This window comes from Triticum urartu, chromosome 1 (genome assembly GCF_003073215.2).
Source record: "Triticum urartu cultivar G1812 chromosome 1, Tu2.1, whole genome shotgun sequence".
Taxonomy (NCBI): domain Eukaryota; kingdom Viridiplantae; phylum Streptophyta; class Magnoliopsida; order Poales; family Poaceae; genus Triticum; species Triticum urartu.
Window position 1 is genome coordinate 216317349 of NC_053022.1, and position 144179 is coordinate 216461527.

Here is a 144179-nt window from a genome sequence, read left to right on the forward strand (position 1 = left end):
TTTTTACTTTATGCCTTACAACACACAATTCCATGAATCTTAAATAGATTAGCTTTCTTATAAAAACTAGATGATTTTGAATGAAATGAACTATAAGAATTAAACGAACATCTACATCATGCATATATGACTCAAAGCTTACATGCTATGATGTGCTATTTATTCATAATTTGGTTGCTAAATCTAATGCGTGCAATGCACGCGTACCTTACTAGTCTAAATGGTGTCTGTGTGTGCGTTGTGCGTGTTAAACACATTGTACGTAGTATATCATACTAGTCTAAATTGTCTTTTTTGGGTACACGTTAAGCTTGTTCTCCCGAAATTTCAAGCCGCGCCTTGTTATGCCGAAATTTCAAGCTAGCGTCTCTGTCTATCGTGGTGCAAAACTACTGCCTCTTCAACCCACGCCTTGTTACCCCGAAATATTTAAGATAAATCTTTGTCTCGTTGTGCTCCGGTAACTCCCTCCATCTCAACCCGCGCCTTGCTATTCCAAAATTACAATGCGCGCGAAAACTCCCACCTCCTGGGAAATCCCGACACACGAAATGCCCATGATACCCCTGAACCGAAAGAACCGCCTCAAATTGGTGGGGGTACTTTCGTAACTTACCCCACATTTCGGACAAGCGCGTCCCTAAGCCATGGTTCCCCACTCCCATCCCATCCGCCCACCCATTCATACACCGAGGCCGGGAAAAACCCGCGAAGCCCCACACCCTCCTCCGTCCGCCATCCAGCCGGAGCCTCTTCCCCGACGACGTCGTCCACAGCAACACCTCGACGTCCCTCATCCACCGTACCGGATGAGGATCCTTCATTGATCTAGTCGTCCCGCCGGTTCAGCCACCCCGTCCTCCACCTCGAAGGAGCTACCCCGACGTTCCTCTCATCTTTCGCGCCACCTCCATTCCCACACCGCCATCTTCACCTGCACCACCGGAAGAGCATCATCATCACCGTTTCCTCGGATGAAGCTGCGGCCTAATCGGCGCCACCAAAGAGGTTGTACACTAATCGCCGCATTTTCTTCTTGATTTGATCTCATGGTGCTGCCAGCGCTCGGTCCCGAGTCGACACGCCGTGGCTCCATCCACGGCGGCATCGCCGGCCACTTCCTCCACGACCTTGCTCCCTTGGCGATGACGTCCACATCAGTAGGAGCGGCTGCTGCTTTAGCTCTCGCTCGTGCTGCTGCTCTGCTCTTGCTCTCGGTCCCCTGCCTTGTCTGCTCTTGCTCTTGCTCTTTCTCGCGCTGCTGCTCTTGCTCTTGCTTGCGATGCTGCTCCGATTTAGCTACACTTTAGTCGACTGAATCGACTTTTGGATCAGTTGATTTTCATGGTGAGGGGGTGGGGGGCTCGCCGGAGTTAAGGAAGAACCAGCCGCAGCGGGGAGGGGGGCTCGCCGGAGAGGTACCCCACTATCTATCTTAGGGTTCAGGGTTGGGGTGGTGGTCAGTGGTGGTGGTGGGGTGGTGGCGTGGGGATCACCGGAGAAAAAGCTTGGCACGAGGGGGCCTAGAGGGATGGCAGGGGCGGCGGCGGACCGGCGGTGGGGAGTGTTTTCGGGGCGGGCGGGGCGGTTGTTTGGCTGGTGGTGGCTGGCAGCTCCAGGGGGTGGAGGTTGAAGATGAACTGCAGGCCCTTGATTTCATATCCAACAGCTGCAAAATCGACTGACCAGAGATGAAAAAGTCAGTCGACTGACGTGTAGCCTCACCTCTAGTGCGTTCAGTTTCGACAGTAAAATTTAGTTTCGACAGCAAAATTCAGTTTCAACAGTCAAGTTCAGTTTCGACAGTTAAATTCAGTTTCAACAGTTAAGTTTAGAGATGAGCGGCTGATGTATTTTACATCTAGCACTTTGTGGTTATGTATTTTACGTCATCTATTGGAGATGCTATTAGAATTCCACTCAGGTTAACGCTGTCTCTCTTGTCCTGCTTCAGCCTCGGTGTCGTACAACTCACCGGAGCTGCTCCAACAATGAAACCCTCCATCACAGCGGAGCAGTACCTCGGGCTCCATCTCCAGATGACTAAGATCTTCTTCCCCTCCTCCGACAGCCAAGTTAGCCGGAGCATCCTCACCGGCCAACCCAATCATGCTGAGATCGACATGGCTTCACCAAAGAGGTTGTACACTTGTTGCATATCTTTTTTACTCTACATGTTATATATATTGTCCACTGAGCACATGGAGTAACGGGAAATACAATTATTTTATCATACTATATGACAAGCGGTGAGGTACCAGGCAACTTAGCTATCCGTGATGGACTCTCTTGAACGCCATCATTATTTATCTCTACGCGTTTGAGCTGTGCATTTATCGATGGCCCTGGGAGTTGAGCTAGTAGGGCAGTGGCCTGGGTCCAAAGTAATAGAAGTAGCACAAAAACATTTTTTAGTGTAGGCTTTTCCTTGCTCAAGCCTGCCTACTAGAATCGCCAGTGCTTGAAAGGAAAAGTGAATGAAAAACATAGGGATTGGAAAGTTTCGTATGGTACTACTTTTCATGAATTTGGTGCAAAGGAATGGAGCAAAGGAAAACTGTAGGATTTGTTCCTTTAGTGTCTCCTTGAAAGAAAAATCGTAGGAATTTTAATTTCCACTTGTCCTCCTTTTCAAATTCCTATTCATGAAGCACAAGACTAAGAGATAGTAGCATAATAGCATTATAACCATACATTTTCTTGTGGTTTGACTTAATCTCAGCATGCTTCTTTGCATCTTGTGATCTTCCAATTCTTGTGAACAAAACACCCAGATTGGCAGAAATCCTGTGTTTTTAAATTCTCTGTTTTGCACGTGCATTCCTATCCTATTCCTGTCTATTTCCTATCCCTGCATTGTTATAGTCCTCAAATTCAAACAAGCCCTTACACAATTACTTCTGTTACAGATATGTGTCAAAGAAAACCGGCTCATAAACGTGTCCGGCTCGGTGACTTCCTTTACATGCCTTTCTTTACAAGTCTTTCCTTACATATGGTGGTTCACAATATCAGACCTTAAACCGCCTCCAGGCCTTTGGGCCTTCTGTAATATTTAATAAACTATAATCTTGAATGTTTACTGGGCTTCTTGTGTAACCCGCCATTGGGGCTAACCCGGCCCCTCCTGTGCGGGTCATAACTGATTGTAATATCCCCAACAGAATTATTCCGGGTTCGTTTGGCCCTTTTTTATATTAATTGATTTTCTAGACAGTTAATGTGCATAATTCCAATTTGAACTGCAAGCACATGCTCCGATGCACCAAAGTTGGTTGAGAAATCACATGTGTGTCCTTGGGTGAATTTCTATGTCCCATGGAAGAAATAGGAATGAAATTCAAACATCTGGGCATCGTGACTCGGCTGAGAACATTGAGAAACTTGGTTTTTAAATTCCTGCAAATCCAAAACTCGAATGGAAATCATGAAGCTTGGCATGGTGTCATTGCATGGTACTAACATGCTGAGGTAAAAAACTTGGCCGAATTGAAACAAGTTTTGGTATAAGCTTCTTGCAAACCGGAGCTTCTCTCAAGAAGGCTCATGGTTCTGAGAGGGAACGTATCACCTTTGTGTGCGAAGTGATATACGCTGGCCCCCTTGATTTTGGTTACAGAGGCAACATAGAACTATATGAGTGTCGTGTTAAATTTTGGGATTAGTCTGGGTTCGTTTGGCCTTTTTATACATTAATTGAGTTTCTGGTCATTTAATGTGCATAATTCAATTTTGAACTACAAGCACATGCTCCAGTGCACCAAAGTTGGCTGAAAAATAACATGTGTATCCTCGGGTGAATTTCTAGGTCCCATGCAAGAAATGGGAATGAAATTCAAACATCTGGGCGTCGTGGCTCGGCCGAGAACATTAAGAAACTTGGTTTTAAAATTCTTGTAAATCTAAAACACGCCTGAAAATCATGAAACTTGGCATGGTGTCATTTCATGGTACTAACATGCTGTGGTAAAAAGATTGGCTGAATTGGAACAAATTTTGGTATAAGCTTCTTGAAAACCGGAGCTTCTCTCAACAAGGCTCGTTGTTCTGAGAGGGAACGTGTCACCTTTGTGTGCGAAACGATATACGCTGCCCCCCTTGATTCTCTTTACAGAGGCAACATAGAACTATATGAGTGTCCTGTTAAATTTTGGAATTATTCCAGGTTTGCTTGGCCTTTTCTATACATTAATTGAATTATTCTAGAGCATGGCATTCTTGTCCATAAGTTTCTTGACGATGACGACTGTCCTCTTCAACAAGGCGGGTTAGGAGAAGTTGAACTGGTGTAATGTGAAAGGACGGGATGAATGGGAGCAAACTGTTGTAAGGTAGAAGACGGGGACGAGTAGGGCGTGCGAACGGCGTGGGGTGGTTGGCTTGCCCGGTGGTTAAACGGCTGAATTCCCCCAAAGAGTTCCCGAGTACTATGCAAGACCCACTAGATGTCATGTCTACTAGACCCCTATCATAGGCCTGGCGGTATAGCTTCTGCGTGTTCGCAAGCCATGCCGGCGCACCTCCCATGACCTTCGCCTCCCTCGCGTGGTCGCACCCTTTGAGACTTCGGACGGCTATAAATGAGCAATTTGTTTGCCTACTCCGCATGCATGATACTCCCTCTGGTGTTTTTTACTCCGCGTAAGATTTGTGTCAAGTCAAAGTTTGCAAAGTTTTTGACCAAATTTATACTAAAAATATCAATATCTACAATACCAAATATATATTTTATGAAACTACATTTCATAATGAGTATAAAAGTATTGATTTGACATTGTGAATGTTGATACATTTTCCTATAAGTTTGGTCAAAGTAGAGGTACGTTGACTTCAGACAAAACTTATATGCACAATGCAGACTAATTCCTCCGTCCAGGTGCATGCCATGTCCTATCTAGTCATCACAACAAGGTTAGCTATTAGAGTACTACTACCTCCCTTCTAGTTTAAAGGGCTCGATTCAAAAATTTCACCTACTCTTACCAAGATAGAGGTGGCGGAATAGTTTTTGTAGTCCGCAAAAGTACTCAATTAATGCTCTCGTTCTTCACAGAAAAATGTGTTTACCAATGCATTCTTGTAGTGCATGCATGCATGAACACTAGTAAATGACAAAGCTTTTGAGTATCAATTATGTTTATTTTTTCTAGACCACCATGAATGTACTCCCTCCGTCTAGGTGAATAAGTCATCTTAGGCTAGTCATAGTGTGGAGTAACTTTAGACTAGTAACATGCATATCTTACTAGTCTATGGTACTACCTTTATAGTGGAGAGTAACATATGTGTGGTATCATGCAAGCCATCATTTATTAAGATGTAGACTCATTTTATCATGCGATGCATTATGTTACAGTAACTACATGCCACATAAGCAAACTTTTCTTGGGGTGTGTTATGTTACTTGCTAAGTTACTCCCACTATGACCAGCCTTAAGTTGTGTACCATGACCAAGAATGAGGGGAAAACGAGAGAACTTAATATTTATTTGCTAATTAATAGCATTGCATGCAATGAACTAACCACTGCATGTCGTGTTTGGTAGTCTTGAGTCATTAAAAACATGCACTCCCGACATCTCTTATTGGTTGATATGTCAAGAAACAAGAAGCGAGGTGGGAGTTAATGCACCGCGCCTAAGTGTTTTGGGATTATTTGGTTTTCATAAGGTGACTTAGAGCGAGTACAATAAGGTACAGTCAGCAGGTTGTAAGAAGTAAAGTAATATTTCTAATGCTTAGTTGGAGGAGAAAGGATAGGAGAGAGAATGTAAGCAGGCTGTCATGCAAGAGCCAGCTGCAGCACATGCTCCCAGGCACTATATGGGAGTGGAAAGTGGGCCATGTATTAATAAAGTAGCACATACTTATAGCTAATTGTTATACATGTTGGCTATAAGTTGGCTATAGATGACATGGCCCTTTCTTATAGTCAACAATTGGCTATACTATTAAGTATTAACCATGCTCTTAGACTAGTCATAGTGGGAGTAACTTAGGTACTCCCTCCTTTCCGGTTTATAGGGCTTATCTCAAAATTTTAGGTTTTCCATTTTATAAGTCTCAATTTTGTTGTTCCCCATCACATGTTCAGATTTCAAGGTGCAATAAATCATTGCATGCAAGTATTAAGAGAAATTGACCAATGCATGTACTTTGTGCATGCATGCATTGCAATTAATGCATTGGCACATTTTTTTGAGGAAATCAAGCACATTAATTGAGTGGATTTGCAAACTACAAAAATTGTTCCACCACTCACCATCTACCTTGGTTGGTGAGATTTTTGAATTGAGCCCTATAAACCAGAAAGGAGGTAGTAGTAACATAGCGCACTCTAAGAAAAGTTTGCTTACGTGGCAAGTAGTTAATGAGAGATGGTAACATAATATGTTATTATAACATAGCGCTTCCTGAGACAACATGAGTCTACAAGTTAATAAATGAAGTCATCTATGATACTACTATTATGTTACTTTGCATTATGAAGGTAGTAACTTAGACTAGTGTCATATGCATGACACTAGTCTGAGTTACTCCCCACTATGACTAGCCTTATACACCTAGATAGAGGGATTAAATCAGGATGACTTGGAAGGGGCAGAGGAGATGTAAGAAATGGTTCATCATAAGTCTTTCACCATTTCTGTAGTAAAAAATCTCAATTAACCTCATAAATGACAAGCGAGAACTCTAATGGAGCAAAAGCATACATGGAAGATTCTAGACTAAACAAAAAATGGTACACTTTTATTCAAGCGCGATACTCTAACAGAGCAAGTTCATGCGTGGAAGGTTCTATACTATAAATAAGAAGTCTCCACATGCTTAGACAGTGGATTACATTAAGCGAAGACTAATGATGAACATTTGACTTGGTAATGCATATGACCAGGTGAACCTCCTTGGAGTCCCCGTGCACCATCTCGGGGTGAAAATCATATCAGGCATCTTCCATGTCCACATTGCCGGCAAAGGAGCAGCTCGGCACAGTCCCAGTCAATGTGATGGAGGTGGTGTGGGCGCCCTCGAACCTCCGGGGGGCAGTAACAGTGAGCACGCACCCGTACACCGCCCTCGCGTCAGCGTGAGCGATGTTGCCCCTAACGCACACTATAGAGACGGAGCGGTGGCCTGCGCGGGCCTTGCTGGTGCCCATGGCCAAGAGCAAGATGATATCGTCCTCCTCCGCGACTAGCAGGCGACAGTGATCCTCCAGCGACTCCGACAAGGCAAACGGGTAGCATGTCTCGTACTTGATGTTCACCGCCACGGTCTAGTAGTGAGTGACAAACAGTGCCATGAGGTGATGCACGAGGCTCCCCGACGAGCCCTCAAACGGCGGTGTTCACTCATAGCAGTAGCAGGGTGCGTGCGCGCATCTGGAACTATTCTCCGCCAGCGTGTTGGTCGACGTACCTCTCGTAGCCGAAACTCTTGGACGCATGGCACCTTGCAGGCATTGACCAGGCCGTCCATGAAACGGGAGTGGCTATAGGGACGTTGCGCCCGCCGAATGGAGCGCAGGAGGGAGTGGCTGTAGGGGACGTTGCGCCTGCGAATGGAGAGCATGAGTGGCACACGAAGCAGTAGATGGTGTCCTTACTAGTACTCCCTAGTCTCTACTCTTATGAAAAACCGAGTTGGTGATGATGGTGTGCCTGCCATCTTGTAATATAGACCGTCCGATTTATATCTGACAGATAGAAAGCAAACTATGACAATTTTACAAAAGATACCCGCACCTCTCTCCAGATTTATAGACAAGGCCTTGCCTCGTTCATCCTTATCTCCCACAACCTCATTGCTGAGCAATTAAAAAAGGAAGTATTTGGAACAATCTGGCATGGTGGCCGATGCCGGTGCCGTCCATCCCCATGCCCCCGCCCAGTCTGACCACCAGTCACCACCATGCCCCACTCCTCCTCACCTTATCTCTCATCTTTCTTGAGATATCATTTTTTGATGAAATTCTCGAGATACAATATTTCTGATAAATTTATCGAGATATCATTTGTTTTTACACATGGGATTACACCTGCATGGGTCAATCACAATAGGTGTTTTGTAAAAAAATGCATCTTGATGTTCTGTGCAATGTATGGGCATCTTGCTAGTTTTCATATAACTAGCAGAGTGACCCGCGCATTCGCGCGTCTAGATTTAAAAGGTGTATGGCAATTTATTAGCAGCTAAGTTTTGAAAGTCAATCAACACACATTCCTCTCGCTCTCGTATATTTTTTATTCTTTGTTGTTTGGCAATCAAACCAAAGGATCCATAAGTCTTTATGATATAGGAAATATATAAAATAATTCTTATTCAAATATATTCATCTACAGATTGTTATTTTTATATGTCAAAATATAGATAAAAAGTTATACAAAATTCAATTCCAAGGAAAATGTTACTTAGATCGAAAGAATCATTTTTGGTCAAGGTACTACTTTTTTAAATATCCTTATCAAAATCGTACTTATATTTCTATTGATTCCCTGCTCGTCCTTTCACCATCGCATCTATCTTTCGACTAATAGTATTCTTTTTTTCATAGAGAATAAATTTGATCCTGGCATATAAGTAATTTTCTTGCATTCTTGCTCTTGGTGATAACCATCTTTAGATGTTATTTATGGCTATCTAGTACGATTGGTTCTCATGATCTATTTAAAAAAATCAGACAGATTAGTTGGTCAATTGGTGTCAGCAGCAAGATGGTATTGCATGCACTTCAGCTAATTTGGCTACTGATATTCCTATACCATTTACTTTTAGTATTTAATCTCAACTATCAGAATTAGGACCGATCGTATAATCAAAATAGATAATTATTTAGCCTATATGGACCAATGTAGTGTTAATTATTATTTTTCTCTTTTCTTTGTTACCGTTCATCGACCCCATTAGTTTCTTAATATCATATTTTCATGAGGTTAAACTCTAAATCAAAATCATATACTTGGATCTCGTGGATATGCGTGATGACGTGTCTTTCTGGCATTAGAATTACACTTAATTATTTATAATTTCCAATCCATGATTTTAATTGATGATTTTCATTTATAATATGTCAAAAACTAAATGACATATGTCATAAAAATATTTTCTAGTCAATAGGATGTTATTCTTGCATGTTCGAACCATACACTTTTGCGTGTATTAGTGTAAAGAATTTAAAACATGACCATATGTTTAGTTATGTGCCTTATATTTAAGAAGGATAATGTATTTATCTTTTGCATGTATATTGCAAATGCTTTCACGTGGTCCTTCTCATGAATATTTTCAACAAAAAAACTTAATTTATATTGTCAACCATTATAATTAGTGCGCATGTCATTAATATTTTGTAAAAAACATTGCGAGAATAGGAATATTATTTTTGGCACTTAGATGTCCATCTATTGTTTTGTATCAGCTATCCATTAGATAATTATTGCCGCAAACATCCTATTGTAGACATACTTTTTCTGTGAGAACTATTGTAGACATACTTTATTATTATTAACAAAAAGTATACTGGAAATTTGTCTCCCGCACATTCTATGCCATTTATGTATACACATGTAACTTTTTTATCTGGGTAGAGAAAGTTTGTCAAGTACAGAGAGTTTCCTAAGCCATGTGAAGCACTAACGAAGCAGTGAAGATTGATTAATTTATAACATTTATTTATATCCTATTTATTATAGCTGAGATCATAGATGATGTCATCAAATGTATTATTATGAACGGACTATTGTCTTTTGTGAGGCGCTTGGGCTCTATATACTCCAAGACGGCAGCAGTGACCTTCTTTTTTCTTGACACATGGCCGTGACTTCTTGATCTCCTTGGCAGTCGTGCTCGGACTCTTTATAGTTGGCAGCCGTGACTTTTTTTTCAGTGGCCCTGCCTTTCTAGTAGTTTGCCCGCCGTGAGATGGCAAGCTTCCTTTTTACGGGAGCTGGCAGCGAAGCGCTCGGACTCTTTATATGGCTGTCAAGCTTCCTTTCAGTGGCCGGACTGAATTTCTAATTGAAAAAACCTATGTCTTGGATGGAAGACGTGGCGAACTATTCTTACGTGCCATGACAAATTGTTTGTACACACATATATTTGTATGTAACGCTATATCTATTAAATCATGACCATTGATATATAAAATTGACGATCAAGATAATTGAATATATGTGGATGAACGTCATGTCTTATTTGACTCTTGTTTTAATTATATAATAGATTTCAAACACCACGTAGACATGGTCTTTGACCACTTTACAACTATGTTAATATCATTGTTTGTGGTCAGCCGGTGCAAGTTATAGCCCCTAGTGTTTTAACCCTTTTTTAGTAATGATATCTGGCGATTGTTCGCCATGAGCTCAATCCTGGCGAATCCCACGTAAGCGTCAGATTTCCATCCGACGGTGGCCTGTTTTTAAGCCATAGTTTTTGACAAAACTGCCACCCTTACACATGTATTGTAACTGCGTCGCGGGTGTTTGCAACTGCCATGTCTCCCAGCGAACGTTTGCTGGGGATTGGATTTAACACCGATGGCGGCTCATAGTCGTTCCACGCTCAGGCATTGAAGTTTGTAACTATTTTAGACTAGAATATACTACTCCTCCTGTGCTAGTAGTAGAGTAGACTCCTACTCCACTATATGCAAAATAGGGCATAGTAGTAGGTACTGTAGGGAGTACTAGTACTGTGATCACTCAAGCAAGTTGTCTGGCATCGATATGACCCTACGCTACGGGGATGTGTCTCGTAAGTCAAGTGGCGTGTTGTTTGTCATCATCACCTGCCCACTTCCCGCAGCACATATTCGCTTCTCCATCTTCGTCCGCACATAATCGTCCAATCTTCCATCCTCGCTAAGGTGCCTCCCCCCTCTTCTGAAACCCAAGCACTAACAATGGTAGAACCGAGCAGCGTTCGTCGAAAGAGTGGCTGGAATTCGCTCCCCACAAAGGTAATCAAGCTCATTGTTTCGCGTGTGGGTAATCTCAGTACCATGCCGCTCGTCGTGTGCTCGTTGGGGTTGTACCGTTTACGCAAAGCCCTCAGACCGGAGCTTCTTAAACTAGCTCCTTGCTTGTTGATGCCGCCAGATCTTCAGAAACGACATGTCACACAGCATAATGATTGTAGGGTGGCGAGCATCACCCCCTTGACTGTGATCCGATCCTTGTCATTGAGAAATATATTAACGGTATGTATTGGGTCGGCATGAACACGTCTTGGATGGTGCTCGTTGATGGTCGCAATAGCTGGATGCTCGTGGAGGTCTACACCCGACGATTGATCCCCCTTCCTTCGATTAACATTGCACTGCTTTGGCACCGCAGCCCAGAATACTCAAAATCTTATAGTAGCCAACATGATACCAAGTTTGATTTGCTCAAGGTTGTAATCTGCCAAGTGCCCACAAGATCTGCGAATTATAAAGACTTTTGGCTAATTGCGTTCTTCAACCGCGATCTCGCCTATCTGATAGGTCACTGCGGTAAGTGGATAAATCTGCACGTCCATCGCAGGATCATACATCCTCCATGGTTCTCTGATGCCATTGAACACAAGGGCTTCATTTACGCTGTGGACTCCTTCTATGGCTAGTCGTATTGTTGGCCTACTCCAGTTATCACTACAAACGACTGTTACAGCAGTATGTTACTTTCCTATGATATCATTATGGCTTGCTTACATTACTGTCAACATTTACTGAAAAAATATTCATGCTCATAACATGCTGTTCTTAAGATTGACTAGAGTACGAGCCCTTTTTTATTTGACTCCAACTTGATCTGAAATTGTAGGCCACCTGGTGTCCCTACCCTTCCTAATCCTAGAACCTTTCAAAGAAAAGCGGCATGGCAGTTGCAAGTGGTTCCTGGCTCGATCAGACAACGGCGAACGATTGATGATCGTTTGCATGTACCGGACGTGTTGTTTCACGGAATACAATCACAGTCACTGCAAGGTCTTTGAGCGTTCAGGAATTTTTGACTAGAGGTTGGTAAGTAGCCTTGGTACACGCTCTATGTTTCTCGGACTGAATTATCCGATTAACCAGGAGATAACCTACTGCAAGGATCATGATGGCGGCGTGGTTTCGTTCATCAGACAAAACTGTGTGTACACAGCGTACCATGCGACTCTGCATGCACCATACCCTGATATGTGTTGCCACGCTCTGCAGCCCAAAGTAGGAGAGAGGGTCGCAAGTATCAGACTTCGACCTACTGGCTGGAGTTTCCCCCGTCAGGCACCCATCTAGTTCAAGCCGCCAGCCAATCTCCACAGCATAATAAATAGTAACGTCTAACTAAGCCAGTTATTGAGATGCGTACACTTGGTGTAGTAGGATCTTTATTTAGTTTGATGCATACACTTGTTCTTTTTTGGTAGCCCTTTTGCAATGATGGATGATGTTTGGTTTGGAAGAGAGAGCTGCGTCTTTACTCTTCTGGCCTACTTACTGCTTCTGTTGCACCCCCAGCCCCTGGTTGTTGCCGCTACTGTTTTCAGTGTACAATCAGTAGTATATTTCCTCTGTTGGTTGAACAAATGTGTTATAGAACGACAAACACAATGTTTTGGAAGTCGTTGCACGATCCGATCCTTTAGCGAGTACTCCCTCCGTTTCAGTTTACAAGTCTTGCGTGTATACCTAGGTTGCCAATTTTATTACTGTAATATAAACTATATAACACAAAAATTATATTGTTTGAAAATATAACATCTGATGTTTATAATGGTACGTTTTTTGTAATATATGACTTCTATTAGGTTGGTCAAATTGATGACCTAGGGGTACGTGCATGCCTTCTAAACTGAGAGAGAGGGAGTACTATTTTGGTATGGAACACATTTTCCGCTTGTCGATAACATGTAGCTCACTGATGAAGGCCCAATAGAGGAGCCCATAATTAACTGGAAGGGAGGCTCTCACATGAATCCGGCCCAGGTACATGCTCATGGTCCCCTATACATAAATAAGTAAATAAATAAAGCTAAATGCTCATGCACCAGTTCTTTAAATTCACGATTTGAAAAGTCAAATTTTAACAGGAGGATATTATTTCCTATGAGAGTGTCATTACATTCAGTCGATATTATTCTTAGGCAAAGATAGAGACCAGTCTTCTTTCTCCCACCATTTTCTTCCTACAACCAGCGGATCCATGCAAATCATAGTGAACGTCGTAAATAGTTCTGGTCCATTTATATTTTTCTGATAAGAATGCCCAACACAGCCCAACACATTTGCGACACCACTTTATCCTCCGCCTTGGTGCGCTCGCCGCGGCACCGCTGTCCGGCCCTCTCAACATAGTGAATTGGGAGAGGACTGTAGTTGTGAGTATGGCAGTACGGACCCACCAGGTCCACTCCCAAACACAAGCAAGCGCCTCTTTTACTACTCAGATGCACCCCTTATTTTTTACTCTAATCCACCCTGCTGATATCTGGGACTCACATCATTATCAACGTATAGTCAATTAACAGCAGAATTGCACAACTTTTTTTGAGGATTTGTTCGGAGGAGCAGGCTATAAACTGGGTTGTGCGGTCTCTGTGGCCCGGCTAACAATATGACCAGCCAAGCAGTTTTTTCTTTGGGAAAATAGGTAGCCCACTATTTCTTTTTGAAGAATACCCAATCTAGGCCTATTTGTTTTCTCTGACTTATTGGGCTGCAACTCTTTCAAGATGAGGAGGGATGCATTTCGGCCTGGCCAAAGAGTATGGGTAGTATATCTTAAAAGTATGGGTAGTATATCAAAGGAGCTGTAAATTCCAAAAAAAATATAGCAAATGGGCAATTAGTTTTGTTTTTTTGTTCTTCACTGATATTTTATATTTCATTGGATTTTAACATGACATAGTACTAATTTATTTTTAAATTTGTTTTAGTATGGCTACTAATTTTTAGACTAAGAATATTTTGTTCTCCAGCAAAAATATGCGGATTTTTAAAAATTTCGCACATTTTTTAGTTTAATTTTTTAACCCTGGCAGTGACCAGAAAATGGGCAGCAATTCTAAAAATGGAAAATAGGCTGCAATAAATTCCATATGAATTAGCAAATGGGCAGTAAAATATGAAAATAATAGCAAATGGGTTGTACACGCCACATATTTTGAGGTTGACTTGTTTACACAAGGCTTTGTCAGTCAACACACGATTGTAGCAGCAGTGACTGTTGGATGTCCATCCAACGGCCGACGTGCTTCTTCAATCTCTAATCTTCCTGCTCCAGCCACCTAAACCAGTGCCAGCAGGACTGCCTGCTCCCTCCTGTTGTGGCCGGCTATGATGTCGGCTTCACTGGCCCACCCTACTCCCTCCGCTGGCCTGTCCATCCCTCTACCCACCCGCACCTCCTGTTATTCTCTCCAGTGACGGTAGCCTCATGCCGCAGCCGAACCAGTCAACCGTCATACTCTCCACATCATGGGAATCCACTGATGTGTCTTCGCTGGCTCCGGGTCGTTCCATTCCTAGGCCTCACAGTCATCCACCGCAGTTGTGCTCTAGGCGCGGCGTGCTCAACATTCAAGAAATGACAGCCATCGGAATAGGGATGTACATGGAGAGGCTGACAGTAGGGACCCCATGGTCCATGGCCGCACGCAAGCAACTGCCTCCTTATTACACAAAAAAGTGATTCCTCCCACTGACATCTGGGGTGCACCGGTTCGGAGGCTGACCTGTGGGCCTACTAAGTTGACGCGTATGCATTGGCTTTGTCAACTTAGTCAATGAACGACACTAGCAGCAGTGACCGTTGGATTTTAATCAAACGGTCCTGCTGCTTCTTCAATCGCTGCTCTTCTTGCACCAGCCGCCCAAACCAGCGGAGGCGAGACCGCCTGCTCCTGCCTCCAGTGGCCTGTTGTGCTGCCGCGTAGGCCTCACCGCCCCACCCTACTCCCACCGCTGGCCAGGCCATCCCTCTACTATGTACACACCCACAACCCGTGTTATTCTGCGGCGACGACAGCCTCACACCGCAGCCGTACCAGTCAACCCTCATACTCCTCTCCGTGTTTGCATCCCCTGCCGTGTCTTCCCCGGCTCCGCGTCGTCCCCTTCCAGGCCTCATCGCCGTCCACCACCTTGATGCTCTCGGCGTGGCGTGGTCAACATGGTCAAGGAACGATTTCCATCGGAAGAGGCCTGAACATGGAGAGGTTAATAGCTAGGTCCATGGCCGCAACAAGGAAATGCAACCTTATTACGCGTAAAATAATTATTCCTCCACCTGACGGCGGGGACCCACTGGAAGGGACTGTATTTTGCAAAAAAAAATGTTTCCCCCTGATAGCTGGGACCTACCAGCTACATCTTCGCACGCAAGGATGTGCGTCCATAATACGGGCAAAAAAATGATTCTCCCCCATGACTGCTGGGACCCACCATCAATTACTTCGCATGCAAGGAAGTTCCTCCTTATCCCCCCTGATAGTCGGGACCCACCTGGTCGAAGGCATACGTAGCACTGTCATTCTGGTTGCGAATGTGTACGTACATACTTGTCGATTGATCTCTCTATAATGATGAACCGTGGCCGAGCAAGCAGCAACATGTGTAGTAGCAGAGCCCCTGACGTAGCAGTTCAGGCAATCAATTGAAGACCGTGTACACGTACGTACAACCACATGCCAAAAAATACGGCCACGTACGTACATACGGGCGGGATCTCGAACACGTACTCGCTCATTTGTATGACCAGGGCTCATGTACATGGAGAGGCAACGGACAACAGCAACGGCGTCCTGTTCATCGAAAGCCAACCGGCTGGGTCAGAACGGAGAAACTGCGTCGTGTTCATGGGGAGGCAACATAATGCGTCGTGTTCATTGGGAGGCAACGGAATACGGTGTGTTCATTGGGAGCCAACCGGCTTGGACAGAACAACCGAAACGAGGTCTAGCGTACCGCAGAACAGAGGAAACGGGCCTTCTGTTCAACCGTGTACGGCCGAAACAAGGCCTTGTTCATCGGGAAGGGTCTGGTGTACCGCAAAACGGAGGAAATAGACTTCTGCTCGACCGCGTACGGTCGAAACGGGGTCCTGTTGATCGGGAGGGGTGTGGCGTACTCCAAAACAGAGGAAACGGACTTGTGTTGGAGCGCCTACGGTCAAAACAGGTTCCTGTTCATCGGGAGGGGTGTGGCGTACCGCAAAACGGGACTCCACAGGCTACTTTTCATCCATCGTCGACTTCCTCCAGCCTCCACCTGCTATTGTTCATCCACCTGGACTTCCTCCAGCCTCCACCAGCTACTGTTCAACCACGGGGTCCTGTTCATCCAGCCTCCATCAGCTACTGTCCATCCAGCCCTCCACAGGGTCCTGTTCATCCAGCCTCCATCGGCTACTATTCAACCAGCCCTCCACGGGGTCCTGTTCAACCAGCCCCTCCACGGGGTCCTGTTTAACTAGCCCTCCATGTAGGGGGTCCCTCCACCGGCTACTGTTCATCCACCCCCACCTTCTCGACTCGATCGGGGTCCCGTTCTCCAGTGGTGACGGCCTCTAGTACCACGGGATCCTGTTCATCCCACCCCCACCGGGAACTGTTCATCAAGAGGCAGCCTCGATCGGCTTTAGTTAGCAGCTGTAGCGAAGGAATCACTAGGGTTCAGTTAATAGCAAGGGATCGATCGGGGTTCAGTAACGTAGCTAGTGCAATCGCTCGGGTTCAGTTAGAGCACAACCCCTCGCACACACGTGCATACGTGTATGAGAGAAACGCGCAAACCTCCGTGCATCGCTTGGCCCCAACCACTCACCGTAACCGGGAACTCCCCGAAATTTTCCTATCCCTCGCTTCTACCATGATTTTTTCCGTCATGGACGGCCCAAAGAATGTCCTGGAGGTGCGTGTCCGGCCCGCCCAGGAAGAAAAGCCCATTTTCTGTCATGATTTTTGTCATAGAAGTAGGAGCCCACCACATCTATGATGATACCAGGTTTTGTCACAGCTATCGTCATAGAAGTGTCATAAGCATGACAGAAAAAAATTCGTTCAGCCCAAAATGTCAGGGATGTGTCTTTTTTTGTAGTGAAGAATGAAGTAGAAGATGATGACAAATTCATCAGCTCGCTAGAGTTACAATTTCAGTACAAAAGAAGAATCACAGTTCTTCACCTGTTTGTTGTCGGTTAAGCCACCCTCTTCCTACTCCGCAAACATCAGAAGTCTCATGGATGTGAGCTCGGGTAAAATGAAGTTGGGACACATGAAGTCACATGATTGCCACGTAATGTTGACACAAATCCTCCTGGTGGCCATCAGGAATCTGATGGACAAATATATAAGAAACACACTCATTGCGCTCTATGATTTCTTCAACCAACTATGGCAGAAAGTTGTAGATCCTGAAGAGTAGAATCATATGCAAGATGATATTTCAAGAATATTGTCGAACTTAGAGATGTTTTTCCACTGTCATTCCTTGATGTCATGGTCCATCTCACTGTGCACCTTATCAACGAGATAAAGTATTGTGGTCCTGTGTTTCTTCGCACCATGTATCCCTTCGAGCGGTTCATGCGAATACTAAAGCGCTTTTGTCGGAACCGAAACCATCCAGAGGCAAGCATCCTACAAGGTTATACCACGGAGGAGGTGGTTGAGTTTGCACCGAATACATGAAACAAAAACCTATAGGTTTTCTCCTTTCTCGCCATGAGGGAAGGCTGAAAGGTAAGCCGGTCCTTGCTGGCACGCAAATGGCTGCGCCCGGAGAATTGGCAGAGAAAGCCCATTTGACGGTACTGCTTAACAGCCCAATTCTTAACGCTTATGCTGAAGAACACTTGGCAGAGATACGCCAAAGCTTATTACCAGTGGTGCCTTCATCGGATGTCAAGATGAAGGAGCACACTAAGAACTATGCCGAATGGCTGAAGAATCATTTGGCACAAGGATCCATAGATGACTTTGCTACGTGGTTGGCACAAAAGCCATCACCTATGATATTAACGTACCAAGCATATGACAAATGGATACACATTCTACATTGCGGAACGTGATGAGAAGACCTCATATCAGAACAACCATGTTCGAGTAGAATGCATGACTGCAGATGAAGCTAATAAAAGGGTATACTATGGAACCATCGAAGAGATTTGGGAGCTTAACTATGTGAAAGTTAAGGTGGCATTATTCAGGTGCGCATGGATCCCTCTTGGTCATGTAAAGGTTGATGATTACAGGAAGACCTGTGTTAACAGGACAACGATGGCATATCACGCGGACCCGTTCATTCTTGCCAGCAATGCTACCCAAATTTTCTATGCGGAAGACCCCTTGCATAAGAACTGCCATGTAGTGATGTATGGGAAGAGGAGGGTACTGGGTGTCGAGGATGTTGCCGATGAGGACGAGTACGATGAATTTGCTGAGTTGCCAGCCAAGGCATCACACACCCATGTAACAAAGAAGCGTAAAATCATCAAAAAATCCAAGTTCATTCGGGGTCAATGTAATGATCCCAGTTCCCCCATGTACATGGGAATTGAGCCGTCAGACTAGTCTTTATGCCTACCCTACTACTTAATTCATTCAATTAACTATCGCGTACACTGAATTTGAGGGTTATGCCCGGTTTTCAGTTGATGTAAGAACCGTTAATATGTTGAACTTGATATGTTGTCAGCTCAAGCAATGAATATGAACTAATTATTATTATTATTATTATTATTATTATTATTACTATTATTATTATTATTATTATTATTATAATTAGTAGTAGTAGTAGTAGTAGTAGTAGTAGTAGTAGTAGTAGTAGTAGTAGTAGTAGTAGTATTACTAGCAAAAAGGCCCGTGCGTTGCAACGGGAGAAAAAAAAATCTAGTCATATCTTTAGTTGGGTCAGTTGGACAAACTATGCGTGGCTGGTTGGCAGGTTATGACTCAACAATTTTATTTTTCTTTGACCTGGCCCATAGTGCGCCGCCAGATGGGCTTCCTCTGTTGGGCCAAAACGGGTGGCAAGTAACGAAACCAAATAGCTTACGTGAAATTAATTGAAGCAGGACCAAACGAAGCGGGATGAAACCAAGAATATCACCTCCTTTTAATAGTAGGTATAGATTATCATATCATAGAGGTAGCACACTCAATTGATCTCACTACAGTATGTGTGAACAAAAATATGCAATCTGGTTTGAGAATAGCACACGGTACGTTCATGAAAGTTGTGTGCCTACCAAACCCCGCGCACGATCTGAGTCGTGCTATCTAATTGGCCAGAACCCAAACCCCACGGATGGTACATCTGCACTGTTGGATGCTCCATGATCGAACGACGATCCTCATCCCTTTCGACAGCAAATGCAGTGTCGGTTGTAATTTTATTTTTATGCACAAAATGCATGATAAACTCAAAAATTGTCTTAAATATAGCTAATGATACCTGAAATGCGCCAGAAAATCAAACCCGTGGTATAATGGTGATTGCGTACCGTGGAAATTTTTATGAGGCCAAACGATGAAGTCATCGGCCATGGAGTTTGAATTGACACGTCTCCTTTCGGAAAACCCGGATCCATCATGTGAGATGATCCGGTTTGGAAGGAGCGATCATCAAAACTTGTGCCAAACTTTACCAAATTATTTCCATGGGGTTGTGAGAGCAAGCCACGAGCACACATCAATTTTGATGATGTCCGGACTCCATCTGAATTTCCTATAACTAAAAAACCAACTAGGCCAATGCTGGTGGCCGCACCTCGCGGCCGAAATGTTTGAAACTTCTCCCCTCTTCTCGGACAAATGGATGAAAACTCACAAAGCGACACACAATTGATTTGTACACCTTCTTTGCTAAGGGTCGCCATAGCGGGGGTATCATAGCCGGTATCATGCACTCGGGAATAGCAAATATGATGATGTGGCAAGGAACTAAAGAAGGGAGAGTGGGTTAGAGTAATGTAGGTAGATACCATAACATAATAAATGTTATACTACTTTGTGTCATACATGGCCATAAATGTCATCTATGATACTACTCGATGATACTATGCACTATGAAGGTACGTAGTATCATACACTAGTATCATATGCATGATACTAGTATATGATACTCCACACTATAAGGTTGGCCATGGTGGTGGTATCATAGCCGGTATCATGCACTCGAAAATAGCAAGTATGTTGATGTGGCAAAGAATTAAAGAAGATAGAGAGGGTTGGAGTAACATATAGGTAGATACCGTATCATGTTATATGTGATGCTAATTTGTGTCTTGCATGGCAATAAATATCATCATCTGCTACTACTCTATTATACTATGCACTATAATTAAAGGTAGTATCATACACCGGTATCATATATATGCATGATAATAGTATATGATACTCTCCACTATGAGTAGCCTAACTAAAACTCCCACATGTAGTTGTAGTTGGGTTTTTGACATTATATGCACTAAATGCAAGGTAAGTGCAAAAAATGACTTAAACATAGCAGACGAGACCTGAAATGGGCCAGAAAATCAAACCAAGGGTATATCTGCGAGCCATTTTTTTCGAGGCGGAACGATGTAGTAACTGACAATTTGGAGTCCGAAGTGCCGCATCTCCTTATGGAAACTATGATCCTTCTTCTGAGATGCTCCAGTATGGAAGGTGCGAGCACCAAAACTTGTGCCAAACTTTACCAATTTTTTTCTAGGCGATCGTGTGTAGCGACCAGACCTCAAACAGTCTGATCTCTGTGCTCCGGTGTCATCCCTGGATCAGTAATGCTGACAACACACAGTACTCGGAGGATTTATAGCAGAGTAGCAATCACACACTTATTACATCAAGTGTCTCAAAAGAGAACTTATTACAATAAATATGGCTTAAGGCCATCTAATTACGATAACAGCGGAAGGCTTGGAAGATAAGTGAGTCCATCAACTCCAACGGCATCACTGAGTATAGAACCATGACCTAAAAACTCCTTAATCGTCGTCTGAAAAGTCTGCAACATTAACGTTGCAGCCCGAAAACGGGTCAGCACATGGAATATGCTGGCAAGGTAACACATAGAGAGTAATGGAATACATCAGCTATACTATATGCATATTTGGCTGGTGGAAAGCTCTATGGTTACAGTTTTGCATAAAGCCAATTTTTCCCTACTTCAAAAGGAATAAATTTAATTACTATCATGGTGATTGTTAAACATTGAGAATGGTTGACAGCATTCTCAATCCCAATTAAGCATCATCATTAACCCAACAACATTAATTTTAGAGTAACATGTTGAGATTCACATGATAATCCAGATACTAGATACTCAAGATGTCCATAACCGGGGACACGGCTAATCATGATTAGTTTGTTACACTCTGCAGAGGTTTGCGCACTTTTCCCCACAAGACTCGATCGCCTCCGTTGGATTTCTCACACTACATGGTGTTTGAGAAACGGATGACCGAGACACAGTCTTTCAGAAGCACTAGCACCTTACGATGGATAGACCGGTACACCTACTTTCCCCTACATCTGCTAGTCAACCCTGTAAGAGTTCGCACGACTTAATCAACTACGCCAGAGCCCATAATGGCTTGTGGCTGCACACGGAAGTTTCTAGTTTGAAAAATCTCATGATCCCTTTGAGCCTGGGTGGCGGTCCAAAAGAAAACAGGCATGTCCTGGAATACCCAGGTGCCTCAATCCACCCAGAAGTGTGTTTAAGTTGCCACCTTAGATAAACCATTAATTATCAATCTCACATCTGTCATGGATTTCACTCACCCAATCCACGTCTACTAGCATAGCATGGCATAATAAGCAAACGTAGAAGTAACTCCCAAAGGTTTGATAATAAACAGGTAATAGGTACTACCTCATCTACTTCCCATCCCACAGTTTAATTAGATCCTAATCATGCAATGTGTGAAGATTGATCTAATGCAAAAAAACTGGGTTGTAGGAAAGGTATGATCAAAGTGTTACTTGCCTTGCTGATGATCCGTGAAACCTAACGATTCGAAGTAACAGGCGGCGCACTCCGGGTACTCTATCGCACGCAAACAAACAAGCATACAATAAGTACTCATCTAATGCACAGGTAAAACTCAAATAAGAGATCTAACCAGAAGGTTCAACTTAAGAACTCCGTTTGGCAAAAAGAATCAAATCGAACGAAGCAAAGAAAGTCAAACGGCGAAAGAAAACAACTTCGTTCTAGTAAACTGAACCTAAGTCAAATTTTACAGTAGCAAAAACTTGTTTAAGTTGATTATTCGGATAGAAGGTTTCGAGACTAAACTCCAGGCGCTTGAATCGCCTGATTCCGATAAACGAGCGAAAAGTTAAACTAAAACGAAAATTGGATCAGAAATCTCGATCAGAAAATAACCGCGGAAAAATCCGACGAAAAATAAAAACGATGAGTGGAATTTTTTTTAAAAAAAAACGGCACGGATTTCGAGGTGCGGCGAACCTCGGGCGACGCGCGGCGCCGGCGGATCGGCGGCGGCGGCTGGCGGCGGCGGCGGCTGGCGGCTAGGGTTAGGGTTCGGGCAGCGGCTGCTGGTGGGCTGGCTCAGGCCAGAGGCACGGCTTATAAAGCCCCCCCGGTCGGCAGAGTCCTGACCGAGTACGGCCCAAAGTCGGTTGCGTTTTTTTTCGCTCGGAAGAAAAATAAAAAGAAATTCTAAACGGACTCCAAAAATCCCGAAATAAATTTTCCCGGGCTTCTAAAATCAAGCCCGACAAAGTGAACATTTATTTGGGCCCTAAATGCAATTTTGAAAAACGCGCATTTTTCCTAATTCAAATAAAAACAAAAAAAACACCGAAATAAAACTATTTGATTTTTTTTATTAAATCCTCAATATTTCTATATTTTGGGAAAGTCATTTTATTCCCTCTCTCATATTTTTGTAATAGAAATAATTGATGATAAAATAAATAAAATCAAATGATCCTATTCTCAAAATTTGAGAAAACTCAAATATGAAAATAACGAAATCCCCAACTCTCTCCGTGGGTCCTTGAGTTGCTTAGAATTTTCTAGGATCAAAACCCAAAGGAAATAAAATATGATATGCATGATGATCTAATGTATAACATTCCAAATTGAAAATTTGGGATGTTACAAACCTACCCCCCTTAAGATGAATCTCGCCCTCGAGATTCGGGTTGGCTAGAAAATAGGTGAGGGTGGTCTTTGAGCAAATCTTCCTCTCGTTCCCAGGTGGCTTCATCCTCCGTGTGGTGGCTCCACTGAACCTTGCAAAACTTGATAACTTTGCTGCGAGTAACTCGGCTGGCAAACTCGAGGATCTTAACTGGTTTCTCCTCGTAGGTCAAATCGTTATCCAACTGAATAGTTTCCAAAGGCATTATGTCTCTCAATGGTATGTCAGCCATCTCCGCGTGACACTTCTTTAACTGAGAAACGTGGAACACATCATGAATTCCTGACAATCCTTCGGGCAAATTCAACTTGTAGGACACTTCTCCCATACGCTCCAAAATTCGATATGGTCCTACAAATCGTGGCGCTAACTTCCCTTTAACTCCAAAACGCTTTGTTCCCCGAAGTGGAGATACTCGAAGATAAGCTCTGTCTCCAACTTCGTAAACTGTCTCCTTGCATTTAGAATCTGCATAACTCTTCTGTCTGGACTGGGCTACCTTGAGCCTATCGTGAATCAACTTCACTTTCTGTTCAGACTCCTTAATCAAGTCAGGTCCAAACAACTGACGGTCTCCAACTTCGTCCCACGACAACGGTGTCCTGCACCTCCTTCCGTACAAAGCTTCGAAAGGGGCCATCTTCAAACTGGTTTGGTAACTGTTGTTGTAAGAGAACTCTGCATATGGCAAATTATCGTCCCAACTAGATCCATAATCTAGCGCACAAGCTCTCAACATATCCTCCAAAATCTGATTGACTCTCTCGATCTGTCCATCTGTCTGCGGATGAAAAGCTGTACTGAATTCTAGCCTGGTTCCCAAAGTTTCGTGCAACTGCTTCCAGAACTTTGAGGTAAACTGGGTTCCTCTATCTGATACGATACTCCTCGGAACTCCATGCAGACATACTATTCTGGTCATGTATATTTTTGCCAACTTAGCACTGGTATAAGTGGTCTTTACTGGGATGAAATGAGCTACTTTCGTCAATCGATCGACTACAACCCAAATCGAGTCATAGCCTGAACGAGTCCTGGGCAATCCCGTGATAAAATCCATGCCTAACTTATCCCACTTCCATTCGGGTATCGGCAATGGTTGTAACAATCCTGCTGGCTTCTGATGCTCTGCCTTTACTCTCTGGCATACATCACAAACTGCTACATACTCTTCTATTTCTTTGTTCATTCCGGTCCACCAGAAAATATCCTTCAAATCCAGATACATCTTGGTATTCCCTGGGTGAATCGAATACGGTGAATCATGGGCCTCTTGCAGAATTAACTTCCTGATCTCTGGGTCATTGGGCACATAGACACGGTCTTCAAACCATAGGGTATCGTGCTCATCCTCACGAAATCCTTTAGCTTTTCCTTCTTTCATTTTCTCCTTTATGGAAGCAATCTCCTTGTCAGTCTTCTGAGCTTCCCTGATTCTGTCCATCAAAGTTGACTAAATCTCCAACACTGCTACATAGCCTCTCAGAACTATTTCCAAACATAGTTCACGAAGATTTTCTGCTAACTCCTTGGGTATTTCTCCCGTCATTAACGTATTGACATGGCTCTTGCGGCTTAATGCATCCGCTACTACATTAGCCTTCCCGGGATGATAATGCAATTTCATATCATAATCCTTGATGAGCTCCAACCATCTCCTTTGTCTGAGGTTCAACTCCTTCTCTGTGAAAATGTACTTCAAACTCTTATGATCCGTGTACACCTCACAATGATTTCCGATGAGGAAATGTCTCCATGTCTTTAGGGCATGCACTACGGCTGCTAACTCCAAATCATGCGTAGCGTAATTCAACTCATGGGGCTTCAGTTGTCTTGAGGCATATGAAACAACTCTCCCTTCCTGCATAAGAACTGCTCCAAGTCCTCGACGTGAAGCGTCGCAATACACCTCATAATCCTTGGTCTGATCTGGCAAAATCAACACTGGTGAGGTAACCAAGCGTTTCTTCAACTCCTGGAAACTAGCCTCACACTGCTCAGTCCATTTGAACTTGGTATCTTTCTTCAACAACTCCGTCATAGGCTTCGATATCTTTGAAAAAATTTCAATAAACCTCCGGTAGTATCCTGCGAGTCCAAGAAAACCTGGATCTCTCCAACGGTAGTTGGGGCTTCCCACTTGGTCACGGTATCAACTTTAGTGGGATCAACAGCTATACCTTCTCCAGATATAACGTGTCCGAGGAATCCTAATTCCTTCAACCAAAACTCACATTTGCTGAACTTGGCATATAATTGATGTTCTCTGAGCTTTCCAAGTACCAAACGCAAATGCTCCTTATGTTCCTCTTCATTCTTTGATAAACCAGGATATCATCAATGAACACTACGACGAACTTATCCAAAAACTCCATAAACACTTTGTTCATCATGTTCATAAAATAGGCAGGCGCGTTAGTCAGACCAAATGACATAACGGTATACTCATACAGCCCATACCTGATGGTAAAAGCTGTCCTCGGAATATCCTGTTCTCGAATCTTCAACTGGTGGTACCCTGATCGCAAATCGATGTTGGAAAATACTTTAGCTCCTTGCAATCGATCAAACAAATCATTGATCATTGGTAGCGGGTACTTGTTCTTGATTGTTACTTCATTCAATCCTCGATAATCAACAACCATCCTTAACGATCCGTCCTTCTTCTCTACTAATAGTACTGGTGATCCCCAAGGTGAAGAACTTGGGCGAATGTAACCTTTATCCAGTAATTCCTTAATCTGTTTCTTAATTTCCACCAAATCCTTTGCTGGCATCCTATATGGTCTCTTGGATATTGGCCCTGTGCCTGGCAATAGCTCAATCAAGAACTCAATATCTCTATCCGGTGGCATGCCTGGCAACTCCTCTGGAAATACATCAGGGAATTCCCTTACCACTGGTACTTCCTCCTGCACAACTCCTGTTAATGAATTTACTTGTGTCTTGTTTGGCGCATGCCGGGATACATACTTGATCCTTCTCCCTTCTAGGGTGGTAAGCAAAATTGACTTACTAGCACAATCGATGTTTCCTCCATACATCGATAGCCAATCCATACCAAGAATCACATCCAGACCTTGAGATTCCAGAATAATTAAATCTGTTGGGAAAACATGCCGTCCTATACTTAATGGCACTTGAAAACATCCTTGACTGGCCATGTACTCTGCTCCTGGTGAGCTTACTAGCATAGGTGTTTTGAGAACCCTAGTGGGTAGGCTATACTTTTCCACAAATCCCCTTGATATGTATGAATGCGATGCACCAGTATCAAAAAGAACGAGTGCAGTAAATGACTTAACCAAAAACTTACCTATTACTGCATCGGGCTGAGCTTCAACCTCCTCCACATTAACGTGGTTCACCTGTCCCCTGTTGAAAGGGTTCAGCTTCTTTCCAGAGCTTCCATTGCCATTTTGGCCTTCAGGACATTCATTGGCATAATGTCCGGTCTTGGAACACTTGAAACAGGTGACTTGACTCAGATCTCTCTTGGCTGGGGTTGATGGGGTGCTGCGGTTCTGGCCATTGCTTCATCCATTCCCATTACCATTCTTGGTGCCATTGTGATTGTGCGAGCTACCTACTCCATGGGTATGCTGAAAATGTCCTCCCGGTCTAGGGGTAAAACGTGGCTTCTGCTGAGCTCCTGAATTATACTTTCCTTGTCCATACTTCCTCTTGCGGTTCTCAATTTGCTGCTGCTTCCCTTCAATCATAAGAGCACGGTCTACCAACTCCTGGTAGTTGTTGAAGGTGGCTACCATCAACTGCATACTCAACTCATCATTCAGTCCTTCCAGGAACTTCTCCTGCTTAGCTGCATCCGTAGCAACGTCGTCTGGGGCATAACGTGCTAGCTTACTAAACTCCTCCACATACTGGCCAACTGTCCGTCCTCCTTGGCGCAAGTTGCGAAACTCACGCTTCTTCATGGCCATTGCTCCTACTGAAACATGGGCAGTACGGAAAGCCTGCTGAAATTGATCCCATGTGACAGTCTTGACTGGAAAGGTGGCTGTGAAATTCTCCCACCATGATGCTGCGGGTCCTTCTAACTGATGTGCGGCAAACTTAACCTTCTCCGCATCTGTGCATCCTGCTGTGGTCAACTCCCTAGCTGTCTTGTGGAGCCAATCATCTACTACTATCGGCTCGGTGCTACTGGAAAACACCGGCGGATTCAGCCTAAGAAAACGGGCTAAGTGGTCAACAGGTGGTGGTGGTGGTGGGTTGTTGTTGTTGTTCCCCTGATTCTGATTCTGGACTAGCAACTGCATCAAGGTGTTCTACTGCTGGATCAACTGGGTGAGCTCCGGCGGAAAGGCAAATCCGGGGTCACGTCTCGGAGGCATCTGAGGGTTTAGAAGAGATGAGATATAAGAATAGAGGGGGTCTAAAGAGAAAACACTACCCATATGCACATGAGGCAAAAGCAAACAATTCACTTCATTCAAACAAACAAAGGCATACAATCGATCTAACTATCGCAAAGTGCTCGGACTACTATATTTACATGGTGGACTACTACTACTGATGAGGTGGTCTACTAGAAATATTCTACGGTTGTAGACTCCATGATATCTGCTCCTGCTTCATTAACATAGTCATCATCGCTACTATCTGCTTCCGAGTCGGTGCCGTCGATGATGATGTAGTCTTCCAGGCTAATCTCCTTGGGTTCTTCGTCTTCATCTACTGGTGTCGGGCCTCCCATAAATACTGCTAGCTTCATAGTTAGGTCGGCATTCTTATCCACCAATACTTCAATTTCTTCTTCATAATCTTCGCGTGTAGCCTTGAGCTCTTCCTCCAGTTCCTTGATTCTAGTCTTAGCCTTCTTCAGATCTATCATGTCGGCGCACATCTGATTCTCCTGTCGTCGAATGTGCTGGTTTAACTCCTGAATAAAAGCTGCAATTGATCTATCTTTCCTGGTGTTAATCATATCCCAGTGTTCATCTCGGCGCCCGCAAATCTGGTAGATAGTATCCTTGAGATCCTTATGGTAGACTTCTCCAATGCGTCCCATGGCGATGTGAGCTGCCATGCTCTTTCCTAGACTCCAAGTTGGTGCATCAAAAGAAAACTCTATGGGCTCAGTGACTGGCATGAACGTCCTTCCTGGAACTTGAACTTGAATCATCCAGCGCTCTTCTTCAGGTAAAGTGGCGTTGTAGGTTCCCGTGAAGCTTGGTACTCCTATGTTCAGGTATCTAGTGACTTCCTTCAAGTGGCGTCCAAAGGGTGTATCTTCATCCGGTTAGGTGAACTTGTTCCTTGCATCCGCCATCCTAAAGAGTAGAAAAGATGAGAGGTTAGAAGAGAAGAGAGTGAGTAGTGATCTAGGTCTTTAGCTTAGTGATCGTGTCCTATAGTCAGCGTGTGCTCTGATACCATCTCTGTAGCGACCAGACCTCAAACAGTCTGATCTCTATGCTCCGGTGTCATCCCTGGATCAGTAATGCTGACATCACACAGTACTCGGAGGATTTATAGCAGAGTAGCAATCACACACTTATTACATCGAGTGTCTCAAAAGAGAACTTATTACAATAAATATGGCTTAAGGCCATCTAATTACGATAACAGCGGAAGGCTTGGAAGATAAGTGAGTCCATCAACTCCAACGGCATCACTGAGTATAGAACAACGACCTAAAAACTCCTTAATCGTCGTCTGAAAAGTCTGCAACATTAACGTTGCAGCCCGAAAACGGGTCAGCACATGGAATATGCTGGCAAGGTAACACATAGAGAGTAATGGAATGCATCAGCTATACTATATGCATATTTGGCTGGTGGAAAGCTCTATAGTTATAGTTTTGCATAAAGCCAATTTTTCCCTACTTCAAAAGGAATAAATTTAATTACTATCATGGTGGTTGTTAAACATTGAGAATGGTTGACAGCATTCTCAATCCCAATTAAGCATCATCATTAACCCAACAACATTAATTTTAGAGTAACATGTTGAGATTCACATGATAATCCAGATACTAGATACTCAAGATGTCCATAACGGGGGACACGGCTAATCATGATTAGTTTGTTACACTCTGCAGAGGTTTGCGCACTTTTCCCCACAAGACTCGATCGCCTCCGTTGGATTTCTGGCACTACATGGTGTTTGAGAAACGGATGACCGAGACACAGTCTTTCAGAAGCGCTAGCACCTTACGATGGATAGACCGGTACACCTACTTTCCCCTACATCTGCTAGTCTACCCTGTAAGAGTTCGCACGACTTAATCAACTATGCCAGAGCCCATAATGGCTTGTGGCTGCACACGGAAGTTTCTAGTTTGAAAAATCTCATGATCCCTTTGAGCCTGGGTGGCGGTCCAAAAGAAAACAGGCATGTCCTAGAATACCCAGGTGCCTCAATCCACCCAGATGTGTGTTTAAGTTGCCACCTTAGATAAACCATTAATTATCAATCTCACATCTGTCATGGATTTCACTTACCCAATCCACGTCTACTAGCATAGCATGGCATAATAAGCAAAAGTAGAAGTAACTCCCAAAGGTTTGATAATAAACAAGTAATAGGTACTACCTCATCTACTTCCCATCCCACAGTTTAATTAGATCCTAATCATGCAATGTGTGAAGATTGATCTAATGCAAAAAAAAACTGGGTTGTAGAAAAGGTATGATCAAAGTGTTACTTGCCTTGCTGATGATCCATGAAACCTAACGATTCGAAGTAATAGGCGGCGCACTCCGGGTACTCTATCGCACGAAAACAAACAAGCATACAATAAGTACTCATCTAATGCACAGGTAAAACTCAAATAAGAGATCTAACCAGAAGGTTCAACTTAAGAACTCCGGTTGGCAAAAAGAATCAAATCGAACGAAGCAAAGAAAGTCAAACGGCGAAAGAAAACAACTTCGTTCTAGTAATCTGAACCTAAGTCAAATTTTACAGTAGCAAAAACTTGTTTAAGTTGATTATTCGGATAGAGGGTTTCGAGACGAAACTCCAGGCGCTTGAATCGCCTGATTCCGATAAACGAGCGAAAAGTTAAACTAAAACGAAAATCGGATCAGAAATCGCGATCAGAAAATAACCGCGGAAAAATCCGACGAAAAAGAAAAATGACGAACGGAATTTTTTTTTGTTTTTTTTAAGAAACGGCACGGATTTTGAGGTGCGGCGAACCTCGGGCGACGCGCGGCTCCGGCGGATCGGCGGCGGGCGGCGGCGGCGGCGGCTGGCGGCTAGGGTTAGGGTTCGGGCAGCGGCTGCTGGTGGGCTGGCTCAGGCCAGAGGCACGGCTTATAAAGCCCCCCCGGTCGGCAGAGTCCTGACCGAGTACGGCCCAAAGTCGGTTGCGTTTTTTTCGCTCGGAAGAAAAATAAAAATAAATACTAAACGGACTCCAAAAATCCCGAAATAAATTTTCCCGGGCTTCTAAAATCAAGCCCGACAAAGTGAACATTTATTTGGGCCCTAAATGCAATTTTGAAAAACGCGCATTTTTCCTAATTCAAATAAAAACAACAAAAAAAACTCCGAAATAAAACTATTTGATTTTTTATTAAATCCTCAATATTTCTATATTTTGGGAAAGTCATTTTATTCCCTCTCTCATATTTTTGTAATAGAAATAATTGATGATAAAATAAATAAAATCAAATGATCCTATTCTCAAAATTTGAGAAAACTCAAATATGAAAATAACGAAATCCCCAACTCTCTCCGTGGGTCCTTGAGTTGCTTAGAATTTTCTAGGATCAAAACCCAAAGCAAATAAAATATGATATGCATGATGATCTAATGTATAACATTCCAAATTGAAAATTTGGGATGTTACATCGTGAGAGCACGCCACGGTGACACAATGATTTTCGTTATTTTCTGGACTCTATATGCATTTCCTGAAATAAAAATACCAACAAGGCCTACGCCTCTGGCCGCACCCTGCGGTCGAACTATTTGACGTTTTTTCCCGTTGCTCGGATAATGAATGAAAACTCGCAAAGCGAAACACAAATGATCTTGCTAATACCCATGTGTAGTTGTGGCTATATATAGAATCATAGGGTACAATCATGATTTCTTATCATGGCCAAGAAAACTCCTCACAAAACGCCTATAGAATCCAGCGAGGCCAAGAAAAATCCTCACTTGTGTGACCGTTTTGGGCTGCGGCCAACTCTAAATAGCTTCAATCTTGGCTTTATCAACTTCAATTCCCTGTGGAGTAACAACATAGCCAGGAAAAGATACTCGGTCGGTGCAAAAGGTGCACTTCCCAAGGTTACCAAACAAAGGTTCATCACATAGAGCAATAAAAACAGCACGTTGATGTTCCAAATGTTCCTCCAAACATCTGCTATAAATCAGTATATCATCAAAATAGACTACCACAAATCGTCCAATGAAAGCACGTAAAACTTCGTTCATTAACCTCATGAAAGTACTAAGTGCATTAGTTAACTCAAAAGGCATGACTAACCACTCATATAATGCAAACTTATTTTTAAATGTTGTTTTCCATTCATCTCCCAATTTCAATTGAATTTAATGGTATCCACTACGCAAATAAACTTTGGAGAATATTGTAGAGCCACTTAATTCATCAAGCATGTCATCTAGCCTAGGAATAGGATGACGATAACGAACAGTAATATTATTAATGCCTCTACAATCAACACACATACGTGACGTACCATCCTTTTCTGGCACTAGTATAATAGGAACAACATAAGGACTAAGAGATTCGCGTATATAACCTTTGTTGAGCAACTCCTGTACTTGACACATAATCTCCTTCATCTCCTCTAGATTGGTACGGCATGGTACACGGTTAGGCAGCGAAGCACTAGGAATTAAGTCAATCTGATGCTCAATCCCTCGAATAGGTGGTAATCTCGGCGGCACGTCTTGTGGAAAGACGACAGCGAACTCCTGCAAAATGTTACTGACAGCAGGTGGCATAGAGGAAGGTACATCCTCAAAAGAAATTAACGCCTCTTTGCACACAAAATCAAAGCAAACAGATTTGCTGAAATCTTGACCATCAATATCAGATTTGGTGGCAAGTAAACATGCACTTTTCAATTTAATTTCAGAAGCAACACTAGATGGTTTATTCTTAGGCTTCATTTGTTGCTCAAATTCATTTGCCACAATCTGATTTTCACTCTTATTTTTCTCCTGTTTTGCTTTATTAGCTCTATTAATATCATCTTTCAATATGGAATCAGGAGTCATAGGAAGCAAAGTAATATTTTTATCCTTATGAACAAGAGTATATTGATTGTTTCTACAAAGGTGTACACATTTTTTTTTCAAATTGACATGGTCTACCAAGTAGTAAGGAACATGCTTGCATGGGTACCACATCACAATCAACATAATCAGCATATGTAGAGATACTAAAATGCATACGAACAGTACGTGTTACCTTAACCTTACCGCTGTTGTTGAACCATTGGATGTAGTAAGGATGTGGATGTGGTCTTGTGGTGAGAGATAGCTTCTCCACCATGTCCATGCAAGCCAAGTTGTTACAGCTCCCTCCATCTATTATGATGCAAACAGAACGTTCCTTTACAACTCCCTTTGTATGGAACAAATTATGCCTCTGATTTTGCTCAGCTTCTGTAACCTGCACACTCAAAACATGTTGAGCAACTAAACATTCAAACCTGTTGATTTTGCTCAGCTTCTGTAACCTACACACTCAAAACATGTTGAGCAACTAAACATTCAAACCTGTCAGCAACTTCAGCAGCCATGTATTTGCGTCTCATGATCAGAATCGTCTCCACCGTGTTCTTCACGTGTAATAAGAGCCAAAGTCTCCTCATCATAGTCATTAGCGGACTCATACCCACCATCCTCAGTAACAATCATCACACTCTTAGATGGGCATTCTCTCGCATAATGACCTCCACCCTTGCAACAACGACAAATAATATCATGTGTTTGCTCTGTTGATGCCAGGGATGAAGAAGAACTCTGTGCAGGCCCAAAAGGTGTGTTCTTGGTAGATAGTGGTGGTTGTGCCTGCTTTCTTGTATCACGGTTGGAAGTGGCAGCTGACGGAGGCGCCGGTGCAGCAGAACGTGTGGAAGTAGAGGATGCACGCGGTGTCCATGATGAGGGTCGACCTGCTGAAAAGTTAGTTCGCGCCAATGCCTGTCGATCCTGCACTTCATGTTCAGCTTTGCAAGCAAGATGGAATAAATGAGTGATATTATTATATTCCTTATACTCTAGAATGGTCTGAATCTGTTTATTTAATCCACCCATAAAACATGCAAGCATAGCTTCATTATCCCCAACAATACCACATCTAATCAAACCAGTTTGTAATTCCTGATAATATTCTTCTACATAATTTTTCCCTTGTCTCAAACACTGCAATTTTTGAAGCACTTCACGTTGATAATATGGTGGAACCCAGCAAGTACGCATAGCATTTTTCAAAGCAGTCCAAGTAGCTGGAATAGGATATAATCTACAATGTTCAGACCACCAAACATATGCAAAACTAGTGAAAGCACAAACAACAGCAGGAACACGTCTCTCCTCGAGATATTGTAAAAATGTAAAACGTTGTTCAGTTTCTAACTCCCGAGTAAGATATATATCAGGAACATATGTACCATCAAATGGTGGAATATTCAATATCTTTTAGGAAGATGGTCATGATCTCGTACCTCAGGTGGTGGTGCAGCCCTACCTTTGTGATGATATGCATGAGGACGACCTGGTGGTGGTGGTGGTGCTGGTGGTTGCACGTAGTTTTGATTTTGATCAACCTCATCCTTGTAATGGTCCTCCACCTCTACAGTAGCAGCAGGAGCTACAGAAGCATCAACAGTAGGTACATCGGCACAAGAATTTAGACCAGGCTTGAGTGGAACACGAAGTGCTCGTCCCACTTGATTTGGAAGGCGACGTTGTTGTTGTTGTTATTATTGTTGTTGTTGTAGAGGTGCGATAGGTGTAGCCGGTGGTGGTGGAAGACGCGCGAGCAATTCATTAAACTTGTTATCGAGATTTGTTTCGAACATTTTTCCATACCATCTATCTTCTCCATGGCCCCTTCAAATATGTTTAGCGCATCTTGCACCTATCCACTCGTCAAGTTCTCCCAGTCAATCTCGTCGGCTTGTGATCCTGCCATGGTTAGCAGCAACAGAAATACACAAGAATATGATTGTACAAACTACTTACAAGTGGTGGTGGTGGGTGTCACAAATTCTTCAAGCAAATCTCAAATTCTTACCAGTTCTTACCCAGCAGCAGGCGGTGAGCGGCAACCGTTGTAGTCAAAACTCTCAAAGCTTGGATAGAGAGATTACCAGGGAGAGTCAAATGCACGACGTAGATGTATGTGGTGCTAAGAAGGCTTAGAATATGGTAGCAAAAAGAGTCAGCAATAATCAATTCAAAGATGCAAAGTTGAATAAATGCTCAATGATGGTACTGTGCTGGTCCTAGGCTAGACTGTACTAGAGACGCGAGCCTAGAACACTAACAAAAATCACAGCGTTGCACGTAAACAAGGGAGGAGGACACTCTGAATTTTCTCTCTTTTTTCACTTTATTGTCACTTTTTCCTCTTTTTTTTGCTCTGCAGCAATTTTTTCGAAAAAGTCTACAAATGGTCTAAAAACTACCTAGCCAGAATTTTCTAGACTTAGTTTTTTTAAACTGGAACTATTTTTCTACTGTGGGTAACACGGAAGTTCGGGAATGTCACAGCCCTAGCTCAGCCCCTGTTGTCTTTGCTTGATCATCATGTCATCATGTTTAAAATTCAAATAAATTTGAAAGGGGGACTGTTAAACCCTAGCAGCAAATGAAATTCAACTAGGGTCAAAATTAAATCTTTTCAATGAACCCAAAATGCCCTTAATAAATGTTCATCATTTCTGAATTGGCTAAAAACCTATTCCAAAAATGGTGCACATATTTCTAGGACATTCTAGATTTTTGAATTAATCCATATTGTATTTGAATTGGGGCATTTAAATTCTATAAATAGTTTAAATGTTCTATTAATGGTGAAACTAGTTGAGGGATGTTGGAAATAATTTCCAAAGTGCCCACAAATATTTTCAGCATTTTACAAAATGGTTTGGTATTTTATTACTAAATCAAAATAGAGAAAAGAATAGAAAAACAGAAACAAAATTAGAAAAGAGAGAGAAAGGCCAGAGGCCACTTACCTGGCGCCCCACCATGGCCCAGCAGAGGCCCCGCCCACTGGCCTCTGCCAGTCATCACCAACCTCCCACCTGGAGGACAGCGCGCGTGTGGTCGCCGCGCGCGAGCACACGTCCCGCCACCTCCTACTTGCCACCAAGCTCCTAGACGCGTGGATGGCCGCCCCGCTGCCATCCCGTTCCAGTCGACACCTCATTCCCCCCTTGGCTCTCTCCCTCGCCCTCTCCCCGCCACGGCCGTAGCCGCTGTTCGCTCGCCGCCGTCGCCCGCGTAGCCACCGCCTCCCCCTCGTTGCCCCGCCGTGTCCACGAGCATCGTCGTCCGCCTCGTCGAGCTAGACGAGCCCTGAGTGCTCGCACGCCCCGGATACGCCTCCTCGTCCTCGGCTTCACCGCCTGTCGCCGGAGATCCCCTTCGCCGCACCACCTGCTCCGGCTCGTCCCCGACCTCGCTGACCCGCTCGTCCGACTCGCCGTGAGTTTTTGACCCTCTCCCTCTTCCCCGTTTGCCTTCCCGTGCACCATGGCGACCGCATCTTGCTCGCTCGCACCTGCCGCCGCCCGAGCTCGTCGCTGACGTAGCTCCGGTGACCATTTGGTCACTCTGTGGTGCCTAACGCACTCACCGCACCTCGTAGCACCTCGCTACTGCGTCCGTTCGCCCGCTAGCACGCCGCAGCAGCAGAACCACCGACGCCCGAGCTCCGGCCGCCGCCCGGCTCGTCGCCGTCGTTGTTTCTGGCCCCCGGCACCTCCCACCACCACCGTTCGACGCGCGCCACTCCACGTGTTCGAACGCAACAAACCACGCCCGAATTGGTTCCATGTGGCTCGATTCCGACACCCTCCACCGTGTCTGGCCTCACCGGCGTTGAGTTGCTGACGGGTTTGACCCTATTGACCAGGGGTTTGACCTCCCCCGGGTCGCTGACAAGTGGGCCCTGGCCCCAGCTAATCCTAGTTTAGTTTTTAATTAATTTTGAAACTCCACTAACATTTTTAGTTAGTTGTAGTTTAACACTAATTAACTTAGATTAGTTAGTTAGTCACTGACGTGTGGACCCCACACGTCAGGTTTGACCTGGACCGCACAGTTGACCTGCTGATGCAATGCTGACGCAGTAAAGCTTTTCCGGGATTTAAAATAAATCAGAAATGATTTATTTATCTCAAAAAATGCTCTAAACTTCTAAAAATGATAGAAATTAATCTGTAACTCCAAATGCAAAGTTTTATATATGAAAAATGATCAGAAAATTCCAATCTGTCCATATGTACTGGTTTCATGCATGTTTAAGCAACTTAACCTTGCTGTTTAGAGCAAAACATGATAAGGCACTATTTAAATTCATAAGTTAAGTTTGGGATTGAACCTTTGGTTCAAAATGACTCAAACCCACCTGGTTGTAGTTGCATTAGCCTAACACACTCATTTTGCTATGTCCTGGTCATGCATCATATTGAGCATTGCATTGATTGTGTTTCCTTCTCTGTTGCCGGTAATTGTCCCCTCTTGATAGACGTGGTTCCGACGATGAGTTTGATGACACCGATGAAGAACTATACTATCTTCAGAAGTGCCAGGCAAGCAAAGCCCCCTTGTTCATTCTGATACAATCCCACTCTCTCGCTCCTGCTCTCTTTTACTTCATTAGGACAACACCGATTCAACTGTTACATGTTGCGGTAGTTGAACCCCTTTCCTCTGCATGACCTGTCATTGCCACAGTAAATAGATGAAACCCACTAGCATGAGTAGGAGTTGTTTGAGCCTTGATGTGCCTACTCATTCATGCTTGTTTGTCATGCCTGCTACTGCTTAGAGTTGAGTCAGGTCCGATTCATCAGGGATGAATTGGAATGTGGTGAACATGTCCTACTGTTGAGAGCTAAGTGTGTGAATATGATTTGGTAAAGGTAGCGGTGAGAGGCCATGTAGGAGAACATGGTGGGTTGTCTCATTGAAGCCGTCCTTAGGAACTGAGTTCTGTGTTTGTGATCCATGAACAGCTACTACCACTCATTGGGATCCTTAATTGACCCTCTCGACTTATTAGCCGCCCTTGTCCTCTATCTAGAAGTTGCAAGTAGTTTCTGGTGTTTGTAGTTGCTGGAGGCCGTGCGCAATGCTGACCCGAGGGGTGGGCTGTGATGTGGTAGGCACATGGCCGGGTATGCCGGGTGCCCGTTTGGTGTCGCAGAACCCTGTTCACATCGTTCGGGGCCATATGTGGAAACCTCGGCCGGACTCCCTGCGGATGAAACCTGAATAGGCGATAAACCTGGACTAGGGACTTGTGTGGTTCGTCAGGTCATGGCCGACACCCTCGCCAGGCTTCCGCTTGAAGGTTGTCGAGATACATGACGTGTACATGGCGGTAAGTGGCGAGAGGTTGTGTGAAGAAATACACCCCTGCAGTGTTAAGATCATCTATTCGAATAGCCACGTCCGCGGTAAAGGACTTCTGGGTTGCTTATACAGTTCATGGACAAGTGAAAGTGGATACTCTAAAATGCGCAAGATAAGCGTGAGTGTTATGGATGGCGTTCTCGTAGGGAGACGGGAGCGGATCCATAGTAGTGTATTGATTTGGTGAATATGCGGACTCGTGTGCGCCACCTCAAAAGAGTTACTTGCAGACGTAGTTTGGGATAGCCACTGAGTCAAAGCCGGCTTGTTGCAGTTAAACCCCACAATCCCTTTGTTGATACTGATGCATATGTAGCTAGTTCTGATGTAAGTCTTGCTGGGTACATTTGTACTCACGTTTGCTTAATTTATGTTTTTGTAGAGAGACTTCAGTCTCACTAGTAGATCCATGTGGAGTTCGACGTTTAGCTTGTTAACTCAGCTACAATCTTGTACCCTTGGGAGAGTCGTGTAAATAGTCAGGCTTCTTAGCCTTTTCCATTTGTAGTTGTCTGTACTCAGACATGTTATACTTCTGTTGCCTGTATGCTCTATATGTCGGGTCATGTGACCCATGTTTGTAATGTCTGGATCCTCGGAGCCTAATGAATAAATACTTTGAGTCGCAGAGTTTTGTTGTGATGCCATGTTGTATTTGCACATATCAAGCATATTGTGTGTGAATGAAATGCTTGGTATGTCTGGGATCCGACAACCTAGTTGTTTATTCTTGCTAGCCTCTCTTACCGGGAAGTGTCTCCTAGTGCTTCCATTGAGCCATGGTAGCTTGCTACTGCTCCGGAACACTTAGGTTGACCGGCATGTGTCCTTCTTCGTTCCTGTGTCTGTCCCTTCAGGGAAATGTCACGCATTGTTCCTTTAAGTCCTTGTAGCTTGCTATGACTTGGGTTCATACGTTGATGACCGACACGTTCGTTGCTGGGTCATGTATGCCTACCCCTGTAAGTTAGTGCCACTTTGGATTCACGACTAGTCATGTCGGCCCGGGTGCTCTGTCATATGGATGCTAGCGACACTATCATATACGTGAGCCAAAAGGCGCAAACGGTCCCGGGCCAGGTAAGGTGGCACCGGTGGGAATACTGTGCGTGAGGCCGCAAAGTGATATGATGTGTTACATGCTGGATCGATGTGACTTAGGATCGGTGTCCTGACAGGGAATCCTACTCTGTCATGACTCGGAGTATGGTGCGATCTGGAATTCAAAAACAAAGGAACAAATACTGGACTCGGACTAGTGGCGGAGATATGTAGGGCGGTGGAACACGGACTGGTGGCGAATCTTGGATGAAGGTGGACTCAAATTATCGTGATGGCAGTGGATACGTGGTATATGGCAACGGTGATGACGATGGTGGTATATGGCAGCAGTGATGACAATGGTGCAACGACTTCGTGACAACTTGTGAACAGAACTCGAAACTCTAAAGGACTAGACACTAAGACCAGCAACTAGACACGATGATGCAACCGCAAATTCAACAATGCAAAACCCTAAAAAGATTATGCAAAGGCTCAGATTGGTTCGGATATGATGAACTAACCCTAATTTTTTTGGCTTTTTCATGGATTGTAGGTATGAAGAACAGACTCGATCTAAATTACGAAAAATTGTAAAATCTCACCGAGCAACCTGGAAATCTGATACCACTTTATAGAGGCGAGGGTGTCCCGATGTTTCGATGAGATAGCTATCGTTTTCTGTGGGAGTCGACCTTGACGATCCGACTACGAACGTGCGAGACGTCGCGCCTTAGAAATCGCTAAACCAACTTCCGAGAGGTTATTGACCATGCCGGAGCATGATCAACCTGACCACGAGGGTCTATTTCCTGCAAGCAAACAAAGAACAAGCAACAAACTAAGAACGCAATCTGGATATTGCGAATATAAGATGAAAGCTTTATTGATCAAGGTGGGGTTCTGTGACATCTTTGTCTGGTCGTTGAACACAAACGAAGTACGCGAAGTTGCAGCTATGGCGAACGTTTAATCTAAGAAAAACCCAAAGTCTAAACGATGCCCTAAGGGTTGTATATATGGAGGAAGAGGGGGGAATTTCGTGGCCCTTGGATGAGGGGTCCGAAACCAACCCTAACTCTTGTTTCCCCACACAAACAGACTCTAAAAACAGCCTATTCTTAAGCATTTTGAAATTACATGGGCCTGGCCCAATAATAAGGTGATGCAGCACCTAGAATAGCCTCTGAACAAAATTTATGAAGTGGCATCTTGTATATTTCTCCCAAGGCTTCATGCACTCCTTATGGTGGCTTCAAAGTCCTGAAATCATCACTTGTGACTCCGTTCTTGTTCCCCTTGCGCGTGCCATCATCTCCATGCTTGGTCTTGCTCCAGTGTTCATCCCTCTTATCCATGCTAGGCCCTTCATTTGTATGCAAAACAAATGTATCCAATTTAGGCAGCATCATATTCTCATGAACAATAGAATCATTACCAAGAAATAAAAGTACTTGATAATTTAATTGGCGTGCGTGAGCTCTAGTAATTGGTCCAGTATATGTAGCAGTAGGGGCTGTGGGTATAACAATGGTATTGATGTCCTCATCATATGATCATTTGATACTACTCTATTATACTATGCACTATAATTAAAGGTGGCATCATACACTAGTATCATATATATGCATGATACTAGTATATGATACTCTCCACTATGAGTAGCCTAACTATAGCCTAACTAAAACACCCACATGTACTTGTAGTAGGGTTTCTGACTTCATATGCACTAAATGCAAGGTAAGTGCAAAAAATGACTTAAACATAGCAGACAAGACCTGAAATGGGCTAGAAAATCAAACCAAGGGTATATCCGCGATTGTTTTCCATGATTTTTTTTGCGAGTTGGAATGATGTAGTAACTGACGATTTGGAGTCCGAAGTGACGCGTCTACTTATGGAAACTATGATCCTTCTTGTGAGATGCTCCAGTATGGAAGTTGCGAGCACCAAAACTTGTGCCAATCTTTACTAAAAAAATTCCATGCGATCATGAGAGCACGCCATAGTGACACAATAATTTTCGTTATTTTTGGGACTCTATATGCATTTCCTGAAATTAAAATACCAACAAGGCCTACGCCTCTGGCCGCACCCTGTGGACGAACTATTTGAAGTTTTTTCCCGTTCTCGGACAATGAATGAAAACTCGCAAAGCGACACACAAATGATCTTACTAACACCCACGTGTAGTTGCAACTATATATATGTGTGTGCAAAAAATGACTCAAAGAAACCAAGCAAGATCCCTTTTTCCATATTAAAATATAATAAAAATATCATCAATGTATTGGCGAAAGGCCATATGTAAATAGCAATGGGACATCATGATTCTCCCAACACAACAAGCATCAATAGCATGTGGCATAGGAAAACATGGTAATAGTAACAAGGATCTCCACCAAGCATGCAAATACACATAGGAGTATCATAATTGTGAATCATGGGTAGATGCAAGCAAGGGTCACAATTGCATGGCAAGATCATGTAAAGATGCATAACATGCAAAGTGAACAAGATACAATGGGCATAAATGAACAAGTGATATATAGCCCATAGCCGTGTGAGAGCCAAGTAAAAGAGATGTTCATAGTCGTTGCGCGAAGAGAATGGTGGTAAGGATAGTCCATGGGATCCCAGGTCATCTTCGCTCTCAAGAGCTCGTTACGTCAACTCTTGGGATTGAGAGGTTGACGAGTATACGTGAGTACCTACACAAAACAAACACAAAGGAAAAATTGTGAGTGCATGGTATATGTACACATAATCTGATGCGGAGCATCTCAAGATCATCCCCATGGACCTACCTACGTCTCCCACGACACCACTTGGACCAATGACAAGGGCATGAGCAAAGGCTATCGAAGATAAGGTGAACTCGCTCCTCTCCGAACTACCACTTTCTATACATGAGACATGGCTACTACCTCAAGCGGAAACACTATGCGTGATCAGGTACTTGGAGGATATCCATGGAGCAGCTACACCCATCGGACAAGGCGATGAGGACACCAAGCGCCAAGGTCATGAAGAAGGAAGGCCAACGAAGCTATAGCCACCGGACGACCCGTTGGGACCAGACGTCCGGAGCCTGAAGCCCCAACGAGCGGACGTCTGGCCCTGACCGGACGACCGGTGTCACCGCACCCAAGCCAAATCAGCGGAAGACCGACGCCACCGGACGACCGGCCAACTCTGGAAATCCGGTGCCCACTCAACCGATCCAGAACCAGTAGAAGTCCAGAAGCCACCGGATGATCGACCAACTCCGAAAATCCGGTGCCCACTCAACCGAGCTAGAACCAGCGGAAGTCCGGAAGCCACCGGACGTCCAGACGCCCATGAGCCACCGGCCGACCGCTACCCACCAGACGTCTGGTACCTGTCTGCGCACAGGATTCGGGCCCGAGGCCCATGTACCCCCTCACTTCATCCCCATTTGCATTAAGACTATAAATAGACCTCCTCCTCCTCCTAGATAGGGTCAGCGTTGTGATAGCTCATATTAGAGATAGAGCCTCGCTCATCCACATTGGATCTACTCCTTGAGAGAGACCGCGGCCCCTCTACGGAAAAAATCCCCCTGGATTCAAGACCCCATTTTGGGTGGCCCCATCAAGACCTCCTTTGGAGAAGAACCGGTTACCGTGTATCGTCCCTTGTTGATCATGGATCATGTATCTCCCTTTGTGTTCATGGATCTAGCGCATGTGTGATCATACTTGTTGGTTTGAGTATTTCACTTGTGTTCCCCTTTGTGATTTCCCCTCGTGTTTCCCCTCGTGTTCATTGCGGGATCCTCTCCTTTTGTGAAAGATCGACCATCTAGGGTTCCACCCTACATCATCTTGGTATCTAGAGCCATGTTGATCATGATTTCGGAGCCTCCCCATTGTGTTTCTAGCCTTGTTTTTGTTGATTTTGTCCCTAATTCGAAAATTCCCCACAAAAATAACCCAAAAAATTTGTGATTTGGTGGTGTGATGAAATTTTGTTGGATTTGATCTGTGGATTTGCTTTGCCTTGAGTTGATCTAGCTTTCCCCTTCATCTCCACCTTTTGCATCGACTAAATTGCCCGGATTCAACGAATTTTGCCCTCTCCTCCACGAACTCTAGCTGTTCTTCCCATGCCCGATTTTCACCCAGGCACCAGATGACCGTCAGCTACCATACATCCGACGGCCGGACGACCGTAACCACCGGACGTCCGTAAAACCCCGACGAAAATGAATTCCCCCCCTCGAAATTTCAGCAACTGGCCCCGCTTCCGCATACACATCCCCGTACCTCCACCACATTCCGCAACCACCATTGCTTACTCATTTCGCACTCCAATACGTTTTTGACACATTGTGCTTTGAGAATTTGAGTTGTGGTTCCATGTCGTATTGTGGTTCGGTTATTTATGTACGGTTGGACATCAACATCACCGCCGCTCATCTTCGCCATGGACGTGTCATCAACAACAACCTCTCCACCATTTTGACACCATACCGTAAGCAAGAACGGTAACCTCATCTTGGTATCATGATACATCATTCTTGCCATTACATTGATAACCATCATAGCCTTACCTTTTGCGTCGCTTACCCATCGAGACTAGCCTTTGAGTATTGCCGGCAACGTGACTTGTGCACATTAGTGATCATACTTCCCATAGCATACATACATATCATTGGTGCATATCATCTCTTGTGTCACAAAGTGTCATTGCATACTCAATTGCTATCTTGGTTCGTGAAGCATTGCATGAGAAAAGAGCTCAAACACAAAGAGCCAAACAAGCTTTTACGCAAAAGGGAAAGATAAGTGAAGAGCTTTTAAGCAAGAACCATAGAATCATACAACATTAAGATTGTCATACTAGATCATCTTGGATCATATCATCGGAATACCATACATAGAGCATACTCGGGATAGAAGAAGTTGCATTTTTGCTTAGTAGGTTGTGCACAAGTCTTCGTATCCGCCTATTGTGCAATCGTGCTAGCGTCTCTCTAGTGTTGTGCAACAAGAGCATTTTCGTGGACTCCACATTTTGGCTCATCCTTGGTTGCACGAACCCATTTCATCTCCTTGCGTGTGTGTTTCCGTGTACCACATTTTGCTATTGGTCTACTTGTTGCATTGCAAACTTGCAAAAAAAATTCCAACATTATTGAAGCTCACTAACAATTGCATCAAATTTTGTGCCACCATCCTAACCGAGCTCCACCATAAGCTTTTAATTGTGTAGGTGTGAGAAACAGACAAGAATTGGTACCAATTGTGCTATTTCCTTGTTCCACATTGGAGTGATCTTTGATTCATCTTTAACATCGATCAATGTACATTTGGTATACGTTCTTCTCTTTCTACCACTCACATATTTCCTTTGGAATGATGGATAGGCCAAGTACTTCTACCAACCCACTCTTCATCGGTCAAGAAGACGACATGAACTCCTACGTCACAAAGATCCACCTCTTTGGTGCACAACGTGCTTTGCATTAAGAGCAACAAGCAATGAGTGAACGCATCGACAACCTCGCCACCGACTTGCGACTCTCCGAGCAACGTACAAGTGACTACTTTCACCACAAGATCAATGACCACAAGCAAGAGAATGACGCAAGAATGGACGAGATTCGTGCTTTGTTGATCAACCGCTCTTCTTCCACTTCATCCTCATCAAGACGGAGCCGCTCAAGTCGACAATCCGACTACACCATCTCCGGCTCAAGTACACCGACATCCAATACTCTTTGACATGCCGCACGCCAAGATCGTCAAGCCAACCGCAACCCTCTACACGACAACAACTCTCAAGAACAACGACATCGTCAAAACCAAGCTACCTTTGCGCAAGCACGAGAACGGCAACGACAACGCCAACATGAAGAGGAAGAGCGAGCGCGTCTACACCAAGAAGCACAAGATGCCGAGGCACAATGTCAAGAGCAACAATTGCGAGAAGCTCAAGCATTTGAGGCGCAACAAGCCCTCCGAGAATCAAGTCGAGCCCTAGGCAACCGAGGCCGACAAGCTCATGAACATCAAGAAGCACTCCGTGATGAAGTTCATGAACGAATATATCAAGCTCACGTGCAACGTCAAGCTCGACAAGTTCCTCCACAAGCTCGCCAAGAACACCAAGTTCAACAAGAGCAACAAGACATTGGAAATCCTCCACGACAAGAGCAAGCTATGAGAGACGATCCTCCTCATCAAGGATGTCATCATCCCCGTCCCGAACACAATGAAGAGCAACGCTACGACAAGCTAAAATTCACCATGCCCAAGTTCAATGGAAGCAATGATCCCGAAGAGTACCTTTCATGGGCATTGAAGGTCGACAAAATCTTCCACTTGCACAACTATGAAGAAGAGAATAAGATCGAGATCGCATTCCTTGAGTTCCAAGACTATGTCCTCATATGGTGGGAACAAGTCACTGAGCGCCGAGAAGAAAAAGGTGAACCACCCATCACTACTTGGGTGCAAATTAAGGATGTCATGAGAGCACGCTTCGTGCCTATCTACTACAACCGCGACCTCTTTAAGAAACTCCAACTACTCAAGCAAGGAACCAAGAGCGTTGAAGAATATTATAAGGAAATGGAGATCGCAATGATACGAGCCAATGTCATGGAAGATGATGAGCAAACTATGGCATGTTTCTTGATTGGACTTAATCATCCTATCAAGAAGATCGCCGACTTCCAACCATACTCGAACCTCATCGAGCTAGTGCATCAAGCTACCAAAGCAGAACGTCAAGTGCAAGATGACTTCAAGTATGCCAAGTTATCATCCAAGTCCTATGGTTGTTCCAACACCAAAGCTTCAACGACTCCAACACCTTCTACATCAACCAAGCCTTCTACAAGCAACATCGACAAGTCGAGTTACAAGAAAGCTTTGACAACCTCAAGTCATCCTCCTACTATGAGAAACTTCAAGCCGAGAGCTTCATCATCATCTGCCCCAACTGATGAGACCGTCAAGACAAGTTCCTTGAAATGTTTCACATGCGGAGGCCGAGGCCACAAGTCCTTTGAGTGTACCAACAAGCGAACCACGATCCTCAACGACGATGGTACATATGACTCCATGAGTGAAGGAGAAACGGAAGCACTTGAGCAAGTCGACATGCACCGGCAAGTGAACGTTGAAGAGGAACAAGTCTTTTGCGACGAAGATTCAAGTCCCGCTCTCGTTGTCTCCAAGGTCTTGAATCTTCAACACCACCAAGAAGAAGACCAAAGATGCCACATATTCCATACCAAGGCCGGCATCAATGGAAGGTCTGTCAAGGTCATCATCGATGGAGGGAGTTGTCATAAATTAGCAAGTGAATAACTTTGCCCCAAGCTCCAATTGCCCAAGACGAAGAACCCACATCCCTTCAAAGTTCAGTGGCTAAGCGACTCGGGTACTATTCAAGTCGAGCATAGGGTGCAAGTCTCCTTCAAAGTCGGAGCTTACGAAGAAACTTTGGAGTGTGATCTCGTTCCAATGACCGTTTTCCACCTTCTTCTCGGACGACCATGGCAATTTGATAGAGGTGTCATCCACAATGGTTGAACAAACCACTACATTTTCAAGATGAAAGGAAAGGAGTACATACTTTGCCCTATGTCTCCAAGCCAAGTGATCGCCGATAAGCAAGCCACCCATCATGGAGAGAATAGTGAGAGAGCGAACCACCAAAAAGAAAGTGAGTGCCACAACCCCAAATTGAGTGCCTCCACAATGAGCGAAAAGAAGAACTTAGTTCTATTTTCCACCAAAAGTGAGATAAGAGAAGTGTGTGAGAACCTGTATAGTGTCATGCACTATGTCCTTTTGTGCAAGGACGATGCACCAAAAGCTAACACCTCTCACACTCTACCATTAGTGTTGTCTTCTCTTTTGCAGGAATTCCAAGATATTTTCCCCGACGAACTACCTCCGGGTCTACCTCTACTACGAGGCATCGAGCACCGCATCGACCTCATCCCCGGAGCACCTCTTCCAAACAAAGCTCCATAATGCGTCAACCCCGAAGAAACCGAAGAAATAAAAGGCAAGTAAAGCATCTCATAGACCATGGACATGTGCGTGAAAGTTTGAGTCCTTGTGCCGTCCCGGTCATTCTTGTGCCAAAAAGAGATGGCAGCTTTCGCATGTGTTCCGATTGTAGACCTATCAATGCTATCACCATTCGCTATAGGTATCCCATTCCACGCCTTGATGATATGCTTGATGAACTTAGCGGTGCCACTATTTTTTCCAAAATTGATCTTAAAAGTGGTTACTATCAAATCCACATACAAGAGGGTGATGAATGGAAAACCGCTTTCAAAATAAAGTTTGGTTTGTATGAGTGGTTAGTCATGCCTATGGGTTTATCCGAAGCACTGGGCACTTTCATGCGTCGTATGCATCATGTGTTTCGCCCTTACATTGGTGAGTTTGTTGTGGTCTACTTCGACGATATCCTTGTTTATAGAAAATCTCTCAAAGATCATGTCACCCATGTTCGAACCGTTTTGCAAATTCTTCGAAAAGAGCGTCTCTATGCTAACATGGAAAAGTGCCTTTTTGGTGTTGATAAGCTCGTTTTCTTGGGTTTTGTTGTTTCCTCTAAGGGTGATCATGTTGATGACTCTAAGATCAATGCTATTAAAACTTGGCCACAACCAACCAACTTGCATCAAGTGTGTAGCTTCCTTGGTTTAGCCGGTTTCTACCATAGATTTGTGAAGGACTTTAGCACCATTGCTTCACCTTTGCATGCTTTGAGCAAGAAGAATGCATCCTTTCTTTGGGGGCCATCGCAAGATACCGCATTCAATTAGCTTAAGAATTTGCTTACTCTTGCTCCGTGCTTGCTTTACCCAATTTTGACAAACCCTTTGAGATTCATTGTGATGCTAGTGGTAATGGCATAGGAGGTGTGTTAACGCAAGAGAAGCGCCCCATTGCTTACTCAGTGAGAAACTTTCTGGAGCGCAGCTCAATTACCCTATCTATGACAAAGAGCTCTATGCTTTAGTGCGAGTCTTGCGTGAATGGGAACATTATCTTCGCCCTCATGAATTTTTCATTCATACCAATCATGAAACACTTAAATACCTTAAGGGTCAAACTAAGTTGAACAAGCGTCATGCTAAGTGGAGTGAATTCATTGAGTCATTTCCTTATATCATCAAGTACATCAAAGGTAAGGAAAATGTTGTGGCAGACGCTCTTTCCCGCATATGCATGCTTGTTAGTCAACTTGAATTGGATGTCGTTGGCTTTGAGCACATAAAAGACTTGTATGCGCATGATCCTACTTTTGCTATTCCTTATGCCAAGTGTTTGACGCATACCTCTTGGGATCGCTATTATATCAAAGAAGGTTATCTTATGAGAGCTAACAAACTTTGCATCCCCGAGTCTTCTCTTTGTTTGTTGCTTTTGCAGGAATCTCATGGAGGAGGACTAATGGGACATTTTTGACGCGACAAGACATTTGCTACGCTCTCCAAGAACTATTTTTGGCCCAAGATGTTTCGCGATGTCAACCTCTTCACCAACCGATGCTCTACATGTCGCAAAGCTAAGTCTAAAGCTCAATCTCATGGTCTCTATGCCCCTTCCAATACAGTTCCAACCATGGGAAGATATTAGCATGGATTTTGTTCTTGGTTTTCCTAGAACTAGAAATCGAAAGGATTCGGTATTTGTTGTTGTGGACCGATTCTCTAAGATGGAACATTTTATTGCTTGCAAAAATATAGACGATGCTTCACATGTTGCCAATCTCTTTTGTAGGGAAAAACTTCGTCTACATGGAGTGCCAAGGACGATAGTCTCGGACCGCGACGTCAAGTTCCTTAGCTAGTTTTGGAAAACATTATGCGCCAAGCTAGGAATCAAGATGTTCTTCTCCACAGCTTACCATCCACAAACCGACGGCCAAACGGAGGTGACCAACCGCACACTCTCCGCTCTACTTCGCATGATAATCAAGAAGAACATCAAGGAGTGGTAGGAGTGTCTACCTATCATCGAGTTCACCTACAACCGCGCAAGACACTCAACTACCGGCAAGTCCCCTTTCGAGGTCATCTACGGATTCAACCCATTGTCACCATTGGACATTCTTCCTCTACCACTACAAGAGCGCATCAATAAGGACGCAAGTGCACGTGTGAACCATCTCAAGAAGGTGCATGAAGATACAAGGCACACCATCGAGCGCTAAGCACAACGACTTGCGACCAAGCTCAACATCAACAAGCACCCCATGGTATTCAACATTGGTGATCTTGTGTGGCTACACCTTTGCAAGGACTGCTTCCCCACCGTATGCAAGTCCAAAATTCTACCACGAGCGGATGGACCCTTCAAGGTGCTTGCACGCTACTACAACAACGCTTACAAGATCAACCTCCCACGCGACAAGTACAACGTGAGCGACATCTTCAACGTCAAGGATCTCTCGCCCTACCATGGTGATGAAGAATTCGATCTGAGGTTGGATCTTTCCCAAGGGAGGGGAGATGATGCGGAGCATCCCAAGATCATGCCCATGGACCTACCTACGTGTCCCACGACACCACTTGGACCAATGACAAGGGCACGAGCAAAGGCTATCGAAGATAAGCTGAACTCGCTCCTCTTTGAACTACCACTTTCTATACATGAGACATGGCTACTACCTTAAGCGGAAACACTATTTGTGATCAGGTACTTGGAGGAGAGCCACAGAGCAGCTACACCCATCGGACAAGGTGACAAGGACACCAAGCGCCAAGGTCATGAAGAAGGAAGGCCAACGAAGCTACAGCCACCAGACGACCGGTTGGGACCGGATGTCCGGAGTCGGAAGCCCCAGCCGAGCTCCAGCGAGCTGACGTCCGGCCCGGACCGGACGATCGGTGTCACCGCACCCGAGCCAAATCAGCGAAAGACCGACGGCACTGGACGACCGGCGACCGGACGACCGGTCAACTCTGGAAATCCGGTGCCCACTCAACCGAGCCAGAACCATCGGAAGTCCGGAAGCCACCGGATGTCCGGACGCCCATGAGCCACCGGGCGACCGCTACCCACCGGGCGTCCGGTACCTGTCTGCGCGCAGGATTCGTGCCCGAGGCCCGCGTACCCCCTCACTTCGTCCCCATTTGCACTAAAACCATAAATAGACCTCCTCCTCCTCCTAGTTAGGGTCCGCGTTGTGATAGCTCATATTAGAGATAGAGCCTCGCTCATCCACATCGGATCTACTCCTCGAGAGAGACCGCGGCCCCTCTACGAAGAAGACCCCCCTCGATTCAAGACCCCCTTTTGGGTGGCCCCAACAAGACCTCCTTTGGAGAAGAACCGGTTACTGTGTATCGTCCCTTGTTGATCATGGATCATGTATCTCCCTTTGTGTTCATGGATCTAGCGCATGTGTGATCATACTTGTTGGTTTGAGTATTTCAATTGTGTTCCCCTTTGTGATTGCCCCTCATGTTTCCCCTCGTGTTCTTCTTGTTCATCGTGGGATCCACAACATTCATGAAAGATCGGCAATCTAGGGTTCCACCCTACATCATCATCCATCATGATGCACACGTGCATGTGTTGGTTAGCACAAAATAGCCAATGCTCAAATAAATGAGATGCGTGATATAGAAACATGTCATCCATCATGACAGGTTTATTTTTATGTATAGTATAATGGAAACTCAATTTGTGTAATGCATCACGAGAAATATATAGAGCATTGTTATTCATTGAATGCATATGGTGCACACAATCATGGGAATTATGCAAAGTGTGAAATGCATCAAAATCTCCTAATATATATGAGGAAACTATGGGGGGTCTCCTCATGAGCATTAGTGGAAACATCACATGGAGAATATTGACAACATTTAAAGCCATGCATATCTGAAGCAATGTGTTCATGGCATGGCATAGTAGATGAATTGCGCAAATCATGTAAAGGAAGCATGGCAATATCATCGCATGAAAAATAAAAGCCAATGACCATCATCTCGTCATCTATGCCATAAGTGAAAATGGGATTTATTTTAATGGGGCATGCATAGTTACTATGTTGTGATTGAAATGATGCAATATGGAAGATCTCACTCATAGCATATGACAAGTTTAAAGGATTATCGAACATGATGTGACCAATAGAATTTTCACATGATATCCTATGGGGCATAGCATCACAACTAGGCAAATCAACATGCTCATCATCATATTCATCATAAATAGGTGGCATATCTAATCATATAGAAGACATATTATGTGGTGAATCCATAAGGTGATCATCATCATGCAAGCAATCATTTATGAGATAGTCCACTAGTGGAACAAGAGAAGCACCATCACCTATGTTACCTTTAGAGCATCGCTCATGTGTTGTAGGTGAGGTGTCGAAGATCCACTCGTTGTCATCTTCATCTTGATGGAACCATGTGGGGGTGCATCTTCTTCCACCATGGCCGTCGTTGTCTCCATTGGAGGTATGGACTCGTCGAGGATAGGCATGTAGTCATGTAGGAGACCTAGCACCAAAGAAAACACACTCGGAGTAGAGGGTAAGTCATTAGAACTCATAGTGGCCTCACATGCCATGTCAACTATCCCACTCACTCGGTGTTGTGGCTCACTCACTCCCGGTAAGATGCTCTCACTCATATGGTCGGTGGAGTCACTCAAATGGCTCTCAACCTCACATAGGATGTGTGGCATGCTCTCATGTGCGGGGCTAGTGGTGGTCACACTCATCCTCTCATAGGAAATGCACTCAATGTCACATATGGTGCAGTCACTCATGTCACTCATGTGGTGGTGGCTCTCCTCACATGGGAATTTCGTCATCTCGTCATGTGTGGGTGTCAGAGAGATGTAGGTGCAAATGTCTCCAAGCTCAACTCCTATCGCCGCCTTGGTTGAAGGGATAGTCCCATGCTCAACCTCCTCATCCATAATGCCTCCAAAGATGAATGCATTAGGATGTGGGAAAACATCACTCTCCTCAGAGACCAAAGATAATGTCTCATGTGCGGTCTCGTAGCTTGACGCGGAGTACGATTCCAATATGGGCGCTGTCTTGATGTTGTTGAAGAGGTTCATGCTCGTCGCCGTAGTTGAAGGGGATAGACCTAGCTCGACCTTCTTGTCGCCGCCTTGTTGTTGGAGGCCCATATGATGTGGCACCTCGTAGCTCATCTCCATGACCAAAGGGAAATTCCCATTCTCGGCCATCTTCCTTGAGGGGATTCCGAAGATGGAAGTGTCGCCCTCACTTGTAGGTGGTCGCCTTGTTGTTGAAGATGTCGATCTAGGCGAACTCATGGGAAGTAGGCGAAGATGCCTTACATCCAAAGGCGAAGATGCCTTGATAACACTTGGCGAAGATGTCGAAGTGGTGGTGGTAGCGGTAGCTTCCTCATGGTGGTGCTCGTCTTGCGGTCTTCTCTTTTGCTCAGGAAGCTTGGCCTTAACTTGATGTAGAGCTTGTTGGGACTTGTAGGTAGGCTCATCTTGAGCATCTTCATGTTGATGGTGTTGTTGTTGTACTTGAGCTCGATGGTGTTCATCATCGCGCACATGTTGCTTGGAGGTGACTTGCTCTTCATGACGATGTGGATCACGAATGTGATGATGGTCGCCATGTAGATGTGGACGTGGACGACTTGCACTTGCATCGCTTGGGCACTCCGTAGATGATCGACTTGCTCGTCGTCGCCTTGAGGTTGATGAAGGGGAAGAACAGTTGATCAACAAGGTCCGAATCTCCTCCATCCTTGCATCTTGCTCCTCCATTTGTGCGGAAAGCTTGTTGTCAAAGTAGTCCCTTCTCCTTGCTTTGGAATGTCGTAAGTCGGTGGTGATGTTGTCGATGACTTGCATTGCTTGTTGTAGTCCAAAGTGGGGAGTTTTGTTTTTGTAGCTGTACACGCCATCGTTGTTGTGGAAGACCAGGGTTGAAATGCCTTCCCTATCCATCACAAGACTCGAGCAAATATGAGTGTGAGAAAGAGAAGAACTATACCAAATGTACCTTGATCGATGTTGAAAATGGATCAATGATCACTCAAAGATGTAGCAAGGAAATAGCACAATTGGTACCAATCTCATCGAGTTCTCACACCTATACAAATAAGGCTTATGGTGGAGCTCGGGGAGGATAGAGGCACAAAATTTTGACGCAAAATGTTAGCAAGAGTCAATAATGTTGAAAGAGATTCAAAAATTGACAAGTGAAACAAGTAGACAAATAGCAATATGTGGCACACGGAAACACACACACACACACACACACGTATAGATAAATGGGGTCGTGCAACCAAGGAATGTTCACAAAAATGTGGAATTCACGGAAAATGCTCTTGTTGCACAACTCTGGAGAGACGCTAGCACAATTGCTCAATAGGCGGATAAGACACTTATGCATAACCTATAGGAGACAAATATGCAACGACTTCTATCCCAATTATGATATGTATATATGGTTCCCGATGTTCCTCTCAAGATGATCCAAGATGATCTTATATGCAATGTGGTATGATGCTATGGCTATTGCTTACAAGCTTCTTTGCTCTCTTTTTCTTTGCTTAAAAGATTTATTCTTTTTTTTGTATATGGCGACAATGCAAAATGCACAAACCAAGATAGCAATTGTGTATATACGGGAACAATCTTTGTGGCACACGAGATGATATGATGATACCAACATGGTATGGTATGTATGTATGCAATGGATGGTGTAGATCACTAATGTGCACAAGTAACATTGCCATCAATACTCAAAGGCTAGTCTCGATAGGTAAGTGACGCAAAATGGGCTAGGGGTTATCAATGCAATGGTAAGGAAAATATACAATGGATGTCATCAAGGTTACTGTCCTTGGCGATGATGAGTGGCGGTGTTCTTGATGTAGAACCATTCCTAATTAGCCGAAACACCTTAGGAAATGGAAAAACCGCGAACTCAAAATCGCAAATGTCAAATGTCAAATGGTGGTAGCGGGAATGCGGTGGTGGTTGTAGAAGCTCAATGGGATTGCGGAAATGCAATGATGGGTTTTGAGACGCAATGCGGAAGTGGAGGGTAAGGTGGTCGACTATACACGGTGTCGGAGGTGGAAGCACAGTCCCTAAGTAGCCGAAACACCTTAGGAGACACAACTCACAACACAAACAAAATTGGGTTAAGTTGGGGTGGCGGAAGTTATGGTAGTGGTTGATCAAGAAGCAACCGTCTCGAAGTAGCCTAAACACCTTAGGATACTCAAGTCACAACTCAAACAACCTCAAATGCTAAGGGGAAGAAAATTGGTTAGGTCGTGGAAGGCTATGATGGTTTTGCGGACGATATGGTGGGAGCCCTAGGCAAAGATGCGAAAGTTCCAAAATTTGATGGTGTCAAATGATGTTGGTGGTATTTCTGTGGGATGAAGGGTGTCAATAGCTTCAAAACAAGCTAAATAACGTCAAAATCGGAATTCAGATGAATTAGTTATGGTCAAAACAGTGAAACACGGGAGGCTGAAATCCCAGGGGTCGGACATCCTGGGTCAGGGGCCGGATATCCGGGGGCTGATGTCCAGAACAGTTCAAATTTTGTGCTCCAGGAGCCGGATGTCTGGCTTGGGGCCCGGATGTCCTGCCTGAGGCCCGGATGTCCGGCCCGACGATTCCAGATCGGGATTTGGACTTCGAAACTCGATTTGGGGCGGAAATTGATGATTTCGGAGGTAAAATTTGATGGATTTTGTGGATTAAAGGTGGGGAAAAGTGGGGAGAAGCTAGATCTACTAAAGACACAACGAATCCATGGATCAAAATCAACAAAACATCATCAAAACCAACAAATCACAAGAAAATTGGGGGCTATTTTTGTGGGGAATTTTTGAATTTAGGACGAAATCAATAAAATAAGGCTAGAAAACAAGGGGGTAGGGGCTCCAAATTCGTGATCAACCTTGCTCTGATCCAAGATGATGTAGGGTGGAACCCTAGATGGCCGATCTTTCACGAAAGGAGCGGATACCAACGAGGAACGGGAAGAACACGAGGAGAAACACGAGGGAAAACACGAGAGAATCACTCAAACCAATAAGATACGGTCACACATATGCTAGATCCTCGAAACACAAAGAGATACAAGATCCACGATCAACAAGGGATGATACAAAGGTAATCGGTTCTTCTTCGTGAGGAGGTCTTGAGGGGTCTTCCCATGAAGGAGTCTTGAGTCCAAGGTGGATCTTCTCCGAAGAGGTAACGGTCCCTCGCAATGGAGTAGATCCAGATGGATGAGCGAAGCTCTATCTCAAAAATGAGCTAACACACGCTAACCCTAACTAGGAGGAGGAGGGGGTCTATATTTAGCGTTAGCCCACGAAGGGGTAAGTGAGAGGAGGGATACATGGGCCCTTGGCCTGTTCACTGTGCGCAGACAGGCGCCGGATGTCCGGGCTAGAGGCCGGATGTCCGGCGGCTCATGAAGAGCCGGATGTCCGGGCCTTGGCTGGATGTCCAGGCTGAGTTCGGCCTGAACAGATGCTCTCTGGATAGGCGAGGTCGGATATCCAGGCGAAGGGGTGATACGTCTCCAACGTATCTATAATTTTTGATTGTTCCATGCTATTATATTATCTATTTTGGATGTTTAATGGGTTTTAATATGCTCTTTTATATTATTTTTGGGACTAACCTGTTAACCGGAGGCCTAGTGCCAGTTTCTGTTTTTTTCTTCCTATTTTAGAGTTTCTCGAAAAAGGAATACCAAACGGAATGAAACCTTGCAATGATCTTTCTTGACCGAATGCAATCCAGAAGACTTGGAGTCGAAGTTTGGAACTCCACGAGGCGGCCACGAGGCAGGAGGGCGCGCCTAGAGTGAGTAGGCGCGCCCCTACCCCCATGGGCCCCTCGTAGCTCCACTGACGTACTTCCTTAGTCTATATATACTCTTATACCCTAGAAACATCGCAGAGAGCCACGAAACCACTTTTCCACCGCCGCAACCTTCTGTACCCGTGAGATCCCATCTTGGGGCCTTTTCCGGCGATCTGCCGGAGGGGGAATCGATCACGGAGGGCTTCTACATCAACACCATTGCCTCTCCGATGAAGCGTGAGTAGTTTACCACATACCTTCGGGTCCATAGTCATTATCTAGATGGCTTCTTCTCTCTCTTTGATTCTGAATACAAAGTTCTCCTCGATGTTCTTGGAGATCTGTTCGACGTAATACTCTTTTCGATGTGTTTGCCGAGATCCGATGAATCATGGGTTTATGAACAATATTATCTATGAATATTATTTGGTTCTTCTCTGAATTCTTATATGCATGATTTTATATCTTTGCAAGTCTCTTTGAATTGTCTGTTTAGTTTGGCCTACTAGATTGATCTTTCTTGCAATGGTAGAAGTGCTTTGCTTTGGGTTCAATCTTGCGGTGTCCTTTCCCAGTGACAGTAGGGGCAGCAAGGCACGTATTGTATTGTTGCCATCGAGGATAAAAAGATGGGGTTTATATCATATTGCTTGAGTTTATCCCTCTACATCATGTCATCTTGCTTAATGTGTTACTCTATTCTTATGAACTTAATACTCTAGATGCATGCTGGATAGCGGTCGATGTGTGGAGTAATAGTAGTAGATCCAGAATCGTTTCGATCTACTTGACACGAACGTGATGCCTATATTCATGATCATTGCCTTAGATATCTTCATAAGTATGCGTTTTTCTATCAATTGCTCGGCAGTAATTTGTTCACCCACCGTAATACATGCTATTTTGAGAGAAGCCACTAGTGAAACCTATGGTCCCCGGGTCCCTTTCTTATTATATTGCATCTCTTTTATTTATAGAGCATCTCGTTTACTATTTTGCAATCTTTACTTTCCAATCTATACAACAAAAATACCAAAAATATTTACTTTACTATCTTTATTATATCTCACTTTTGCGAGTGACCGTGAAGGGATTGACAACCCCTTTATCGCATTGGTTGCATGGTTCTTGATTGTTTGTGCAGGTACTAGGTGACTTGTGTGTTGTCTCCTACTGGATTGATACCTTGGTTCTCAAAACTGAGGGAAATACTTACACTACTTTGTTGCATCACCCTTTCCTCTTCAAGGGAAAACCAACATATGCTCAAGAGGTAGCAAGAAGGATTTCTGGTGCCGTTGTCGAGGAGATCTACACCAAGTAAAGACATACCAAGTACCCACCATAAACTCTTCTCCCTCGCATTATATTATTTGCCATTCGCCTCTCGTTTTCCTCTCCCCCACTTCTAAAATGATTTTCGAAAAGATTTGCCCTTCTTCCGTTCGCTCTTGTGTTATGATGTGCCTTCTATTTGCTTGCATCTTTGCTTGCTAAAAGTTTATGGATCCCCATCCACTTGCTAATCTTTTTAAAGGATCCAATTATGATGGACCAATTGCTAGTGAGTTGAGTGCACTAGTTTATCTTTATGGAGTTTTGCTTGAAATCCGTGAATCTGGAAATTGTGATGAAGTGCTTTATAAAGTGATTCACGATAGATCTTTGAATAAAAAGCATGATTGCAATGATGTTATTATAAATTCTATTAATATCAATTGTGCTATTAATATGCAAAACCCTAAGCTTGGGGATGCTAATTTTGCTATGTCTACTACTTGTTGCAATGATCAGGATTGGGGTGATTCTTCTTATACTCTTGAAAATTTATTTAAACCCCATGATGAATATGAGATTGATAATAATGTTTGCAATAATATTGAAAGTGGTTTCAGAAGAGTGTCAACTTTAGATCCCACATATTTGGAGAATGTTCAATCTTATGATTTTTTTATAAAAGTGGGTTTGGAGAGGTCATGACTTAAGTTAATGTTAATCCAACTATTTTGGAAGAGTGTCAACTTTGCATGCATGTGGATCGTGTTGAGAATATTTTATGTGATAGCTATATTTTTGAATTTTATTATGATCCTACATGTAATTATTATGAGGGAGGAAAATATGGTTGTGGAAATTTTCGTGTCACTAAATTACCTCTCGTTATGTTGAGATTGCTATTGTTTCTTTCTCCTTCCTTGCATATGCTAGTTTTTGCTTGTCTTGATAATTTGTTTGATTATATAATGCCAATGCATAGGAAGTATGTTAGACTTATATGTTATTTTCATATGCGTCATGATGCTCCCTTCGTGTTTCAATTGCTATCTTTCATGTGAGCATCATTAAAATTATAGATGCCTAGCTAGGGGCATTAAACGATAGCGCTTGTTGGGAGGCAACCCAATTTTATTTTTGTTCTTTGCTTTTTGCTCCTGTTTAGTACTAAATAATTCATCTAGATTCTGTTATGATTGTGTTTTTTATGTTTTAGTTAGTGTTTGTGCCAAGTAAAGCCTTTAGGATCTTTTTGGGTGATTGTTGTTTGATCTTACTGATAAAAACAGAAAGTATGCGATCACGAAAATAATTATCATTTTTTTACCAGAGAGCGATAAAATACCAATTCCAACTGCAGTAGATCAATATACTTTTTATCCTAGTCGTCCTAATTTTTTGGATTTTTTGGAGTTACAGAAGTAACGGAAATCTCTAGATTGATACAGACTGTTTTGTTTCTTTACAGATTCTGTTTTTCGTGTGTTGTTTGCTTATTTTGATGCGTCTATGAGTAGTATCGGGGGGTATGAACCATAGAGCAGTTGGAATATAGTAGGTTTAACACCAATATAAATAAAGAATGAGTTCATTACATCACCTTTAACTGGTGGTTTATTTTCTTATTCTAACGGAGCTCATGAGATTTTCTGTTGAAGTTTTGTGTTGTGAAGTTTTCAAGTTTTTGGGTAAAGATTTGATGGATTTTGGAATAAGGAGTGGAAAGAGCCTAAGGTTGGGGATGCCCAAGGCACACCAACGTAAAATTCAAGGACAACCAAAAGACTAAGCTTGGGGATGCCCAGAAGTCATCCCCTCTTTCGTCTTCGTCTATCAGTAACTTTACTTGAGGCTATATTTTTATTCACTACATGATGTGTGTTTTGCTTGGAACGTCTTGTATGATTTGAGTCTTTGCTTTTTATTTTACCACAATCATCCTTGCTGTACACACCTTTTGGGAGAGACACACATGAATCGGAATTTATTAGGATACTCTATGTGCTTCACTTATATCTTTTGAGCTAGATAATTTTGCTCTAGTGCTTCACTTATATCTTTTTAGAGCACGGTGGTGGTTTTATTTTATATAAATTATTGATCTCTCATGATTCACTTATATTATTTTGAGAGTCTTTTATAACAGCATGGTAATTTGCTTTGGCTATAAAATTAGTCCTAATATGATGGGCATCCAAGATGGGTATAATAAAAACTTTCATATAAAGTACATTGAATACTATGATAAGTTTGATTCCTTATGATTGTTTTGAGATAGGAAGATGGTGATATTCGAGTCATGCTAGTTGAGTAGTTGTGAATTTGAGAGATACTTGTGTTAAAGTTTGTGATTCCCGTAGCATGCACGTATGGTGAACCGTTATGTGATGAAGTCGGAGCATGATTTATTTTTCGATTGTCTTCCTTATGAGTGGTTGTCGGGGACGAGCGATGGTCTTTTCATACCAATATATCCCCTAGGAGTATGCGCGTAGTACTTTGTTTCGATAACTAATAGATTTTTGCAATAAGTATGTGAGTTCTTCATGACTAATGTTGAGTCCATGGATTGTACGCACTCTCACCCTTCCACCGTTGCTAGCCTCTCTAGTACCGCGCAACTTTCGCTGGTACCATAAACACACCATTTACCTTCCTCAAAACAGGCACCATACCTACCTATTATGGCATTTCCATAGCCATTCCAAGATATATTTCCATGCAACTTTCCACCGTTCCATTTATTATGACACGCTTCATCATTGTCATATTGCTTTGCATGATCATGTAGTTGACATCGTACTTGTGGCAAAGCCACCTTCATAATTATTTCATACATGTCACTCTTGATTCATTGCACATCTCGGTACACCACCGGAGGCATTCACATGGAGTCATATTTTGTTCTAAGTATCGAGTTGTAATTCTTGACTTGTAAGTAAACAAAAGTGTGATGATTATCATTATTAGAGCATTGTCCTAGTGAGGAAAGGATGATGGAGACTATGATTCCCCCACAAGTCGGGATGAGACTCAGAACAAAAAATAAAAAAGGGAAAAAAGGAGGCCATAAAAAAAGAGAAAGGACGAAATAAAAATGAGAGAAAAAGAGAGAAGGGGCAATGCTCTTATCCTTTTTCCACACTTGTGCTTCAAAGTAGCACCATGATCTTCATGATAGAGAGTCTCCTATGTTGGCACTTTCATATACTAGTGGGAATCTTTCATTATAAAACTTGGCTTGTATATTCCAATGATGGGCTTACTCAAAATGCCCTAGGTCTTCGTGAGCAAGTGAGTTGGATGCACACCCACTTAGTTGTTTTGTTGAGCTTTCATACACTTATAGCTCTAGTGCATCCGTTGCATGGCAATCCCTACTCACTCACATTAATATCTATTGATGGGCGTCTCCATAGCCCGTTGATACGCCTAGTTGATGTGAGACTATCTTCTCCATTTTGTCTTATCCACAACCACCATTCTATTCCACCCATAGTGCTATGTCCATGGCTCACGCTCATGTATTGCGTGAAGATTGAAAAGGTTTGAGAACATCAAAAGTATGAAACAATTGCTTGGCTTGTCATCGGGGTTGTGCATCATTTAGATATTTTGTGTGATGAAGATAGAGCATAGCCAGACTATATGATTTTGTAGGGATAGCTTTCTTTGGCCATGTTATTTTGAGAAGACATGATTGCTTTATTAGTATGCTTGAAGTATTATTATTTTTATGTCAATATTAAACTTTTGTTTTGAATCTTTTGGATCTGAACATTCATGCCACAATAAAGAAAATTACATTGATAATTATGATAAGTAGCATTCCACATCAAAAATTATGTTTTTATCATTTACCTACTGATGGACGAGCAGGAATTAAGCTTGGGGATGCTTGATACGTCTCCAACGTATCTATAATTTTTTATTGTTCCATGCCATTATATTATGTGTTCTGGATGTTTAATGGGCTTTAATATGCTCTTTTATATTATTTTTGGGACTAACCTATTGACCGGAGGCCTAGTGCCAGTTTCTATTTTTTTGCCTATTTTAGAGTTTCGCAAAAAAGGAATACCAAAAGGAGGCCAAACGGAATGAAACCTTTGCGATGATCTTTCTTGGACCGAACGCAATCCAAAAGACTTGGAGTCAAAGTCTGGAACTCCACGAGGTGGCCACGAGGCAGGAGGGTGCTCCCAGGGGGGTAGGCACGCCCCCACCCTCGTGGGCCCCTCGTAGCTCCACCAACGTACTTCTTTCGCCTATATATATACTCTTATACCCTAGAAACAACGCAGAGAGCCACGAAACCAATTTTCCACTTCTGTAACCTTCTATACCCGTGAGATCCCATCTTGGGGCCTTTTTCGGCGATCTGTCAGAGGGGGAATCGATCATGGAGGGCTTCTACATCAACACCATTGCCTCTCCAATGAAGCGTGAGTAGTTTACCACAGACCTTCGGGTCCATAGTTATTAGCTAGATGGCTTCTTCTCTCTCTTTGATTCTCAATACAAAGTTCTCCTTGATGTTCTTGGAGATCTATTCGATGTAATACTCTTTTGCGGTGTGTTTGCTGAGATCCGATGAATTGTGGGTTTATGAACAAGATTATCTATGAATATTATTTGGTTCTTCACTAAATTCTTATATGCATGATTTGATATCTTTGCAAGTCTCTACGAATTATCGGTTTAGTTTGTCCTACTAGATTGATCTTTCTTGCAATGGGAGAAGTGCTTAGCTTTGGGTTCAATCTTGTGGTGTCCTTTCCTAGTGACAGTAGGGGCAGCAAGGCACGTATTGTATTGCTGCCATCGAGGATAAAAATATGGGTGTCGGTATCAAAACCGGTGGATCTCGGGTAGGGGGTCCCGAACTGTGCGTCTAGGCCAGATGGTAACAGGAGGCAGGGGACACGATGTTTTACCCAAGTTCGGGCCCTCTTGATGGAGGTAAAACCCTACATCCTGCTTGATTAATATTGATGATATGGGTAGTACAAGAGTAGATCTACCACGAGATCAGAGAGGCTAAACCCTAGAAGCTAGCCTATGGTATGATTGTTGTTGTCCTACGGACTAAAACCCCTTCGGTTTATATAGACACCGGAGAGGGTTAGGGTTACACAAGGTCGGTTACAAAGGAGGAGATATCCATATATGTATTGCCTAGCTTGCCTTCCACGCCAAATAGAGTCCCATCCGGACACGAGACGAAGTCTTCAATCTTGTATCTTCATAGTCCAACAGTCCGGCTAAAGGATATAGTCCGGCTGTCCGGAGACCCCCTAATCCAGGACTCCCTCAGTAGCCCCCAAACCAGGCTTCAATAACGATGAGTCCGGCGCGCAGTATTGTCTTCGGCATTGCAAGGCGGGTTCCTCTCCGAATTCTGTGTACCTGTCGAAATAATGTCCGGTTTCTTGCGAATGTTGCACTCCTTGGCTTCCACGCCCAATAATGGCCACTTTCCATGTGTCGAGCGAATATGAAGAGCCAGGGTGTTTTCACATTTACCCCCCTAGCTGTGTGAATGAGCCGCCTATTTAAAAAGACGAGGATTCAGATCCAAATCACACCATCCTCCCTTGGCGAGCCTTCATCGGAGTGCGCCCGACAGATATCCATTCCATCATGGCCGGTCACCGCAGCTCCTCCTCTCGCACCCCTACCTCCAAGCCTGGAGATTGGGAGAGATGTTCAGTCCCGCACAGCAAATTAGTGATGCTTCAGTCCAAGGGATTTCTTCCCCCTGTGTGCATGGTCCCGGTTCGAGCCGAGCTCGCCACCTATAATGGCGGAGAGCAAGTGGAGAGCCTTCCCAATCCCTCCAAGGGAGAGCGGGTATGGCTCGGATTTCCAATTCATCCATTTCTCCGGGGGCTCCTGGAGTTCTACGGCCTCCAGTTGCACAATCTTACGCCTGCCTCCCTGCTGCATATCGCGGGATTCGTAGCCCTTTGCAAGTTGTTTTTGGGCTGTGAGGCTCATTTCGCTCTGTGGAAGAAGTTGTTCTGCCTTGTGCCCCATTCTCAGAAGGGGTCAATATATCAAGTGGGCGGAGCCGAAGTGTGGCGTGTTGCCGGGACCGGATACCTGTCCGGTACCCCAAAGAAGACGTCCGAAGACTAGCCTTCAGAATGGTTTTATATAGAAGACGTCCCCCTCCCGGATCCTATTCGGATCGGCCTTCCTGAGTTCGAAAACGCCCCTTTGAAGAAGCGCCGGAGCTGGCGTCCACGGAGCTCCCTGGAGGAAGATGATAGGGACATTCTTTACCTGATGAGCTGGATAGGTTTTTTAGCTCGATCCGGATTGACCATGATCAAGGTCATGGCCACATGCATCACGCGGGGGGTGCAGCCGCTTCTGTATAGAGGCCACCCCATGTGGGATTTCAACGGGGAGGATGACGCCACCCGCCACGGCCGCAAAGGGCCGGGATCGGCTGCTGATCTAATAAAGATCTTATCCACTTTGTACAAGGGAGAAGAGGAGGAATTCCTTCATGTCAACCCGAAGGGCGGATTTTCTATGTACAATCCTCTGAGCTGGGTAAGCGGAGACTTTTTATCGCCCATCCATTTAGTATTCCCGTAGTTAAGTATTCATTCTAGCGATTTCATCGCAGGAGCTACGCCAGGCTGTAAAGGAGATAAACAACCCTCCTCCACAACCCGAGGACCCTGGACGGTCCCTTGACTCGGCCTCCCAGGAGGATCTGGACATATCTGTGGAGCTGATCGATGGGGTATTTTACCAAGCGAGTAATGACAATGCTTTGGTGGCCATTACGGCCGATTACCCTGGGCTAGTTCCAGCCTCATAGGTGATTGAGACCGAAGTCCCAGCAGTTCAAAAAGGGATCCGTCCTTGCGCTTTTTTGATTGCCGTATAACAGCCGTGTTTTGCAGGGGAGGTCCTCGGGGAGGAAGGCCGAGCCTCTGGCAACTAGCCAACAAGGGGCCACGAGGCCAGGCGGGCTGAAAAGACCCGCAGTCCGGATTGAGACACCGGCGCAGCGGTACGGTGCGCCGTCTTTATTGTAAGCCATTATTCAGAGGCATACTAACGCCCATGCGTCTTTCAGGAAAAAGAGCGCTCGCCGGACTATACTCGGAGAGGCTACCAATCGCGCCTCCACCAGCCAGGCTCCAAGGCCGGATTCGGAGGCGGGAAAGAATACGAGGCATGCGCCGGGTGCTCCTCCGACAGAGGATGCGGACAAACTGTTCGCCACCAATTCCGAGGTGGAAAGTGCCATGAACCAGAGGCGTCGCCGGACTGTCCTTCATGACGCTTGTTTCTCCCAAGAGGAATTGGATGCCTTCAACTCGGGAGACGCGCACCTCCGTGCCGCTCAAAATGGTCTAGCCAGAGCCACGGAGCAGTATGTAAAAGACATACGGGTGAGAAAATTTGATGATTATATATATCAGTAGCCCCTGAGACTTGAAACAGTTAGGATAACTGATTTAAGGATCATTTGTTATGTAGGTTCTTATAGAAAAGAATACTCAACTGTCCCAGGAGCTGGAAGAGTGCAAAGCCCAACTTCAGGCCGCACTGGCCGCAGCAGGGGAGCCCAAAGAGACCCCCTCTGGTAACATATATTTTGAATGATAAGTATCATATAGAATGCGACGTATATGCAGATCTGATGATAAAATTGCAGATGACGCTAGAGTAAATCCGGATAAGCAACAGCTCATACGCCAGCTGAAGGCTGGTGAGAGCATGCTTACGAGGGTGAGGCAGGAGAAAAATGATCTCCTAGATGCCAACACCAAGCTGGGCGTGGAACTACAAGATGTTCGTGCCCAACTGTCGGACTCTGTTAAGGAAAATCGGCGGCTTCGACGCGGCATATTTAGTAAGTGCTTGAACGAACTTTGAAAAAGAGTTAGGTGAGGAAGCTGGCTGACAGAGTTATGTCTATAGGTATGCTAACAGGTCGTCCTGCCGAGGAAATGCCCGGTTCAACGGGTGACCTTCTTCCCGAGCTCTCACAGCTGCACGAACGAGTTCGGCAGGTGATGCAAGGCGTCGCCCAGGCCTTGTGGCCATCCGTCTCCATACCCGAAGGCCTTGGAGAGCTTGCAAAAAAGCTAAAGGGAGTGCGGCGGCGCTTCCGATTATGGAAGATATCGGCCTGCCGTCAGGGCGCTAGGGAAGCCTGGGCGATGGTGAAGACATGGTACATGAAGGATGACCCAAACCACATGGCCGAAGTCGGACCAGTGGGGCCCGATGGGAAGGAGATCCCTGTGAGCTTAGTGTACAGCCAAGTAGAATTGGCTGCAAAGTATTCCCAACAGGACTGTAGACTAGACAGCCTATTGGATGGTATTGAAGAGGAATTCAACCAGTCAAATTGACTATGTAATTTTAAAGTGACATGTATAATGCCTTCTAGCCGGATTGTAGATCGTTTGTCGTGGCAGACCTTTTCGCTTCAACCTCGGGACCCGACAGTCCGGAGTGTATCCGAATACCCTCTCGGTTATGTAAGAACCGGGGCATGCGTGGAGACCAGGCGTATGGGTCATTAGTGCTTTATTAGACAAGTGCCCAACTAGTTATGTTATATTACATGGGTAGTAAGAAACATCTTCCAAGGAGAATAGTTCCGTTAAGGGTTCCTTTCCCTAGGTAAGCATGCCCTAAAGTGCATGTCCGAACTGCGATAAGAAGCGCAGAAAAATCATCTGGGGGTAGATATGAATAATAAAAGTCATCTTTTGTTCACCGACCGAATATTCCCTTAAGAACGCTAGCTTTCGGCTTCACCCAGTCTGAGGTACATGTCCGGCTGACCCGGCGGTAACAATCGCAGAGGTGCTCCCCTTATGCCCTAGCCGAATTAACGGGAACGTAGGGCATAAATACAAGAGCCAGGCAACCAGCTTGGCCAAAACTTAAGTCATATCGATGCATATAATGGTGAAAAAAGGTACATGCGGAAGTATAACACATGTGTTGGGCGTGAGGCCCAGGAAAATAACTTAATCTTTTGTGAAAGAAGCCCCCAGGTATGAAGAGTGCGGCTAGCGCATCTGTAATGTACGAGTGAGGCACAAGGTGACCCTTGAAGGCCTAGAGAAATAAAAGAAAGAAAGGGAAACAAGACAGGAGGAGATATCATATTGTTTGAGTTCATCCCTCTACATCATGTCATCTTGCTTAATGCGTTACTCTGTTCTTATGAACTTAAAACTCTAGATGCATCCTGAATAGCGGTCGATGTGTGGAGTAATAATAGTAGATGTAGAATCGTTTCGATCTACTCGACACGGACGTGATGCCTATATTCATGATCATTGCCTTAGATATCTTCATAACTATGCAATTTTCTATCAATTGCTTGGCAGTAATTTGTTCACCCACCATAATACATGCTATCTTGAGAGAAGCCACTAGTGAAACCTATGGCCCCCGGGTCTCTTTCTTATTATATTGCATCTCTTTTATTTACATCACACCTCATTTACTATTTTGCAATCTTTACTTTCCAATCTATACAACAAAAGTACCAAAATATTTACTTTACTATCTTTATTAGATCTCACTTTTGCGAGTGACTATGAAGGGATTGACAACCCCTTTATCGCGTTGGTTTCAAGGTTCTTGATTGTTTGTGTAGGTACTAGGTGACTTTGCGTTGTATCTTACTAGATTTATACCTTGGTTCTCAAAACTGAGGGAAACACTTACGCTACTTTGCTGCATCACCCTTTCGTCTTCAAGGCAAAACCAACGCATGATCAAGAGGTAGCAAGGGGTCGGATGTCCGGGGCTTTGGGAGTAGCCGGATGTCCGGGGTATGGGGCCGGATGTCCGGGCTGTCAGGCCGGATGTCCGGCCACTGTAGGAGTTGGCCCTTCTTCCTTCTCCCGTCTTTGCTTCCGCGCATGATTGGCCTTGGTCCTTGGGTTCTCCATGGTCTCCTTGGGTGTACCTGAGTATGCACAAGGTTCGCGCTTGAGTTAGCATCCATGTCTTATATGCAGAATGGGAAGATTCGGAAAGGAGCGAGTTCACGTTAGGTCCAATGGCGCATGCTTGAGGCCTTAACATGTGGGCACTTGGGGCTTGGCGAGTTGTCGTAGTGTACATGGGGATGATCGAAGGATGCTCCGCATCAAAACGATACCTAAAGGACGTTAGAAAATCAAACCCGTGGTATAGTGGTGATTGCGTACCGTGGAAATTTTTATGAGGCCAAACGATGAAGTCACCGGCCATTGGTATTTGAATTAACATGTCTCCTTTGGAAACCATGGTCCTTCATTTGAGATGCTACGGTTTGGAAGGAGCGATCATCAAAACTTGTGCCAATCTTTACGAAATTTTCCCTAGTGTTGTGAGAGCACGCCACGGGCACATACCGATTTTGATCATGTCTGGACTCCATCTGAATTCCTTGTAATTCAAATACCAACTAGGCCTACGCCGGTGGCCACACCTCGTGGCCGAAATGTTTGAAACTTCTCCCCGTTTCTCGGACAATGGATGAAAACTCGCAAAGCGACACACAAATGATTTGTACACCTTCTTTGATAAGTAACACCCAGATGTAGATGTAGAACGGTTTTGAATTTATATGCACTAAATGCAAGGTAAGTGCAAAAAATGACTTAAATATAGCAGACGAGACCTGAAATGGGCCAGAAAACCAAACCTAGGGTATATACTTGATTGTTTACCGTGAAAAAAATCGAGACAGAACGATGTAGTCACTGACGATTGGAGTCCGAAGTGTCGCGTCTCCTTTTGGAAACTATGATCCTTCTGTGAGATGCTCCCATTTGGAAGGTGTGAGCACTGAAACTTGTCCAATCTTTACCAAAAAAATTCCATGGGATCCTGAGAGCACGCCAGGGTGACACATCGATTTCATTATTTCTGGACTCTATATGCATTTCCTGTAATTAGAATACCAACAAGGCTTACGCCACTGGCCGCACCCTGTGGCTGAACTGTTTGAATTTTTTCCGTTTCTCGAACAATGAATGAAAACTCCCAAAGTGACGCACAAATGAGCTTGCTATCTAGCACCCACGTGTAGTTGCGACTATTTGAAACAACTCAAATATAGCAAACGATACCTCAAATGCATAAGAAAATCGAACCATAGGGTACAATGGTGATTTCTTACTTAGAAAACCATTTGGAGGTGAAACAATGAACTCTTGTTTTCATTCAAACGAAATATGTTGTTAGTTCATTTAAATGTTTTCAAATAGCACACGGTTCACTCACGAAAGCTGTGTGGTTGCCTGCCAAACCGTGGCCGATGCCCCCCTTGCTGTGCACGGGATCTGAGTCGTGTGTTCTGATTGGCCAGAACCCAAACCCCACAGATCATACGTCTGCACCGTTGGATGCTCCTAGATCAAACGACAACCCTCATCCCTTTTGACAGCAAATGCAGTCCGGCTAGGATTTGATTTATATGCCAAAATGCACGATAAATGCCAAAAAATGTCTTAAATATAGCACACGAGACCTGAAATGCGCCAGCAAATCAAACCCGTGGTATGATGGTGATTTCTTAACGTGGGAAAAATTTAGAGGCGAAACGATGAACTCACGTCTTCATTTCAAAATTAGTACGTCTTCATTTCAAACGGAATTATTCTCTTTGTGCACATTAGCGCTCAGAGGCAACCGTTTGCACAAGCCTTTCCGTGCGGCGACCGGGGATATTTTTCACCCTTTTCACCTAGGACGCCAACACCCCCCCACTGCCCGCCCGCGTTTCACTCAACTAGTGCACCCAATATCCATCGCCAGCTCCCCCTCCCACGGATCCAAAGAAAAACCCTCTCCGGCGCCGGCGTGCTCACCCCGGCCCTGTGCCCGCTCTTCGGCGCCAGGCCTACCTCCAATGCCATTCCCAACACGTAGATGCCTGCGCCTCACCGTCTTCGTTTGCTCGCCAGCCACCCTCGAGCATATCGATCCTGTAACCCTCACCTCTCCTGTGGTCTGGCCGGGTTTGCATTAAGAAACCTGTTAGTTACTGCTCTCCATCGCGGTGAGGCATATTTCCTCACAATCCCTCTTCCTATTTTGTTCCGTATGTTCCCAAATTGGCTATAAAATAACAGAGAGCGTATATATGTTCATTATCTACCTTCCTAACTAGTACATATAAGTTGTATTTGTTCTAATAAGTTACTACAGATTTACAGATCAGGGGCGCCCGAGTCACACAAACTTAACAAATAAGCAATACAATTTCTAAATTATGGCATGACATGTTTAGATAGCTTGATACCAAGTTGTTACTTTTATGATTATCCTCCTTTTCTGAGTTTCGCATGTGTTCTCTGTAGATGCCGAGTAGTAGCGACAGCACTCATGCTTTAGGTGATGTATATTCATCTGATTACGACAACCCTAGGTCTTCAGCAGATGATGAGGGATCAAGTAATCTTGAACGGGATAGAGCTGCAGCAATTACCCTTCCGGTTAGGACACGGAGGAACGCTCCAAGGAAGCCCACACACTAGCCTAAAGGTGTATATGAAGTAACCGAGATCGATTTAAATTCTTGGTATCCAACTAAACTAGATAAAGCAAGCACGAGGTTCAGGAGTGTGTGTGGACTTGTTGGTAGGGCAAGGCTCAACATTAATCTGCCGGGGTTTCGGAAGGCTGACACAGAAACACGGCAAAGGATAGTCCAAGAGATCATGGATCACTTCAACGTTCCAGAGTAGTGGAGAATGCAGGTGGAACACTCTTTCTACTTCTTGAGCTTGCGTTGGTTTTTCCCTTGAAGAGGAAAGGGTGATGCAGCAAAGTAGAGATAAGTATTTCCCTCAGTTAGAGAACCAAGGTATCAATCCAGTAGGAGACAACGCACAAGTCACCAATACCTGCACAAACAATCAAACAACTTGCGCCCAACACGATAAAGGGGTTGTCAATCCCTTCACGGTCACTTACAAAGGTGAGATCTGATAGAGATAGATAAAACTAAACAAATGATAAAGTAAATATTTATTGGGTTTTTTGGTTTATAGATCGGAAAGTAAAAGATTGCAAAATAGTAGATCGGAAACTAATATGATGGAAAATAGTAGATCGGAAACTCATATGATGGAAAATAGACCCGGGGGCCATAGGTTTCACTAGTGGCTTCTCTTAAGATAACAAATAATATTGTGGGTGAACAAATTACTGTCGTGCGATTGATTGAAAACCACAAAGTTATGACGATATCTAAGTCAATGATTATGAAATATAGGTATCACGTCCGTGTCAAGTAAACGGAAATGATTCTGCATCTACTACTATTACTCCACACATTGACCGACTCTTGCCTGCATCTAGAGTATTAAGTTCGTGAAGAACAGAGTAACGTGTTAAGTAAGATGACATAATGTAGAGGAATAAAATCAAGCAATATGATGTAAACCCCATCTTTTTATCCTCGATGGAAACAATACAATATGTGCCTTGCTGCCCCTACTGTCACTGGGAAAGGACACCGCAAGATTGAACCCAAAGCTAAGCACTTATCCCATTGCAAGAAAAACCAATCTAGTTGGCGAAACTAAACCGATAGTTCGAAGAGAATTACAAAGATATCAAATCATGCATATAAGAATTCAGAGAAGATTCAAATAATATTCATAGATAAGCTGATCATAAATCCACAATTCATCGGATCTCAACAAACACACTGCAAAAGAAGATTACATCGGATAGATCTCCAAGAACATCGAGGAGAACATGGTAGAAGCCCTCCGTGATCGAATCCCCCTCCGGTAGGATCCCAAAAAAGGGCCCTAGATGGGATCTCACGGGAACATAATGTTACAGCGGTGGAAAAGTGTTTTCGTGGATGCTTCCGGTGGTTTGGGAATATATGTGAATATATAGGAGGAAGATCTAGGTGAGGGTGGTCACCGAGGGGCCCCCAAGGTAGGGGCACGCCCTCCACCCTTGTGGCCGCCTCGTGGCTCTTCTGACTTGCACTCCAAGTCTCCTAGGTGTCTTCTGGTCCAATAAAAATCACCGCGAAGGTTTTATCCTGTTTGGACTCTGTTTGGTATTCCTTTTCTGTGAAGCTCGAAAAAAAGGAGAAACAGAAATTGGCACTGGGCTCTAGGTTAATAGGTTAGACAAAAATAATATAAAATAACATATTAATGCATATAAAACATCCAAAACAGATAATATAATAGCATGGAACAATAAATTATAGATATGTTGGAGATGTATCAAGCATCCCCAAGCTTAATTCCTGCTCGTCCTCGAGCTGGTAAATGATAAAAACATAATTTTTGATGTGGAATGCTACCTAACATATTTATCCAAGTATTTTTTCTTTATTGTGGCATGAATGTTCAGATCCATAAGATTCAAAACAAAAGTTTAATATTGACATAACAACAATAATACTTCAAGCATACTAACAAGGCAATTATGTCTTCTCAAAATAACATGGCCAAAGAAAGCTTATCCCTACAAAATCATATAGTCTGGCTATGCTCCATTTTCATCACACAAAATATTTAAATCATGCACAACCCCAATGACAAGCCAAGAAATTGTTTCATACTTTTGATGTTCTCAAACTTTTTCAACTTTCACGCAATACATGAGCATGAGCCATGGATATAGCACTATAGGTGGAATAGAATATGTTGGTTGTGGAGAAGACAAAAAGAAGGAGATAGTCTCACATCAACTAGGCGTATCAACGGGCTATGGAGATGCCCTTCAATAGATATCAATGTGAGTGAGTAGGGATTGCCATGCAACGGATGCACTAGAGCAATAAGTGTATGGAAGCTCAAAAAGAAACTAAGTGGGTGTGCATCCAACTTGCTTGCTCACGAAGACCTAGGGCAATTTGAGGAAGCCCATCATTGGAATATACAAGCCAAGTTCTATAATGAAATATTCCCACTGGTATATGAAAGTGACAACATAGGAGACTCTCTATCATGAAGATCACGGTGCTACTTTGAAGCACAAGTGTGGTAAAAGGATAGTAACAGTGCCCCTTCTCTTTTTCTCTCATTTTGTGGGCCTTCTCTCTTTTTTTTTGGCGTCTTTTTTTATTTTGTCCGGAGTCTCATTCCGACTTGTGAGGGAATCATAGTCTCCATCATCCTTCCCTCACATGGGACAATGCTCTAATAATGAAGATCGCCACACTTTTATTTACTTACAACTCAAGAATTACAACTCAATACTTAGAACAAAATACGACTCTATATGAATGCCTCTGGAGGTGTACCAGGACGTGCAATGAATCAAGAGTGACATGTATGAAAGAATTATGAATGGTGGCTTTGCCACAAATACGATGTCAACTCCATGATCATGCAAAGCAATACTACAATGATGAAGCGTGTTATAATAAACGGAACGGTGGAAAGTTGCATGGCAATATATCTCGGAATGGCTATGGAAAGGCCGTAATAGTTAGGTATGGTGGCTATTTTGAGGAAGGTATAGGGTGGGCGTATGGTACCGGCGAAAGTTGTGCGGTACTAGAGAGGCTAGCAATGGTGGAAGGGTGAGAGTGCGTATAATCCATGGACTCAACATTAGTCATAAAGAACTCACATACTTATTGCAAAAATCTACTAGTTGTCGAAACAAAGTACTACGCCCATGCTCCTAGGGGGATATATTGGTAGGAAAAGACCATCGCACGTCCCCGACCGCCACTCATAAGGAAGACAATCAATAAATAGATCATGCTCCGACTTCATCACATAACGATTCACCATACGTGCATGCTACGAGAATCACAAACTTTAACACAAGTATTTCTGCAATGCACAATTACTCACTAGCATGACTCTAACATCACCATATTTATATCTCAAAACAATCATAAGGAATAAAACTTATTATAGTATTCAATGCACTTGATATGAAAGTTTTTATTATACCCCTCTTGGGTGTCTATCATATTAGGACTAAATTTGTAAGCAAAGCAAATTACCATGCTGTTTAGGGACTCTCAAAGTAGTATAAGTGAAGCATGAGAGTTCAATAATTTCTATAAAATAAAGCCACCATTGTGCTCTAAAAATATATAAGTGAAGCACTAAAGCGAAATTGCCTAGCTCAAAAGATATAAGTGAAGCACATGGAGTATTCTAGTAAATCACGATGCATGTGTGTCGTCCCTCTCAAAAGGTGTGTACAGCTGATGTCTACTACACAACCTTCTTCTTGTAGACGTTGTTGGGCCTCCAAGTGCAGAGGTTTGTAGGACAGTAGCAAATTTCCCGCAAGTGGATTGTAACATCCCAAATTTTCAATTTGGAATGTTATACATAGGTCATCCATGCACATCATATTTTATTGCATTTCGTTTCGCAATCCTCAAAATCCTAAGCAACTCAAGGACCCTCAGAGAGAGTTGGGGATTTCCAGGTTTTCATATTTGATTCTTATCAAATAATGAAACGAGGATTTTGATTTTAATAATTTTTCTCTCTGAAAAATATTTCGTATTAAAATATAAGAGAGGAGATAATATGACTTCTCCAAAATAATCGAAATATTGGAGGAAAAATATTAAAATCATTTATTTTGATTTTTTTATTCGATTTTATTTGCATTAGAAAAATTGCACGTTTTCGAAATTGCATTTTAGGGCCAAGAAAATGTTCCTCTCGTTCTAAATATTTTATTTAGACGGTGAAAATTTGTTTTGGCATTTTTAGATTTTTATTTCATTTTCTAGGATTTTATTTCTGTCGGCGAAATTGTTTAAAAAAAATCTCCAGCCGACTGGGCCGAACCCAGCCGGGTCGCCGGCCCAAGCCGCCGCCGCCTTCCCGCGCGCGACCACCGACGCCGCCGAGCTCGGACTGGAGTCCGAGCCGGACTCCGCCTCCGCCGCGCCTTGCCCCCTCCTCCAAGTCGCCCCTCCCCCTTTATATACGGACCACCCGGCCCCCCCACCACTACACCACCGCCGCCGCCCGCACCGCCCATAGCCGCCCGCGCCAGCCGCCGCCACCCGGGACTGCTGCCGCCGCCACCGCCGAGCCCCGCCGCCCAACCCCGCCTCGTCGGAGCCCCTCGCCAGAGGTACCGCGCCGGACCCGAGCCGCCGTTTTTTTTAAACCGTTCGGTTTTTTAGAAACCCCTTGTCCGTTTTTTAGATCGGTTCGCCAGTTTTTCTCGGTTCTTCTATTCGTCCGTATGTTCGTCTTAGCGAACGATTTTCGCCCGTTAGTTATAGTTAACGAACGTTCGTTCGTTAGTCTATTCGTCATTTTTCTTTTTATCGAATTAATCTATGATTATTTTTGATCGTGATTTCTGATCCGATCTTAGTTTCGGTTTATCTTTTCGCTCGTTAGTCGGAATCAGGCGATTCAAGCGCCTAGTTCTTCTTCTCGAGACCCTCTTTCTGTTTAACCAACTTGCACAAGTATTTGCTACTGTAAAATTTGACCTTGGTTCAGATTAGTAAAGGGATCTTGTTTCTTTCGCCGTTTGAGTTTCGTTGCTCCGTTTGATTTGATTCTTTTTGCGTACCGGAGTTCTTAAGTTGAACTTTCTAGTCAAGCCCTCGTATTTGAGTTTTGCTTGTGCATCTTTGCTTGTTGCTTATGTATGTTATTGTTTGTTTGCGATAGAACACCCAGAGTGCGAAGCGTGTTACTACGAGTCTCTAGGTTTCGCGGATCGTCAGCAAGGCAAGTAACACATTGACCATACTCTTTTCATACCCAGGTTTATGCATTAGTTCCAATCCTCAAACATTGCATGATTAGGATGTCATTAACTTGTAGGTTGGGAAGTAGTCATTTGAGGTAGAACCTATTACCCTGTTACTATCAAACCCTTGGGAGTTACTTATACGCTTGCTTATATTGTTATGCTATGCTATGCTCGTAGACGTGGTTCGGGTTTGAGTGAAATCCATGACAGATGTGAGGTTATTAATTAATGGTTCAACTTAAGGTGGCAACTTAAATTAACATTTGGGTGGATTGAGGCACCTGGGGAACCCAGTGTTGTCTGTTTTTTTGGAAATCCCGGGGAACCCGTGTGATCTTCCTATGGACCGCCACCCAGGCTCAAAGGGAACTGAGATGATTCATGCTAGAAACTTCCATGTGTAGCCACAAGCTATTATGGGCTCTAGCATAGTTAAGTAAGTTACGTGAAGCTCTTGAAGAGGTAGATCAGCAGGTAGTGGGTTTTGTAGGTTTGGTATGGTCTACCCGGAGTATAGACTTAACGTTTCTGAAAGACTGTGTCTCGGTCATCCGTTTCTCAAACACCATGTAGTGCGAGAAATCCAACGGAGGCGATCGAGTCTTGTGGGGAAAAGTGGCTCTTTCGCAAAATTTAAAATCTATTCCTTTGTTGTAGGGAAAAATTGGCTTTTCGCAAAACTATAACCAGCCAAATATGTTATAGCATGTAGTGATAGCATTATTCTGTTCTTGCTCTACTGTGTTACATTGCCAGCATATTCCATGTGTTGACCCATTCTCGGGCTGCAACGTATTATGTTGCAGACTTTTCAGACGAGGAGTAAGGTTCGTTAGGTCGTTGCCATGCAGCTCAGCTATGTCGTTGGAGTTGATGGACTCACTTATCTTCCAAGCCTTCCGATGTTATCGCATTAGATGGCCTTAAGCCATATTATTGTAATAAGTTCTCTTTTGAGACATTCGATGTAATAAGTGTGTGATTGCTACTCTGTGATAAATCCTTCGAGTACTGTGTGTGTCAGCATTACCGATCCAGGGATGACACTAAAGCACAGAGACTTGACTGTTTGAGGTCAGGTTGCTACAAGATGGTATCAGAGCACACGCTGAGTGTAGGACACGACCACTAAAGCTAAACCATAGGTCACACTTCTCTTCTCATTTCTAACTCCTCTCCATTTTCTACTCCTCAGGATGGAGGATGCAAGGAACAAGTTTGCACTACCGGATGAAGACACACCATTTGGACGCCACCTGAAGGAAGTCACTAGGTACTTGAACATTGGAATACCAATCCTCACCGGGACATACAACGCCACTTTACCAAAGGAGGAGCGATGGATGATTCAAGTACAAGTTCCAGGAAGGACCTTCACGTCAGTCACTAAACCCATAGAGTTTTCCTTCGATGCACCAACCTGGAGTTTAGGAAAGAGTATGGCAGCTCACATCACCATGCGACGCATTGGAGAAGTCTACAACAGGGAACTCAAAGACACTATCTATCAGATATGTGGGCACTGAGACGAGCAATGGGAAGTAATCAGCACCAAGAAGGATAGATCCATTGCAGCTTTCATCCAGGAGTTAAACCAGCACATTCGACGTCAGGAGAACCAGATGTGCGCAGACATGATGGACTTGAAGAAGGCGAAGACTAGGATCATCGAGATGGAGGAAGACCTCAAGTTTACACGCGATGGATATGAGGAGGAAATCAAGACACTACTGGAGAAGAATGACGACCTAGTTAAGAAGATCGGAGTATTCATGGGAGGAACAGCCAGAGTATTCATGGGAGGAACAGCACCAGGAGTAGAAGACGATGATTCCACTTGCCCGGACAACTACATCATCATCGACGACACCGATTCCGATCCTAGTGAGGATGACTTTGAAGACGAAGCTGGAGCAGACAACATGGAGTCTTCCACCGATCAAAATTTCTAGATGACCACCATATATCATTAGTATTCCCCCATGTATTTAGTAGTAGTTGAGCACTTTTGCGATAGTTCTAGACCGCTTGTATGCCCTTGCTTGATTTATTGAGTGAAATGATTGTGTTTGTCTCATGTGCATATGTGTAGTGCTTTCTCATTAGACCCCCTTTTCTATTCTGATCTCTTCCATCTAAACCCATCAGATGCCTCTGAGACGTGACCCCGGATTTGCATTCCCGCCGGAGCTCACCCAGTTGATCCAGCAGCAGAATACTTTGATGCAATTGCTAGTTCAGAACCAAGGCAACAACAACAACAACAACAACCCGCCACCAGTGGACAACCTAGCCCGCTTTCTAAGGTTACAACCGCCGGTGTTTTCCAGTAGCACCGAGCCTATAGTTGCAGATGATTGGCTCCGCAGGATTGGAAGGGAGTTAACCACTTCAGGTTGCACTGATGCTGAGAAGGTGCGTTTTGCCGCACATCAGTTGGATGGACCAGCAGCATCATGGTGGGAGAATTACACTGTCACCTACCCCATAGCCACGGTGACATGGGACGAATTTCAGCAAGCTTTCCGCACAACTCATGTCTCAACTGGAGCTATGCAGATGAAGAAGCGGGAGTTCCGCAACTTACGCCAGGGGAACCGTACTGTGGCTCAGTACGTGGATGAGTTTAGCAAGTTATCTCGCTATGCCCCTGATGATGTGGCCACAGATGCCACGAAGCAAGAGAAGTTTATGGAAGGGCTGAATGATGAGATGAGCATGCAGTTGATGGTAGCAACCTTCAACAACTACCAGGAGTTGGTAGATAAGGCGCTTATGATTGAAGGGAAGCAGTAGCAGATTGAGAGCCGTAAGAGGAAATACGGACAAGGGAAGTATAACTCAGGAGCTCAGCAGAAACCTCGCCTAACCCCGAACTTGGGAGGACTTGTTCATAACCATGGAGGTCACAACCACACTGGAGGAGGATCGTGTAATCACAATGGTGCTAAGAATGGGAATGGGAATGGAGCTAACAACAATCAGAACCGCTCCAACCCAGCCACACCCTCCAAAAGAGATCGAAGTCAAGTTACTTGCTTTAAGTGCGGGAAGACATGGCACTATGCCAATGATTGCCCCGAAGGAAAGAATGGAAACAGAAATGGGAGCGCGGGGAAGAAGCCTAATCCATTCAACAAAGGACAAGTGAACCACGTTAACATGGAGGAGGTTGAAGAGCAGCCGGACGCGGTAATAGGTAAGTTTTTGGTTAAGTCATTTACCGCTCTTGTTCTCTTTGATACTGGTGCATCGCATTCATACATATCAAGGGGATTCATGGATAAGTTTAAACTACCAACCCAAACCCTTAGGACCCCTCTCCTAGTGAGTTCACCTGGGGCAGAGTACATGGCTAGCCGATGGTGCGACCAGATACCCCTAACCATTGGTACACATGTTTTTCCGTCCGACCTAATTATCTTGGAGTCACAAGGATTGGATGTGATATTAGGTATGGACTGGATGTCGAAGTATGGAGGAAGCATTGACTGTGCTAGTAAGTCGATCTGTCTCACCACCCCGGAGGGAAAAAGGATTAAGTATGTATCTAGGCATGTGCCTACGAGGAGCCAAGTGAATGCCCTTACGGGAGTTGTTCAGGAGGAAGTGTCTGTAGTGAAGGATTACCCAGATGTTTTTCCAGAGGAGTTACTGGGCATGCCACCGGATAGAGACATTAAGTTTCTGATAGAGCTATTGCCAGGTACCAGGCCAATATCCAAGAGACCCTATCAGATGCCCATGAATCATCTGGAGGAAATTAAGAAACAGATCAAGGAGTTATTAGAGAAAGGTTACATTCGAAGAAGTTCATCACCTTGGGGAGCCCAAGTGCTTTTGGTTGAGAAGAAGGATAAATCCCTAAGGATGGTTGTTGATTATCGAGCTTTGAATGAAGGGACGATTAAGAACAAGTACCCACTTCCGATGATCAACGATCTGTTTGACCAGCTGCAAGGAGCTAAAGTGTTCTTGAAGATCGATCTGCGATCAGGATACCATCAGTTGAAGATTCGAGAGAAGGATATACCAAAGACAACGTTCACCACGCGGTATGGATTCTACAAGTATACGGTCATGTCATTTGGACGGACTAATGCCCCTGCCTATTTCATGAGCATGATGAACAAGGTGTTCATGGAATATTTGGACAAGTTTGTTGTGGTGTTTATAGATGATATTATGGTATACTCGAAGAATGAAGAGGAGCATAAAGAGCATTTGCGATTAGTTCTCGAGAAACTCAGGGAACACCAGTTGTATGCTAAGTTTAGCAAATGCGAATTTTGGTTGAAGGAAGTCGGATTCCTTGGACATGTTATATCAGGGGAAGGAATAGCAGTGTACCACAGCAAGGTTCAGTCAGTCACTGAATGGTTGGCACCCACTTCAGTTAGCGAGATCCACAGTTTCCTTGGACTCGCAGGATACTACCGGAGGTTCATTGAGAATTTTTCCAAGATTGCGAAGCCAATGACTGAACTATTGAAGAAGGATACTAAGTTTAAATGGACAGAAGATTGCGAGGCAAGTTTCCAGGAGTTGAAGAAACGTTTGACTACAGCTCCAGTGCTGACACTGCCAGATATACATAAGGATTTCCAAGTGTATTGCGATGCCTCTCGCTTAGGACTTGGATGTGTACTTATGCAGGACGGAAGAGTTGTTTTGTATGCCTCACGACAACTAAAACCTCATGAATTGAACTATGCCACGCATGAGTTGGAGCTAGCAGCCGTAGTGCATGCATTGAAGACTTGGACACATTACCTTATTGGAAACCGTTGTGATGTGTACACGGATCATAAGAGTTTGAAGTACATCTTCACACAGAAGAAGTTGAACCTTAGGCAGAGGAGATGGTTGGAACTTATAAAGGACTATGACATGAAGCTACACTATCATCTCGGAAAGGCCAATGTCGTAGCAGACGCTTTGAGCTGAAAGAGTTATACTAATATCCTTGAAAGTAAGGGATTGCCGAAGGAGTTAGCAGAGAATATCATGGAACTTCGATCGGAGATTGTTCCAATAGGTTTCGTTGCAACAATGGAGGTTCAGTCTACATTGTTGGGCAAGATTCGAGAAGCTCAGAAGGATGACAAAGAGATTGCCGAGATAAAGGAGAAGATGAGCAAAGGAAAGGCCAAAGGTTTTCGTGAGGATGAGCACGATACCCTATGGTTTGAGGATCGAGTTTATGTGCCCAATAACCCAGAGATCAGGAACTTAATACTTCAGGAGGCTCATGACTCACCATACTCGATACACCCCGGAAACACCAAGATGTATTTGGATTTGAAGGAACGTTTTTGGTGGACTGGTATGAAGAAGGATATCGCCGAGTATGTAGCCGTATGTGATGTATGTCAGAGAGTAAAGGAAGAGCATCAGAAGCCAGCAGGATTGTTACAGCCTATGCCGATACCCGAATGGAAGTGGGATAAACTTGGCATGGACTTTACCACCGGATTGCCCAGGACCAAAGCAGGATATGATTCTATATGGGTAGTAGTTGATCGCTTGACCAAAGTGGCTCACTTCATCCCAGTGAAAACCACTTATATGAGTGCGAAGTTAGCCAAGATATATATGTCCAGGATCGTATGTCTGCATGGAGTTCCAAGGACTATCGTATCAGATAGAGGAACATAGTTTACTTCAAAGTTTTGGCATCAGTTACACCAGACTTTGGGTACGAGATTGGAGTTCAGTACATCATTCCACCCGCAGACGGATGGATAGACTGAGAGAGTCAATCAGATTTTGGAGGACATGTTGAGAGCCTGTGCACTAGATTATGGATTTAGTTGGGATGACAATTTGCCTTACGCAGAATTCTCATACAACAATAGCTACCAAGCCAGTTTGAAGATGGCACTGTTTGAAGCCCTGTATGGACGCAGGTGCAGAACGCCGTTGATGTGGGATGAGGTAGGAGACCGGCAGTTGTTTGGACCAGACTTAATCAAAGAATCTGAAGAGAAGGTTAAATTGATTCGCAATAGACTGAAGATTGCTCAGTCCAGGCAGAAGAGTTACGCAGATTCAAAATTCAAGGAGGTAACCTATGAAATTGGAGACTAAGCATATCTGCGAGTATCACCCTTGCGAGGAGTGAAATGTTTTGGAGTTAAGGGAAAGTTAGCCCCAAGATTTGTAGGACCATATCGTGTTTTGGAACAGATGGGAGAAGTTGCCTACAAGTTGGAATTACCTGAGGGATTGTCAGGAGTTCACGATGTGTTTCACGTTTCACAGTTGAAGAAGTGTCATGCTGAGATGGCCGATATACCATTAAGAGATACAGTACCCTTGGAGGCGATTCAGTTGGGCGATGATTTGACTTATGAGGAGAAGCCGGTTAAGATTCTTGAGTTTGCCAGCCGAGTCACCCGCAGCAAGGTTATCAAGTTTTGCAAAGATCAGTGGAGAAGCCACCAGGGAACGAGAGGATGATCTACTCAGAGACCACCCACAACTATTTTCTAGCCAACCCGAATCTTGAGGGCGAGATTCATCTTAAGGGGGGTAGGTTTGTAACATCCCAAATTTTCAATTTGGAATGTTATACATAGGTCATCCATGCACATCATATTTTATTGCATTTCATTTCACAATCCTCAAAATCCTAAGCAACTCAAGGACCCTCGGAGAGAGTTAGGGATTTCCAGGTTTTCATATTTGATTCTTATCAAATAATGAAACGAGAATTTTGATTTTAATAATTTTTCTCTCTGAAAAATATTTCGTATTAAAATATAAGAGAGGAGATAATATGACTTCTCCAAAATAATTGAAATATTGGAGGAAAAATATTAAAATCATTTATTTTGATTTTTTATTCGATTTTATTTGGATTTTATTTGCATTAGAAAAATTGCACGTTTTCGAAATTGCATTTTAGGGCCAAGAAAATGTTCATCTTGTTCTAAATATTTTATTTAGACGGTGATAATTTGTTTTGGCATTTTTAGATTTTTATTTTATTTTCTAGGATTTTATTTCTGTCGGCAAAATTGTTTAAAAAAATCTCCAGCCGACTGGGCCGAACCCAGCCGGGCCGCCGGCCCAAGCCGCCGCCGCCTTCCCGCGCGCGAGCACCGACGCCGCCGAGCTCGGACCGCAGTCCGAGCCGGACTCCGCCTCCGCCGCGCCTTGCCCCCTCCTCCAAGTCGCCCCTCCCCCTTTATATACGCACCACCCGACCCCCCCCACCACTACACCACCGCCGCCGCCCGCACCGCCCATAGCCGCCCGCGCCAGCCGCCGCCACCCGGGACTGCTGCCGCCGCCACCGCCGAGCCCCGCCGCCCAACCCCGCCTCGTCGGAGCCCCTCGCCAGAGGTACCGCGCCGGACCCGAGCCGCCGTTTTTTTTAAACCGTTCGGTTTTTTAGAAACCCCTTGTCCGTTTTTTTAGATCGGTTCGCCGGTTTTTCTCGATTCTTCTATTTAGCGGACGTTCGTCTGTACGTTCGTCTTAGCGAATGATTTTCGCCCGTTAGTTATAGTTAACGAACGTTCGTTCGTTAGTCTGTTCGTCAGTTTTCTTTTTATCGGATTAATCTGCGATTATTTTCGATCGTGATTTCTAATCTGATCTTAGTTTCTGTTTATCTTTTCGCTCGTTAGTCAGAATCAGGCGATTCAAGCGCCTAGATCTTCGTCTCGAGACCCTCTTTCTATTTAACCAACATGCACAAGTTTTTGCTTCGATAAAATTTGACCTTAGTTCAGATTAGTAAACGGATCTTGTTTCTTTCGCCGTTTGAGTATCGTTGTTCCGTTTGATTTGATTCTTTTTGCATACCGGAGTTCTTAAGTTGAACTTTCTGGTCAACCCCTCGTATTTGAGTTTTGCTTGTGCATCTTTGCTTGTTGCTTATGTATGTTATTGTTTGTTTGCGATAGAACACCCGGAGTGCGAAGCGGGTTACTACGAGTCTCTAGGTTTCGCGGATCGTCAGCAAGGCAAGTAACACATTGATCATACTCTATTCATACCCAGTTTGATGCATTAGTTCCAATCCTCGAACATTGCATGATTAGGATGTCATTAACTTATGGGTTGGGAAGTAGTCATTTGAGGTAGAACCTATTACCCTGTTACTATCAAACCCTTGGGAGTTACTTCTACGCTTGCTTATATTATTATGCTATGCTATGCTCGTAGACATGGTTCGAGTTTGAGCGAAATCCGTGACAGATGTGAGGTTATTAATTAATGGTTCAACTTAAGGTGGCAACTTAAATTAACATTTGGGTGGATTGAGGCACCTGGGGAACCCAGTGTTGTCTGTTTTTTTGGAAATCCCGGGGAACCCGTGTGATCTTCCTATGGATCGCCACCCAGGCTCAAAGGGAACTGAGATGATTCATGCTAGAAACTTCCGTGTGCAGCCACAAGCTATTATGGGCTCTAGCATAGTTAAGTAAGTTACGTGAAGCTCTTGAAGAGGTAGATCAGCAGGTAGTGGGTTTTTTAGGTTTGGTATGGTCTACCCGGAGTAGAGACTTAATGTTTCTAAAAGACTGTGTCTCGGTAATCCGTTTCTCAAACACCAGGTAGTGCGAGAAATCCAACGGTGGCGATCGAGTCTTGTGGGCAAAAGTGCGCAAACCTCTGCAGAGTGTACAATCTAATCATGGTTAGCCGTGTCCCCGGTTATGGACAATCTTGGGTATCTAGTACTTGGGTTATCACAGGTATCTCATCACTCTTAATTAATATTGTTGGGTTGTTAATTACTTTAATTGGGATTGAGTTGGGGTTACCTTCTCAATATTTGTTCAACCACCATGATTGTTAAATTAAAATCTATTCCTTTGTTGTAGGGAAAAATTGGCTTTTCGCAAAACTATAACCATAGAGCTTTCCACCAGCCAAATATGCATGTAGTGATAGCATTATTCTGTTCTTGCTCTACTGTGTTACATTGCCAGCAAATTCCAAGTGCTGACCCGTTCCTGGGCTGCAACGTATTATGTTGCAGACTTTTCAGACGAGGAGTAAGGCTCGTTAGGTCGTTGCCATGCAGCTCAGCTATGCCGTTGGAGTTGATGGACTCACTTATCTTCCAAGCCTTCCGCTGTTATCGCATTAGATGGCCTTAAGCCATATTATTGTAATAAGTTATCTTTTGAGACATTCGATGTAATAAGTGTGTGATTGCTACTCTGTTATAAATCCTTCGAGTACTGTGTGTGTCAGCATTACCGATCCAGGGATGACACTAAAGCACAGAGACTTGAATGTTTGAGGTCAGGTCGCTACATGGATGACCTAAGGTTTATCCATCCGTGGAGGCGTAGGGTGAATATGGTCTCTCTCAAGCAACCCTGCAACCAAATAACAAAGAGTCTCTTGTGTCCCCAACACACCCAATAAAATGGTAAATTGTATAGGTGCACTAGTTCGGCAAAGAGATGGTGATACAAGTGCAATATGGATAGTAGATAATGGTTTTCTAATCTGAAAATATAAAAAACAGCAAGGTAAATAATGATAAAAGTGAGCACAAACGGTATTGCAATGCTAGGAAATAAGGCCTAGGGTTCATACTTTCACTAGTGCAAGTTCTCTCAACAATAATAACATAATTGTATCATATAAATATCCCTCAACATGCAACAAAGAGTCACTCGAAAGTCACTAATAGCGGAGAACAAACGAAGAGATTATGGTAGGGTACGAAACCACCTCAAAGTTATCCTTTCTGATCGATCTATTCAAGAGTTCGTAGTAAAATAACATGAAGCTATTCTTTCCGTTCAATCTATCATAGAGTTCATACTAGAATAACACCTCAAGACACAAATCAACCAAAACCCTAATGTCACCAAGATACTCCAACGTCTCCTCAAGTATCCGTGGGTATGATTATACGATATGCATCACACAATCTCAGATTCATCTATTCAAACCAACACAAAGAACTTCAAAGAGTGCCCCAAAGATTCTACCGGAGAGTCAAGACGAAAACATGTGCCAACCCCTATGCATAGGTTCATGGGGGGGAACCCGCAAGTTGATCACCAAAACATACATCAAGTGGATCACGTGATATCCCATTGTCACCACAGATAAGCACGGCAAGACATACATCAAGTGTTCTCAAATCCTTAAAGACTCAATCCGATAAGATAACTTCAAAGGGAAAATTCAATTCATCACAAGAGAGTAGAAGGGGAGAAACATCATAAGATCCAACTATAATAGCAAAGCTCGCGATACATCAAGATCGTACCACCTCAAGAACACGAGAGAGAGAGCTCAAACACATAGCTACTGGTACATACCCTCAGCCCCGAGGGAGAACTACTCCATCCTCGTCATGGAGAGCATCGGTATGATGAATATGGCCACCGGAGAGGGATTCCCCCCTCCGGCAGGGTGCCGAAACGGGTCTAGATTGGTTTTCGGTGGCTACGGAGGCTTCTGGCGGCTGAACTCCCGATCTATTCTCCTCCCCAAAGTTTTTAGGGTATATGGATATATATAGGAGGAAGAAGTACGACCGTGGATCTCCGGGCTATCCACGAGGCAGGGGGCGCGCCCCCACCCTCGTGGGCAGCCCGGGACCCTTCTGGTCCATCTCCGATACTCCGTGGGCTTCTTCTGGTCCAAAAATAAGTTCCATGAAGTTTCAGGTCAATTGGACTCCGTTTAATTTTCCTTTTCTGCGATACTCTAAAACATGGAAAAAACAGAAACTGGCACTAGGCTCTAGGTTAATAGGTTAGTCCCAAAAATCATATAAAATAGCATATAAATGCATATAAAACATCCAAGGTTGATAATATAATAGCATGGAACAATCAAAAATTATAGATACGTTGGAGACGTATCAAGCATCCCCAAGCTTAATTCCTGCTCGTCCTCAAGTAGGTAAATGATAAAAACAGAATTTTTGATGTGGAATGCTACCTAACATATTTCTCAATGTAATTTTCTTTATTGTGGCATGAATATTCAGATCCATAAGATTCAAGACAAAAGTTTAATATTGACATAAAAATAATAATACTTCAAGCATACTAATAAAGCAATCATGTCTCCTCAAAATAACATGGCCAAAGCAAACTATCCCTACAAAATTATATAGTCTGGCTATGCTCCATATTCACCACACAAAGTATTTAAATCATGCACAACCACGACGACAAGCCAAGCAATTGTTTCATACTTTTGGTGTTCTCAAACTTTTTCAATCTTCACGCAATACATGAGCGTGAGCCATGGATATAGCACTATATGTGGAATAAAATGGTGGTTGTGGAGAACACAAAAAGGAGAAGATAGTCTCACATCAACTAGGCGTATCAACGGGCTATGGACATGCCCATCAATTGATATCAATGTGAGTGAGTAGGGATTGCCATGCAATGGATGCACTAGAGCTATAAGTGTATGAAAGCTCAAAAATAAACTAAGTGGGTGTGAATCCAACTTGCTTGCTCATGAAGACCTAGGGCATTTTGAGGAAGCCCATCATTGGAATATACAAGCCAAGTTCTATAATGTAAAATTCCCACTAGTATTTGAAAGTGACAACATAGGAGACTCTCTATCATGAAGATCATGGTGCTACTTTGAAGCACAAGTGTGGTAAAAGGATAGTAGCATTGCCCCTTCTCTCTTTTTCTCTCTCTTTTTTTGTTTTTTGGGCCTTCTCTTTTTTTGGCCTTTGTTTTTTTCTTTTTTTTAATTTTTTGTCCGGAGTCTCATCCTGACTTGTGGGGGAATCATAGTCTCCATCATCCTTTCCTCACTGGGACAATGCTCTAATAATGATGAGCATCACACTTTTATTTACTTACAACTCAATAATTACAACTCGATACTTAGAACAAAACAAGACTCTATATGAATGCCTCCGCGGTGTACCGGGATGTGCAATGACTCATGAGTGACATGTATGAAAGAATTATGAACGGTGGTTTTGCCACAAATACGATATCAACTACATGATCATGCAAAGCAGAATGAAAATGGCAGAGCGTGTCATAATAAACAGAACGGTGGAAAGTTTCATGGCAATATATTTCAGAATGGCTATGGAAATGCCATAATAGTAGGTATGGTGGCTGTTTTGAGGAAGGTAACTCGTGGGTTTATGGTACCGCCGAAAGTTGGCGGTACTAGAGAGGCTAGCAATGGTGGAAGGGTGAGAGTGCGTATAATCCATGGACTCAACATTAGTCATAAAGAACTCACATACTTATTGCAAAAATCTATTAGTTATCGAAATAGAGTACTACGCGCATGCTCCTAGGGGGATAGATTGGTAGGAAAAGACCATCGCTCGTCCCCGACCGCCACTCATAAGGAAGACAATCAATAAATAAATCATGCTCCGACTTCATCACATAACGGTTCACCATACGTGCATGCTACGGGAATCACAAACTTTAACACAAGTATCTCTCAAGTTCGCAATTACTCAACTAGCATGACTCTCGTATCACCATCTCCATATCTCAAAACAATTATCAAGTATCAAACTTCTCATAGTATTCCATGCACTCTATATGAAAGTTTTTATTATATCCCTCTTGGATGCTATTTAGAGACTCTAAAAATGATATAAGTGAAGCATGAGAGTTTATTTATTTCTTCAAAATAAAACCACAACCGTGCTCTAAAAAGATATAAGTGAAGCACTAAAGCAACAACAAACTACTCCGAAAGATATAAGTGAAGATCAATGAGTAGTCAAATAATTATGCAACTATGTGAAGACTCTCTAACAATTAATAATTTCAGATCTTGGTATTTTATTCAAACAGCAAGCAAAACTAAATAAAATAAAATGACGCTCCAAGCAAAACACATATCATGTGGTAAATAAAAATATAGCTCCAAGTTAAGTTACCGATGAACGAAGACGAAAGAGGGGATGCCTTCCGCGGCATCCCCAAGCTTAGGCTCTTGGTTGTCCTTGAATATTACCTTGGGGTGCCTTGGGCATCCCCAAGCTTAGGATCTTGCCACTCCTTATTTCATAGTCCATCGAATCTTTACCCAAAACTTGAAAACTTCACAACACAAAACTTAACAGAAAACTCGTTAGCTCTGTTAGTATAAGAAAATAAATCACCACTTAGGTACTGTTGTGAACTCATTCTAAATTCATATTGGTGTACTATCTACTGTATTCAAATTTCTCTATGGTTCATACCCTCCGATACTACTCATAGATTCATCAAAATAAGCAAATAACACATAGAAAACAGAATTTGTCAAAAACAGAACAGTCTGTAGTAATCTGCAGGATTCGAATACTTATGTAACTCCAAAAATCCTGAGAAATTTGGAAGTCCTAGGCAATTTGTTTATTAATCTACTGCAAGTGGAATTGGTATTTTATCGCTCTCTGGTAAAAAAATAAAAAGTATTCTCATGAGCGCATACTTTCTGTTTTTTACAGCAAGATCAAATAACAATCACCCAAGAAGATCCTAAAGGCTTTACTTGGCACAAACACTAATTAAAAGCATAAAACCACATCTAACCAGAGGCTATATGAATTATTTATTACTAAACAGGAGCAAAAAGCAAGGAACAAAAATGAAGTTGGGTTGCCTCCCAACAAGCGCTATCGTTTACCGCCCCAGGGTAGGCATGATGATTTCAATGATGCTCACATAAAAGATAAGAATTGTAACATAAAGGGAGCATCATGAAGAATATGACTAGCGCATTTAAGTCTAACCCTCTTCCTATTCATAGGGATTTTGTGATTAAACAACTTGTGGGAACAAGAATCAACTTGCATGGGAAAGCAAAACAAGCATAACTTCAAGATTTTAAGCACATAGAGAGGAAACTTGATATTATTGCAATTCCTACGAGCATATATTCCTCCCGCATAATAATTTTTAGTAGAATCATGAATGAATTCAACAATATAACCATCACATAAAGCATTCTTTTCATGATCTACAAGAATAGAATTTGTATTATGCTCCACATAAGCAAATTTCTTCTCATGAATAGTAGTGGGAGCAAACTCAACAAAATAACTATCATGGGATTGAAAATTGAAATCAAGATGACAAGTTTCATTGTTATCATTATTCTCTAAAGCATACATGTCATCACAATAATCATCATAGATAGGAGGCATGCTTTCATCATAATAAATTTGCACATCAAAACTTGAGGGAGAGAAAATATCATCTTCATCAAACATAGCATCCCCAAGCTTGTGGCTTTGCATATCATTAGCATCATGGATATTCAAGGAATTCATACTAACAATATTGCAATCATGCTCATCATCCAAAGATTCAGTGCCAAACATTTTAATGCATTCTTCTTCTAACACTTTGGCACAATTTTCCTTTCCATCATACTCATGAAAGATATTAAAAAGATGAAGCGTATGAGGCAAACTCAATTCCATATTTTTTGTAGTTTTCTTTTATAAACAAAACTAGTGCTAAAACAAGAAACAAAAAATTCGATTGCAATATCTAAAGATATACCTTCAAGCGCTAACCTCCCCGGCAACGGCGCCAGAAAAGAGCTTGATGTCTACTACTACAACCTTCTTCTTATAGACGTTGTTGGGCCTCCAAGTGCAGAGGTTTGTAGGACAGTAGCAAATTTCCCTCAAGTGGATAACCTAAGGTTTATCAATCTGTGGGAGGCATAGGATGAAGATGGTCTCTCTCAAGCAACCCTGCAACCAAATAACAAAGAGTCTCTTGTGTCCCCAACGCAACCAATACAATGGTAAATTGTATAGGTGCACTAGTTCGGCGAAGAGATGGTGATACAAGTGCAATATGCATAGTAGATAAAGGTTTTTGTAATCTAAAAATATAAAAACAACAAGGTAAATAATGATAAAAGTGAGCACAAACGGTATTGCAATGCTAGGAAACAAGGCCTAGGGTTCATACTTTCACTAGTGCAAGTTCTCTCAACAATAATAACATAATTGGATCATATAACTATCCCTCAACATGCAACAAAGAGTCACTCCAAAGTCACTAATGGCCGAGAAAAAACGAAGAGATTATGGTAGGGTACGAAACCACCTCAAAGTTATCCTTTCTGATCGATCTATTCAAGAGTTCGTAGTAAAATAACATGAAGCTATTCTTTCCGTTCAATCTATCATAGAGTTCATACTAGAATAACACCTCAAGACACAAATCAACCAAAACCCTAATGTCACCAAGATACTCCAACGTCACCTCAAGTATCCGTGGGTATGATTATACGATATGCATCACACAATCTCAGATTCATCTATTCAAACCAACACAAAGAACTTCAAAGAGTGCCCCAAAGATTCTACCGGAGAGTCAAGACGAAAACATGTGCCAACCCCTATGCATAGGTTCATGGGGGGGAACCCGCAAGTTGATCACCAAAACATACATCAAGTGGATCACGTGATATCCCATTGTCACCACAGATAAGCACGGCAAGACATACATCAAGTGTTCTCAAATCCTTAAAGACTCAATCCGATAAGATAACTTCAAAGGGAAAACTAAATTCATCACAAGAGAGTAGAGGGGGAGAAACATCATAAGATCCAACTATAATAGCAAAGCTCACGATACATCAAGATCGTACCACCTCAAGAACACGAGAGAGAGAGAGTGATCAAACACATAGCTACTGGTACATACCCTCAGCCCCGAGGGAGAACTGCTCCCTCCTTGTCATGGAGAGTACTGGGATGATGAAGATGGCCACCGGAGAGGGATTCCCCCCTCCGGCAGGGTGCCGAAACGGGTCTAGATTGGTTTTCGGTGGCTACGGAGGCTTCTGGCGGTGGAACTCCCGATCTATTCCCCCCCCCCGAAGTTTTTAGGGTATATGGATATATATAGGAGGAAGTACGTCGGTGGATCTCTGGGCTGTCCACGAGGCAGGGGGCGCGCCCAAGGGGTGGGCGCGCCCCCACCCTCGTGGGCAGCCCGGGACTCTTCCGGTCCATCTCCGATACTCCGTGGGCTTCTTCTAGTCCAAAAATAAGTTCCATGAAGTTTCAGGTCAATTGGACTCCGTTTGATTTTCCTTTTATGCGATACCCTAAAACAAGGAAAAAAAAGAGAAACTGGCACTGGGCTCTAGGTTAATATGTTAGTCCCGAAAATCATATAAAATAGCATATAAACGCATATAAAACATCCAAGGTTGATAATATAATAGCATGGAACAATCAAAAATTATAGATACGTCGGAGATGTATCAACTACAAGGATGATTGTGGCAAACTAAAATGCAAAGACTCATATCATACAAGACGCTCCAAGCAAAGCACATATCATGTGGTGAATAAAAATATAGCCTCTAGTAAAGTTACCGATAGACAAAGAAGAAAGAGGGGATGCCTTCTGGGGCATCCCCAAGATTAGGCTCTTGGTTGTCCTTGAATATTACCTTGGGGTGCCTTGGGCATCCCCAAACTTAGGCTCTTGCCACTCTTAATTCCATAGTCCATTAAGTCCTTACCCCAAACTTGAAACCTTCACAACACAAAACTCAACAGAAAATCTCATAAGCCCCGTTAGTATAAGAAAATAAATCACCACTTTTGGTACAGTTTTGAACTCATTCTTTATTTATATTGGTGTAATATCTACTGTATTCCATCTTTTCCATGGTTCATTCCCCCCGATACTACCCATAGATTCATCAAAATAAGCAAACGACACATAGAAAACAAAATTTGTCAAAAATATAACAATCTGTAGTAATATGTAACTCTCGAATACTTCTGTTACTCCAAAAATACTGAAAAATTAGGACAACTTGGGAACTTTGTTTCATAATCTTTTTCAAAAAGAATCAGTATTTTATCGCCTTTCTGTTAAAAATGATAATTGTTTTCCTGGACGCAGAAGTTTCTATTTTTCAGCAAGATCAAATCAAATATCATCGTAAGTCATCCCAAAGGTCTTACTTGGGACAAACACTAATTAAAACAAAAAATCAAATCTAACCAGAGGCTAGATGAATTATTCAAAGAAAAATAGGAACAAAAAGCAAAAAACAAAAATAAAATTGGGTTGCCTCCCAACAAGCGCTATTGTTTAACGCCCTTAGCTAGGCATAAAAATACAAATAGATCTATGTATTGTCATCTTTGGTAAGCAATCCATAAGTAGCTCTCATAATAGATTCATAAGGCAATTTAATTTTCTTTCTAGGAAAGTGTTCCATGCCCTTCGTAAACGGAAATTGAAAACTAATGTTCCCTTCTTTCATATCAATAATTTCACCAATCGTTCTAAGGAAAGGTCTACCAAGAATAATAGGACATGTATGATTGCAATCTATATCAATAATAATGAAATCTATGGGCACATAACTCCTATTTGCAACAATAAGAACATCATTAATCCTTCCCATAGGTTTCTTAATAGTGGAATCAGCAAGATGCAAATTTAAAGAAGAATCATCAAATTCACGGAAACCTAACACATCACATAAAGTTTTTGGAATCGTGGAAATGCTAGCACCCAAATCACACAAAGCATGGCACTCATAATCTTTAATCTTAATCTTAATAGTAGGTTCCCGCTCATCATAAAGTTTTCTAGGGATGAAACTTCCAATTCAAGCTTTCCTTCAAAAGATTGCATCATAGCATCAACGATGTGTTTAGTAAAAGCTTTGTTTTGATTATAAGCTTGAGGAGAATTCAACATGGATTGCAACAAGGAAATACAATCTATCAAAGAACAATTATCATAATTAAAATCCTTGAAATCCAAAAGAGTGGGTTCATTGCTACTTCAAGTTTTGACCTCTCCAATCTCACTTTTATCAATTTTTGCATCAAGATCTAAAAACTTCGAATCATTGGGATGCCTTTTAACTATAGTTGACTCATCTCCAGTCCCATATTTATCAAGATTTATATTGGAAAACAAAAATTCAATAGGAGTCACATCAATCGCTTTAAGATCTTCATTATTATTTAAAGATTCCGGTTTAGCGGCCATCTTGTTTACTACTTGTTTATCGGAAATTTGGCCTACTAAATTTTCAAGATGAGAAAACTTAGATTTCAAACCACAAAATTCCTTAGATATCATCGAGCTCTGTATTCATGTACTCCATAAAATTTTTCTGGTCCTTAAGCTCATTTTTAAAGAAACTATTATGCTCAAATTGTAAAGACATGAAGCTCCTAACATTATTATCAATTTCTTCCAACCTCCTAAAGTGAGGATCAATGTTCTTTGGTTGAGCCATAAGGATAGGCAAGCACACCAACGTATGGGCAAACAAAAAGCAAACAAAGAAGATGAACGGAAGAGGGGCGAAAGAAATGGCAAATCTTTTCAAAAATCATTTTAGAAGTGGGGGAAAGGAAAACGAGAGTAAAATGGCGAATAATGTAATGCAAGAGATGGGAGTTTATGATGGGTACTTGGTATGTCTTGACTTGGCATAGATCTCCCCGGCAACAGCGCCAGAAATTCTTCCAGCTACTTCTTGAGCTTACGTGTCTTGCTGCACCTACTATCACTGGGAAAGGACACCACAAGATTGAACCCAAAGCTAAGCACTTCTACCATTGCAAGAAAAACCAATCTAGTTGGCCAAACTAAACCGATAGTTCAAAGAGGATTACAAAGATATCAAATCATGCATATAAGTATTCAGAGACGATTCAAATAATATTCATAAATAAGCTGGTCATAAATCCACAATTCATAGGATCTCGACAAACACACGCAAAAGAAGATTACATCGGATAGATCTCCAAGAACATCGAGGAGAACATGGTATTGAGAATCAAAGAGAGAGAAGAAGCCATCTAGCTACTAGCTATGGACCCGTAGGTCTGAGGTAAACTACTCAAGCTTCCTCAGAAAGGCGCAGTAGAGTTGATGTAGAATCCCTCTATGATTGAATCCCCCTCTGGAAGGATGCCGGAAAAGGCCCCTAGATGGGATCTCACGGGAACATAAGGTTGTGGCAGTGGAAAAGTGTTTTCGTGGATGCTTCTGGTGGTTTGGGAATATATGTGAATATATAGGAGGAGGATCTAGGTTAGGGAGTCACTGAGGGACCCACAAGGTAGGGGGGCGTGCCCTCCACCCTTGTGGCCGCCTATGGCTCTTCTGACTTGCACTCCAAGTCTCCTGGGTGTCTTCTGGTCCAAGAAAAATCATCACGAAGGTTTTATTCCGTTTGGACTCCGTTTGGTATTCCTTTTCCGCGAAGCTCAAAAACAAGGAAAAACAGAAACTGGCACCGGGCTCTAGGTTAATAGGTTAGTCCCAAAAATAATATAAAATAGCATATTAATGCATATAAAACATCCAAAACAGATAATATAATAGCATGGAACAATCAAAAATTATTGATACGATGGAGACGTATCAACACTACACTGAAGAAGGCTAGGGATGCTTGGACAAACTGAAAGCACGTGTTGTACAAGAAGTACTTGAGTGAAGGCAAGGACCCAATCCCCGCATACCCGGAAATTACAAAGGCAGACTGGGCATAATTCAAAAGGGTCAAGGCAACTACAGAGTTTGCTGAGAAGATTGCTGATGTAGGGTAGAACCCTAGTGGCCCGATCTTTCACGAAAGGAGCGGATCTCGTGAAGAACACGAGGGGAATCACGAGGAGAAACATGAGAGAATTACTCAAACCAACAAGAACAATCACACATGTGCTAGATCCTCGAAACACAAGGAGATACATGATCCAAATCCAACAAGGGACGATACAAAGGGTAGCCGGTTCTTCTCCGTGAGGAGGTCTTGAATCCACAAGGGGATCTTCCCGTAAAGGGGTCTTGAATCCAAGGTGGATCTTCTCCGAAGAGGGGCCGCGGTCTCTCTCAAGGAGTAGATCTGGTATGGATGAGCGAAGCTCTATCTCAAAAATGAGCTAACACAACACTGACCCTAAAACATAGGTGGAGGGGGAGTATATATAGTCTAAGGGGCGAAGGGGTACATGGGCCTTGGCCCAGATGCACTGCACGCAGGCAGGGGAGGCCGGACATTCGGGCGACGGGCTGGATGTCCGGGGCTTCACGGAGAGCCGGATGTCCGGGCTGGCAGGCCGGATGTCCGGGCTAGAGGAGCTGACTTTGTTGCTCTCTGTTTGGAGGGTGCCGGATTTTCGGGGGCGAGGCCGGATATCTAGGACTTGGCGAGGCGCTGGATGTCCAGGGTTGACGTCGGATGTCCGGGGCCTGTGGCACTTGGCGGCTGGGCGGCTGTTGCTGTAGTGGTCGTCTCCAGCGGCCGAATGTCCAGGCCTGGGGCCGGATGTGCGGGTCCTGGAGCTGCCTTCTTCTCCTTTCGGCATTTCTCTTCATCCGTGGACTTGGCGGTTTGTCCGACTTCACGTGCATCTTCGAGAGGGTCCTCTTGATACCTAATCATGCATAACATTCTGGACTTAGGTAGTAGCGATGCCTCGAGAGGATCAAATGGGATATCACTAAGGAAAGAATTCACCTCGTTCTCGAGAGCTCTAGCTCGTGCTCGTGTCATGGGGGTGATCGTAGGATGCTCCGCATCATCTCCCCCCCTAGGGAAAGATCCGACCTCGGATCGTGATCCTCATCACCATGGAAACGGTTGTTGTGGACGGACTTGTAGTTGGACGGAGTTGAAGACAATGCGAAATCCAAGTACTCCAAGGTGTCGCCGGAGTGGTATACATGCAAGAAAAGCAAACACAAACGACACTCGAACATACAATGGTTAGCGCACACAAAGTGTCCATCAAGGAAGTATGAGTCCGTGCGGCAACAATGTTCGTGACAAAGTACATGAAGCTTAGCAAGATGATATGGAATGAGATGTAAATCATTCACGGGAGCAAAAGCATTCATTGTGCACACAAATGTATTGTGAATGTGATCAATGCAACCACGATGCAAAATGATGTCATAGAGAGACGGTTTACCAATAGCATGAATATGGCAATGGATGCTCAAGATGAATAAGTTATCATGCAATTGATGGTAGGCAATATGATCATGATGTATGAATATGCCATCAAGGTATATCACAACAAATTTGCTAAGGAAATGCACAAGCTCATATATCATGGATGACATAGAAAGACAAGATGCAACAAGGCAATCATAATATGAGTCAATCCATGCATAAGATGCAAATTTTTCATGTGTATGATATGTCCATCGTGCATGACATGTGTGAGCACAATCAACAAATATGGAGCTGTTGGTGTACCAATGCTCGATGTCGTGGCATGAGTGGCGGTTCGAAGGTGCATCCAATAAGTCCGAGCGCTCCTCAATTTGAAGGTCCATAGAGCCAATCTCCGCTGTCGCTCCTCCGTTCGCAAGATGTATCATGTAGACAATAAGAAGGAGACACCAATGAAAGAGTGACCCATCCAATATGTGTAATTGAGGATGGCTCAAAGGGAAGGAGTTCACCTTTAGGAGGTTCTCGCAAATGTTGGTGTTGCACATCGTGTATGCCTTCACATGACCAAATTGTCTCATGACGGCACCGCCTTGTGAATCATCCAAAATGAAAGAACATGACAAACACTTGGAAAAACAAATGAGGTTAGAGGAAGTGCAAAACCTATCATTCATGTGGTAAGATACCCAACAAGTGTATGCATCATGCTCATCATAAGAAAGGACAAGGGAGCATTTCATAGTATGGAGGCATATGATGCGAGAACAACCAAATACAATAGGCTCAATTGAACAAGCATGCATCACAAGTAATATGTCCAAGTCTCCATCATCAAGCATAGCAAGTTGGCACTCAATACAAGGTGATATGAGGGATGCAACTAATGGAGACAAGAGACAATGATCAAGACAAATCATGTGAGAGGCAAGAGCATATATGTCGTCAATCCAAGAAAGCGAGTAATAGTGGAACATGGGTGATGCGACAAAACAAGCAATCATGTGAATCAAGGCAAGCAAGTTAGTAGTGCGAAGATGCAACGTACTAGAAAGAATCATAGCAAGCATGTCATGGGTGCAAATAGTGTGCATGAATAATTCACATGACATAGCACAAGAATGAAAGAATGATATGAGCAAAATAGCATCAATAGCATGAGGCACATGATAAACATGGCAATAGCAATAAGGATCTCCACCAAGCATGCAAATACACATAGGAGTAGCATAATGGTGAATCATGGGTAGATGCATGCAAGGGTCACAATTGCATGGCAAAGGCATAGAAGTAAGCATAGCATGCAAAGTGAACACGGTAAAATGAGCATGAAGCGACAAGCGGTATATAGCCCATAGCCGTGTGAGAGCCAAGTGAGAGAGATGCGCGTAGGTGTTGTGCGAAGAGAGCAGTGGGAAGGATAGTTCATGGGATCCCAAGTCATCTTTGATCTCAAGAGCTCGTTTCGTCAACTCTTGGGATTGAGAGGTTGACGAGTATATGTGAGTACCTACACAAAACAAAGACAAAGGGAAAATTGTGTGTGCGTGGTAGATGTACACATCATCCATCATGATGCACACGTGCAAGTGTTGGTTAGCACAAAATAGCCAATGCTCAAATAAATGTGATGCATGATAGAGAAACATGTCATGCGTCATGATAGGTTTGTTGTTATGTATATCATAATGGAGACCCAAATTGTGTAATGCATCATGGGAAATATGTAGAGCATTGTTATTCATGGAATGCATATGGTGCAAGCAATTATGGGAATCATGCAAAGTATGGAATGCATCAAAATCTCCTAATATGTATGAGGAAACTATGGGGGTCTCCTCATGAGCATTAATGGAAACATCACATGGAGAATATTGACAACATCCAAAACAATGCATATTTGGAACGATGTGATCATGGTATGGCATAGTAGATGAATTGTGCAAATCATGTAAAGGAAGCATGGCAATATCATCACATGAAAAACAAAAGCCAATGACCATCATCTCGTCATCTATGCCATAAGTGCAAATGGGATTTATGTGAATGGGGCATGCATAGTCACTACGTTGAGATTTAAATGATGCAATATGGGATATCTCACTCATAGCATATGACAAGGTTAATGGATGATCAAACATGATGTGACCAATAGAATTTTCACATGATATCCTATGTATCATACATCACAACTAAGCAATTCAACATGCTCATCATCATATTCATCATAAATAGGTAAATCATGACATGAAGAAGTTGCACTAGCATGAACCATGGGAATAGGTGTATCAACATCATGCAAGCAATCATTGGTGAGATAGTCCACTAGTGGGACAAGAGAATCACCATCACCTATGTTACCTTTGGAGCATCGCTCATGTGTTGTAGGTGAGGTGTAGAAGACCAAGTCGTGGTCATCTTCATCTTGATGGAACCATGTGGGGGTGTATCATCGTCCATCATGGCCATCGTCGTCGTTGTAGGTATGGACTCGTCGAGGGTAGGCATGTCATCATGTAGGAGACCTAGCACCAAAGAAGAAAACACACTAGGAGTAGAGGTTAAGTCATTAGAAATCAAAGTGGCCTCACATGTCGTGTCAACTACCTCACTCACTAAGTGTTGTGGCTCACTCACTCCCTCTCGGATGCTCTCACTCATATGGTTGGTGGAGTCACTCAAATGGCTCTCACCCTTAGATAGGATGTGTGGCATGCTCTCAAGTGTGGGGCTAGTGGTGGTCACACTCATCCTCTCATAGGAAATGCTCTCAATGTCACATATGGTGGAGTCACTCATGTCACTCATGTGTTGGTGGCTTTCCTCACATGGCAATTGGGGCATCTCTTTATATGTGCGTGTCGGAGAGATGTAGGTGCAAATGTCTCCATGCTCAATCATGTCGTTGTCGTAGCCGTGGATGAAGGCCAAAGATGGCACATCATCACTCTCCTCCAACACCAAAGATAAGGTCTCATGTGCGGTCTCGTAGCTTGACTCAGAGAATGAGTCCTTTTGGGGCACCGTCTTCATGTAGTTGAAGAGGTTCATGCTCGTCGCCGTGGTCGAAGGGGATGGCCCTTGCTCAACCTTCTTGTCACCGTCTTGTTGTAGGAGGCCCATATGATGTGGCACCTCGTAGCTCGTCTCCATGACCGAAGGGAATGTCCCATGCTCGGCCATCTTCCTTGGGAGGCTTCCGAAGATGGAAGTGTCGCCCTCGCTCTAGGTGGTCGCCTTGGACTTGATGAAGTTGTTGTAGGCGTACTTGTGGTAAGTAGGCGAAGATGTCGTACGTCCAAAGGCGAAGATGCCTTGGTAGCACTTGGCGAAGAAGCCAAAGTGGTGGTGGTAGTAGCTGTAGCGCCGTCTTGGTTTTGGTCGTCTCACGGTCTTCTCTTTTGCTCATGAAGCGTGGACTTGGCGTGAAGTAGGGCTTGTTGGTACTTGTACATTTGCGCTTGGTGAGCATCATCATGATGATGTTGGCGTTGTCGCACTTGAGCTCGTTGTAGATGTCGTTCATCGTCGTCATGCACATGTTGCTTGGAGGTGACTTGCCCTTCATGACGAGGTTGATCACGAACGTGATGGTGGTTGCCATGGCGATGTGGACGTGTACGACTTGCGCTTGCATCATTTTTGTTCTCCGAAGACTTGTGATTGGAATGTCGCTGCCTTGAGGATGATGAAGGGGAAGAATGGTTGATCAACAAGGTCCTAATCTCCTCCATCCTTGCATCTTGTTCCTCCTTTTGTGCGGAAAGCTTGTTGTCGATGTATTCCCTTTTCCTTGCTTCCGAGTGGCGGATGTCAATGGAGAGGTTCTCGATGCGCTCTTGTAATCTTGATTGTGCGCCTTGCATTTGTCATTGTATATCAAAGATTCACGCTTTGGTGATGTAGTTGTTCACGCCGTCGTTGTTGTGGAAGACCGAAGATGAAATGCCTTGCCTATCCATCATTCCAAGAGAAAAATGTGAGTGGTAGAAAGAGAAGAACGAATACCAAATGTACCTTGACCGAAGTTGAAAGTGGATCAATGATCACTCCAATGTGGACAAGGAAATAGCACAATTGGTACCAATTCTTGTCGGTTTCTCACACCTACACAAATAAGGCTTATGGTGGAGCTCAGTGAGGATAGTGGCACAAAAATTTGATGTGAAATGTTAGCAAGACTCAATAATGTTGAAAGAGATTCACAAATTCGCAAGTGTAACAAGTAGACCAATAGCAATATGGGTGGCACACGAAAACGCACACACGGATAGATAAATGGGGCCGTGCAACCAAGGATGAGCACAAAATGTGGAATCCACGGAAAATGCTCGTGTTGCACAACTCAAGAGAGACACTAGCATGATTGCTCAATAGGCGGATACGACACTTGTGCACAACCTATAAGATGCAAAATGTATGAACTTCTATCCCAAGTATACTGTGTATATGATGTTCCGGTGGTATGATCCAAGATAATCGGATACGACAATGTGGTATGATGCTATGGCGCTTTCTTACAAGCTCTTTGTTCACTCTTTTTCTTTGCTTAAAAGCTTTATTCTTTTTTTTGTAATGCCACAATGCGAAATGCACAAACCAAGGTAGCAATTGGGTATATACGGGAACAATCTTGTGACACAAGGGATGATATGATACCAATATGATATGTTACATATGCAATATATGGTGTAGATCACTAATGTGCACAAGTAACGTTGCCGACAATACTCAAATGGCTAGTCTCCATAGGCAAGTGATGCAAAATGGGCTAGGGGTTATCAATGCAATGGCAAGGAAATATACAATGGAGGGATACCACGAGACCAAGATGATATGGAGGTTACCGTCCGCGGTGATGATGAGTGGCGGTGATCTTGATGGAGATACCAAGATGATGGAGACTCGTCCCTAAGTAGCCGAAACAGCTTAGGAAACGGAAAAACCGCGAACTCAAAATCTCAAACGTCAAATGGTGGTAGCGGGAATGCAGTGGTGGTTTTGTGGAAGTGCAATGATGGGTTATACGAGTAGGCAATGCGGAAGTGGAGGGTAAGGTTGGCTATACATGGTGTCGGAGTTGAAAGCACGGTCCCTAAGTAGCCGAAACACCTTAGGAGACACAACTCACAACACTAACAAAATTGGGTTAAGTTGGGATGGTGGAAGTGTATGGTTGGTAAGCCTATGCGGAAGTGGTGGTGGTGGTTAATGAAGAAGCAACTGTCCCTAAGTAGCCTAGACACCTTAGGAGACTCAAATGATTCCTCAAGCAACCACTAATGCGATGGGGAACAAAATTGGTTAGGTTGCGGAAGTCGGTGGTGGTTATGTGGAGGTTGTGGTGGAAGCCCTAGGCAAAGACGCCAAAGTTCCAAAACTTTGATGGAGTCAAATGGTTATGGTAGTATTTTTGTTGGAAGGGGGATGTCAAGAGCTTTTCAATGAGCTTAAGAACGCAAAAATCGGACTCCAAATGAATTAGTTATGGACAAAACGGTGAAACGGGGATGGCTAAGATGTCAGGGGCCGGACATCCGGGCTCGGGGCCGGAAATCCGGGACCTGATGTCCAGAACCATGTAGATTTGGCGCTCCAGGAGCCGGATGTCCGGCCCGATGGCCGGATGTCCGGCCCGACGAATCCAGATCTCGTCTGGGGCAAAAAATTTCGAATTGGGGGCGGAAATTGATGATTCCAAGGGCAAAATTTGATGAGATTTCGTGGATGGAAAGTGGGGAAACTTGGGGATATGCTAGATCCACTCGAAACCAAGCAAATCCATGGATCAAAATCAAAAAAACTTCCTCAAACCAACAAATCACAAAAAAAAATTGGGGCTATTTTTGGTGGGGATTTTCGAATTTAGGACGAAATCAACAAAATTAGGCTAGAAAAAACACAACTGGGAGGCTCCGAAATCGTGATCAACGTGGCTCATGATACCAAGATGATGTATGGTAGAACCCTAGTGGCCCGATCTTTCATGAAAGGAGCGGATCCCACGAAGAACACGAAGAACACGAGGGGAATCACGAGGAGAAACACGATGGGAAACATGAGAGAATCACTCAAACCAACAAGAACAATCACACATGTGCTAGATCCTCGAAACACAAGGAGATACACGATCCAAATCCAACAAGGGACGATACAAAGGGTAGTCAGTTCTTCTCCGTGAGGAGGTCTTGAATCCACAAGGGGATCTTCCTGTAAAGGGGTCTTGAATCCAAGGTGGATCTTCTCCGAAGAGGGGTCGCGGTCTCTTTCAAGGAGTAGATCCGATATGGATGAGCGAAGCTCTATCTCACAAACGAGATAACACAACGCTGACCCTAAAACGTAGGTGGAGGGGGAGTATATATAGTCTAAGGGGTGAAGGGGTACATGGGCCTTGGCCCAGATGCACTGCACGCAGGCAGGGGAGGCCGGACATCTAGGCGACGGGCCGGATGTCCGGGGCTTCACGGAGAGCCGGATGTCCGGGCAGGCAGGCCGGATGTCCGGGCTAGAGGAGCTGACTTTGTTGCTCTCTGTTTGGAGGGTGCCGGATTTCCGGGGTTGCAGCCGGATGTCCGGGACTTGGCGAGGCGCCGGATGTCCGGGGTTGACATCGGATGTCCGGGGCCTGTGGCACTTGGCGGATGGGCGGCTGTTGCTGTAGTGGTCGTCTCCAGCGGCCGGATGTCCGGGCCTGGGGCCAGATGTCTAGGTCCTGGAGCTGCCTTCTTCTCCTTTCGGTGTTCCTCTTCATCCGTGGACTTGGCGGTTTGTCCGACTTCACGTGCGTCTTCGGGAGGGTCCTCTTGATACCTAATCATGCATAACATTTCAGACTTAGGTAGTAGCCATGCCTCGAGAGGATCAAATGGGATATCACTAAGGAAAGAAGTCACCTCGTTCTCGAGACCTCTAGCTCATGCTCGTGTCATGGGGATGATCGTAGGATGCTCCGCATCAATTGCCAAGCAATCGGAACTTCAGAAGAGGAACACACACCCCCACCGTATGGGTGTGGCAGGATACTACAACATGATACCTATATGGGACCAAGAGGACAAAGAAGAAGTCGTGGCGCATGGGAAACCGGCCTTTAGTGAAATCAGGGGCGAACGTGCTAGAATACTTGTGGGCACGTGCAAGGAGGCGTGATGACGGAACTTATTACTTTGAAAACTCACATGACAAAGAACTGCATCTCTTGATGTTAAAGGCTTCCAAGATCCCTGGAAGGTTCTACAGGAACTCAGGGCCATGTGACATTCTGTCCGATGCTCTAGAAATAGGAGAGCCCCTGACCGTGCAAGGGGTATATGTGTTAATGTTGCGCACAAGAGTTTCACACTCAGCACAGAGGAAAGGCTCAACATGAAAAAAGCGAGGAGTGAAATGAAGAAGAATGAATTGTATGAAAGGTTGAGGAAGGACATATATCCGGCTATTCGAAAGGATATTGAGGAGTCAATGATGATGTAGAAGACTCTAACACTAACAGATAGCCAGCAGATGGGAGGGGAGGCGGGCATGGAGGATGCTACTTATTGCGCGACAACACCGCACAAGAGTAGTTGTGCATTAGCTGACCCCAGCGACACTGAGACTGCAGCTGCTCATGATGATGCTATATCTGATCTAACTGGAATGAAAGACGGACTGAAGGGCATGCTTACACATTATGAAGGTACATTAAAATGAGCAACAGCCTTGGTTTGCCCACCCTTCTTGGAAGAGGGCCTCTTGTTGGACAACGTGCCATTGAAGCCGGGCTGTGTGAAGTGCTACGTGACTAAAGTATAGCTTGGATTCAATGAATTTGCCCTAAAGAATGTCCTAGGAGACTTTTATGGACCTTGGGAGAAACATTGTTACATCACATCCAATGGCCATGAAAGGAAATAGACTTCATGGATAAGATCCCTGAATCCCCGCAAGAGCAACCAATGTCGCCCCTCAACCGGTGAGGCTCTCCTTGCCACAACAGCTCTCGCGTGCTTCCTCCAAAGAACCTAATACTTGTAATCTGACTGCTGATGCATCAGCCTGTGATCAGCTGGCCTGACTTTGCGCCGTACATGCCACATCATCGTCTGCCCCATAGTAGCCAGTGGCAAGGCCTACAACTGCTGAAGACGCACCACCGGTTCAGATGCCGATCACTGAAGCAGCGGGGGGAGATCCAGCTGCAGCACATGCTTAGTAGACCAACCTGATGGAACAGACTGCTAAGCAGTCTGATGCTTCGGAACCGCCTGCTAAGTAGTCTGTACGTCCAAAACCGACTGCTCATCAGTCCGTCGGTCCACAACCGCGTGATCAACATACTAATGCGTCAGCACTTCCTGCTCAACAAACCAACGCGTTGGCACGGCCTCCTCAGCACACCGACAAAGTTTTCACCACCTGCGCAGAAACCCGACATAGCTTCAACGCATGGTTAGCAGTCTGATGCCTCTGCTCCTACAGCCCAGCAGTCCGTCATAGCAGCACCGCCAGCTCAGCGGTCCGGCATAGCTAAACCATCTGCTAAACATTCTGTCGAAGCTTCACCGTCTGCTCGGCACTCTACCTTTCAGCCAACCAAGAAGGAAGCGGACAAAAAGGTTGCACCTGTGAGGAAGCGCGCCAGGAGATCGAAGAAGAAAGAGAACGATTGCCTCTTACTTAAAGCACTCATCGCCCAGAACCAAATTAACAATAGGTTGTTCGAATCGGGGAGTAAAATTATTTCTGACGGTATGGATGATGAAGAAATTGCTTTGCAGCTTGCTAAACATAAAACATACATACTTGAAGCACTTAATTACGTCCATGGCTAGCCATTTCTTGTTGGCAAATACTTTGATGAGTGCAGCTCAAGTTGCCGCGAGTTACGAATATTGCATGGATCAAATGTCAGCAGGTCATTATGGTCTGCTAGTCCACTACAACAGAGTTCATTTCTGACACGGTGTTGGTTCCATCAATGTGAGTTTCGAGGACTTACATCTCTTCTTCGACTTTAACGAGCTTGATGCCACTCTTGTTAGATGCCTGATTTTGTAAGTACTTAACAAACTCTGATCAACTTCTCCATACAAGGTTGTAAATGATAAATAGCTAACTGCAGTTTATTCCTCTCAGGGGATTGAACGCGCAAAGAAAAAAGGGAGAGTGTGTATTTCATAGATCCTGCATTAGCAAATGGCACAACATTAGATGGTAAGGACCTACGAAACTGGGCCATTAACACGGTCGTCCGTATCTTCGAAAACACGTCCCATGCAGAATCATTTCTCTAGTGATATCACGAATGGTAAGTCAAGTAAACAACCATGCATACACTGATTGTCTTTCATATTTCGACATAATTCGTAAGTTCATGGCTTTCTTAATATGTAGCAATCACTGGATATTGGTATTCATTGTTCCAAACAAGAACACATTTACTACATGGATTCTCTCAGAGAGTCGACAAATGCTCAGGATCAACACATCTTCAGAAATTCATGGATAGGTATTGAATTCTATGATATTGACATTAATTTGCATTCATATCTGGTTTCAATAATTGATGTTATCAAAATTCATCTTCATTTGCAGTGTGCTCGCATTGTGGAAAACTAGACGAGGGAACATGTTCAAGAGGGAACTACCTCTGTAGCACGAGATCGTTTCTCCGGTAACACACCGAAATCTGTAATTTTCAAAAAAATTATCCAATAGTCTACAAATACCTTTTCTTACACTAGTCCAACATTTAAGCTTCTAAATAAACCTCTTTCTATTTCTGTCCAAAGAAGAAAATACATCTAACACCGGTTAGGTTATTCCTAACAGGACAAATACATGACTAATTCTGTACAAAAAATTTCAGTGTCCTCAGCAACAAGCAGGGACCAACCTTTGTGGACACTATGTTTGCAAACACATGATCTCCATCTGCAAATCTGCTGATAGTTATGAAGATCCTTGCGAATTAGTACCAAGAAGTCTATCTTAATTAATATATTCTACTCCACTCATATGGCACATTCTGATCTTAAAAATACTACAACTCATCTTAGAAACGAGGGCCCTTGAACCACTCCCCACTGGTGAATTGCTGATGGTTCAGAGATTTATCAGCGACTTCTTCCTGAATCACTACATCAATCCCACTGGTGATAATGAAGATTTCAGCATGCGTTCTCCTAAAACATTGAGTAAGACTTAGCCGCTAAACATATACGCATGGATCCATTGTTTTCCATTTGATGAGGTCTTCGTATTTCGTACACTATGATTAATTATGTAATGCATATATGTGTCGACAAATCATTGGAATTTAGCTACCATATGTTCAATTGCAATTTTTGCAAAATCTGATGAATGTTCTTCCTGTGGATACTATTTGTCCAATTGAATATTGTGGCGAATTTTCTTTTTGCATGCCAATTCAAAATGGGATATTTTGTTTTAACCTGGCAATTGCTACGCACACAGTTCAACTAAATGAGTGTGTGCGATCCACATCGAAAAGCATACGTCAATCATAGTGGAACCGTTGGTGATACACATCAGATCGCAAATGATTTGCAGCGCTACTATGTGTGTGTAGGGTCTCCGGAACTATTTGTGATATCACATTATCGCACACAAGAGCCCAGAGTAAATCGTGCCCAATGTAAAATACAATCCCAGTCGTAAATTTTTCAGGAAATGTATTTTACGATCGCAAACAAAAAGCACACATCACTCTTGCCGCAACCGTCAGTGATACACAACAAATCACAAACGGTCTAAATAACTTGTATGTGTGTGAAGGGGCTCCTGAACCATTTGTGATAGAACGTTATTGCACACAGTAATTGTTGGGAAACGTGTGTGATGGAGTCTTGCATGGCAGACGGGTTCCGCAGAAAACTCGTGTGCGATGGGGCACATATCGCACACAGTTCATATGTTGGCATGTTGCCTTCCATACGGTTTCCAAAACGGTTCATTATGACACACCATTTGGTTTCACTGCATCATTAGAAACATTTAATCACTGATCCCATACATGCGAAAGAATTTAGTGTGTGCTGCATCGCACACGATTACATTTTACAAGGCCTCTGGATCATGGTTCCATATCCCCGACGGTTTCTGGGTTGTGTGGGAAGGACCCCCTATTGCAGTCACTCACTTGGTGACGGTTCCAAATGCCGTCACGGAAAGGGGTTAAAAACTGTTTGTATAGCACCTTGTTGTACCAGTGAGAACAAAGTATGACTCTATGTGAATGCCTCTGGTAGTGTACCAGGATGTGCAATGATCTAGCATAACAACGATATCAAAAAAACAGACAAGCCATGGAATATCATGCTAGCTATCTTACGATCATGCAAAGCAATATGACAATGAATGCTCAAGTCATGAAAACGGAAGCGGTGGAAGTTGCATGGCAATATATCTCGGAATGGCTATGGAAAGGCCATAATAGGTAGGTATCACTACAAAAAAAACACTTCTGTGCTGATATGTGTTTGTCACAGTAGGTCACATTTTCTATCATGCATGTACATCATGACGATTTTATGACAGAATCAAGATAGTCATATCTGTGTTATCGTAGAAGTGTTCCATGACAATACCAAAATTACCATCACGGATGTGTCCACTTCCATGACGGTAAATGGCGCGTCATGGAAGTGTCCACTTCCATGACGATAAATGGTGCGTCATGGAAGTGCTTTTGGTCAAGGGTAACCGACACATGGCATCCACCCTAACGGGTCGCCATTAAGCTATCAGGTTTCGGTTTGGATTTGATAACCCGTTAACAGCCTGGACCAATGGGGATTTTTCCATGTGTAAAATTTTGATTCACCGGAGTATCCATGTGTCAGCTCAGCATTGGGATAGATGTCATCCATCCAATGGAGGAGACGTGCCTATGATACTTTGACACGTGGCACGGCCCAACAGTAGCCCATTTAAGATAAAAAGGCCGGCCCAACCAAGGGCCTACAAGATTTTGTCATACTCCACTAGGCCGGCCCGTTGACAGTCTGCCATGGTTTGGGCCAAATTACAGCCCACATAAGATCCGACTTGTTATGATGTCTATCATGTTTTGGGCCAAATGACAGCCCACCTCAGATTCGGCCCGTTGACACGCTGCCATGTTTTGGGTCAAATGACGACCCATATCGGATTCGGCCCATTAACTACCTGACATACTTTGGGCCGAATTATGGCCCATATTTGATCTGGCCGGTAACAAACACGATGCTTTCGGCCCCATTGGGGCCCATTTTAACTACGACCTCTTAAAGGCCCATGTAATAGTTGAGCCCGATATTACTTTTGGCCTGTTAATGGCCATTGGTAGATATGGGCCGCTGTCGGCCCGGTTTCACTTTCGGCCTTTTAACGACCGGTGCTGCATGTAGGTCTATTTCTGGCCCGAAGTGACTTTCAGCCTCTTAAAGGCTCGTTGTCTTTGTGGATACATTTTAGCCCAACCTGACTATTGGCCCATTAAAGGCCCGTGAGATAACTGGGCCTAATGATGGCCCGCTTTGCAACCAGCCTGCTTATGACCCATAATATTATTGGGTCAGCTGTGGCCCAACACATATTTTGGCATGTTAATGGCCCATTTTGTGGTTGGGCCAATCATGGGTCTCCGACACTATTTAGGCCCAATCTACTTTTCAGACTGTTTAAAGCCCAGTCTATTTTCTGGCCCAATTTAGGCAACTGGTTTACTCGGCCTCTTAAAGGCCCAAAACTAATAGTTGGTGACTTTACATCTAGGCCTGTTATTAGTTGGACATGATTGCAGGCCCACTTTTCAGCCCATTCACAGCGATTGGCGGGCCGGCCAGTTTTAGTACCATAGTTTTATATATATAAGAAACCGAACGTTTAGGCCCATTGTGCTCCGTTAAATCTTACGAGATTTTCAACGAGCGACAACAGAATATACAGAAATTAAATTACAACATCATGACGAAGAATATACCAAGACTATACAACAAAGAAATTACTCAATATTACATGCACTTGGCATAAAAGTTCCCCGCGAGTGATAATAAAGCGTAACTAGACAGCAGATTACATACATTGGGCATCAAAGGAGACCACCAGTGAAAATAAACACGCCGCCTAAAATAATATACAGAACCGATAGCACTTCAACGGCTCCATCATCCATGGCGCCTAATAAAAAGTTCGGTGCGGTAGCTCACCCGTCCACCTCAAAGGCCCCTTCGCATACATCCGCCAATGTCATGGGGGCTACGGGGACGCACGAGGACGTGGATGCTGCGGGGGATGTGGCCGGCGCAGGCGGCGGCGTCGCCATACCCCTTGTGGCCGAAACGGGAGCAGAAGGCACCAGAGAAGGACAACACCAATAGCATCCCGTCGGCGGCACTCCACACAGTGTGGGTGGAGAGAATATTCCATCTCCGCCTCTTCACCCCACCGAAGGATGTAGCCACAATGCTGGCACTCGCTCTGGGGTGAACCGTGACCCTCTAGCCGCCCCGGCTATAGGCATGGCTACAAGGCACACACCACTCCCAAGACAAGCTAACCAAGATGATGCACTGAATGGGGTCACCAACCCCCAAGCGCATCCACCTCGCCGTCATGCCTCCTTGGCGACCGGTTCGCGGCGACGGGAGCACGACGCCATCACTACGGGCACCATTAGAAGCTAGGCGGTGACACGATCTATGTTGTCACCTATGCCGAGCACCGCGTCAGAGGCCATGGCGCGGGCCCAACTCCTGTTGAGGTTTCTTCCAGCGGCCGATCAGATGGATGAGTCGAGAGCCACCATCCAGAGCTTGACCGGTTTCGCCATGGCCTCCACAGGCGGAGACAACAGCCCGAGCCGCTGGTCGTACCGAAGGGGCCACCCCCACAGTGCAGTCCCCTCCGCGGCAGCCAACGCAAGGGCCATAGCTAGAGCCGCGCAACCAACAGCCCGACGACGTATCGATGGCTTCCTCTGATCCTCAGGCATGCCAAGAACAGCGACGAGTCCTGGAAGACAGGCGGAGGGAAGACACGCGCGTCACCATCGAACGACACCGCGAAACCCGCCGCCAGTCTGACAGGCGCAATGGCCCTGACGTCGACGAGCCCGTGCCCGGTGGGGACGGGTACCTGCCTTTCGAGGTTGGGTGCCCCACCTTCACTCGTGAGCTGCGGCAAGTCCGTTGGCGATCTACCCACACGTTCAAGACAGAGATACCAGAACAATACGATGGAAGACTGAACCTGGAATAGTTCTTGAGCATCTACACCATCGTTGTTCAAGCCGTCGAGGGAAGAGATGAGAAGGTATTCACCAACTAATTCCCTTTGGCACTGAAGCCAAATGTGAGGTCATGGCTGATGCACCTGCCGGAGAACTCCATTTCTACCTAGGCTGACCTATGCCATGAGTTTGTTGGCGCCTTCACGGGTGGCCACCAGGAACCAAGGGACCCACCGACTTGTAGCTCCTCCCACAGAAGGAACGAGAGAGTTTGCGGAAGCACATGCAGAGGTTTAGCCGGGTGAACAGGAACATCCCAGACATCCACCCAGTAGCTGTGATAGCTGCATCCCAGTCCAATGTGTGCAACCGCAAGATATGTTCCAGAATGAATGTTCGGTTGCCTAAGACTGTGAATGAGCTATACACTCTGGTGGATAAGTGTGCCCGGATAGAGGAGGGGAGGCGACTCCCCGGGGAAGAAGATGGCGTCAATGTTGACTCAGAGGACAACAACGACGCCACCAGCCAAAAGAAGAAGAACAAGAAGCGCAGGGATAAAGCAGTGGTGGCTATTGAAAGATCGAGCACTCCCAGTACCGGCAAGAAGGCCAAGACCGAGTCTCCCGGCAAGGAAGTTGCCGCATCCACTGATTGCCGGGAAGTGGCGGCTGCCGAGAAGGCTGGGAAAGCTGGCGGACCATACTCCAAGATCCACCGGACCAAGGGTCACGATCTACAAGAGTGTCATCAGGTTGAGAAACTCCTCAAGAAGCAGAAGGCTGAGTACGAGAAGCGTGATAAGGAGAGAGACCAAGATGGCGTTGGCGGGAAGGGCCGAGGTGGCAAAGGAGTTCGCCCCGGCAAGGCCCCTCAGTATCAAGGGAAACCCGCCAGAGGCCGTGAGAAGAAGGAATGCTTTGACAGGAGCGATGAAGAGGATGAAGAGGAAACCAGCGAGCATGAATTCTAGAAGGCCACTGATGCCATGTGCACCGACGGAGGCGCATCCTTGCACTCCTTTCACCGCCAGCTTAAACAGTGGGCGCGTGAGGTCAATGATGTGGAGCCAGCGGCAGATTCTCGGAAACAGCTGATACGTCTCCAACGTATGTATAATTTTTTTGATTGTTCCATGCTGTTATATTATCAATCTTGGATGTTTTATACTCATTTTATATCATTCTTTGGTACTAACCTATTGACATTGTGCCAAGTGCCAGTTCCAGTTTTTTCCATGTTTTTTACATCGCAGAAAATCAATATAAGACGGAGTCCAAATGCCACGAAACTTTACGGAGAATTTTTATGGGCCAAAAGGAACACAACGGGCCCTGGCTGTGCCTAGGGGGTGCCCTAAGGGGGGCACAACTCACCAGGGCGCGCCAAGAGGCCCAAGCGCGCCCTGGTGGGTTGTGCCCACCTCGGGTGCCCCTGGACTACCTCTTTGCTCTATAAATACCCCAAAAATCCCAGAACCCTAGGGGAGTCGACAAAATATTCATCCAGCCACCGCAGAGGCCAGAACCACCAGATCCAATCTAGACACCATCTCGGATGGGGTTCACCACCTCCATTGGTGCCTCTCCTATGATGCGTGAGTAGTTCTTTGTAGACCTCCGGGTCCATAGTTAGTAGCTAGATGGCTTCATCTCTCTGTCTATTGATTCTTGAAGCAATGGTCTCTTGGAGATCCATATGATGTTACTCTTTTGCGGTGTGTTTGTTGGGATCCGATGAACTTCGAGTTTATGATCAGATCTATCTTTTTATATCCATGAAATTTATTTGAGTTTCTTTGATCTCTTATATGCATGATTGCTTATAGCCTTGTATTTCTTCTCCGATATTTGGGTTTTGTTTGGCCAACTTCATCTATTTATCTTGCAATGGGAAGAGGTGCTTTGTAGTGGGTTTGATCTTACGGTGCTTGATCCCAGTGACAGGAAGGCAAACGACACGTATGTATCATTGCTACTAAGGATAAAACGACGGGGTCTATCTCTACACAGATAGATCTTGTCTACATCATGTCATTGTTCTTATTGCATTACTCCGTTTCTCCATGAACTTAATACACTAGATGCATGCTGGATAGTGGTCGATGTGTGGAGTAATAGTAGTAGATGCAGGCAGGAGTCGGTCTACTAGTCTTGGATGTGATGCCTATATAATGATCATTGCCTGGATATCATCATAATTATTTGAAGTTCTTTCAATTGCCCAACAGTAATTTGTTTACCCACCATTTGCTATTTTTCTCGAGAGAAGCCACTAGTGAAACCTACGGCCCCCGGGTCTTCTTTCTCATATATTTGCCTTTGCGATCTATTTTTATTTGCTTTTATTTTCTGATCTATTAATCCAAAAACCCAAAAATACTTTGCTGCACTTTATTTTATTAGCAATCTATTTATTCAATCTCCCGTCACGCACCAATTTCTGGCACTATTACTCGAAAGGGATTGACAACCCCTTTAACATGTCGGGTTGCGAGGATTTGTTATCTGTGTGCAGGGGTTGTTTACGTTGTGTTGCTTGGTTCTCCTACTGGTTCGATAACCTTGGTTTCATATCTGAGGGAAATACCTACCGCAGCTGTGCTGCATCATCTCTTCCTCTTTGGGGAAATACCAACGTAGCTTCAAGCGACATCAACCGCTCAAATGATCCCGCATGCTTATCATATTTGATGAGGAGGATCACCCTGACCGCACCACCGCGGTAGGGTGTTTGCCGTTGTTGGTTTCATCGATGATCCGCAACCTCAGGGTCACAAAGATGTTGGTTGATGGTGGGGCTGGATTGAATTTGATTTCTCCCAAGGTCATTAGCAAGCTTTAGGTAGCATATGAAGAGCTTAAGGTTACTGGTACTTTCCAAGGAATCAACCCCGGCAAGGAGTCATCCTAAGGGGAAGATCACACTGCCGGTAACTTTCGGGGGGGGGGGGAGTTAAACTAACGGACTGAGAAGATCATGTTTGATGTGGTTGACCTCCCCCTGCCGTACAATGGAATCCTTGGTCGCCCAGCCCTAGCAAAATTCATGGCGGCATCCAACTATGCCTACAACACACTGAAGATGCCACACTACTAGGAAAAGGGCTATAGATGATATGGCCACTAATGGCGCACCAGACATGTGGTGCGCCATTAGTGACACTAATGGCGCACCAGACACACGGTGCGCCATTAGTAACAAATTTTATTATTATTATTTTTCCAAAAATACTAATGGCGCACCAGGGAAGAGTGCGCCATTACTAGTTTAACTAGTAATGGCGCACCACCAACGTAGTGCGCCACTTCTATTTTTTTGCAAAACTACTAATGGCGCACCTAAAGCTGGTGCACCATTAGTAACCAGGGTTACTAATGGCGCATTTGTGGGTGGTGCGCCATTAGTAACCTGGGACCAGCTAGATATTTTGGACAGCCACACCTACACACTCACTTTCCCCACTTCATTCTCTCCACCTCCTTCTCCAAGCTTGTGTCGGCTGCCTCCTCCTCCTCACCTCATTTGCACCATAGATTCATCAAAATTAAGTGGTTAAATTACCTTTTTTGATAGGTAAGTAAGGGGAAAGCTATCTTTATGTTGTAGATCTACTTTTTTTTCTCCCTAGCTCGCTCCAACAACGTGCACATGCACTTTTTATGGCCTTGCTAGATCTATGTATGTTTATGGTGTTGCATATGTTTGTGGTGTTGCATATATGTTTGTGTTTGCAGGTACCGGTATTTGAAATGCGATAGTTGCCAATATTTTGCCGGAATGTTGATTCATTTCTGTTTCGGCGAGAATTTTGGCACTATGCATTCCTTTTTGTCCTATTTTTAGGGAAAGTCATGCCAAATTTTTTCTTGGTTCTAAAATATCTTTTTGCTCTACCCCGCAGGCGACCATGGTCCGCACGATGACCGAAGGCATCGTGAATAGGTTTTTGAGCTCCGTGAAGGCCGAGATGCTTCAAAAGAACGAGATGGAGATAAGATGTCCATGTCAAAGATGCAAGCTGAAGAGCCTTATTGTGGACCCGGATTCCGGGCAGGTGTGGGACCACCTGCTCTTGCATGGTTTCATGGATGGCTATCGGTGGCAAGGTGATGAAGATGACTATGAAGTCGTCCATGGGGGCCGGGCAAGAAATGAGGAAGGGCAGCAAGACAACCACCGCGGCGAGGGCGGGCGAGAAGACAAAGAATCTCCAGGACATGATCACGACGGTGATACTGTACACAGTCATCATGTAGAAGATGCTGGACATGATGATGAGGAAGATCAAGACGAAGGGCATGATCATGAAGATGAAGATGCCGGAGCAGACGACAATGGAGGCTGGGTGCAGGACCCTCATATTCAAGAGCTGCTTCTCAAGCAGACGGATAACGCAAGAGCTGCCGCCCGAGAGATAGCCAAGCTGGATCAACTGGAGATAGACGCGGTTATTCCATTGTATGAAGGATGCAGGCCCGAGGATACCCGGCTGAAAGGAACGCTCATGGCTCTGGAGATGAAGGTAAAACACAAAATGACCGACGCATGCTTCGACGAGAACATGTCATTCTGGCACGAACGTCTTCCCAAGGGGAACAAGTGCCCGACTAGTTTCGAGGAGGCGAAGAAAATCGTGTGTCCTCTAGATTTACCGCACATGAAATACCATGTGTGCATGAACAATTGCATCATTTATCGGGACGAGCACGCGGAGTCTACCATATGTCTGGTGTGTGGCGTCACTCGATACAAGAAGAGGAAGAAAGCTCCTCGAAAAGTGGTGTGATACTTTCCGATCACTCCTCGTCTGCAGCGGTATTTCGCGGACCCTAAGGTAGCAAAGCTCCTGCATTGGCATGCGGATAGGGAGGAGAAGAAGCGAGAAGATGACAGAAATGATTCGGAGATAAATAAAAAAGACAAGATGCCAAGTCACCCTAAGGATGCGAGCCAGTGGCAAGCGTTGAACTTCGAAGACCCAGAATTTGGGAACGATCCAAGGAACATCGTGCTGGTGGCGAGCACCGATGGAGTCAATCCGTTTGGCAGCCAGAGAAGCACACATAGCACCTGGCCTGTGTTTGTGTGGATGTACAACCTTCCCCCTGGTTGTGCATGAAGAGGAAGTACATTCACATGAGTATGCTAATTGAAGGGCCGAAAGAACCAGGGAACGACATCAATCTGTATCTGGGGCTGCTGAAAGAGGAGCTAGACACGCTGTGGAAAATGCCAGCCAATACATGGGACGCTGCAGAGAAAGAATATTTCCCTATGAGAGCTGCACTGCTCACGACGGTGCACAACTATCTCGGTTACGGATATCTCGCGGGGTAGGCGGTCCACGGATTTTCTGGATGCGTCAGGTGCATGGATGACACAACGTATCGCCAGCTAGATAGAGATCCCGGGTCTTCGAAAACCGTGTTCATGGGACATCGAAGGTGGCTTCGCGATGATGACCCGTGGAGAAAATGCAAGGATCTGTTCGATGGTGAAACCGAACCCCGAAGACGCCCGCGTACGAGGAGCGGCGAGGAAATAGACGAGCTGTCGAAAATTGGAAAGATTTCCCACTACCGAGAAAGAAGCAAAAGGCGCCAGAGCCAGGAAAGAAGCAAAAGGCACCAGAGCCGCTGCTGAAGGTATGGAAAACAAGGTCTGTTTTCTGGGACTTGCCGTACTGGAAGATCCACCGTGTGCCTCACAGCCTTGATGTCATGCATATCACGAAGAACGTGTGCGAGAGTCTACTTGGTACCTTGCTCAACATGCCAGAGAGGACAAAAGATGGGCTGAAAGCAAGGGCAGACTTGAAATCAATGGGCATCAGGGAGGAGCTTCACGCTAATGATGATGATGATGAGGCGAAGCAGGACACAGAAAGTCGTCGCAAAGGCAAAAAGGCCAAGAAGACCGGAAATGACTACCCTCCTGCGTGCTTCACTCTAAGTCAGGAGGAGATCGAGCAGTTTTTCACTTGCCTCGTAGGAGTAAAACTTCCTTACGGTTACGCGGGGAAGATAAGCAGATACCTAGACCCAGCGAAGCAAAAGTTCAGTGGGATGAAGTCTCACAACTGTCACGTGCTGATGACGCAGATACTTCCAGTTGCAATCCATGGGATCATGGACGCGCACGTCCGTGAAACGCTATTTGGTCTATGCAACTTTTTCGACGTCATCTCTTGGAAGTCGGTTGGTGTGAGGCAACTCAGAAGGCTACAGGAAGAGATCGTGGTGATACTATGCGAGCATGAGATGTACTCCCCCCCCCCCCGCATTCTTCGACGTTATGGTGCATCTGCTGGTCCATATCGTGGAGGATATCATCCAACTCGGGCCGACGTTCCTGCACAACATGATGCCGTTCGAAAGGATGAATGGTGTCATCAAAGGATACGTTCGCAACATGTCACTTCCAGAGGGAAGCATAGCCAGGGGCTTTCTGACCGAAGAGTGCATCTCCTACTACACGAATTATCTAGGCATCGAGAACCCCGTTGGTCTGCCCGTCAACAGGCACCTCGGCAGGCTCGCTGGATGGGGTCACCATGAGGGTCGCCGCGAAATGCATGTCGACTTCGAGGGTCGACTCGCCGACTTTGAAAGAGCAAACCTAGTCGCGCTACAACACATAGACGTGGTCGATCCTTGGGTGGTAGAGCACAAAACCTTTATTGAGAAGACGTACAATGACCGAGGCCAACAGAGGACGGACGGAGATATAATCAAAGAGCACAACTCATGTTTCACGCGTTGGTTCAAGCAGAAGCTTCTGTCGTACCCTTTACATGAGGATTCTTTCGTGGAAGAACAACTCATATTCGCCTTGTCACAGGGCGCCGAGCACAACCTGATGACCTATGAGGCGTACGATATCAACGGCTACACATTCTACACTGAGGACAAGGACATGAAGAGCGATGGTTATCAGAACTCCGGGGTAACGATGGAATCCTACACTGGTAACGACAAGGACAGATACTACGGAAGGATCGAGGAGATATGGGAGCTGAGCTACGCTGGAGAGAAGGTCTCGATGTTCCATGTCAGATGGGCCAAGAGCGTCCTAAAAGAAGACCGGTATTTCACCACCATGGTTATACCCGAAGCCAAATCCAAGACCGCGGGCGCAAACGTCACCGCGAAAAATGTGCCATGGGTACTGGCTTCCCAAGTGGACCAATGCTTTTTCATTACCGACCCGTCAAAGCCCAGTCGTGTTGTTGTGAGGAGAGGCAAAAGGAAGATCATCGGAATGGATGGAGTAGCCAATGATCAAGACTTCGACAAGTACGGCGACCCGAAGATCGAACATGATGACAACGATGAAGTAGCAGCATACACCACAAGAAGAAGCAGGACCACCCTACCTAAAGGACGCCCGTTCCACAGAAGAACTCCATTTGCGAAAAATAAGGGCAAGAAGATTGTGAACAGATAGCTAGCTAAGATCGATTGTATTTAAATCGTAGTCTTCATTTCTCGATTGTATTTCATGGGCACTTTTTGATATCATGAATATTTTTAAATTTCATGGGCACTTTTTGAATTCATGAATATTTTTTCAAATTTGATGATATTTTTTCATATTCAATATGAAAAAATATTGAATATTCATGAGGACACTCGATCTCGACCCCCCTCCATCTCGATCGCTATCCCCCTCCATCTCGATCTCGATCCTCCCCGCACCCTCCCCGCTAGCTCCACTGCCGCCGACGACCCACCGCACACTCCCCCGCTCCACCGCCGCCGATGAGCACCTCCCGCACCCTCCCCTGCTCCACCGCCGCCGATGACCCACTGCACCCTCCCGCGCTCCACCGCCGCCGCCGACCCCCCGCACCCTCCCCGACCCGCTCCACCGCCGCCGAGCACCGCCGCCGAGCACCCCCATTTGATGATATTTCCAAATAACAAATTTGATGATATTTTTTAAAAAAATTATTACTGTTTTTATAAAAAAATATATTACTGTTCCATATTCATATTCATTTTCTAAAAAAGTAATAATAATAAAAAACATACTAATGGCGCACCGGTTGGGTGGTGCGCCATTGCTATCTAAAAAAGATTTCTAATGGCGCACCGCTCGGGGGTGCGCCATTGCTATCAAAAAAACATACTTATGGCGCACCGCTAGGGGGTGCGCCATTAGTAATCTCCCCCCTAGCTCTAATTCGCCCGACCCCTTCGTCCCTCCCTCTCTCGCCATATCCACTTCCGCCCGCTGCCTCGACCCACGCCGCTGCCGCCCCAACGTCCGTCGCCGCCCCCGCGCCCCCACCACTGCAGCTCCACCATCGTTGATGCCTCCGCGACCTCGCCGTCGCCGTCGGCCTCCCCGCATCGGCCCCTGCCCTGCCCCCCCATTACCGTCGCCGACAGCCCCTGCCCTCCGTCTCCGTCGCCGCCCCCAGTCAGCCCCTGCCCTGCCCCCCATCGCCGTCGCCGACAGCCTTCCCTTTAACAAGCAGTTGCTGACGCCCCATCTCTTGTCTCGCTCGCAGGCACCGAAGAAGGAGAAGGCCCCGGCGGCGTCATCGAAGCCGGCCAAGTCCGGCGACGGCAAGAAGAAGAAGAAGAAGAAGAAGAAGAAGAAGAAGTGGAGCAAGGGCAAGCAAAAGGAGAAGGTGAACAACGCGGTGCCCAAGTACAAGCAGATCACGCCCTCCGTCCTCTCCGAGCGCCTCAGGGTAACACCCGCTCGCCATCCCCCTCCTCCTCATGGGTCCTGGTGAAGTGTTCTGCTCTGAGCAAGAACAAGATCTCTGTTTTGGGGTCAGTCAGTCAGATTGCGCTTGGTGTGCCATGTTATAGCTAGGATGCGGAGTGCAGTGGTGATCATTCATGTCTGGTGTCACAGATATTTCATAATCTGATTTGGACATGTGCAGTGCTAATGCCTGATGGTGTTTTACATGATTCAACATCACCATCGATTTTTAGGGTTTTAGAGTTATTAAATGTTGTTTGGCGACTCTGCTGAACAATTCAGAGAGCACTAGTCCATTCTTGGCTGTACACTTTAAATTTGTTACATACTTTCTTTGTATGTATGGTCATCTAGCTACACATGCATATATTGTTATGTTACGCAAATTGTATCATCTTGCCACTTAAGTCAGCCTTCCCTTTAAGCAGAGTGATGCCTTTCGATGTCCCACAATAATGTTTGTTGCAAGAACATTCTGCTCTTAGTGTTCGTTTGTTTACAGAGATCCTGCTTATATATACTAATGATGAGTCTTGTTGAAACCTTACATGTGTCGGTTCCTGCTTATTTGCTCCAATGGCACAAACTTGAGCTGCTAGCATAAAAATTGTTGCGGGCAACAGACAGTGAGGAGCTGCTGTAAAAAACTTGAGCTACTGTCAAAAAATCCAGTTAGGTACAGTTAGCATCATGTAAGAAAATGGCCATAATGTGCCTTGATAACGATGTATTTTGTCATAAAAATATATAGTGGACTGCCATGATAATGACATGCTGCTAGTAGTTACTTCCATGAGTTTTTTTATTGACATGGCACATTTGCAATGGAGTTTTATATATCTTTAGCCACTGTTCATTAACAGCAAGTCAGTTTTGTTTATAGTTGAAAGTAAGTGTGTGGTTTGAAATTTTGATCTGATTATGGCATCTAGAATTATGTCGATTTTGTTTTGTAACTAGAAGACGAAAGTGTGTTACTCACCTGGGATCTTAACTGTTGGGGGTAGTACTGTAACTAGAAGACCATGTATTTTCAGAATTGAGCCAAAGGTTTGGGGGGGGGGTAGTATTTCTGATTTTAGAGCACCTTTGCTGGATGTATTTTACAGCAGCTGTTGGAATCAAAACAATGCTTGTGGGTTGCCTTGTTAAGTTGAGTGAGTCATTAGAGGGCAGATAGAGTCACCCACACCAATTAATGTTTATGAAGAAGAAGAATAAACCTGCTGCTGCTGCTGTTATGCCTGTATTCACTGCTGCTGCTGTACTTGTGATGATGTTGTACTTGTGATGATGCTACTTGTGATCTTCTGAAATGACACATTGGCGACTTCATTACGCGGGGATAATGATTTCGCAGGTACCCCGAGAGGCCCTCGAGTTTGCCGGAATGTCGATTAACTTCCGTTCCGGCAAATTCGGGTACTCCATATGTCCTATTTTCAGCAAAGGTCATGCTGAAATTTTCCGTGAATTTTAGCATGACATTGCTAAAAATAGGACATATGGGGTACTTGCGACCAATGCATGGGCCGGGGTATCTTAGTACTTAATTAAGTAGGATCAACTGCCCCGCCATTCTTGCTGCATTAAACCATAGGTGGCAATAGAGCCAAGTGATTAGGCCCAACTTAGAATTCTCCTTCCCAGCTTAGCTTTTAGGGTGCCTCGGCGTCGACAAACCCTAAATGATAAAACCTTGGCTTTTAGGGTGCCCCGGTGTCGATAAGAACCTAAATGATGAAAGCTTAGGCTTTTAGGGTGCCTCGGCGTCGACAAACCCTAAATGATAAAAGCTTAGCTTTTAGGATGCCTCGGTGTCGACAAACCCTAAATGATGAGACCATGATCTAGTTCCTTGACAATAACGAACTTTTTGACCAAACTTTTTTCCTATTTAGAGCGAAACATGGCCCACAACGATGAAGCCGACGGTTTGGGTGGCAAGCAATTCTGGGAGCTGTCCCAGGAGATGGAGGAACAACCACACCGCTATGAGGACACCGCAGAAGACACCGATCCTGACTACACAACCCCTAGTGGCGTCAGGGATGACACCACTGATGGTGCCGCCGAGGATGCCACCACTGATGGTGCCGCCGAGGATGCCACAACTGATGATGCCAGCGCACGCATAGATGGCAGCCAACCAAAGAGGCAACAGAAGTACCGGCGCCCGAACGTGCTCCGCACCGTCAAGGAGGAATTTACTCAAGTGAACTCCGACAGGCATCCAATGGCGCCCAAAGAATTAGTCAAGGGGTACTCGCTTCAGCTCGGGTGCATTCTCCAGAGCACCATCTCGGTCAACACCGAGAACCTAAGGCATAAGGACCGAGGGAATTTGCGCAACCTCCTCTTCACAAAGCTGCACGAACGATACAAGTTCCCCGCTGAATTTGTAAACACACGCTTCTCAGGGAATAAAGTGAACAGTGCTGCCCTCACGATGATGAGGATGGCCCTGTCTACTTGGAAGAGCGCGGTGAAGAGAATGATTGACAAAGGTGATAATTATGAGAAGATCAAGGCAAAAAATCCTTCGATCAGCGAAGATGACTACAAGGAGTTCAAGATCAAGTGCGAGAGCAGCGCAACCTCCGAATCAAGTCAGTGGGGGAAAGAAATGCGGGAGTTGAACTTAGGGGAACACAAACTCAGTCCCGGCGGTTACAGAGTGGCGGAGCCTATATGGGACAAGGAGGACACGGAGCGTGCCAAGCAAGGCCTACCGCCCTACTTCGAGAAATACCATGACAAGCAGACCAGGAACTATGTCAGGGCCCGGTACAAGGAGGACCCGGTAACAAAGGAGCTTACCAGGGATCCGAAGACGAGGGCACTTCAGCTTGTTCTGGCGATGGAGGCTGAAAGCAGTAGCGTGGGGTCGTCTCAGAGCACCCCTTGGGACAACACTCTAAATAGGGCGTTGAACGTAATAAAAAACAAGGATAAGCTCAGTAAGCCGTCGTCAGCTGGTCGTGTGGCCGGCAAAGGCTTGTCCACTATAACGCTGGTGGGCAAAAGGAGAGAAAGACGAGCTCGGAAAGCCAGTCGCGCGAGGTTCAAGAACTCAAGGCACAAGTGGCGCGGATTCCGGAGATTGTCCAAGAGCAAGTGCAACAACAACTGGGATCGATGCTCACCGGCATTATGCCTACCTTGATTCATGGGCTGACGACGTGGATTGCGGGCGGCCAACAGGGGCCGCCCCTGATTCCCAGCTTCACAGCCAGCAACTCGCACAACGCGCAGGCGACGCCATTGGTGTCTCCGGCGGAGGTGGTATTGGTGTCTTCGACGCCGGCACGGGCATTGGATCTTAATGCACCCGGGTGTACGCCGGCCGGCACCTCGGGAGCAAGCGACCCCTCCGTCAGTTGCACGCCAGCCATTGGCGGTGCCTCGACATTAGCCGAGATCGACGCCATCATCACGGTAACTAATTAAGCCTCTCGGTCGAGGACTTCATCTCCTTGCCTTTGACTGGGCATCCCTGACGCCCTACATGTTTTTGTAGGGCACCGCCAACGTTCTGTGCACTCTCCTGCACTTCGTGAACGACGAGTTGGTCAATGTCGCCAAGGGCAAAATCGTTCAACCGGGCAACCCCGTGTTCCATGGTAATCTGATGCCCCCCACTGTGTATAGGGTTCAACTGGTTCGGGTGCTGCCAGGCTGCGACGAGTTGTTACCTCTGATTCGACCCGCCGGGGCCGACGAAGATGATCTGATGACCCTCAGCGCCTGCCTAAGCTGGCCCCTGCTTTGGTCGAAGAGCCAGATTCGTTTGGGGATGGGGGACACCACCCCAAAGACAACACCGCCAGTCGTGCCGACGCCAAGCCATGGCAAGACCGCCGCAACGCTACCGGATATGTCGGACATCCCTATGGCACAGGATCCGAACATGCATACGGCACAGGATCCAGATGACAACGACAACGACGACGGTACATTTACCAACGTTGATAAGTACTTTGCCGAACATGGGTACGATGAGGAATTCTTGGGGCCTCCTTCTCAAGAACCCAACCCTACAAAAGACGATCGTGATCTAGCTGGTACCGTGGAGAAACCCAATTGCAACAGGCGTCGTCTGGTGTTCAGTTCTCAGGAGACGCCTCCAGCTGCCGACTTCACCGAGCCTCAGATAGCCGAGGTGCGTAATATTATCAGCCCCAACACACTCAAGAAGGCGGTCTATGAGCAGAACTCGGTCCCATTATAGCAGAAGAAGAAGGGACGGAAAAGAAAGAGTAACAAGGGTGCGAGGCAGACGGCACCAAGTATGATCCGTGCTCAGGACAGGCCACCTTCACCTAAGGATATCTCGAGGAGGGTGCATGTGGCGGGTAGGCCAATGCTACCGACTAATATGCTCAATGCTGCAACCGGTGCTATGCGGAGTCTGCATGACAGTGTTCTTTCTTTGGAGAAGCGGCATCTCAGAGAGAATGACGTGGCATACTCGGTTTTCATGGCCAAGGTGCCACAGGGAAAGGGCTTTGTGGATAACTCCGTTGGGGGTACGATCGTCCTGCGGTTTGATGACATCTTCGCTATGTTTAACCTTCATCCACTGCACTACACCTTTGTTCGGCTATTTTCGCTGAGTATGGAGATGCGGATCATTAGAGACAAGACCCCGGACATCGTGATAGTCGACCCCTTCTACATGCGTGCCAAGATCTTGGGCAGCGCTAGGGACCGGCAAATCGCGAGTTCTTACCTCGAAGGCATCATTCTGGCAAACCCAGATAAGGATAACTTCCACGTGCCTTACTTTCCCGAGTAAGTCGTCCCCTCAACCACCCCGTAACATACGATTTCTCAGATTTTGATTGTTTTTTTCTAACATTCTGTGTTTTGTGCAGTGACACACATTGCACACTCATCCTCTTAAGCCCGAAATATTCCATGGCCACGTATTTCGACTCGGACCGTCAGTCGAAGAAAGACTACACAAATATCAAAAAAGTTCTTGATGATGTTCTCCCCGGCTACGCCAAATCTGGAGGCACCTTCACGAGGCCAGTTCGTAAGTACGACAAGCACGTGTTCGCCCACAATATGATGTTCTGCTGCGTCAAGCAGCCGCCTGGCGGTCACAAGGATGCCTACTACGCCCTCCATCACATGTGGGCGATCGTACATGACCATAATCACCTTCTGCTACCAAATAATCTCAAAGATCGGGTCGCGAGATTGTCGGCAATCCAGGACGCGGACATCAGACAAGAATTCTTTCGCAGTTGGAGTTTGCAGAAATCATCCATCAAGATGTCCTTCGTACCTCGGGGCAGTTCAACCTCAGAAATCAACCGTTCAATAGTGAGATAGACACAACGCTACAAATGCAGGCTGACAACGCCCGCGATTTCATGACCATCACGAGAGACGGCGGCTTCATCCACGCTCCGGTCCCTTGAGTCGAGTTGAAAGTAGTGATGCTATGTGTAGTTCTGAAACATCAATTGGCTCATGTTGTAATTAAAATTTAATGAACTTGTATGTCTCTTTGGTTTGGACAGTCGTTCAACTTAGATGTAATCAATGCTATTAATGTGTTGCTTTTCCCTTTCGATCCTTTTGTTGCATACTTATATATTGCTTATGTATTGTCTGTGAATTGCTACTAACGTTTTGTTTGGCTAGTGCATAGAGATGTCGTCGTATGTCGTGTACAAGGGTAATGTTCCCGGAGTCTACAACGACTGGGAGCAGTGTCGGAGACAGGTTCACCGTTTCAGCGGTAACAGTTACAAAGGGTACACCACTAGGGCGGAGGCAGAAGTTAGATACGCGCGCTATCTAGCAGGAGAGAGGAGGGAGCGTTGGAGGAACCGGATGAAGACCAGTTTCATCATGATTATGCTCATCGTGATGACCGAAACTCTCTTCTATGTGATGGTAGTTTAGATGATCGATATCGACTTGTAATGTGAAGACAAACTCGCTGTTCTAACTTTGTTCGGTATTTTAAATTCGGAGACTAATATGATGAATTGTATTCAAAGACTAATATTCTATTGTATTTGATGAATCTGCTATTGCTGTGTGGTGCTAGCTATATTCTATCTAATAATATATTTTGTAACCTGTGAAAATATCAGAAAAGAAAAAAAATCCCTAATATTCATACTAGTGGCGCACCACCACATAGTGCGCCATTAGTAAGACAGAGCACACTAATGGCGCACCATCCACAAGTGCGCCATTAGTATGCCAAAGCACATGGGTAAATATGGCCCCCTGGGAGGCATACTAATGGCGCACCGTGGGCTATACTAATGGCGCACTACATGGTGCGCAATTAGTATACCAGATACTATGTGGTGCGCCATTAGTAAAAAATACTAATGGCGTGCTAGTAGTGGCGCACCTGTAGTGCGCCATTAGTAGGCAAAACAGGTGCGCCACTGGTAGGCCTTTTCCTAGTAGTGCCAGGGCCGGTGGGTGTCATTTCTGTTCCATTAGACAAGAAGGACGCAATCATATGCATGGGAAGTTGTACCGGGAAGCGGTCGCTGCAGAGGCCGCGAAAGCTACGCTCTTGCCAAGGAAAGTAAGAAAGGGAAGAAAGCTAGCAAGGATGCCATCAAGGAATCCGGGAAATGCGCCTCCTTGGAGTGCGCTACACCTATTGATGACTTGCCGGAGAGTTCCAATAGCAAGAGATCAAAGGTTGCCATGCCTGCTGTGAAGAAGGTCCCGGTAGGGTTAGTTGGCGATGATGGTACATTCACTATTAGGGCCTCCCTCAATGACAAATAGGAAAGCACGCTCGTTACCTTCCTGCGGGCGAATGTTGATGTGTTTGCTTGGCAACCATCTAAGATCCTCGGTGTTCCCAGGGAGTGGTAGAGGCGAGGGGCCCGATCTTTCGATGAGATGATAACTATCGATTTGGTCGAGACGACTTTGACGATCCGACTACAAACATGCACCATGTTGCGCCTTAGCAATCGCTAAACCAACTCTGAGAGGTTATTGACCATGCCGGAGCATGATCAACCTGACCACGAAGGTCTATTCCTGCAAGCAATCAAAGAACAAGCAAGAATGTGATAAAGCAATCTGAATATTGCGAATATATATGAAGTGTTGATAAAAATGGGGTTTCATAAGCGGTCTTGGTCTAGTCGTTGGACACAAACAAAGTACAAGAAGTTACAGCAATGGTTAACTTTTAACTAAATAAAACCCAAGTCTAAATGATGCCTTAAGGGCTATATTTATAGGGAAAAGAGAGGGCATTTCGTCCACCCTCGGCAAGGTGGGACTAAAACACCTCCTAAGTCATTTCCCCTACAATATGGACTCTAAAAATAGATTACATGGGCCTGGCCCAAAATAAGGTGGCGCAACACCAACAACAACCTATGGACGAAATTTATGAAAGGAAATCTTCTATGTTTCGTCCATCTTCTTGTATGTCATCATGGTGGCTTCAAAGTCCAGAAATCTCTAGTTGAACCTCCATTCTTGTTCTCTTCGTACGCACCTTCATCTCCGTGCTTGACGATGCTCCAATGTTGATCCTTCTTGTCCGTGCTAGGCCCTTCAATTGCAAGCAACACAAATATATCTAAGTTAGGCAACATCATATTCTCATGACACACTAGAAACATTACCAAGAAACGAAAGTACCTGATAATTTAATTGGTGTATGAGAGCTCTAGCAATTGTTCCAAGATGTAAAACAGCAGGGGACATGAGTGTAACTGTGGTAGCCATGTCCTCATCATCCTCCCCTTCTTGAAAACAAAGCCGTCCTCGGCGTTCCTTAGTCTGAAATGTGGCTAACAAAAGAGACAAGGTGTACACTTTGTATATGTAAATGTCATCCATTTTTACTGATCTCTGTTGGGGCACATGTGACACGGTTATACAAGAGCACCCTTCAAAAGTCGTGAAATATAAAGCCAATATATTATCACAAGAAGTCAAAGGCATGAAAATATTGCAACTCAGTTTGCACATATAAGTGAAGTTCTTATTCATATCAAAAGATTGACAATGCTTATCATTAAACCATCCCAACATTGATGAACCATCACCAAGATTATAGGTCATATCAAAATGATTAAACATTGGCACACTTATTTTCAAATGTATTTGATCCAAATATGATTTATTCCCTGATTCACTTGATTCTTTTGTATCAATAGTTAATTCAATGGGTTCACTCAAAATTGTTTGATCACATGGAAAAGTCAAATCATCAACATAGTCCTCTAAAATAACTCGTGTGATCAAAGTAGTGGGCAGCTCATTGCATGGTGCATTTAAGTTGACAAGGCATGCATCATACTCATGTGGAGGTGGAAGATCGGTACCTTTGTCCTTACCTTTTATGATCGACTCGGGTGATGTAGGCACTCTCGAAGGTAATGTGTCACATGGTGGAGGTGATGTAGTCCTCACACAAATGGATGTGGTTGTCATAGTACGCCTAGCAGTGGAAGGAACAACCGTATCATAGCTTGGAATGTGCTCCTTGCGCTTGTTCTCCTTGTGGACAACACATCGTTTTATTTCCTGTTCAGCTTCGCAAGCAAGATAAACAAACAGTCCATAGGATAACACTCTTCATGAATTAGTATCTCCTGAATATCATGATTTAATCTGCCCCAAAATCTATCCATAAAATCATCTTCAGTTTCCTCTAAAAAGGAGTGCAACAAGGTAGTTTGTAAATCATCATAATATTTTGTTACGGTGTCACTACCATGTTTAAAATGTTGTAGTTTTTTAAGCATGCCACGAGTATAATAAATATCGACGAATCTATCTCTCATGACAAGTTTTAAATCAACCCAAGTATTAGGTACATAATCAGGGTATAACCGACAATGTTCACTCCACTAAACAGTACCAAAACTAGTGAAAGTACCTACTACGACCCTAACTTTTTGATGTTCAGAAAAATTATGGGAAGCAAATATAGAATTTATTTCGAACTCCCCTTCAATATATAAAATCAGGCTTAAAACGACCATTAAAAGGTGGCATGGAGACAAGAACCTGCTTGTGTGCATTCGGATGTCTTTGTACCTCTTGTGACGGCGGCTGTATTTTCTGAGGTGATGGCACGTCTCCCTCGACCGATGAATCCCAATCGACTCTGGAACCTGCCATGATTAGTAGAAACAAGAAACAGAAATCCAAGAATAATGTTCCTATGAACTACTTGGATGTGGTGGTAAACGCTCACAACAGAGCAACATTCAAAGTCTTGCAAGGTCTTACCATGCAGTAGGTGGTGACTGGCAACCAACGGTGTCAAATAACTCCGAAAGTTGGTAAAGCAATTGCCAGGTAAATGTATGTATGCACGGTGTAGAAATATGTGGAGCGGGGTTGGCTTTATATATGTGGAAAAAATGCTACAACCACGTTAATTAATGCAAGCTGAAAATTCATTCAAAGTAATCGAGTGTTGGTCCTAGGCTAGACCATACTAGAGACACGAGCCTAAGACACAGACGAGTTCACTAAACGTGAGTAGTGGCAAGTTAGCAAGCTTGAAAAACAGCAAACGTAGCTATGCTTTCAAATCCATTTTTTAAGTGATGTTGACACAAAACAGCCATGCAGTCAGGACGAAAATCTGCAACGGACGAACCGACAAAGGGGCACGAACTCCAAGACTGGCAAAACTATGCAGTACTAGTGTGTAATGTGGTCTTGTTTCTCTTTTTCTATCTCGAACCAATTTACTTTCTCCAACCGTATTACCTTTTATTCTCTCTCAACGTCAACTCTCCAACTGAATCAAAACAGATCTGCACTTTTTTTGTCCCACACATGCTGCACCTAACCAACCTCTCTCTTTTATTTTTAAAACATGCCAATCAGGATTTGTTTTCTCCCAAGTCCAAACATGGCAACTACTATGAATCTCTGGCCAACAAAACTAGGAAAGATCAAATAGATGGATTCTATTTGCAACCGAACCAAATCTCAACATTCCCACAATCCAGTACTGCCAAACAAGAGATATCAATCGTGAATTCCTTCCAAAAACTAAGGCCTAGTTCCAAGTAATAAAGCTGGCAACTAATTGATTTCCTCTCCAATAACCGAAACAAAAGCTGGCTGATTGTGTGAATCCTTCTTTAATGGCAACGTCCCAAAGAGTTAATTTTTAGAAGGCCAAAACGAATCTGTTGTATATTCAATAAGAGGTGGCGCGTGAGAGCAGTCTTATGGTTTCAAACCATGAGTTGCTATGACGCCACTCTCGGCAAACCTGAAGGAGAGCTTGATGCTCAACAGGCACAAGCTTTTCAGAAAATGGATACTATGTTTAAGGCTACTCTCTTGAGTGTTCTTGGTGAGAACATAGTTGATGCTTATGCGTCAATTGATAATGGAAAAGATATGTGGGATGCACTCGAGGCCAAGTTTGGGGTCTCGTATGCTGGCACTGAGCTGTACATCATGGAGCAATTCTATGATTACAGGATGACTGAAGAGCGCTTCGTGGTTGAGCAAGCTCATGAGATACAGTCATTTGCTAGAGAACATGAGCACTTCAGTTGTATGCTACCGGAGAAGTTTGTTGCCAGAGGTATCATCACTAAGCTTCCTCCTTCATGGAGGAACTTTGCTACCTTGTCGAAGCATAAGAGGCAGGAGTTTTCTGTCCCGGATCTCATTGGCACTCTTGATGTGGAAGAAAAGGCGAGGGCAAAGGACACATGTGCTCGAGGTATTGAGGGACGATCTAGTGCCAATGTGGTACAGAAGCAGAACTTCCAGCCCAACAAGTTCAAGAACAAGGGCAAGTTTGATGGAAAGGCAAAGTTTGACAGGAAGAACAAGGCTGTGCAACACACGAACTTCAAGAAGAAGAATGTCAAGAAGAAAGGTGCTTGTCATGTGTGTGGGGATCCTGATCATTAGGCTCCTAGTTGCCCTAATCGCTATGACAAGCGTCATCCTGGGAAAGGCGGCAAGACCGCTAATGTTGTCATTGGAGACACTGACATGAAGGATGCTAGGTATGGTATATTTCCCACTATTCTTTCAGTATGTCATTCTCCTGACTGGTTGATTGACACAGGTGCTAATGTGCATGTATGCGGTGATATTTCCATGTTTTCATCTTATCAGACCGCAGGGACTTCAACCGTGCTGAGGGGCAACGGTTCAAGTGCTTCTGTTCGTCGTGTTGGCACGGTCGATCTGAAGTTTACTTCGGGGAAGATCGTGCAGCTGAAGAACGTGCATTATGTCCCCTCCGCCAATAAAAATCTTGTTAGCGGATCTCTTCTGTGTAGAGATGGCTACAAGCTTGTCTTTGAGTCGAATAAATTTGTAATATCCAAGTATGGAACCTTTGTTGGTAAAGGCTATGAGTCAGGAGGCTTGTTTCGTTTATCCTTATCAGACGTTTGCAATAAAGTTGTTAATCATATTTGCAACAATAGTGAATCCAATGTGTGGCATTCACGTCTTTGTCATGTTAACTTTGGTTGCATGTCGCGACTAGCGAAGTTGAACTTAATCCCTAGTTTCACCACCGTCAAGGGATCTAAGTGTCAAGTGTGTGTGCAAGCTAAGCAACCTCGTAAGTCTCACACGACTGCGGAAATAAGAAATCTTGCACCACTAGAGCTCATACATTCAGATCTATGTGAAATGAATGGTGTGTTGACAAAAGGTGGAAAGAAATATTTCATGACGTTAATTGATGACTCCACTAGATACTGCCGTGTGTATCTTCTGAAATCTAAGGATGAGGCTTTGAACTTTTTCAAGATCTATAAAGCTGAAGTGGAAAACCAACTTGATCGGAAAATCAAGAGGCTTAGGTCCGACCGTGGTGGAGAGTATTTTTCCAATGAGTTTGATGCTTTTTGTGCGGAACATGGTATAATCCATGAGAGGACGCCTCCCTACTCACCTCAGTCAAATGGGGTGGCTGAAAGAAAGAACCGTACTCTAACTGATTTGGTTAACGCCATGTTAGACACATCGGGTCTCTCCAAGGCATGGTGGGGGGAGGCGATATTGATAGCATGTCATGTCCTGAACCGAGTCCCCACAAAGAACAAAGAGATAACTCCATTCGAGGAATGGGAGAAGAAACGGTTAAAACTCTCTTATCTGCGAACATGGGGTTGTTTGGCGAAAGTAAATCCTCCAATTTCAAAGAAGCGGAAGCTTGGACCAAAGACTGTGGATTGTGTTTTCCTGGGATATGCTTTTCATAGCATTGGCTATAGATTCTTGGTTGTCAAATCTGAGGTACCTGCCATGCATGTCGGTATGATCATGGAGTCGAATGATGCGACTTTCTTTGAAGATATCTTTCCCATGAAGGATATGGCTACCTCATCTAATCAGGAGATGCCTAGTTCATCGAATCAGGAACCAGTTACAATTACCGAACCTACAATTTCGATGAAACACTTTGAAAGTCATGTGGAGGAGAACAATGAAGTTCCTATTAGGAGCAAGAGACAGAGGACTGCAAAGTCCTTTGGTGATGATTTTCTTGTGTACCTCATAGATGACAGTCCCATTTCTATTTTAGAGGCCTATGCATCTGAAGATGCTGACTACTGGAAGGAAGCGGTTCGTAGCGAGATGGATTCCATCTTGGCGAATGAAACTTGGGAGATAACTGATCGTCCTTATGGGTGCAAACCTATAGGATGCAAATGGGTATTCAAGAAGAAGCTTAGGCCTGATGGTAATACAGAAAAGTACAAGGCTTGGCTCGTGGCTAAGGGTTATACCCAAAAGGAAGGTGAAGACTTCTTTGATACTTACTCACCTGTGGCTCGACTGACCACTATTCGAGTTCTACTTTCACTAGCTGCCTCGCATGGTCTTCTCGTTCATCAAATGGATGTTAAGATTGCTTTCCTAAATGGAGAGTTGGACGAGGAAATTTATATGGAACAACCAGATGGGTTTGTACTAGATGGTCAGGAAGGGAAAGTGTGCAAGTTGCTGAAGTCTTTGTACGGACTTAAGCAAGCACCCAAACAGTGGCATGAGAAGTTTCAAAGAACTTTAACAGCTGCAGGCTTTGTTGTGAACGAAGCTGACAAATGTGTGTACTATCGCCATGGTGCGGGCGAGGGAGTTATCCTGTTCTTGTATGTTGATGTCATACTAATTTTCGGAACAAATCTAAATGTTATTAAGGATGTCAAGGATTTCCTATCTCGTTGTTTTGAGACGAAGGATTTAGGAGTGGCTGGTGTCATTCTGAACATCAAGTTGTTGAGAGACGATTATGCTGGGATTACATTGCTTCAATCTCACTATGTGGAAAAGATCTTGAGTCGCTTTGGTTATAGTGACTGCAAGCCCCCTCCAACACCATATGATGCGAGTGTGTTACTTCGAAAGAACCAAAGAATTGCTAGAGATCAATTGAAATATTCTCAGATTATTGGCTCGCTTATGTACTTAGCAAGTGCTACAAGACCTCACATCTCTTTTGCTGTTAGCAAACTGAGTCGGTTTGTCTCAAAACCAGGAGATGTGCATTGGAAAGCTCTAGGGAGAGTTTTGCGTTATTTGAAAGGCACTGCAAATTATGGAATTCACTACACCGGGCATCCAAAGGTGCTTGAAGTGTATAGTGACTCAAACTGGATCTCAGATGCTGATGAGATAAAGGCCACGAGCGGTTATGTATTCACTCATGGAGGTGGTGCTGTTTCTTGGAAGTCTTGCAAGCAGACCATCTTAACGAGGTCAACAATGGAAGCAGAACTCACAGCACTAGATACAGCTACGGTCGAAGCAGATTGGCTTCGTCGGCTCTTGAATGACTTACCGGTTGTTGAGAAACCTGTACCGGGTATCCTTATGAACTGCGACAATCAAACTGTGATCACGAAAGTGAGCAGCTCAAAGGATAACATGAAGTCATCAAGACACCTTCAGAGAAGGTTAAAGTCTATTAGGAAAATGAAAAACTCCGGAGTTATTGCATTGGATTATATCCAAACATCTAAAAATCTGGCAGATCCTTTTACTAAGGGTCTATCACGTAATGTGATAGATAATGCATCGAGGGAGATGGGTATGAGACCCACAATATGAGTTGTTCACAGTGGTAACCAATTCTTTGTGATCGGAGATCTCGTGAATTAGATGTGGAAGACAAGTTATTGGTCAATTGAGAGAAGAGTATCCTCACTATTCACAATAACACTCCATGAAGATGCAATACTCTCCTAATCTGCATGGCAGGTTGATGTATATCTTAATGTGTTCTAAGTGGCTTATTTAAGCAGAGATGTTATCCCGCAGAACATCTTTTGATGAACACACCTATATGAGTCTGATTGTCAAACGTCGCAATCTATGAGAGTAGGGTTCTCTCTAGTAAACTCATGAAAGGTCACGGAGTATGACGCATAAGCTCCACCCGCGGGGAAGACCCACGGTAGCCACGTATCGGTCAAGGCTTTATGTGAAGCTAGATTCACAGAAAACTTGCAGTTCAAGGCCCAGTCCACTGTTCAAGTTGCTTACTAGTGTAGCATAGAGTTCTAGGTGGAAGTTCAACTTAACAGTCTCCACTGCAGTACCGGTATATAAAACAGTGTTTTGGAACCAAAGGCAAATTTTTGTGTGCCTCTAGGATCTGGTGGGGGATTGCTGGAATTTTGTCTATTTTGGGCCTAGCCCAATAGAAGTTTTAGAAATTCCTAATAAATCCTAGAGGCCCATGCAGCCCATTTGTGCAAGGCAAGAGGTGGAACAAGAGTTTAGTCCCACATTGCTAGTTTAGAGAGAGTTGGACCTCTTTATAAGGGAGGTTCTTTCCCCACATGTATGAGCATGAGAACAAGAGGGACATCCACGCGCGCTCCTCCTCCGCCGCCCGCCTCGCCACGCCACGCCTCGTCACAACGCGCCGCGGGTTGCGGGAATGAGCCGAGCCGATGTCTAAATTTTTGCCATGCACGACGGGTATACGAAAGGTCACGTGGGAGTTGAAACGTTTTCTGTAGTGGACACTGAATTCGAACGGCGCGCCTCTTCGGCCGCTGCCTGTTCGCTTCGTCTCCCTTCGTTGCTTCACCTCCCGCCGCAGCCTCTTCGCGTCCTTCTCCTGTGCCTATATAAGAGAGGTCGCTCCTCTCCAGAGAGATAGTACAGAAGCTCCTCTTCCTCTCGCCACAAAGTTCCGACCACTGCGCTGCTGCTACGTTCTTCCCCATCCCGTCTTGCGGCGTGCACCGCAGGTCGGGACAGTAGGCCTCCGAAACCGCACCTTTTGAGTCCTGTACGGGAGAAGGGTGATAAGGTTTTTGGGGAGCGCTCAGCGCGACTACTGGCTGCTTCATCACGGACGATCCAGTCGCTGACAACTACTTCCCCGACGACGACTTCTTCCCCGACGTCCACGACCTCCTCGACGACATGGCGGGCGAGGACACCGACCCCAAGTCCAGCTCTTCTGCTGCTGCTGTCCCGTACGTGTTCTTGTCTTTCCTGTTAAAGGTTCTGCCGCAGTTCCTTGTTCTAGTCCTTGTCCTACACATGATAGGTTCTACTTCATATATGCTACTTGCTATACTGTCTGCTTTAGATATGATAGGCTACGGTTCATATATGCAGAAGCTATTTACCTTCTCTCTGTCAGAACGCATGACTTGTTTTATCTCTACTATATTAGTCATGCTTTATCTAGTATTTCTGTTAATAAAATCATTTGATAAATTGCTCATATTTCCAACAATCCAAAAACCTTATTATAGGCAATTTCCCCAAGTGGTTTTGCTGCTTCCATGAGACCTCCTATGTTTGAGGGTATCCACTATAAGAGGTGGCGCGTGAGAGCAGTCTTATGGTTTCAAACCATGAGTTGCTATGACGCCACTCTCGGCAAACCTGAAGGAGAGCTTGATGCTCAACAGGCACAAGCTTTTCAGAAAATGGATACTCTGTTTAAGGCTGCTCTCTTGAGTGTTCTTGGTGAGAACATAGTTGATGCTTATGCGTCAATTGATAATGGAAAAGATATGTGGGATGCACTCGAGGCCAAGTTTGGGGTCTCGTATGCTGGCACTGAGCTGTACATCATGGAGCAATTCTATGATTACAGGATGACTGAAGAGCGCTTCGTGGTTGAGCAAGCTCATGAGATACAGTCATTTGCTAGAGAACATGAGCACTTCAGTTGTATGCTACCGGACAAGTTTGTTGCCGGAGGTATCATCACTAAGCTTCCTCCTTCATGGAGGAACTTCGCTACCTTGCTGAAGCATAAGAGGCAGGAGTTTTCCGTCCCGGATCTCATTGGCACTCTTGATGTGGAAGAAAAGGTGAGAGCAAAGGACACACGTGCTCGAGGTATTGAGGGAGGATCTAGTGCCAATGTGGTACAGAAGCAGAACTTCCATCCCCACAAGTTCAAGAACAAGGGCAAGTTTGATGGAAAGGCAAAGTTTGATGGGAAGAACAAGGCTGTGCAACACACGAACTTCAAGAAGAAGAATGGCAAGAAGAAAGGTGCTTGTCATGTGTGTGGGGATCCTGATCATTGGGCTCCTAGTTGCCCTAATCGCTATGACAAGCGTCATCCTGGGAAAGGCGTCAAGACCGCTAATGTTGTCATTGGAGACACTGACATGAAGGATGCTGGGTATGGTATATTTCCCACTATTCTTTCAGTATGTCATTCTCCTGACTGGTTGATTGACACGGGTGCTAATGTGAATGTATGCGGTGATATTTCCATGTTTTAGTCTTATCAGACCACAGGGACTTCAACCGTGCTGATGGGCAATGGTTCAAGTGCTTCTGTTTGTGGTGTTAGCACGGTCGATCTGAAGTTTACTTCGGGGAAGATCGTGCGGCTGAAGAACGTGCATTATGTCCCCTCTGTCAATAAAAATCTTGTTAGCGGATCTCTTCTGTGTAGAGATGGCTACAAGCTTGTCTTTGAGTCGAATAAATTTGTAATATCCAAGAATGGAACCTTTGTTGGTAAAGGCTATGAGTCAGGAGGCTTGTTTCATTTATCCTTATCAGACGTTTGCAATAAAGTTGTTAATCATATTTGCAACAATAGTGAATCCAATGTGTGGCATTCACGTCTTTGTCATGTTAACTTTGGTTGCATGTCGCGACTAGCGAAGTTGAACTTAATCCCTAGTTTCACCACCGTCAAGGGATCTAAGTGTCAAGTGTGTGTGCAAGCTAAGCAACCTCGTAAGTCTCACACGACTGCGGAAATAAGAAATCTTGCACCACTAGAGCTCATACATTCAGATCTATGTGAAATGAATGGTGTGTTGACAAAAGGTGGAAAGAAATATTTCATGACGTTAATTGATGACTCCACTAGATACTTCCATGTGTATCTTCTGAAACCTAAGGATGAGGCTTTGAACTTTTTCAAGATCTATAAAGCTGAAGTGGAAAACCAACTTGATCGGAAAATCAAGAGGCTTAGGTCCGACCGTGGTGGAGAGTATTTTTCCAATGAGTTTGATGCTTTTTGTGCGGAACATGGTATAATCCATGAGAGGATGCCTCCCTACTCACCTCAGTGAAATGGGGTGGCCAAAAGAAAGAACCGTACTCTAACTGATTTGGTTAACGCCATGTTAGACACATCGGGTCTCTCCAAGGCATGGTGGGGGGAGGCGATATTGACAGAATGTCATGTCCTGAACCGAGTCCCCACAAAGAACAAAGAGATAACTCCATTCGAGGAATGGGAGAAGAAAAGGTTAAAACTCTCTTATCTGCGAACATGGGCTTGTTTGGAGAAAGTCAATGCTCCAATTTCAAAGAAGCGAAAGCTTGGACCAAAGACTGTGGATTGTGTTTTCCTGGGATATGCTTTTCATAGCATTGGCTATAGATTCTTGGTTGTAAAATCTGAGGTACCTGACATGCATGTTGGTACGATCATGGAGTCGAATGATGCGACTTTCTTTGAAGATATCTTTCCCATGAAGGATATGGCTACCTCATCTAATCAGGAGATGCCTAGTTCATCGAATCAGGAACCAGTTACAATTACCGAACCTACAATTTCGATGGAACACTTTGAAAGTCATGTGGAGGAGAACAATGAAGTTCCTATTAGGAGCAAGAGACAGAGGACTGCAAAGTCCTTTGGTGATGATTTTCTTGTGTACCTCATTGATGACACTCCCAATTCTATTTTAGAGGCTTATGCATCTGAAGATGTTGACTACTGGAAGGAAGCGGTTCGTAGCGAGATGGATTCCATCTTGGCGAATGAAACTTGGGAGATAACTGATCGTCCTTATGGGTGCAAACCTATAGGATGCAAATGGGTATTCAAGAAGAAGCTTAGGCCTGATGGTACTATTGAAAAGTACAAGGCTCGGCTCGTGGCTACGGGTTATAACCAAAAGGAAGGTGAAGACTTCTTTGATACTTACTCACCTGTGGCTCGACTGACCACTATTCGAGTTCTAGTTTCACTAGCTGCCTCACATGGTCTTCTCGTTCATCAAATGGATGTTAAGATTGCTTTCCTAAATTGAGAGTTGGATGAGGACATTTTTATGGAACAACCAGATGGGTTTGTACTAGATGGTCAGGAAGGGAAAGTGTGCAAGTTGCTGAAGTCTTTGTACGGACTTAAGCAAGCACCCAAATAGTGGCATGAGAAGTTTGAAAGAACTTTAACAGCTGAAGGCTTTGTTGTGAACAAAGCTGACAAATGTGTGTACTATCACCATGGTGGGGGCGAGGGAGTTATCCTGTGCTTGTATGTTGACGACATACTGATTTTCGGAACAAATTCGAATGTTATTAAGGAGGTCAAGTATTTCCTATCTCGTTGTTTTGAGATGACGGATTTAGGAGTGGCTGATGTCATTCTGAACATCAAGTTGTTGAGAGACGATGATGGTGGGATTACATTGCTTCAATCTCACTATGTGGAAAAGATCTTGAGTCGCTTTTGTTATAGTGACTGCAAGCCCTCTCCAACACCATATGATGCGAGTGTGTTACTTCGAAAGAATCGAAGAATTGCTAGAGATCAATTGAAATATTCTCAGATTATTGGCTCGCTTATGTACTTAGCAAGTGCTACAAGACCTGACATCTCTTTTGCTGTTAGCAAACTGAGTTGGTTTGTCTCAAAACCAGGAGATGTGCATTGGAAAGCTCTAGAGAGAGTTTTGCGTTATTTGAAAGGCACTGCAAATTATGGAATTCACTACACCGCGCATCCAAAGGTGCTTGAAGGGTATAGTGACTCAAACTGGATCTCAGATGCTGATGAGATAAAGGCCACGAGCGGTTATGTATTCACTCATGGAGGTGGCGCTGTTTCTTGGAAGTCTTGCAAGCAGACCATCTTAACGAGGTCAACAATGGAAGCAGAACTCACATCACTAGATACAGCTGCGGTCGATGCAGATTGGCTTCATCGGCTCTTGAATGACTTACCGGTTGTTGAGAAACCTGTACCGGGTATCCTTATGAACTGCGACAATCAAACTGTGATCACGAAAGTGAGCAGCTCAAAGGATAACATGAAGTCATCAAGACACGTTCTGAGAAGGTTAAAGTCTGTCACGAAAATGAAAAACTCTGGAGTTATTGCATTGGATTATATCCAAACGTCTAAAAATCTGGCAGATCCTTTTACTAAGGGTCTATCACGTAATGTGATAGATAATGCATCGAGGAAGATGGGTATGAGACCCACAATATGAGTTGTTCACAGTGATAACCTATTCTTTGTGATCGGAGATCCTGTGAATTAGATATGGAAGACAAGCTGTTGGTCAACTGAGAGGAGAGTATCCTTACTATTCACAATACCACTCCATGAAGATGCAATACTCTGCTAATCTGCATGGCAGGTTGATGTATATCTTAATGTGTTCTAAGTGGCTTATTTAAGCAGAGATGTTATCCTGCAGAACATCTTTTGAAGAACACACCTATATGAGTCTGATTGTCAAACGTCGCAATCTATGAGAGTAGGGTTCTCTCTAGTAAACCCATGAAAGGTCACAGAGTATGACGCATAAGCTCCACCCGCGGGGAAGACCCACGGTAGCCACGTATCGGTCAAGGCTTTATGTGAAGCTAGATTCGCAGAAAACTTGCAGTTCAAGGCCCAGTCCACTGTTCAAGTTGCTTACTAGTGTAGCATAGAGTTCTAGGTGGAAGTTCAACTTAACAGTCTCCACTGCAGTACCAGTATATAAAACAGTGTTTCGGAACCAAAGGCAAATTTTTGTGTGCCTCTGGGATCTGGTGGGGGATTGCTGGAATTTTGTCTATTTTGGGCCTAGCCCAATAGCAGTTTCAGAAATTCCTAATAAATCCTAGAGGCCCATGCAGCCCATTTGTGCAAGGCAAGAGGTGGAACAAAAGTTTAGTCCCACATTGCTAGTTTAGAGGGAGTTGGACCTCTTTATAAGGCAGGTTCTGTCCCCACATGTATGAGCATGAGAACAAGAGGGACATCCACATGCGCTCCTCCTCCGCCGCCCGCCTCGCCACGCCACGCCTCGTCACGACACGCCGCGGGTTGCGGGAATGAGCCGAGCCGATGTCTAAATTTTTGCCACGCACGACGGGTATACGAAAGGTCACGTGGGAGTTGAAACGTTTTCTGTAGTGGACACTGAATTCGAACGGCGCGCCTCTTCGGCCGCTGCCTGTTCTCTTCGTCTCCCTTCGTTGCTTCACCTCCCGCCGCAGCCTCTTCGCGTCCTTCTCCTGTGCCTATATAAGAGAGGTCGCTCCTCTCCAGAGAGATAGAACAGAAGCTCCTCTTCCTCTCGCCACAAAGTTCCGACCACTGCACTACTGCTACGTTCTTCCCCATCCTGTCTTGCGGCGTGCACCGCAGGTCGGGACAGTAGGCCTCCGAAACCGCACCTTTTGAGTCCTGTACGGGAGAAGGGTGATAAGGTTTTTGGGGAGTGCTCAGCGCGACTACTAGCTGCTTCATCACAGACGATCCGGTCACTGACGACTACTTCCCCGACGACGACTTCTTCCCCGACGGCGACTTCTTCCCCGACGTCCACGACCTCCTCGACGACATGGCAGGCGGGGACACCGACCCCAAGTCCAGCGCTTCTGCTGTTGCTGTCCCGTACGTGTTCTTGTCTTTCCTGTTAAAGGTTCTACCGCAATTCCTTGTTCTAGTCCTTGTCCTACACATGATAGGTTCTACTTCATATATGCTACTTTAGATATGATAGGCTACGGTTCATATATGCAGAAGCTATTTACCTTCTCTCTATCAGAACACATGACTTGTTTTATCTCTACTATATTAGTCATGCTTTATCTAGTATTTCTGTTAATAAAATCATTTGGTAAATTGCTCATATTTCCAACATGCACTTGCCTTTTTTTTGCTCTTTCTTTTATGCGCCAATCCGAACCTTCCAAATATGAAAGTTGCTTTCCTTGTACGTGTTCTTTCCGTAATTGTTTTTCAAACCCCACCCAGCTGGTACTCTTTCCAAGTAAGCAACGCAGGTTGGTTTGTATGTTAACTAATGTAGTATGGATCTGTACCTTTTATTTCCTCCGTAATCACAACTTGCCCACAAATTCTGTCCACCAAATCTGCCACACGTACAGAAACCAAACAGATATGTGATTGCCCTTTTTGCTCTTGTCTCTCCTTCCAAACACGCTACATGCATAGCCATGCAGGACTTTTGTTTCCAAATTCTCTTTGCATGGAGAGACCCAAACAACAATTTTTTTCAATCTGGCCGATCCAAATCTGCCAAATAAAGCACTAATATCCCTTCACATATCCTCTCCTTCCTTTTATTCTCTTTCAATTCGTTTTGCCTTACAAACCAAGTAGTACTCCAATTCGGTGGAAACAAATCTGTTTTTGCTGTCTCTACTTTCCAAACTTCTTGGCGGATGTTCTCTCTCCAAGATGAAACAGGCTGCGAGATGAACCGAGAAGATATGACAAGGAATGACGAAAGTGGATGGATGGTGGTGACGACGGTGAACAAAATAAGTGGCAGCGGAATATGACAACGATGTGGATGATGGTGATCGCGTAGGCAGCGTGAGCAAAACATGACTAGAACTTGAAACTCTAAAAGACTAACACCAGAAACCAGCAACTGGACACACGATGCAGCCGAAAATTCAACAATGCAAAAATAAAAGTGGTAATGGCGAAAAGGCTCACACTGTCTGGGACAGGGATGAACTAATCTACCTCTTTTTGTGGCTTTTTCTTGGACTCTAGATATGAGGAACAAATGAAATCTAGACTATGAAAAACTAAAAAATTTCTCACCAAGCAACCTGAAAACTGATACCACTTGATAGAGGCGAGGGGCCCAATCTTTCGATGAGATGATGACTAGCGATTTGGTGGAGACGACTTTGACGATCCGACTACAAACGTGCATGACGTTGCGCCTTAGAAAATGCTAAACCAACTTCGAGAGGTTATTGACCACGCCGGAGCACGATCAACCTGACCACGAAGGTCTATTCCTACAAGCAATCGAAGAACAAGCAAGAATATGATAAAGCAATCTGAATATTGCGAATATATATGAAGTGTTGATAAAAGTGGGGTTTCATAAGCGGTCTTGGTCTCGCCGTTGGACACAAACGAAGTACAAGAAGTTGCAGCGATGGCTAACTTTTAACTAAATAAAACCCAAGTCTAGACGATGCCTTAAGGGCTATATTTATAGGGAAAAGAGTGGGGATTTCGTCCACCATCAGCAAGGTGGGACTAAAACACCTCCTAAGTCCTTTGCCCTAAAATATGGACTCTAAAAATAGATTACATGGGCTTGGCCCAAAATAAGGTGGTGTAACACCAACAATAAGCTATGGACAAAATTTATGAAAGACCATCTTCTATGTTTCGTCCATCTTCTTGTATGTCATCATGGTGGCTTCAAAGTCCGGGAAACTCCACTTGAACCTCCGTTCTTGTTCTCTTCGCACGCACCTTCATCTCCTTATTAAATTTCTTCTTGGCTGAAAAATATGTTTCTGCGGTCTCTTTTTTTTTTGCTTCGGTCTTCACTTCTTGTAAAACGAATCTGATATGCCTTTTTTCTTAGTTCCTTTTTTCTCACGTGATGAATCAAGCTCCCAGATGAACAATGTGATGATGCTGACAATGGCGTTAATGAAAGTAAATGCCCGACCCGTCAAGCAGAAGGTCCAAAAGCATGCCTTGTAGCGGCAGCAGTTTATTGCCAAAAAGATCAAGAAACTTGAAACAACTGGTTTGGTCAGAGGAGTGTTCCATCCAACGTGGTTAACGAATCCAGTGCTAGTGTGGAAGGCGAATGGGAAATGGAGGCTTTGCATAGATTTCATAGATCTGAATAAAGCATGCCCGAAGGACCCATTCCACTTGTCACGCATCGACCAAATCGTGGATTCCACCTCTAGGTGTGACCCGCTTTCCTTCTTGGATGCCTACTCCGGATACCACCAGATCTTCATGTCCAAGGAAGACGAAGAGAAGACTATGTTCATAACCCCATGCGGCACGTACTGCTTGAACGGATGCCCTTTGGGTTAAAGAGCGTTGGATCCACTTTCACAAGAGCATTACAGATTGGCTTCGAGTCCCAGCTGCATAGGAATATTGAAGCCTACATGGACGATATAGTGGTCAAGACCAAGGACAAATCAACACTCATTCAGGACTTGGAAAGAGACCTTTGCAAATATGCACAAGCTCAACTTGAAGCTGAACCTAGAGAAGTGTTTGTTTGGCGTTCCTTTCGGCAAGATACTTTGCTTCTTTGTGTCCCACCAAGGGATAGAGGACAACCCCGAAAAAATCAAGGCGATCGAGCAGATTCAAGCACCCAAGACAGTCAAGGACGTGAGGCGTTTGACTGGATGTGTTGCCGCGCTGAGCTGGTTCATTTTAATGTCCACTGAGTGCACCCTGCCATCCTTCAAGATCTTGAACAAGCAAGGCCCGTGGAGTGGACCTCGCAAGCGGACGCCGCGCTGCAAGATTTGAAGACCTATCTTCCCTCTGTTCCGACCCTAGCCGCCCTTAAACCACAAGAGCCGTTGCTGCTATACCTAGCGAGTAGCAACAACTAATCAAGTGGTAAGCATAGCGCCGGTGGCGCAGCGAGAAGTAGATGAAGAAGCAGCCACTACCATCATCCTCTCCGGGGAGGAAAATGAGCTCGTTCCAAAAAGGTCAGATGCAGGACAGAACAAGGAGGAGCGAGGAAACGAAGATAGTTCCAAGGTCGCGGCAAGGAAGAAAGTGGTGCAGCAGCCAGTATACTTCATCAGCTCCGTGTTGCAGGGGGCTAGATCGAGGTATTCTCGCATGCAAAAGTTGATCTTTGGCCTCATCATGGCCTCAAGGAAGCTACGCCACTACTTCCAAGCCCACGAGATCATGGTCGTTACCCGTTTTCCCTTGCAACGTATCCTGCAGAACCCTGAGGCCACTGGTAGAATAGTGGAATGGGCTCTGGAGTTATCCAGCTTTGGTTTGAAATTTGAAAGCACGTCAACTATTTAGAGCAGGGCACTGGCAGAGTTTATTGCAGAATGGATGCCTACCCTGATGAAAAAGTTTTGGAGATAGTCATCCCCGGCAAGGAATCGCCCCAAGAGTGGATCATGTACTTTGACGGTGCCTTCTCCCTACAAGGAGCTAGGGCTGTGTGACGCCCCGAGACCGATGTGCCAGGTGTCTTCCAGTTATTCGATGTTGTTGCCCTGCCTTTGCTTGCGTGTTGCATCTTATCATGTCATCATGTGCATTGCATCATCATGTTTTAAAAACTTGCATCCGTCCGGGTTCCCCCAGTTCCGTCCGTTGTCCGTTCTGAGCCCAGACACACTTGCACGCGCCCGCGGCATGTCCGAAATATTATTTTATAAGTGGCCGGAAATGTTCTCGGATTGGGTTGAACGTTGGCGTGTGGTCTTATTATAGTGTAGATAGACCGCCTGTCAATTTTCGTCGTATTCGGAGTTCGTTTGATAGCCCAACCGTTAAACTATAGCGGCAATATAGTCGGTCTAACATCGGACGTTTTTGGTATCCGGAAACCGTGCCGGGCGGCATCTCTCCCCTCTTCTCTCGGACCAACCCACTCTCCACAGTCCACCTAGGCCCAGCCTACCCCTCCTTGCGCAGTGCATCGAACCCCTCGCGCACGTCCGGAAATTGTCCCGGACCCGACCCGAGCAGTCGCCACCGTTGTGTCCGGATCATCCCCAAACATCTACAAAACATCATCGGTTTCTCATTGGACTCTCCTAAGCTATTTATCCTCGACCGTCCAATTTTAATTGGAGAGACGAGTTATCCCCTAACCTAAAACTCATCTGATATAAATATCAGATCCAACCCTAAAATCTAGGGGGTTTGTCCCATCGCCGCCGCCATCTTCCCCTTATTTTCAGGGCCACCAAATCAACTTTGAAGCCGCCACAGCTCCTCCCGATCCAAGATCCATTCCCACCAATCCTGCCCGAGCACCTCGCCACCAACCCTCGCCGGCCATAGGAGCCCTCGCCGGCCAAACCACCACCGCAGGTCCAGCGCCCAACCCCTGCTCCTTCTCTTCAGTCTTCCTTCTGTCTCATGTATCTCTCTCTCAAACTCACTCTGTCCAGGAGCACCACCGCCGCCATGGGAGTTCACCGGAGTGGAGT